The sequence below is a fragment of the Xenopus tropicalis genome, chromosome 1 (genome assembly GCF_000004195.4).
Source record: "Xenopus tropicalis strain Nigerian chromosome 1, UCB_Xtro_10.0, whole genome shotgun sequence".
NCBI classification, from domain to species: domain Eukaryota; kingdom Metazoa; phylum Chordata; class Amphibia; order Anura; family Pipidae; genus Xenopus; species Xenopus tropicalis.
The window spans coordinates 93,884,208-94,011,487 of NC_030677.2; the positions used below are offsets into that span (position 1 = coordinate 93,884,208).

The window sequence follows — 127,280 nt, forward strand, 5'->3', positions numbered from 1 at the left end:
CACCCATACAGATAAACATAGAGAGAAACAGACAGCATTTATTGCTAAACAGGCAAAGGGAAACCTACATTATTTGTAGATTTAAATTTAGGGTTACCAGTTCAATTGAAAATTCAGGCACACATCTACAAAATCCAGGTAGAAGGGCTGCACTGCTTGCTGTTTAATTCAAATGCAATCAATGTAGCCCTCAACATGTGTTTATTAGAGATGTACCTGAATTTTCAAGTGGACATGTCAACCCAAAAATAAAATTTTGCCTAATAAAGGAAAACAATTCTAAGAAACTTTGCAATATATATTCATTAGAAATTTGTAATGGTTTTTATGTTATTTGTATATATTATTACTATTAAAACTAGTGTTTGTCTATTCTTTGCCCTTGTGGCTCTCTCTTTTAAAACAATGTAACATAAGCCAACAGATTGACTTGTCTTGCTGGAGGCAACTGGCTTTTGCAATATTGTTTAACAAAAAAAAAAAAACATAACTAGGAGTTAAACAAATGCTGCTTTTTATAGCAGTTTCATTTACAAATAACTTTTAAAGCACTTAAAAAACTGTAATAAATTCTTATTGTATATTAACATGTCAACGTTTCTGCAGTAATAGTGTTGGATAATATCTACTGCATAATTTAATAATAGAATAGATTTTCAGGAAGGTGTGGCTAAAGAGTGTATGATTAATCAAATCTTTAGCGCAACTAAAGAAAAAATATTGGCTCCTCAAGGGGATGGTTTTAAGTGTGTTCATCTCTCTATTAGTGTAAAGCAAGCATGTGTCTTATATTTACCAAACGAGGCAATATATAGGCCAATAAAAGCTGCGAACTTGGAGCCTCCAGACAGTTGTAAGCTTATTGGCATGTTTGGGGATCTTGGAAGGGCCTGCTCAACTTATAAATTTCAACATGTATGGCCAACTCATTCTGTAAAGTTTCCTGCTCAGCAGGCGTGTAAAGAACACTGGCATGGGGTCCACTTTGCTCTGTATTTTGTACTGCGTCAGCCAAGTTTTCATGATAAAATCCATTTTGTGTGTCTCCACACAGGCCCTTATAGTGCCTGGCAGTGCAGAGACACATGGGAGCAGATAAGTACAAAACACAGGCAGAGAAAAGCAGACTCCCCTGCTCCGTGTGAAATTAGCTTTATCATCCTTCTGATGTTTTAGTGTATTAAAAATATACAAATTGTGTAAATGCACAAATTGAAAACCATGAATGGTATGTACCAGTTTTGTTTAATTTTTGATAAAAGAACCATTAAAAAAGAAGAGAAGAAAAATTTTCTATTTTGTATCTATTAACATTGCATTACATAAAAGATGCTACTCAGCTAGGTGTAGAACACATGTATCAAGTGAGTAGTTTTTAAATGAGCCTTGTTTTTGAAAGAAATGCACAAGAACACCAGAAAAACATCAATCCTGTTCGTTTAGACACTTGAATGTTTTATTTTACTTTTTCTTTCAGCTTTTAAACATTCTCCAGTTTTACTGTCTTGTGATATGGCTAATGTTTTAAGAATGTACCCACAAGGAATTTACATATAAATGACCATTATAAACAGTATCTAAAGCCCCAAAAGCCAGAACGAGTGTTTAATTTGTTAAAATGCATAGGATTGTGTATCTTTTCTCCAATATAGTAACCTTGATTTTAAAATGATTGCTTCTATTGGTACCTAATGTTTATCTTAGTAAAAACCTGCAATACAGGTATAGGACCCATTATCCAGAATGCTCGGGACCAATGGTATTCCGGATAAGGGGTCTTTCCGTAATTTGGATCTCAATACCTTAAGTCTATTAAAAATAGGATTAATAGGATTATTATTAGGATTATATTAATAATTTATTATTTATATCTTAGTTGGAATCAATTACAAGGTTTTGTTTTATTTCTACATAGAAAAAGGAAATCGGTTTTAAAATTCTGAATTATTTGATTAAAATGGAGTCTATGGGAGACGGGCATTCCGTAATTCGGAGCTTTCTGGATAACGGGTTTCCGGATAAGGGGTCCGATACCTGTACTGACAGAATTCATAAACTGCACACATGTGCATATTAGTAAATGAAGTGAATATACATCAATAAAAGCCATGTATTACATTCTTATCCGCTTTTTACAATTAAGGTTACGGACAATTAAATACAGAATATCTGTTTACATACCAAGAAATAAATCATAAAAAGTGCTTGGTGGTGGCTTGATGGTTCAATGTACTGTTAAATCATTGGGTGTGTATCAACATTATTATTAACATTTATTTATAAAGCACCAACATATTCTGTATGTGTAGTGGGATAAAAATGTATTTTAGATTTACTTGCCTATTGTTACCCTAACAACAAATATGGGTAGAAGCCAGATTTTATATACAGAACTTAGAAAGATTCTGAAGCTTTAGCCTTGTGTACTAACATTAATGTTTCCGGCCTTTAGTGTTGTGCAAAGAGTGTCACCATCTTGGATTTTGTGTCAATGACACTGCACATTCTCAGTGTGCTCTGGGCAGCTATTAAGATGCTAAGCTTAGGTTTGTTGCAAATCATCAAGCAAAAAAAGAGGTTCAGATGTTCATAGAAGCTGTTGCTACAGAGTTGATCATTACACTCTCATCTCATCAAGTCAACTAGTTTCTGAGCTTCCATGTAATTAGAATTTTAATTATCAGCCTTATTAATATATTCTATATATGCAGTATAGTTAGAGTCAGTCTGACAGCACAGAAAATGTGCAGTGAATTAGCAGAAAAGAAGACGGGGAGTTACTGGGTGAATCTTTGGAGGCACAGATCTTTACTGCTAAAGGGCTGTGGTTGCCTTGGGCTTGTACAGAACCACAAAACATAATGTACAAAATGTCTGCATTACTTCTTTGGATAAGCTTTAGTTTTCCTTTAATGCCGTGTTTTGCACAATGAAAACGCAGCAAATTCTAAAAACTGATGTGATATTTCAGAGGATACACTTTGTATCAGAGGTCCCCCTTGTCATTTAAATGTCAAAAAAGTTTGAGAGCAACACAAACATGCAAAAAATTCTTGTGGGTGCTATATATGGACTTGGATATGCTACTAGTAGCCCCTGTTGTAGTTTGGCAGTATGCATGTTCCTTTTTTACAACTAAAGCTTGCCTTGAAGCCATAAATTCAAAAATAAGAACCTGCATTGCGATCACTGGGAGCAACATCCGCGTGAGCAACATGTTGTGTGCAAGCCACTGGTTGGTGATCACTGTTGTATATGATTTCATATTAGCTCCCACATGTAATGGAGGTGGGGTGCTTTATTAGTCTGCACATCTATGTGTGAAGTTCTAAAACAAATTGCATAAGTACAGTTTGCCTTTCTGTCATCAAATGAAGACTGAAGCACATTTATTTATGAATTTCCCTTTCTGTAATTGGCTGTAAGGATCATATGCATTACAAACTTCAGCTTTGGGTCATTTTAGCCTGCATGTTTGAGAAATGTGTATACTTGGTCCAGAACTGGTCCAAATCCATGGTCCTTTGGTGTTCGGCTGGACAAGGAACCCTGTAAGAAATGTTGATACAAGCAAGCATCAGCTGAAAAACAAATGAACAAAAAATATGTTGCTAATACTATATTTCTGTTAAGGGGTGATGGGGATACAAGCAGCACCATGATGTAGTGGTTAGAGTTCTCTTGATACTCCATCATAGCTCTGCTTAAAATATAAAGCTCTTCCCTGTATTCAAATGTACCTTTTACTGATTCTGTACAGTTAAAAGGATAAACTGATTTTATGACTTTTATTTAAAGGGATTCAGATTGAAATATTTGTGTGTAGGCAGCAATCTTGGTGCATTGTGCCTGATTCTGAGCTAGCACTAAACAACAGAACTTCTTGCAGATAAGCTCTTGTTTCATGACTTAGGTAAGCCAGACTGGGATTTGTACTATAGAGTGCTTTTCTTATATCTACTCTCCCATTGTTCTGATGGGGGGGGGGGGGGGGGCATTTACGAGGGGTGACATCACTCCAACTTGCAGTACAACATTAAAGAGTGACTAAAGTTTATCAGAGCACAAGTGACATGGCTGAGGGCACCTGGAAATCGAATAACATGTCTAGCCCATTTCAGATTTTGAAATTAATTATAAAAAAAATCTGCTCTTTTGAAAATTGAATATCAATACAGGATTCTGCTGAAAGAGCACTGTTAATTGATGCATTTTGTAAAAAACATGTTTTCTTGTGACATAATCCCTTTAACAAGATGTGTCATTCTTGGAGAGGCCTGGAATTTTCTTATGCATGACAAAGACAGCAAACTGGAAACATGGACACATTTGAACATATTCAAACATATTCAAACATATTCATATTTTAATTCAAACACCAAGGAAACAATGAGTTTGGAATATAAAGTAGAACCTCCAACAATGTATGAAAGCCCTTTTTCATATGTCTTGCCAAGGAAATTGCAATTTTACTTACCTTTATTTGTAAATTTCTAACATGGCAGTGCATACCCTATCTATATAGGAAGGTAGGGCAATTGTCTTACTTAATCAAACGGAAACACTAGCTACAGTATAAGACTTTCTACTTACAGAAGATATTAATTTACTATAGCAGAAAACCATACTCTCATTTGCACTCGTGTGTCAGGACATGGAAGAAAGGGATATTAGGTAATAAACATTTCTACTTTCTTTATACCTTGCACACCAATACAAACATAGAAGAGATAAGCCATTCAACGTGTAGGCTTATAGTATATCCCCAACAACAAAGCACTTAAAGGAAGAAAAGTTAGCATAAGTAAAATTAATTCAGTGTACATATCAGAAAGGGCAGACAAAGCTCTCCTTATGTAGTTATAAATTAAAAGGCAGACAACAACAAAAGCTTTTCAGGATATCACCCTTCCTCAGTTTAGCTTTTGTTAGATTAGTTCCCAATACAAGCAGCACTAAAACAGGAATATGATTATAGGAACATAAAATTCAAGCTCCTGTACTTTACAGAATAACTCTGCAGTTTAAAAATGTGCATCTTTGTTAGAAATGCTGAATCTTCTGCAACAAAATGTAGTAATACTAGCCATGTTCAGTGACAAGCTCTTTTAGGTAACAACACTTTCAATGTTATATTTAAATATACATACATATACACACAAAATGCAATTCAAGAGAATATCTAGAATAAATACCTTCCAAAATAAGATTCAGTGCTGGAACTTATCTTAGATAAAAAGCTATACTAAGCTTTTCCCAGAAGTTGGCCACAATGGACTAGACAACACAAACACTAAATAAAATAAAACTGGGCGACAAATCATACATTGCACTTATTTTTTGTTATACTAGGAGAAATACTACCAAACATACAAAACAAAATGATAAAGAAGTCACATAAGTTAAACAATCTTGTAGTACAGGTATGGATCCAGAATGCTTGGGACCAGGGGTTTTCCAGATAAGGGATCTTTCTGTAATTTAAACATTAAATAAACCCAATAGGATTGTTTTCCCTGCAGATGGGATTAATTATATTTTAGTTGGGATCAACTATAAAGGTACTGTTTTGTTAAAAGGAAATATGTTTTTAAACTTTGAATTATTTTATTAAAATGATGCCTAGGAGAGATCCTTTCTGCAATCACAGCTTTCTGGATAATGGGTTTCCATAAAATGGATCCCATACCTGTAGTAACATATACATTTTTAAGCAAAATGCTTTGTGTCCTTGTAACAATATAATAATACAGATGTATTTCACTCCTAATGAAGATAATAGTCCTAGCCACCAAAAACTATGATATGTGGCATGAAGTAGGTGACTAGAGGAAAAATGTAACAAAAAAACAGACCCAGTAAAAACCAGCACTCAGACTTATTATTTATTACTGATGTGCCTGTACCTGAAACCTTCCGTGTTTGGATTTCAGCAGGAAACTACAAACTTAATTAGTTCCCCTGTGCCTGCACCTGGCCGATGCAAAGGCACCGGGTTCAGGCACATCAGTAAGATTTTTAAAGTGTAGGGACACATTCTCGGCCTGCCTTTATCCACAGGCTAAGAATCCTCCCCATATTTCAGTAACCTTAGGTTTTACAAGATTTGCTGTTGTTTTTACCCTGCCACAAATAGGCAGCAGATAGTGATGATTATAAAATACTTTGGAAATCATCTGTGTACATTTTCTCAACAATGTTATAAGAAATTAATAAGAATAGCTTTAGAAGGAATAATTCTACAATTTGTGGATGTACTGTTTTGAATATTAAGCTCACTCTGGGTTTATACCAAACTTATTGTGGCAACTGGGAATCACTTGGTCTGCATAGTTTTGTGTCATCTGCATGCACTGATACATTGCTTATAACACCCTCCCCTAAGTCATTTATATACAAATTAAACAAAATTTGACCCAGTATAGAACCCTGAGGGACCCCACTGAGAACCTGTACCATTAACAACCACCCTTTGTACCTGATGCTTTAGCCAGTTTCATATCCATGTGCAACCAACATTACTCTTACCAACAAGCCTTAGTTCAGTCACTTATGCAGCACTGTTAAAAAAGCTTTGGCAAAATGCAAATAAATTGCATCTACTGCAACCCCACTATCCAACATCCTGCTTATATTGTTATAAAAAGCAATTCATAATCTTTCCTAAACCCATGCTGATCACTACTCATAATATACTGTATACATAAAATAGAAATAAATAATAAATGCAGCTAAATACTACATAGCAGGTCAGAAACAAGTGCAACTAGCAACAGAATTTAATAGTAATAACAACACTGATGTTAATCTGTAACATCAGCTTATATGACAGGCCATCCTCATGGTCTGCTTGATATTTTGCATCAACCCCTAAGCTCAGCTTCTCAGAGCCCGCTGATCATGTCAGTGTCCCAGACACTTTCCAAGATCCTGTGACAACTGTAAAGGCCTGAATCATTGCTGCTATTGAGATGCCGAAACTTTAGGGAGGTGCAGTATGTTTCAGTATATATATTGTGACAAAAAGGTTTGTCTCGGTGAGAATTGTCTCTTGGATGGCAGATATATAGCACCCAAGTTGAGATACTGGCTCCTTTAAATCTCCAGGGCAGGAGAGGCTAGTGCCCTGAAGTATGGTTAGAGAATGCTGGAGCCAATTAGGCAACACCTGAAGCATTTAATGCGAGACTGGGTGTGAAAAGGACTGCCGGGCTTTGGCAGTGAGGATTTGGTTATACCATTTGTTGAAACTACAGTCTGGTGAGACTTGGGGGCTGATTTACTAAGACACGATTTCGAATCCGAATTGGAAAAATTCCGATTGGAAACAAACATTTTGCGACTTTTTCGTATTTTTTGCGATTTTTTTTCGGCGTCTTTACGATTTTTGCGAAAAAACGCAAGTTTTTCGTAGCCATTACGAAAGTTGCGCAAAGTCGCGATTTTTTCGTAGCGTTAAAACTTAAAAGGCGCGACGTTTCGCGCAAGTTTTAACGCTACGAAAAAATCGCAACTTTGTGCAACTTTCGTAATGGCTACGAAAAACTCGCGTTTTTCCGCAAAAATCGTAAAGACGCCGAAAAAATCGCAAAAAATACGAAAAAATCGCAAAATACCTATCATTACGAAAAAAACACAATCGGACGCATTCGGCCCGTTCGTGGGTTAGTAAATGTGCCCCTTGGTGTTTGAAAGTACAAAGTTTAACAAAACAAAGTTGTGATGTATTATTTTGCTGAAGGAAATAAAGCACAGGCCGAGCCTGATCATTTTGGTTGCAAACCAGAGTTGCAACCAGAGTCTCATCTGTGAAGCCTAGCTTCCCTTACGCTACCGGCTGCTACCAGCTAAATCCCCAGGCCCGTATTTGTGGAGAGGCCACAAAGGCCCGGGCCTAGGGTGGCACAAACCTGGAGGTGGCATGCCGCCCCAAAATCGTTTTTTTTTTCACATTTTTGTTCCCATACGGCGTACTGGGGACTTCTCCCCACTGCTCCGTATGCAAGTGTGACCTTCCACGCACACGCATGAACGGAAGGTCACACTTGCATACTCCGGGGGGTGTGACAGGGGGGCGGCCGGTTTGGAAATCCGGCCCTGTAAATTCCCACAATATATATAAATATATTATGGCATTTTTAGCCATATTCGTTTTTAGAGTTTAGTTATGTTCTTTAAACCAAATTTCAGAAAGGCTTCAGTCCGCTTATTTTCCACCATCTTCTTTTATATTGGTTTTTCAATTCTGTTTAATTCGATTCTATTTAACCTGTCCCTCTGAAACAAAGTATAGCCTTCAAAATGTACTACCCAGTCATGTGACTCATTCTGCCATGTTAGAGCAATGCCTATTATGTCATATTTCTCCTTCAGCACTAGTACCTCCAGCTGTTAGGCATCACCACAATGTGTTGTTTTTTAGGTGTAGAAGGCATGTATGTGGGTGGTCATGAGTTAATGATGGGTTTTTTTCTTGTCTAGGGGTGGCAAGATTATACCATATTTGCAAACTGTTTCTTGGTTTCTACCATCTTTGCAAGCTGTGTAGGGTGTGTAGGGTTTACCTTTAATTTGTCCAGATAGGTCTTGTTTTCTTTCCATATATCCTGGAATGGTATTAGATCTGGAGAACCTTTATAGAATTCCACCAACATCATCTGGATGACAGCAGTTGCAAGGGGAAAAATAGTGTTTAGTAAGTAAATCAGTTATAATACAAAGGATGTGGAATGCAAGGCCAATGACTGGACTTAAATTAAAAAAATCTTGCATTGTAAAAACTGTATATTTGAGAATGGGAAAAATATATATGTGTGTGTGTATATATATATATACCCCATGATCCTGACGACGATCCCTGGTGGATTGAAACACGTTCATATGAGTGTGGAACTATTTTGAGCTGTGAGTGCTATATTATATATATATATATATATATATATATATATATATATATATATATATATATATATATATATATATATATATATAAAAAGTGGCCGGCACTCCCTTCAATACTTTGTCAAAAATGTATTGAAAACATATTACTTTTTGCATACTCATATTTTGGCTGTGCACCCCGCAGGATATTGAGCCTTGGAGTGCTGACACTATTTGGATATATATATATATATATATATATATAATCCAACAAAAGGTAGCACTCCACTTACATATAGTCGAATGCCCGGGTGCTAATGCAAAACAAGAATACAAAATACTGCAGAAGGAGCCAGCACTCACAGGACTTTAGATCAATCAAAAGAAAATAAATAGAGCTTTCAAACCAAGTGATGAAGCATGGTTTTTTATAAAATAAAAAACCATGCTTCATCACTTGGTTTGAAAGCTCTATTTATTTTCTTTTGATTGATCTAAAGTCTTGTGAGTGCTGGCTCCTTCTGCAGTATTTTATATATATATATATATATATATATATATATATATATATATATATATATATATATAGTAATGCACTCAACAGGAATACCTATTAAAAAAATTATTTAAAGTATTCCCTTTAAGTGTGCTACTATGCTTTTCTATTAAACAAATTTACAAGCACCCGAGCAAGTTGCTACATTTATATAATAAGAAAAGTGATCAAAGAATTATTTTTGTACCACGATCTGAAAACTATAATCTTTGATCACATGCACATGTCATTAAAACTTCTAGGTATAAATTACAAATCAGGTTATGTCAGGTAATCTAAAATAAGGGCCACGACTAGGTAGCACCCTTAAATGTCAATGGTCATGTTCTTTGATAAACATGACCTTTGATAAAGCTCGGGTATACTGAGCAAAACGTGCGTCAGGCGCACATTTTTAGTTGAGCAGGCAAGTGTTTGATGTGCCGAGGGTGTTGATGGGTTTGGGGTGGTGGGAGAACGGAATGGGATGTTGATAAGTGTGGGTTGCTTATAGTGGGCTGGGTAGCTGTAGTAGCAGACCAGTACTGGAAGTGACAGCCGCACTTACCTGATTCTTTCCCAAATCAGTTCCTACCCGGGAGGTACTGAACATGACCATTGACATTTAAGGGTGCTACCTAGCCATGCCCCTTATTTTACTTTACCTGACATACCTTAATTTTTAATTTATACCTATAAAAGGTTAAGTTTTAATAATTGTGTACAGTATGTGATCCAAGGTTATAGTTTTCAGAGGGTGGTGCAAAAATAATTCTTAGATCACTTTTTTTTCTTTTTCTTATATATTTATACAATTGATCATGCACACCCCTGTGACCTATTAAGTCTTTAGTGTTAGTGCTTAAGTTGCTATATTAGGGTTCTTCATCAAGTCCACTGCAAATAAGCAATGCTAAGATGGTTCTGATATCTGAACAAACTTACAAATCAACATCCCATAGCGTATTGATACTTATCAAAGCATTAACCATATCTTATAATAATCTTATAATAAGCAATTTCCTGATTCCAGACTTTAATTGTTTATCAAAAAACGTGTAACAACATTGTTTATTGAGACCCCCCGAGGCCACAGTCTCAGTTTTTTAATACAAAAAATCCTTCTGGGATAGGGTATATGGTCTATACCAATATTTTTAAAAGTGGATAATCAATGCTGCTTTTGTGAATGGATAATCTATGTTTAATTTCATCTTTTTCTTTCACTTTGAACTGATATCAACACTTTAGCAATTCATGCGAGTGCAGCTCAATATATATAAGGTTTTATATGCATGTTCTTCAGGAGTAGTGCTGAATTTGACACAATAGTTTTCCCTATTTCTCATGCACAAAGAACTTAGCAGAAAGTAATGTGCAAAGTGCAAAAAAGGCTTCAATTTGCTATTTTTCTGCACTTTGCACATGGTCTCTGCACTTGATTTTTGGAGCACAGAGACCTATTCTACTTCCACAAATACAGCACTGACCATGTATGTCAGCGCAATACTGGTGAGGGGAGAAAGACACATTCTAAATTGTGCAGCATTCAGATGTACAAGTTACAGAGCATATGGATTTTTTTTTCAACATATATGTGTATTTGTGCCACTATATATAATATCCTGGAAAGTAGGTCTCTTCCAGAATGCTCTATAAGACACAACAGAATTTGAATATACCGGGCTATGTGCAGTCAGGTTGAAAAATCCAGGACTGTTGACCATACTGGCCTCAGGTCACCATTAACATTTTGGCTTTCTGAATTTATCAAATTTTGTATGCAGTCTGTATGTTTGATGCATACAGCCACCTATTGTACAGTTCTACAGAATAGGTTACCTTTTCTTTTAATAAAGAACTTTTACTTATCAAACAAAGCATCACTAAAATTTGTTTTTCAGCTCTATAAAATGACATTTCTACAAAAGGATGAATAACTTCTTTTGGGCTAGATTACAGAAGTCATTGGTATATTTCTTCCTGGTGAATTGGCATTGAAATGCTGTATAAATATTATGTTAGTTGCATGTAAATACTTTGATTAGTTTATAAAGTAAGACTAATGAGCCTAGGAGATTATACAGTTATAACCGCCAACTCCACACATCATTTAAAAAAAAAGGAATAATCCTTAAGACTTAAATGATTAAACCATGACAGTGACTCCAGAAGCTAACATTGCAAAAACATGCACCACTTGTTGCACCACCTCACTAGCAATGTTACTAATAGGTAAGGAAGGTAGGAAGGCTGGCATCACTCCAACATGGTGATGTTATCGCAAAAGTTTTAGCAGCCCAAGTAAGAGGACATATAAGAATGCAGTGGGTTAAAATTGTGCATGTGCTAATGTGCGTAAAAAGTATTCCTTACCATTTGATGTAGGATGTCGTTGGTCAAGAAACTGTCCTGTGTATATGTAACTTCAACGTCCATTGGGATTCCATAATCACCTGGGCGATGCTGTAAGTTTTGAGAGTGAAGGAAAAGCACCGCATCATGCACCCCTTCCCAACCATATCATACAACTTTATAAACAAATTACCTCTGCAGGAGGCATGACCCAGAAGGGACATATAGAGGATTCAACTCCTTCATTCATTTGAAAGTAAGGCCCTGAAACAAGAAGATAGTAATGTATGTAATTTAAATGTTAGTCATAGCACTGCTTTTGTTACAATACAGGGAAATTGTAAAATATAACTTACCACAGATCATCCCAATACAAGGCTGGAAACTGTTCTCTGTGCCCTGCAATTTGAGCTGATAATCCATCTGTGCCTCTATGTCCTGCAAGGATGGCAGTGCTGGGCTCTGGGGATGACTGTGATACCAGCCAACAAGGGAAAGACCCCTTAAGAACAAGCTCTGGTATATCTGGTGGTAAAAATGTGTGGTCGGATAGAAGGAAAAACTAGAAAGAAGTATGGAGTAAGGTATAAAAGTAAATATGTTTTTGTTATCTTAACATTTTAATATGTTATCCTATTTTTAGCTGCTCGAGTTCAAATCCCACCTTCTCTTTTCCCCTACAAGTTACCTCCTCCTCAATGGCAGCAGCAGATTCTGTGTCTCTCAGGCGTGCACGGCATGGGAAAGCCCGGAGTACACTCAGCACTATAAACAGATCATGTAAAACCAAATGTTTAAAATAGGAACAAATGGTGCAAGGAAATTTAATAGAGCTCCATTCTTGCCAGTCATGTATGCAGAAAACACTCTTACACTGGCTGTTCGTGTCCCAGCGTCCCCCGAGATATCCTACTACCTCACTGCGTGTCAGATGACTGTGAAAGTCCTAGAGGAAAAGGTAACCGCAAACTAAGAAAATCATTCTGCAAGATTGAAAAAATTAAATTCTAATTTCTCTTCAGAGAAATCATATTTATGTTCATTTGGGTAGGGTCCACTTTACCTCTTGTATGGGTTATTGTTTGTATTTGAATGTAAATCTGTATGTTCAATGTATACACCCATGTATTGTACAATGCAGCGGAATATGTTGGTGCTTTATAATACATATATTATACATAATAATTATAATACTAACCAGTAACAGCAGAGCATTACTTGAGACAGACACATGAAATGGCTGAAATTTGTTCAGTGCCATAAAGCAAGTCAGTTCAACCAAGGTATGAGGATCCCTGAAACAAACACAAATGATAGAGCTAAGAAATGTCAAGCAATTGCAAGAAATGTAGTTCAGCTATCGTAAGTGTAGTACAGGGTTGTTCAATACTGAATTCCACTGAATATTAATTGTTAGTCCTAATATGTTAGTTATTTGTTTACCTTGCAGAATCCCGGCTTCCCAGTGTGGAATATTTTACAGGTATTCGAATTTCCTCCTGTCCACATCTGTGAACTGTGAAAGTAAATGAAGAATTGAATTATAAGGACAAAGTCATTAATAGTATATAATGCATGATCATGCAGCAAAGTTCTCTACTGAAGTAACTGTAGTGCATTTCCGGTTACTTACAGTATGTAGCTATATCTCATTCCTATCAGTCAAAGGTAGCAGAATTTCATGCTTCACAGCTGATATATAAACGATAGCTAAATAACTGTTTTGTCAGATGTTTAAACCACATTATTTGAACCACATGTATAACATTATTTTAGGCTGCAGACCTCTATAGGCTTGCTGAATGAAGAAAAGCTAGTGTTGATCAATGGACTTGATCAAAGTCTTGCTGCAATTTTTAAATCCAAAGGATCTGTTTTGTTTTTTTTTTTTTTTAAAGTCTGATTTGAATATTATTTTTTTAGTCACTTTTCAGTGTTTTTTTTTTTTTTTACATATTTCATACACAATACTGGTTAAAGCTAAAGAAGAATTATTAAATGGTGTATGTTAAAACCCAATTTGTGCCAACAGCTAGTAAAGAGCACTGAAGTAAATTCCAATATTTATGTATTACTCTTAGATATACCAGATAAAACTTTTTGTCCTTGATACAATAAGGGAACCAGATTACTCCAAATCCTCCCAAAATGCACTACGTTCATAAAAGGCCCATTCTAAGAATTTCAAATCAGATTCAAGAATAACAAACTTTGTTTATGATAGCATGCCTTAAAGGGGCAGTTCACCTATAGGTATGTTATTGAATAACAAGTTCCAAGCAACTTATACATTGGTCTTCATTATTTATTTTTAATAGTTTTTTTTTAATTATTTGCCTACTTTAATTGCTTCTTCTATTCAGGTCCTCTCCTATTCATTCAACCCACACTCTGGTTGTTAAGGTAACTTGAACACTAGAAACCAGATAACTTTTTAACCTGAAGAGCTGCTAAACAAAAAGTAAAACACAAATAAAAAAAAAGACCAATTGCAAATTCTTTCAGAATCTCTACATCATACTAAATAGCTGTATATGTATGTATGTATTTATCAAAGAGAAGAGATTGTTCATAATGGTTTGCAAGACAAGAAGCTCCATTGCCCTCTATATGATAATTGTTTGGCATGGCATGATAAACACTATACCTCCCAACTGTCCCTCTTTTGACAGCTCAGCCTGCAGTCCCAGATTCTTACTGAAAAGTCCCTCATTTTCCTTTGATCTCCTGTACTGAATGCCAAAAAGGATACAAAGTTTCTTAAACTTAACACCTGTACTTAGATACAATTGTAACTAATGAGCTAAACAGGTCTTGGGGGGGGGGGAACTGAGACTTGCAACTTAAAGGGCAATTTTACCTTCATTAGCAAAACTGTAATAACACAAAAAACAAGACCCCAAAAACCCCCGGAAATGTGTTCAAATGTTACATAACCTGCCAACTGGGAGTGGGGTGTGGTCACAAAAATGGGTGTGGTCAAAACATTTTCACTGCACTATATATATATACATTTCTTTTTGTTCCTCTTTGTAATGTTGAGTCGTATGAAACACTTTTACTGGAGCTTTGAAGCCATATCATAGAGGTCAATAGGGGATGATCTGGACATTTTGATTCTGCATGTTTGAGCGACAGGAATGAATTAAGTTATCATATGACTATACCTTTTTATAATACTTTTTAAAATTGTATGCAAGCTTTAAAAGTGATGATATTTGTAGCAGCTAAGCCACCTTTATTTTCAGTCTTGTAAGTAATAACAGCAATGTTAATGCACCTTTCTGAATAAAAAGATGATCTATCCTGCTTTTGCCCTAATACTAGATTTTATCTAGAACCTCGGCTATAAAGTAAAAATTTATTTTCAAGTCAGAAGCACTTTATACAATGCCATACATTGGTGATTTGCAAAATTAAGAATGGTTTATTCTGATGACAGGATCTGTTTAATTTATAAATTTATTATGACTTAAAGGACATGTAAAGGCTACATTTTCCAACAATGTATATCAGTTGGGCACGTCTCCCCCACTCAAATGGCATAATTTGTACTGCACATATCCCCTCCATTTGCCAGCACCATTACATTTTCCTAAAACATATCAGAGCTATCACCTGGTCATTTGTCCTCTGATACATCATCAGATAATCTAAATCTGCAACCAGCATACACACACACAGACCCTTATTCAGCATACATTTCATCAAGAATACAGGCTCACACAGGCAGAACTGTCTCTGATAAAAGTTCTGCTTTGCCTAAGAACTGTATTGATTAAACCAAGCTCAGGAGAGGAGGTTAGGAAAAACAAATAGGAGCAGACAGCTAGGGCTGAGTTTCTGTGGGAACCAGGAATGCCATCTTTTTATTGGCTGCAAGAATGGAAGATGTGTTTACTAATCTGAGTTTAGAACAACTGAGCATGCCCACAAGCCAACAGCCAAAGCAAATTCCTGAGGGAGGGGGCCGAGTGGGTTACAGGAGGAGAAGCAAATCTAAGTGATTAAGGAGATGTTACTATTAAGCAGCCTTACTATTAACCTCTGGACAACCAGTGTGGCAGGTATTGAAAGATTTCAAGAGGCAGTTCACTGATAACATTTTTGTGTGCGGGATTTACATGTCCTTTAAGTGAACTTTTCTTTATCTGTATAAGCTTTGATGCAGCTACTTTTCTGTGTGCTGGAAAGGACATAATGTATTATATATGTGTAGAATCTGGTACTTGCACACATGACCAGTGGAGGGCCAGCTAAATAAATCTGAAATTCTTGTCAGTAAAGGATTAAAGGAATACTATCATAGGAATACATGTTTTTCATGTGTGTGACAAAACACATCAGTCAATACAGCTTCTTCATTTCATTTTGAAATTTTAGATGCGGCTAGCCATATTCTTCATTTCCCAGAGTGCCACAGCCATGTGACCTGTGCTCTGATAAACTGCAGTCACACTTTACTGCTGAGCTGCAAGTTGGATTGATATCACCCCTCTGCCAGCAGCCAATCAGCAGAACAATGGGAAGGTAGCAAGATATAGCAGCTCCCAGTAGATATCAGAATAGCACTCAATAGTAAGAAATCCTGGTCCGACTTGGGACTCCTCCAGTTACATGGTAATAGGAGAAACAATAGCTTATCTGAAAGCAGTTCTAATGTGTAGTGCTGGCTCCTTTTGAAAGCTCAGACTCAGGCACAATGCACTGAGATGGCTGCCTACACACCAATATTACTAAAAAAATTAATTTGTTGGTTCAAGAATGACATTTTAAATTATAGAGTAAATTATTTGCTATGTATACAGTGTAATTTAGAAATGAACAGTATACCATAAAAATCATGACTCCTGTAAACCATAGTGCTCAATTCTTTACTTAAAAGTTAGATTTACCTGAAACTGCAAACTTAATATGCTTCTTTCCTTGTCCATAAAGCTTTGCCTTGGGCTCATTTTCTAATATCAATGGTAAACTGTACCAGTGCTGTTACCCATGGCAACCATTCAACAATTAATACTGTTACTGAGCTTTATTTATGTAATGCCAATGTAATAACACAGTGGTCCCCCCAAAAACACTTTATTACATTATTATGCACAATTTAATAAACCCACATATGCCAGTAAGATCACTGCAGAAACGGATACATTCAAAACCATCAACTGAACTCATCAACCTCAGCTACACTTGCATATGGAGAATTCCACAAACTTGTTCTTTCCTAGTGCTCCCATGCTGCTTTTTTCTCTTAGCCCCCCTTTACCTACCTCCTGTAAAAAAAAATAAATCAAAGATGGCGATGCATTCCACAGTGAAATGCACAGTCATCTTTGATTTTCCACCTGTCAATTCCAGCATTATCAGAAGTTGCACGTAGTGATAAGAGGCGGGCGGTGGGCAGCGGGACTTTTAAACTACAATTGGGACTACAGGTTCTGAAGTGAAACTCTAGATAATTGGGAGGTATGTTATTTTGCCTGTATACTCTTGGAGTGTAAAAGAAAACCACAGTACCTGTGGAAAAGCAAGAAGACATGGCAAGAACATACAAATTCCATGTAATGTTGTAGTCAATACTGAACTCAGGACCCCAGCACTGAGAGGCTATACCTTTCCTCCTTCTACTACTAAGAAAGTAAATACAATTAGTTGCTGTACTGGTGCAATTTAGCATCTATGTGAAAGACAAGGCAATGTGGAAGTTCTTCTTATCCCCAGTGGGGAGCAATATTTTAACATTTTGTTATCCCGATATGAAGACCAGTAAAAAGTATAGATATATTCACACATTTGACAGCTTTCAATTTCAGCAGCACTATATCACAACTTTGACTACATTTCATAGTTCATTTAATCATATGTTTATATTGCTTGCTATTATCTATTTTATTACCTAATGTATACAGAGATTGGATTTAAGAAGTATACACCCACCATGATCTGTTCCTCCCTTGCACTGAATCTTGTTACATTCTGCTTGTTCCAGGTTACTTGACTTTCCATCTCGAGCTTCTTCCTCTTCTTCCTCATCCTCAATAAGATCCTCCTCCTCTCCTTCGCTTAGTGGGCTCTGTTGCTTAACATGTGTAGAATAAAAAACAAAAAACTAACAGAGCATAGAGGCAAAGGTTTTTTAAAGACTAAGAATTTAACTCACAGCTTCGGCAGCTGGTCCATGAGCTTGGTTCTGGCGCAGCCATGCTGTTTTGTATTGGTCTAGTTTTTGCCCTTTGTACCTGACTGATGCCCATCCGCAGCCTGATTTTTTTGCAGGATTCACAAGCCGTTTGCAGTGTGTTGCCCAAGCGCTAGGAGAGTTAAAGGCCTGTCCATTCTCCTGCCATCTGATTTTTCCATCCACTAACAGGTCACCCTGGAATTTTCTTCCCTAGGAAGAAAGGACAGCTTTTGGTATCATTGCCTATGGAACATGTGGCATTTTGACCTCCATTGCCATCCTCCAGAAAATATCAGCAGCCTAAATGGCCCTGTCTCATTCTCACAACCACTAAGGATACTGAACTGGAAGCACCGTATGTAAAACAATGTAGAAATGAGACAAAGCTCCACAGAGACAGACCTCTGCTCATTTCAGAGAGATGTTTTGACTGACCGTTTTCTCTGCTGGAGGACACCGGAGGACAGTAGTGGTCAAAAAGCCTTTGTGCTATTTGCTACATTCTTTACCCCATCATAAGTAAAATTGACCACTGTTGTATTTAGAAGAGTATTCATTTCTTTACCAGATAGTGTATAGAAAGAACACCCTGTCCAGCTTCTATCAGGCCATCCTTTAGCAGAACTCTCAGTGTAATTCCTCTCTTTGTTAGAAAGTTGCCAGAATTTCCTGTTGAAGGCAGTTTCCCAGAAATCTCTGCTTCAGTATCCTCCAGTTCCTCTTCATCCTCGTCATGTACTTCTTCTGCCCAAGGCGACTGTGCATCCATCATCAGAAATTAGGGACAGTGACGGCCTTAAATGGAAATAGGTAAAATGATTTAAAGTATAATTTATAAAATTATATATATACACACACATAGCATATAATGTATAAAATGCTGTTTGTAGCAGTATAATCTAGCTATGCCATAGTGGGATTTTTGGCTACCTTGTTTAAAGGGCAAGGGCACACACTGGGTATCAGACAAGTTCCCTTGCCCTGAAGTTGTGAGATGGCAATTTTAGTGAGGCTCTCTCTTTTGACCAGATCTTTAGAACTACTGTGTCTCCTAGAAGTCTATTAAGGCTAATCCTATGCTTCTTACCATTTTTGCGACCTAATATAAGAATAATTATATATTACTATGATTTTTACTTTGATTTCTCCAAGAAAAAAATAGCAACAATAAGGAATGCTCTAATAACATGGACTTTCGTTGGGACAATCTAAAGCACAGTTACACAGCAGCTCTGCAATGTGCAAATACAACTACCATTACATTTATATGGCTGCTGAACATCTGAGCTTGTAGAATTAGTTTGCTTTATCAATACATTTGCAGTCATATTCTTTTTAAGGTTTCAGTTCTTTAAGAACTTTTTTTCCCAGGCATGCATGCAACCCTTTAAAAATATCACATTTAAACTAAGGGGATTTAACTAGTGGGGTTTATAGAATAATTCTAAAATTAACAGTTTAAATCATAGAGGCTTTAATAATAATGTTCTCTACCTTTGTTAAATGATATTTTAAGCTATTCCAATCTTGAATTTGTATTCTTTTATCTTTGTGTAGTAATATTGCGTACTAATATTACAACTATACTGATAATTCAGGCATAATGAGCAGCGCCGGATTTCTACTGGGTGATCCCCACCTGCCGCACGAACACCCCCGCCACGCTAACGCTCATGCGCCAAAGTTAAAACGCCCATACGAAGAAAGAAATGCCACCCCACACCATTACTGACCCACTGCCAAACGGGTTATGCTGGAGGATGTTGCAGGCAGCAGAACATTCTGAACGGGGTCTCCAGACTCTGTCACATGTACTCAGCGTGAACCTGCACAGGGCGCCAGTGGTGAATTTGTCAATCTTTGTGTTCTCTGGCAAATGGCAAACATCCTGCACGGCTGTAAACACAACCCCCACCTTTGGACGTCAGGCCCTCATACCATCCTCATGGAGTCTGTTTGAGCAGACACATGCACATTTGTGGCTCGCTGGAGGTCATTTTGCAGGGCTCTGGCAGTGCTCCTCCTGTTCCTCCTTGCACAAAAGTGGAGGTAGCGGTCCTGCTGCTGGGTTGTTGTCCTCCTTACAGCCTCCTCCACGTCTCCTGATATACTGGCCTGTCTCCTGGTAGCGCCTCCATGCTCTGGACACAACGCTGACAGACACAGCAAACCTTCTTGCCACAGCTCGCATTGATGTGCCATCCTGGAAGAGCTGCACTACCTGAGCCATTTGTGTGGCTTGTAGACTCTCTCTCATGCTACCACTAGAGTGAAAGCACCGCCAGCATTCAAAAGGGACCAAAACATCAGCCAGAAAGCATAGGAACTGAGAAGTGGTCTGTGGTCACTACCTGCAGAACAACTCCTTTAGGCTGATGCCAGACGAGGCGTAGGGCGGATTTTTTTGGCAAACGGAAAAGCGATTGCTGAATTCCGCCCTACGCCTCCTAAATGTGCCTGCACCGGAATGAATGGGATACACTCGAGTGCAGGCACATGTAGCCGATATACGCATATACGTATATAGGAGGCGTAGGGCGGAATTTTCAGCAACCGCTCTACGCCTCGTCTGGCATCAGCCTTATTGGGGATGTCTTGCTAATTGCCTATAATTTCCACCTGTTGTCTATTCCATTTGCACAACAGCATGTGTAATTGATTGTCAATCAGTGTTGCTACCTAAGTGGACAGTTTGATTTCACAGAAGTGTGATTGACTTGGAGTTACATTGTGTTGTTTAAGTGTTCCCTTTATTTTGTTGAGCAGTGTATTTAACTGTGGTCCAAGTTTAGAAAAACTGGGTGGAGCCAACAACAGATCAGATTTAATTCAGTGATGTTTTTCAAACCAACATGAAGTTGGTTTTCAAACTTTTCTTTCTAGTTTACTGTATGCACTTTTACATAAGCTTACAACACTGTAAATATGTTACTGCATTATTATTTTCTTATTTAGATTTTCAGATTAGCACAAAGCTGTGCCTGTGTCAAGCCCATCCTAAAAAAGGCCCTGCTTGACCAGTCCTGTCTCTCTAACTACCGCCCTGTCTCACTTCTACCGCTTGCCTCCAAAATCTTAGAGCGTATTGTCTTCTCCCATATCACTAACTTTCTTAATGCCCATAATTTATTAGACCCTCTGCAATCTGGTTTTCGGCCTGCGCACTCTACTGAAACAGCCCTGTGCAGAGTTACAAACGATCTTCAGGTTGCCAAAGCCAAAGGTCACTTTTCCATACTAATCCTCCTAGATCTATCGGCTGCGTTTGATACGGTTGACCACTCCCTCCTGATGCAAATTCTGCATTCGATTGGTCTCCGTAGTCAGGCTGCATCCTGGATCTCTTCTTATGTCTCTAACCGTTCATTCACCGTCTCCTACGCTAATAAAACCTCATCTCCAGTTCCTCTTAATGTGGGGGTACCTCAAGGCTCTGTACTTGGGCCGTTGTTGTTCTCCCTCTACACGCTGTCTTTGGGAGATCTTATCCGTTCATTTGGCTTCAAATACCATCTGTACGCTGATGATATCCAAATTTATCTGTCAACCCCTTCATTAACAGTTGAAACTGAGACTCAAATCTCTAACTGCCTCCTGGCCATCTCTAACTCAACCTAACAAAAACTGAACTAATGATCTTTCCGCCTAAGCCTGGTCCTACCCTCCCCCTTTTCTATCTCTATTGATGGTACCCTCATCAACCCCGTCGATTCGGCCCATTGTTTAGGGGTGATCTTTGACTCCAGTCTCTCCTTTTCTAACCACATTAACACCACTGTCAAAACCTGTCACTTTTTCTTATGCAATATTGCCAAAATTCGTCCCTTTCTTTCTGTCACGTCTGGACTACTGCAACCTGCTATTAACCGGCCTCCCTAACTCCCATCTTTCCCCCCTACAGTCTATATTAAACACTGCTGCCAGAATTCTCCTCCTCTCATCCAGGAGAGTTCAGGCCCTTCCCCTGCTAAAGGCCTTATCGTGGCTTCCTATCAAACAAAGAATATCTTACAAACTTCTTCTCCTAACCTTCAAAGCCCTCCATTTCTCTGCTCCTCACTACATCTCGTCCCGTGTGTCTCCGTATGTTCCCGGCCGACTCCTTCGTTCCTCGCAGAGCAATCGTTTGGTTGCGCCCCCCACTACTACTGCGGTTTCCCACCTTAAACCTTTCTGCCTTGTTGCCCCTTACATTTAGAATGCCCTCCCTGATTTCCTCCGGAGAGAATCCTCCCCCAGTCTTTTTAAAACTAAGGTTAAAGACTACCTTTTGGAGCACTCGCCCAGCACCTAATCTAGGAACTGGCACTTATATTGTAGTTACCCTCCCATATAGATTGTAAGCTCTACGGGGCAGGGACCTCCTTCCTCTTGTGTCCTCAACTCTTAAGGTGGCCATACACGTGGCGATCTGACGATGTTTCGTACGACCATCGGTCGCACGAAACATCGTAAGATCCGCCACACACCATTCAGGGCTGAATCGGCAGGTAAGGAGGTAGAAACAATAGGATTTCTACCTCCTTCTGCCGATTCAGCTCTGAAGGGAGAATTTTGGTCAGGCGCCTTCTATGGCGCCCGATCAAAATTTTCAAACTGGTCCGATCGGCGAGTCGTCCGATATCAGCAGCTTCCTGCGATATCGGTCGACTCGCCGACATGCCATACACGCACCGATTATCGTACAAAACGAGGTTTCGTACGATAATATCGGTGCGTGTATGGCCACCTTTAACTTATTGCAGCTGTATTTATCTGTATTTATTGTTATACTTTGTATTTATCTATTATCTTATTAACACCCTGTTTGTATTAATGTATTCTACTGTACAGCGCTGCGTACATAAGTAGCGCTTTATAAATAAAGATATACATACATACATACAAAGCTGCAGTATGCTTACCTTCTCAGTTTTCTGGTTGTTTTTATTTATGTTAATGGAGTAAATGCTAGCTCTTCATCTATTCTTCTTCCTGTGCAGCATGGTGCAATGTTCAGCTTTTTCATACTATAGGGATGTTAAATGGTTAATCTTTTTCTGTCTGACAGCATATTACATAGGAGTGACCCTTGCCCTGAGGGAGGTGTTTTCTCATTGAGCTCCATAGGAGTTAGTAATTTCTGTGTTTGTTGTTCTCTAATGCTAATATTACAATGAATAGTTGCATCTATATTTTACAGGATAGCTTGACATCACTATGCCTATTTTGTATTAACTAAAGTTCCTGCTAACTGTTTAAGAACCACTGCTGCCCAACCGATTCATTCACACTGAGAGTTCTAGTTTACCTACACCCTTACTCCACTCTGCAATAGCCCAACCTGAGCTTGAGAGTCAGATGTTTCATTGATTTGCAGGGAGTTACTTGGACGTATCCTTCACCAGGGAGGGGGTTGAGGACAAGTAAAGAGGTACAACTGCAGTGCTCTCTGCCTGGGACACTCAGCCCTCCATTTACCTATTGGCTTACATTACTATATTATTGTCCTTTAGCTAACAATTTATTTAGCTCTGATTATCCTTTTATGCTGACTTTCTATCTGGAAGCTGGCTGGACTAGTGTAGAACTTCTGCATTAGGCCTCTACTTGAATGTCATAATTTCAATGTTTTTACTGGGTAATGTAATAAAATGCACATAGTTTTCCCTGGTGCCGAAATTCATAGTACCAAATAAGTTATTAGGGGTGGTTTACATACCTCAAGGGTGCATGCCCTTGCAAACACAGTGTGCAAAGTGCTAATTGTCTACCTTTTTGGCACTCAGGGCTGGATTTCTAAAATAGGCGCCCCTAGGCCAGTCTCAAACATGCTGCTCTCCCACCCACCTAGCAACCCGTCCCCCTTGTAACCCAACAACCTGATGCTCCTTGCCCCCCACCATGTGCTTGCACTCACATCTTATACTATGTTAGTTCTTGCAGCCAGGCCTGGAACAAGGAGTAGGCAGAAGAGGCACCTGCCTAGGGCGCAACGATTAGGGGCGCCAGGCAGGAACCTCTCCTGCCTACCCCTAGCCTGCACTCCCTTCCCTTGCCCCTGCAGGTTGTCATTACATGGTGGGGGGAAATGACTCCCCCGCTTGATGGAACTGTGCATGTGCGCACACGCGAGGGGGGTGGAGGGATGGTGCAGGGGTGAGGTGGCTGCCTAGGGCGCCCAGTCAGCTTGGCCCGCCCCTGCTTGCAGCTGCTGAGGACTCCAGCATGTCCAGTACTTCAGACTGGAAATGCAGCTGGGCGGCATGCCACCCCTATTTTTGTGCTGCCACAAATCCAGGTCTGTGTGCACTTTGCATGCTGCATTCGGCTTCTCAAAATAGGCCTGTTTTCTTTGAACAGCTGGCCAATTAAGGCTACCTGCTGATTTCTGTTTTCTATAGGTGACCAGCATCAAACTTTGCACCTTTTTTTTACATAAACCCTTAGGGGCACATTTACTAATCCACGAACGTCCGAAAAGCGTCCGAATGCGTTTTTTACGTAATGATCGGTATTTTGCTACTTTTTCGCGAATTGTCGCAAATTTTTGGAGCGCTCAATACGAAAAAGTCGCGACAATTCACGAAAGTCATAATGGCTATGAAAAAGTCACGACAATTCACGAAAGTCATAATGGCTATGCAAAAGTCACGACAATTCGCGCAAGTCGTAACGGCTACGAAAAAGTTGCGACAGTGATGAAAAAATCGCAAAAAATACAAAAAAGTCGAAAAATGTTCGTTTCCAATTCGATTTTTTCCCATTTGGGATTTGGATTCGTGGATTAGTAAATCAGCCCCTTAGTATCCCATGTATTATCTTTTATTTATATAGCATTAATGTACTGGTGCTCTCCTCCATTTTCAGTTCATATGATTAAATTAAGCAGTTATTTCCAGTTGTCTAGCTAGTTAGCAAAAAAAAAATGGAAAAACACAAGTCCCCTTATGGTCCAAGTAGAAACTGCTATTAAATGCACTGTGTGAACAGGTAATAAAGATTTTCGGTGTCAGGGGCCCCCTCTGACATGAAGCTCCTCTCTGCTGTACCTTCTGTAACCCCCCCCCCCCCCCCCGTGGCAACCCTGTTTGTAGAGCATTGTATTAGCCATATATTTCTTTTTGATTAAAATACATCAAGTTCATGTTTATGCTATTCATTAAATGTGTCTCCTGTTGACGTTATTGTAGGTACTGCCCACCAACCAGTAAAATGACACCCCAATAAAAAAAATAAGAACCCGCTTGCAAGCCTACATCTCTTTTCTACCCCAACAACACCCCAATTATGCATAAACACCTACAATGATCCACATGACCAACATGTTATTTGTGCTTCAGGGGCCCCCTCTGACAGGAAGCTCCTCTCTGCTGTATCGTCTGTTACCCCTCCCTCCCAAGGTAAGGGGGACTGGGGGGTGCAGGCGGCGTGGCCGGCGGGGGCACCTTGGGGGCGCGGTGCCCCTGGGGTGGTAGCCCCAGTGGGCCCTGCACCCCCCCAGTCCAACCCTGGTTATATAATGGGATTTCTGCCTGAACCTTGACCAAAAATCAGTTGGAGAGGGGCAGAGACTGCAGCTAAATGTAAGCTCTAAGGCAGAAGCATCAAGCAGGTTCAGTAATCTCTTTGCTGAAGGAGAGGTGCACAATGCAGCAGAAAACTAAAATATTTAAATCTGAAAACAACAAAATGAAAGTGCAGGGTAGGGTGATAGGTTTTAAAAACGCGGCAATTTACATCTGTTCTTTGCTCACTGCCCTGCCCTTTGTAAATAACCAATATTGTGCTATTGCATTTGGCATAGCATTTGTTTTCTTTTTTTGTGGATGACGAATTGTTTACATTTTTTCATGCAACTCTAAACCATTGACAAGTGGTTGATAGTGGTTAATTACCTAAGCAACAATGGAACTTCAAAATCAATACTGAGGATGAATCGTAGAGTACCTAAAAAGAAGCAAGGTATTAGAAATAGGAACTACAGTAAAACTGAAGCTGCACAGTCACTCTTTTTTATTTCATGTCCTCTGCATATTAATATATGTATATATATATAGAACATGCCATTAGACACCTTTTCTTATACTGTGTAAACTGCAAAAATGAAAGTGATCCTATGGCTTTTTCTACTCTTATTTACATTGATTTTTCCTGTCCTACCAGCAATTTTTATTTTCACAAAATGATCATGTACTATCCTTACTCTGTTCCATTTATCTTTATATTTATGATATCATTGCTTTGCAGCATTTGTAATATTTTGCAATACAGTTTACATAGAGGGCCTCCTGTACTAACACAAACATCATCTCTCTCATAGGCTTACTGCACAATTTTTTTTACTAGCTATGCTTTCTCTTTGTTTCCCTTTCTCAAAGCATCAACTGCATAATCTTTCTCTCTATTTCCCATCCCCACCCAGGTGTCAAAAACTGACCTGTTCAGGCCTCTGTGGTCTCATTTTCTGGAGGAACTGATGTTAAATGAAGAATAGTATCCTCAGCATCCCTCCTGGTGTGCACGCTCCTGAGTCAGAACATTTTAGTTCATGTGTCAATACGTGCTCTCGATTTGTTTTATTGTAAGTAGACAGGACCAAAACAGTCACAGGAGCAGGGGCACGGTTCTCTGATGCCTGGACAACAGGAGTGAACCACAAATGAATTCATTACTTGTAAAAAGAGGCAGAAGGCATGCATTTGCCAGGATCATCTGTGTAGTTGCTGGTTATGAGGTTGGAGCTGTCTGAGCTGTGGCCTCTTGACAAGCATCTTAATAATTTGTTTGAAAAAAGGGCAGTCAGACTGAAAAATGGATGGTAATATAACATCTATAGTGACTGACATTTTAGAGCAAGCAAACAAATATTAAATGAAGCCACATTATGCTGTAAAGTAGCAGGCTTCCCCTCCCCCGGGTTGGCGTGATCATCACCCACTTCTCCCCCCTCACCTCAAGCGGCAAAACAAAGGATGAGAAAGCTGGGGGCTTACAGAGAGCAACAAATTAACAGCAGCTCAAAGGTGAGCTTAGGGTAGGAAGGTATCCCAGATAGCAAAAATCATGTGGTCCAGATCTGGCCCAGACCCATCGTAAGTTCTGGGCCAGATTCGCGCAACTGACTTGGGCCGGTGTCTTTTGGCACAACGGGCCAATACTGGCATAGATCCGATTGTACTTATCCGGACCAGCACTGAGCCGGCTCCGGGCCAGATGTGGATTCCTTTATGATGATCTGGCTCAAATGTGGACCAGATCTGGTCCAGCTCTGTTCTGGTTTTGGTCCCATACCAGCCCCAGATGTGGGCCAGAAGTGTGGAATAGATGTGGGCCAGATGTGGATTCCTTTATGATGATCTGGCTCAAATGTGGACCAGATCTGGTCCAGCTCTGTTCTGGTTTTGGTCCCATACCAGCCCCAGATGTGGGCCAGAAGTGTGGAATAGATGTGGGCCAGATGTGGATTCCTTTATGATGATCTGGCTCAAATGTGGACCAGATCTGGTCCAGCTCTGTTCTGGTTTTGGTCCCATACCAGCCCCAGATGTGGGCCAGAAGTGTGGAATAGATGTGGGCCAGATGTGGTTCACATTTGCGCCAAATCATCATAGTATCTGGCCTGGAGTTCGCTCAGCTGACTCAGATCTGGCCCAAGACTATGTTGTCTAGAATTTCAAGCATTTATTATCTAAAATATCTTTTTTGTCTTTTGCTACTTATTTTTTTATATAAACAAATACTGTATTAAAATGCCTTCTGATCATCTAATGTTAATTCTAACACAACAGCCACTACTTTACTATAAACATACATAAACAATTACACAGAGCAGATTTGACCTTACTTTCTACCTAACACAGTTTTTTACTTACTGTGCTTCCATAATATTCACCAAGCTTAAATCAGTGCTACACAATAAGAAAAACCTAATTATTACCACATAGTTGTAATGCAACACTTCCTGAAATTTAAGTCAACTGAGATCTAATTTCAATTTAAGTTGCTAGTCACAAACATTATTTACCAATATTTTCTCCATGTTTTGAGCCTTGTTATGCTTTTACTAACAAAGACGGTAGGGGAGTGACAGGATAAGGAATAACATCCAATAAAGTCAGTGGTCACAAGCAGTTCTTGGACTACTGTTTAAGTATTGTTTTTCTGTTTCTGTTTCAAAGTAAAGTAAATTGACAGTATATTTATGCTAATAAAAGAAAAACAAACACTGATCTTTACAACACTGTTGACAAAAATAGTTATTGTGCAAAGTGTAAATAAAAAACAAATAAAACAGTACAAGAACAATGCAAATAAATTTATTTATTTATTTACTATTTTTTTTAACTGTGCAACTACAGGAGTTGGTCCCCTGTGTCCAAACAATGTGGTCAGAACAAAACAGAGAATACTAATAACAGATTTATCCCAATGAACAAAAACACAATCCGATAGAGCAGTCAAACAATTTAATTCCCATGGGCCATCTGAAAAAAAACAAAAAAACCACACCAATAAGAAAGCTGTTATTTTTCCACTAAAGCAGTGTTATGAGACAGACTATGGATAAACTGCAAATTAACTTATAACTTATTTTACTGATTAAGTTATCTTACAAATTCTAGTACAAAAAATATTTTCATTTATTTATTAATTTTTTATCTATAAATCAATGGCTGTTTAATAATGTTTGAGTTTTTTTGCATTAAATAAAAGTTGAAATTTATTTTTATCATGAAGTCAACCTCTATTACTGACTTGTTATCCTAATGAAAAAATGTAACTGCCACTATGCTTCTTGGATCTGAATTTACCTCAGTTAACGCCTCTTTGACTCTTGAACGCTCTTTCCGGCCACCGCCACGGTCAGGAGCAAGATTGAACCAACGGATGGCATAAGAATCTATCTCACTGTCTGCTGCATTGGTCGAAGACTGGTTCTTTCTTACAGCCCCTGGTAAAAAGAAAAATAAGACTCTTTAACTTCACCCAGATCCAAATAACCAGGCCACGGTATTAGAAGCAGCAGTGGTCTCCTCATTTGAAGCATTGGCAAACCAAATATATAGAGGGATACCGTCCATACACCCCTTAACCCCACCCATGAAATCCCATGAATCCAGGTCTTTTCTAGAACGGTAAAAGTAATACACAAAAAAGCAAATAGCTGGTCCAAGTGGACACCACTCTGGGGCAATAACACCCTTACGCAATTCAGGACCTTCCCAGATGCTAACCTTTGGGCTGCTGCAGGGGTAAAGCACCTACATGATGTGGTGGAAGCAGGAGGTATCAAGCAATACGCTCAATTAAAGGAGGAATTTAACCTGCAGAACCACATGCTCTTCAGGTACCTCCAGCTGAAACATGCGTTCCAGATACAGTTCCCCAGGGAGCCCCCCAATATTACTGAAAGTACCCTTGAACGATACCTACACAGACCTAATCTGCTCAAACCCCTCAGCTGGTTCAATGCCATACTATTGCAGGGGAGCTTTGACTCAGTAAATCATATTAGGCTGAAATGGGCCCAGGACTTTCCCCAGCTAGATAATGATGTCTGGAAAGATATACTAGAACAAATAACTGAAAATAATACAGCAACAAGGGACCGCTACATACAGGTCAAATTCCTTAACAGAGTGTACCTAACCCCCCACAGGCTGGCACGCATATACCAGGGATACCCAGATGTGTGTAAAATGTAATGTAGATCAGGGCAATTACATCCATGTATTCTGGGAGTGTCCTAATCCAGCAGTACAGGACCACCATACTCACCTTATGGCTCACCATATGGGCTCCTTGCTGGGACTCCCGAATATCAGGACACCTGAATTTTGCCTATTGGGCCATACGGAAGGTCTTACTTTGCCCTCCGGGGACAGGATATGTCTGCAGCAACTCCTACATTATGCCAAGAAAGCTATTTTGCTGACATGAAAAAATACGGAACCGCCAACCCTGGGATTTTGGATAAAGCTGGTGGATGACACACTCCCAAGACAGAAACTTACCTACCTGGCCCGAGGATGCCCGGCCAAGTTCGACAAAATATGGAGCTGCTGGCTGACAGTACGAACGAATAGCATAACCCACTAATACCTCAACAAACCCTAGACAAGTAGCTAGGCACCGTTACAAATGAAACTTCTTCAAATGTAAACGCCCACCACTGAGTATTACCATGTATGAGTACCTTCTTTCTTTCCTATTTTCTTTCACTTCCTCCTTTACTATTCTCTTTTTGTTCCAAAATTAATAAAGAAAAACTTTCAAAAAAAAGAATCTTTAACTTCCACAGAATAATAAGCTCCATAATAATGGCATAGTAACTTTATTGTTTAGGTTTTAAAGATGTATCTAATACTCAACTTCTTGGTATTACTCAATACTTACTGATCAACAAACTTCTTGTGAGCATTTCCTTAAAGCACTTCTTCCCATTGACTCCTTTCCAGTTTATTTGTTTGGCTACTGCATCTGAGTAAAGCCTTGAAAGTATGTTCCATGTCACTCTTTTGGTGTTTTGACCTCCAACAGCACCCAGAGCAGATATCTGAAAAGACAAAAATATATTATATTGTCTGCTCTAATCAAAACGAAAATTTTTTATATAATGTAGAGAACAGCATATTCCAGGGGCCGTTTTACGGTGAGGACCCTCTCTGACTACAAAAGTAGAGAGAGACATTAGTAAAGTCAAGACGCTTTTATTGTCATTACAACCACATATAGCTGACGCAGTACACAGTGAAATGAAACGTTCCTAAAGGACCCTGATGCTACATACTGTAGACAACATAATTCAGGTCCAGGATCCAATTACAGAGGGAGGTGTTCAGGGCCGGCAGGCTCAATTACTCAATCTGGTGCTGTGGAATGATTGTACTGGATGCTGAACTGAAGTCTATGAACAGCATTCATGTATGTCCAGGTGTGTAAGGGCCAGATGGAAGGTTGTGGCATCATCCATGGAGCAGTTAGGATGATATTCAAACTGCAAGGGGTTCAATGAGCGTGATAGCTGTGTTTTGATTTGTTTCCTGATGAGTCTCTCAAAACACTTCTTCACAGTGGGTGTGAGAGCAAAAGGACATTAGTAATTGAAGCAGGAAACTGTAGACATCTTCAGCGCAGGGACAACGGTCATTGTCTTGAGGCATGTAGGAACAACAGCGCTGCTCAGGAAAATGTTAAAGATGCTAGCTGTTCTGCACATTCCGTGAACGCTCTGCCAGGAATGTTGTCTGGTCCAGCAGATTTCCATGGGTTAACTCTGCATAGAGTTTGCTTAATGTTTCTTAATGGACAGACTGAGCACCTGATCACTGGAGGGAGGGATGGTCTTGATCACGTTGTTCTCTACCATGAACCGAATGAGTACCAAACTTTATATTAATTGGTGCCCTGTATCTAACACTCTCACCTTAAATAATATGTAACCAAAACTAAGAATTAATATTAATATTTGAGGCCAGTATCACTACAACAGGCACAGAACCACTTGAGATAACGTAGGTACAACAACCATAAAGTAGCTTTAGATAATGGGAAAAAACATACCATGTTTTGTTTAGCTTGTGAATTTCTTGAGTCTTTAAGCCATTCCTCAAACTCCTCAACTTCAGGCACAGTGGTCAGGGGGATACTGATGTCTTTAGGCATTTCAGCCACAGGAGCCTCTGTCCCCAGTCTTGCAGCAAGATTGTTCACAGCAGCAGCAATCGCCGTTTGCTGTTCCTTCACATAATCCAATAAAGTTAGGATGTGCAGCTGAGCAGCTACAATAAAGGAAAGATTGAAAGTTTTCTTATTATATATCATTTTGAAAAACTGGATGTTTGAAATAAAAAAAAAAAAAAAAAAAAAGATTTTACCAGAGCATGGAATTGGTCCAGTGCCTGTCTTCCCCAGTCTAAATGTGGGCCTAAAGAAATGCTCATCTGGCAGAGGCGTGGCAGAGATCTGGCCCATAGAGCTTGATGGTGTGTGAGAGACACGTGTTGCAACTTGAGGCCCTGAGCATGGGGAGAGTCATTATTTTTAGCTCACTGACTGTTGATCAAAGATGGCATGCAAAGAATTATTAAAAAATATACTATATATATATATATATATATTAATTATTATAAAAAAATACCTGAGCAAAAATCATCTTGAAAATGCATCGTATCAAAATGGCCAACAGAGGAGTGGGGCAGAGGACTGGAAGGCATGCAAGATGTACTTAAGGGGGCAGGTGGTGCTGCTGTGAAACATAGGTATGTCAATAACATATTTTTAAGTGAATAACAACAAATTATGAAAAATTTACTATTATAATAATAAATCCTTTATGTTTATAGTTTCTATTATAATTATGTGCACTTACAACGAACAATGTTCAGCCAAGATCTGTCAGATTCACTCAGCACATAAAAACATTAACTTTACAGTTACATTAACTGCATCAGATCCAGACAAGTACCTTGACTTAAGATAAAATTTGCCACGGCTTGACTGTATATACATGTTCAGTTGTAACATTAACATAACAGTATTAAAAAACTATTCAACAAAAATACAAGAATATACCAGTAAAATAAGATTCCGTCTGCCTCTGGTCTAGGAGAGGTCTAGCAGTAGTCTGGCAAGCTTCATTGTCAGGAGTAGGGGGAGGAATAGGTGGTACTGGACAAGGGAGGACATTGTGGCATCTCCTCTTTATAGCCATCTCTGGCTCACTGTCAGAGTCTGTATCGCCAAAGATTTGCCTAACAAACAAAACAAACACCAACTAATCATAATGTTTGGCAGGGTTAAAAACTTAAAGCAATTTGTTAAAGATTAAAACCTAAAAACACTCAAAATACATAAAAAGACACACAAAATATTAAATTAACCTACACTATGGAATCTATAGTATGGCTTGTATCAATTGACCCTTTATAGTACTGCAAAATATCCAAACAGTCCATTGCTTCCTTTGGCAATTATAGCAAATTACTTCAAAGCAAAAAAAGAGAAGTTTACACTACCTAGCCTTTAAGCTCTATAGTTAAATATTTCTAAACGTATTTTAAATGGTATATAGTAGTAGTGGAGTAATAGTCTCAGAATATGAAACCTTGGCTTAATTTTTCTTTTCCTAATCACTTCTTCCTCCTCATCTGTTTGTAATTCAGAGGTATTGCAGGTCAGCGAGGCCCTCAGTTTCTGTCTTGCTTTAAGGTAATCACCTGATCAGAATTCACAAAAAATAAATAAAATTAATTAAATAAATACCCTCACTTCTACAATCTCAAATTGAATCTGCAATCCGTCTGTGCCTGTCGCCCATCTGACCCGCATCCGACACATAAATATTACTCCACCTGTTATAGTACATCAAATATTAGCTGTTCATTTAAATTTTCTGTGAAAATCATCAGAACTACCATGCTCAGGGATCATCCGATCATCTCAATCGGAATGCAGTTTATGCATGGAGCGCTCTTCTAACAATCTGATCTGAATCATGTGTGTTAGTGAGGACTAGAATTGAGAACCACTGATCTAAAGTGGTTTGGCTGTTGTTCTAGACCCACTATTAAGTACTGACTGTTAAATTTGTGTAAATTAATGTGTACAATATAGAAATTTGAAACCATTAATAATTGAAATTAAAAAATTTTTAAGTTTAGTTCACAGAAATTACAAATAAATTTCATTTTATTTCTAAAGCAGATTCTTACCTGTTCTTGAAAGGACTCGAACATCATATTTTTTCCAGTCTGCTCCTGGCTCTTCACATTTTTGAACAGCTCGGTTTATGCGTTCGTCGCTTCTATAGTTTGGCCACCAAGTGACACCATCTTCAAGCCATGATTCAGATATAATGTTAACAGTGTTTGTTTCTATAAATTCCACAACCAAAAACATCTGAAAAAGAAGTTTTTGCAGAAAGTATTACATATTTTAAAAGACATACAACATTCCTTTAACATTTTCCTTCAATCCATGTACTAGCATTCTTTGATCATACTGTTATCACCAGCATAGATTGCCTTTTCCCTCAAACAATTAAAATTGACACAACATACAAGCACAGGTAACAACATATATAGTACCTCACAAAAATGAGTACACCTCTCACATTTTTGTAAATACTTTAATATACCTTTTCATGTGACAACACTTAAGAAATGCCACTCTGCTCCAATGTACAATAGTGAGTGTACAGCCTGTAAGAACAGTGCACATTTACTGTCCCCTCAAAATAACTCAACACACAGACATTAATGTCTAAACTGCTGGCAACAAAAGTGAGTACACCCCTAAGTGGAAATGTCCAAAATTGGTCCCAATTAGCCATTTCCCTCCCTAGTCCCTAAATTTGGTGTTATTGCTCTCACACTCTCTCATACTGGTCACTGGAAGTTCAACATGGCTCCTCATGGCAAAGAACTCTCTGAGGATCTGAAAAAAACAATTGTTGCTCTACATAAAGATGGAAAAGGATATAAGTGCTAGAAAATAATGGTGAATGGTGGGACCAACGTGTCAAAATATTGACACGTTGGTCCCAATTTAGACATTTCCATTTGGGGTGTTGCCAGCGGTTTAGACATTAATGGCTGTGTGTTGGGTTATTTTGAGAGGACAGCAAATGTACACTGTTATACAGGCTGTACACTCTCTACTGTACACTGGAGCAGCGGCATTTCTTCAATGTTGTCACATGAAAAGATAGAATAAAATATTTACAAAAATTTCTGGTGTACTTTTTTTATACTGTACATGAAATGAAGTGTTACTGTCAATGCTTCATAAAATGTATTATAAAGCCATCAGTCATTTACCACTTACCCCAAGTTACCTGCTCCCCCCTTTTTCTTGTTAGTTGTTTTTCTTTTTAGTTTTATTAACATGTAAATAAGATAACTGACTCAATTTTGCTGTATTACACTTAATAATATATTTTGTTATTTCTCAAAAAATAAATTGTTCAAGTTAGAAATTTACCAGAGAAGAGTAAAAGCAAAAGAAAATTTACAAAGTAAACCTCATCAGAACTACCATGCTCTGGGATCATGGTCAGGGATCATCCGATCATGCATGGAGCGCTCTTCTATCGATCTGATCTGAATCGGGTGTGTTAGTGAGGACTAGAATTGAGAACCACTGATCTAAAGTGGTTTATTTGGAATACTCACATTTTCAAAATCCAGTATCCAGAAACCTTTGTGAAGTAAAGCAGTCTTTTGTCAGTTTTTGTCAGTCTTTTTCGTCATATTGTTCCTAACCCCATCCCTAACCTGAACTAGAGCTGTGTTCTATAAGCGGGTATGCAAGAGAGGCATGACAACAAATTTATCATTGTAAGGAAGGAGTACACACTTGTGAGAGATCTGTGATGCTTTGGCTACCCTTAATGGTCCTGTTGGCTCTGACACAATAAATACTCTAAGAAAATCCGAGCTCATTGGATAGTTGAAAAAATTTGCAATTTGTGTAAAAACTCTAAACACAACGTATATTTCCTTTACAGACTGAACAATGTTAAGAATAACACAAATGTCTTTGCCTATAGCAAAAACATTATCTCCTGTTGAAGCTTTCACTGACCAGTGTTCAGTCCTCAGCTCCCTGTACTGTGCTGTTGCTTGAAGGCCATCAGGAACAGGTCCAACATAATGTTGCATTCTTAAAGCTTTACAGGGCAACTCAGAACTACTGATTTTTTCAACCTCTGATAACCTTCTTATTATCTGCGCAAGAGGAAATTCTGGCTTTCTCACAAACTTCTTCAGTGTACGGAGGTAATTTTCATATGGAAAAGCTGAGATAGTGTCTAAAGAACCATGTAGTTTGGCATCAGCTGACAGGTGGACCAAGGCATGCACATTATACACTAAGGCATCTTTTCCATAAAGCTCCCCAACATGTTTTACAAATGCTGTAAGAAGCGTGTTTGCATAATTGTTAAACAAAGAATAAAGCTGCGGGCTACAAGGATGCAAATACCTGTATAAAATAACATAAAGTTGTTATATAAATTATGATCTAAATACGGTGCCAGAGCAACAGAACCAGTATACAACAGAAACTGTCTAAGTTCAGTAGCTTTCCAACGATCTAGTTCTCTCAAAGATCTTGGTTTCCTTACAAACTCAACTGGTATGTACGCACGCATCTGAGTCAGAGTTTGAGAAATGCGATCAACACAACCGGAGGACAAGCGAAATTTCAAAGGGCCCCTCAGCCAAACATTTAACAATTTACGTGTAACACCTAAACATGCAAGGTGCATGTAATCTATAGGAAATCTAGTCACCATGCCCACATCTAGACCAAAAAATCCATGTGGTCCATCATGATGATGGTCCTCGTCAACTTTGTCTGAAAATGATGAATCAGTCCGTAACACAAAATCATTCTGGGGGTATGTCATTCTGTGGTTAACATAAACTCCTGGCTGGCAACACTTATCACATCCATGATAACCATTGTGTGCCTTTACGTTTTTTACAAAAGCTCTAGCAGGGGTATCACATACAACAGAATCCAGTTCAAAGAAAACCTTTTTTTCTTTAAAATAGACTCCTTCCTGCAGCTGTTTTAACTCGTGGGTAAAGTCTTTCAAATATTCATCAGGGGCATTTGGTTTTTTGGTACCACAGAAGAGCCCGATAACAACAGGTTCTTTCATTGGGGCATTTAACAAGAGTCCTAAAATGGGCCATAACTGTAAATTTGTGCTCTTAAACAATGGCAAGCCATCAATGTTTACTTGCAATTTAAAAGTAAAGCCATTTGGAAACTTTTCAATTAGTTTGGTTAGGGTGTTCCAGAGAGCTGTCAGGATACCTCTATAATGATAAAACCCACCACATTTTTGTTGAATTTTATATTCAGTTTTTGTTTTAAGGATGGTTCGGGCATCCTTTGGAAGTTCTGGGTGGTACACTCTCAACAAACTAAGGAGAGCTGATAGGGCAACTAAAGAAACACCAAACTGTACAGACCAGTTGGCTAAAGTTTCAACAAAGCTGACTGGCTCATCTGCAACCTCTGGTTCGGATTCAGAGTCAGGCTCTGAAACACACTGTCTTTCAGTCAATCCTCCAAAATCATCTGTGCAAATAGAATCTAAATGCTCGTCTGTCCGAGAGAGTCTTGAGTCACTGTCATTGGTTGTGGAATATGCATCAGCTTCGTAAGCTGTTGTAAAAGTTGGTTCTGGTTGTAAGTCTGCAATGTCATGCAGGCGTTTTTCAAGTGCAATGCGAGCCCTCCGTCTGACTCCAGAACTTGTTAAAGGTGGTTCCCTCCTTTTCATAGTCTCTAAATAAATATTAAGTGTGAACAAAAAAAATTCAGTGTTTCTTATTTCTTATTTTTAGCCTATTATTAACATATTTACTGGTAAATGGTTAAAATGATTGCGCCTCCGCGTAGGGACAGTAACCGGGGGACAGAGGTATTGCAAGTAGTTATAAAGGGTGAAGGAGCTGGAGTATGTAGATGGGAGCAGGGAGGAGGATATGTGGATGGAGTATGGACAGACAGCAGGGGGGTTAAAGGAAGTGACTACCTTAGGGAGCACCATGCATACAATTAGAAGAAATGAAGTGCATTTTGCCATTATCAGGTGAGGTGTAGTCTTGTAGCGTCAGAGAATGGCAGTAGAGATGGTTCCTCAGTGCATTAATGAGTTGGTCTGCATTTGAGACAGTTCTTTAATTTCAAGCAGCAGTCTGTAGTGGCTCTCCTTGTAGGTCTCCTCTGATTAACTCCTTGTTAAACTCGTTCAGATCACTTGTAAACGAATCACTTTGGAACAAATCACCCTTGCAAATGCTCAACCCCCAGCAAATGCTCTCCCCTAAGAAAGTCTTAATAGGGAGAGGCAAAGCTGGGGAATCACAACTGATTGTAATTGATCAAGCAACAGGCTAATCACCCAGCTGTGTCAGAGGGGGGGAGTATAGCAAGAGTGAAGATGAACCCTGATATAAAGTGACTTACAGAGTTTATTTACAGAGGAGTTTTATGGGGGGTCATAAAATGTACAAAACTACAGAAAGAGCTAATAGTCTATAGATTTTGGCTAGTGCCAAAAATGAAAATTACCAGTAAAAACTGTACAAATGCAGACAACAAGGCCACAGAGTAGATGGAATGGAGGGCAGATATAGCAGATTTACCAGTAAAAACTGTACAAATGCAGACAAGGCCACAGAGTAGATGGAATGGAGGGCAGGTATAGCAGATTTACCAGTAAAAACTGTACAAATGCAGACAACAAGGCCACAGAGTAGATGGAATGGAGGGCAGATATAGCAGATTTACCAGTAAAAACTGTACAAATGCAGACAACAAGGCCACAGAGTAGATGGAATGGAGGGCAGATATAGCAGATTTACCAGTAAAAACTGTACAAATGCAGACAACAAGGCCACAGAGTAGATGGAATGGAGGGCAGATATAGCAGATTTACCAGTAAAAACTGTACAAATGCAGACAAGGCCACAGAGTAGATGGAATGGAGGGCAGATATAGCAGATTTACCAGTAAAAACTGTACAAATGCAGACAAGGCCACAGAGTAGATGGAATGGAGAGCAGGTATAGCAGATTTACCAGTAAAAACTGTACAAATGCAGACAACAAGGCCACAGAGTAGATGGAATGGAGGGCAGATATAGCAGATTTACCAGTAAAAACTGTACAAATGCAGACAAGGCCACAGAGTAGATGGAATGGAGGGCAGATATAGCAGATTTACCAGTAAAAACTGTACAAATGCAGACAAGGCCACAGAGTAGATGGAATGGAGGGCAGGTATAGCAGATTTACCAGTAAAAACTGTACAAATGCAGACAACAAGGCCACAGAGTAGATGGAATGGAGGGCAGATATAGCAGATTTACCAGTAAAAACTGTACAAATGCAGACAAGGCCACAGAGTAGATGGAATGGAGGGCAGGTATAGCAGATTTACCAGTAAAAACTGTACAAATGCAGACAACAAGGCCACAGAGTAGATGGAATGGAGGGCAGATATAGCAGATTTACCAGTAAAAACTGTACAAATGCAGACAAGGCCACAGAGTAGATGGAATGGAGGGCAGATATAGCATATTTACCAGTAAAAACTGTACAAATGCAGACAACAAGGCCACAGAGTAGATGGAATGGAGGGCAGATATAGCAGATTTACCAGTAAAAACTGTACAAATGCAGACAACAAGGCCACAGAGTAGATGGAATGGAGGGCAGGTATAGCAGATTTACCAGTAAAAACTGTACAAATGCAGACAAGGCCACAGAGTAGATGGAATGGAGGGCAGATATAGCAGATTTACCAGTAAAAACTGTACAAATGCAGACAAGGCCACAGAGTAGATGGAATGGAGGGCAGATATAGCAGATTTACCAGTAAAAACTGTACAAATGCAGACAACAAGGCCACAGAGTAGATGGAATGGAGGGCAGATATAGCAGATTTACCAGTAAAAACTGTACAAATGCAGACAAGGCCACAGAGTAGATGGAATGGAGTGCAGATATAGCAGATTTACCAGTAAAAACTGTACAAATGCAGACAAGGCCACAGAGTAGATGGAATGGAGTGCAGATATAGCAGATTTACCAGTAAAAACTGTACAAATGCAGACAAGGCCACAGAGTAGATGGAATGGAGGGCAGGTATAGCAGATTTACCAGTAAAAACTGTACAAATGCAGACAACAAGGCCACAGAGTAGATGGAATGGAGGGCAGGTATAGCAGATTTACCAGTAAAAACTGTACAAATGCAGACAACAAGGCCACAGAGTAGATGGAATGGAGGGCAGATATAGCAGATTTACCAGTAAAAACTGTACAAATGCAGACAAGGCCACAGAGTAGATGGAATGGAGTGCAGATATAGCAGATTTACCAGTAAAAACCGTACAAATGCAGACAAGGCCACAGAGTAGATGGAATGGAGGGCAGGTATAGCAGATTTACCAGTAAAAACTGTACAAATGCAGACAAGGCCACAGAGTAGATGGAATGGAGGGCAGGTATAGCAGATTTACCAGTAAAAACTGTACAAATGCAGACAACAAGGCCACAGAGTAGATGGAATGGAGGGCAGGTATAGCAGATTTACCAGTAAAAACTGTACAAATGCAGACAAGGCCACAGAGTAGATGGAATGGAGGGCAGGTATAGCAGATTTACCAGTAAAAACTGTACAAATGCAGACAAGGCCACAGAGTAGATGGAATGGAGGGCAGATATAGCAGATTTACCAGTAAAAACTGTACAAATGCAGACAACAAGGCCACAGAGTAGATGGAATGGAGGGCAGATATAGCAGATTTACCAGTAAAAACTGTACAAATGCAGACAACAAGGCCACAGAGTAGATGGAATAGAGGGCAGATATAGCAGATTTACCAGTAAAAACTGTACAAATGCAGACAAGGCCACAGAGTAGATGGAATGGAGTGCAGATATAGCAGATTTACCAGTAAAAACTGTACAAATGCAGACAAGGCCACAGAGTAGATGGAATGGAGGGCAGATATAGCAGATTTACCAGTAAAAACTGTACAAATGCAGACAAGGCCACAGAGTAGATGGAATAGAGGGCAGATATAGCAGATTTACCAGTAAAAACTGTACAAATGCAGACAAGGCCACAGAGTAGATGGAATGGAGGGCAGATATAGCAGATTTACCAGTAAAAACTGTACAAATGCAGACAAGGCCACAGAGTAGATGGAATAGAGGGCAGATATAGCAGATTTACCAGTAAAAACTGTACAAATGCAGACAAGGCCACAGAGTAGATGGAATAGAGGGCAGATATAGCAGATTTACCAGTAAAAACTGTACAAATGCAGACAAGGCCACAGAGTAGATGGAATGGAGGGCAGATATAGCAGATTTACCAGTAAAAACTGTACAAATGCAGACAACAAGGCCACAGAGTAGATGGAATGGAGGGCAGGTATAGCAGATTTACCAGTAAAAACTGTACAAATGCAGACAACAAGGCCACAGAGTAGATGGAATGGAGGGCAGGTATAGCAGATTTACCAGTAAAAACTGTACAAATGCAGACAAGGCCACAGAGTAGATGGAATGGAGGGCAGATATAGCAGATTTACCAGTAAAAACTGTACAAATGCAGACAAGGCCACAGAGTAGATGGAATAGAGGGCAGATATAGCAGATTTACCAGTAAAAACTGTACAAATGCAGACAAGGCCACAGAGTAGATGGAATGGAGGGCAGGTATAGCAGATTTACCAGTAAAAACTGTACAAATGCAGACAAGGCCACAGAGTAGATGGAATGGAGGGCAGGTATAGCAGATTTACCAGTAAAAACTGTACAAATGCAGACAAGGCCACAGAGTAGATGGAATGGAGGGCAGGTATAGCAGATTTACCAGTAAAAACTGTACAAATGCAGACAACAAGGCCACAGAGTAGATGGAATGGAGGGCAGATATAGCAGATTTACCAGTAAAAACTGTACAAATGCAGACAAGGCCACAGAGTAGATGGAATGGAGTGCAGATATAGCAGATTTACCAGTAAAAACTGTACAAATGCAGACAAGGCCACAGAGTAGATGGAATGGAGGGCAGGTATAGCAGATTTACCAGTAAAAACTGTACAAATGCAGACAACAAGGCCACAGAGTAGATGGAATGGAGGGCAGATATAGCAGATTTACCAGTAAAAACTGTACAAATGCAGACAAGGCCACAGAGTAGATGGAATGGAGGGCAGATATAGCAGATTTACCAGTAAAAACTGTACAAATGCAGACAACAAGGCCACAGAGTAGATGGAATGGAGGGCAGGTATAGCAGATTTACCAGTAAAAACTGTACAAATGCAGACAAGGCCACAGAGTAGATGGAATAGAGGGCAGATATAGCAGATTTACCAGTAAAAACTGTACAAATGCAGACAAGGCCACAGAGTAGATGGAATGGAGGGCAGGTATAGCAGATTTACCAGTAAAAACTGTACAAATGCAGACAACAAGGCCACAGAGTAGATGGAATGGAGGGCAGGTATAGCAGATTTACCAGTAAAAACTGTACAAATGCAGACAACAAGGCCACAGAGTAGATGGAATGGAGGGCAGATATAGCAGATTTACCAGTAAAAACTGTACAAATGCAGACAAGGCCACAGAGTAGATGAAATGGAGTGCAGATATAGCAGATTTACCAGTAAAAACTGTACAAATGCAGACAAGGCCACAGAGTAGATGGAATGGAGTGCAGATATAGCAGATTTACCAGTAAAAACTGTACAAATGCAGACAAGGCCACAGAGTAGATGGAATGGAGGGCAGGTATAGCAGATTTACCAGTAAAAACTGTACAAATGCAGACAACAAGGCCACAGAGTAGATGGAATGGAGGGCAGGTATAGCAGATTTACCAGTAAAAACTGTACAAATGCAGACAACAAGGCCACAGAGTAGATGGAATGGAGGGCAGGTATAGCAGATTTACCAGTAAAAACTGTACAAATGCAGACAACAAGGCCACAGAGTAGATGGAATGGAGGGCAGATATAGCAGATTTACCAGTAAAAACTGTACAAATGCAGACAACAAGGCCACAGAGTAGATGGAATGGAGGGCAGGTATAGCAGATTTACCAGTAAAAACTGTACAAATGCAGACAACAAGGCCACAGAGTAGATGGAATGGAGGGCAGATATAGCAGATTTACCAGTAAAAACTGTACAAATGCAGACAACATTATAGTATATTATTAGTGTATGTGTGTTTTTGTGTGTATTTGGCACTTACTTGTGTAGTAGATCGTGGATCTGCAGGGAGACAGCAGCAGCAGCAGTCTGGCAGTGAGTAGGAGTGGCAGGAAGCAGGGGGCTGAGCAGAGGGGGAAGCAGAGAAAGGCAGAAGGAGATAGTTAAAGCCAGGCACGGATTGCACGGCTTTTCTTATGGGGCCCCTGGGCTATCGCACCCCAGGAGCCACTCTTTCCCCCCCTCTTACTATTGTCTGGAGGCTGGGGAACAAGCGGGGAGTGAAGAAGCGGCTTCCAAAGCCGCTCCTCCGCTCCCAAATCCGGAAGTGCAGGACGTAGAATCTACGTTCTGTGGCACTTAGGTACTTTGTTACCCAGGATGTAGATTCTACGTCCTGTGGCACTAAAACTGTTAATAGACTGTGACTTACCTTTATGAAATTTGTAGCTCTGAGGATGTAGTACTACCACTGAAGCGCACTCGTTTTCACAGATGCGGCACAGATCCGTTTAGCGAATGTTCCCGCCCACTGACACCCGGCCCTGAGCTCTGAAACGGAGGTGACTGTAACGCGGATTTGCCGGTTTGAAAACGGATCTGGCTCGGAGTCAGCTGCTGTGTGGGAAACGGAGGTGACTGTAACGCGGATTTGCCGGTTTGAAAACGGATCTGGCTTGGAGTCAGCTGCTGTGTGGAAAACGGAGGTGACTGTAACGCGGATTTGCCGGTTTGAAAACGGATCTGGCTCGGAGTCAGCTGCTGTGTGGAAAACGGAGGTGACTGTAACGCGGATTTGCCGGTTTGAAAACGGATCTGGCTCGGAGTCAGCTGCTGTGTGGAAAACGGAGGTGACTGTAACGCGGATTTGCCGGTTTGAAAACGGATCTGGCTCGGAGTCAGCTGCTGTGTGGAAAACGGAGGTGACTGTAACGCGGATTTGCCGATTTGAAAACGGATCTGGCTCGGAGTCAGTTGCTGTGTGGAAAACGGAGGTGACTGTAACGCGGATTTGCCGGTTTGAAAACGGATCTGGCTCGGAGTCAGCTGCTGTGTGGGATACCTTCTCTGGAAATAAATATGAGGCTTGGTCACATTTATTTTAATATTGATAGCAAGGATTGATAGCATAACATAGCACTTATCAATAACATTGGCATCAGACATAATATTTACAGATGAGGTGGCTTCCCTCACTGCTACTGAAAGAAAAAATTAATACCCCCTTTTTTATATAAGCTCATGCAGTTGGGCATATTTAAAATGTGCAGAAACATTATTTAGACTGGTACAAAAATAAAATAAAAATGTTTTTGGAATATAACTCGGTGTTGCTGGTCTTTTTTGGATATTTAAATCATTTACCTTGCACCCAAGCTAAGAGCTGAAGCAGAGTGCCACCCTGGGTTCGCTATATATATATATATATATATATATAAAAAAAAAAAATATATATATATATATATATATATATATATATATATAAGTTGGACATCAAGAAGCCGCTCTCACAGGTCTTAAGCGTCAAATAAAGATTCTTTTTATTAAATGGTGAACTGACGTTTCGGCTGAACACCTCAGCCTTTCTCAAAGTTACAACACAATGTGAGTACAAACCATAAATACAGAAACTGGCGGGAAAATACAGACAAAAAACCTACAGGTATGACGTCACACTTTCCCAAATACCTGTAGGTTTTTTGTCTGTATTTTCCCGCCAGTTTCTGTATTTATGGTTTGTACTCACATTGTGTTGTAACTTTGAGAAAGGCTGAGGTGTTCAGCCGAAACGTCAGTTCACCATTTAATAAAAAGAATCTTTATTTGACGCTTGAGACCTGTGAGAGCGGCTTCTTGATGTCCAACTTTTGTTTCCTGCTTTTTTGATGACTGCACCCAGGCGATTTTAGTGACTTACACGTGAGTGCCAGTGGTTCCCAAACTTTAATATATATATATATATATATATATACAATATAGAGAGAGAGTCATAACTATCTTTGTATCTCATTTTAATGATGCTTTATTGTTATTGTTCTTCGACTGCTTTACTGTTCTTCGACTTCAGCTAATTTCACGCTTCTTCTTCTTCTTCTTAATCTTTTTCTTATTCTTAGTGCCCCCCATTCTCTAAACGCTAATTCTCCTACAGTTTTAGGGGTACACCACCCAGACACTCCACACTTCTTCCTATAGCGGAGCAAGTTGCTTGTGCTTTTCTAATTGATCCTTCTTTTTGTGGGGGCAGTCCAAACAGCGGAACTGCCAATCAGATTTCACCCATTACCTTTCAATGGGGGAATTTAATTTTATTGCTACCATTGTCACGGTATTAACGCCAGGGTTCCCAAACTCTTTATGGTTGGTCACTGGTGGATTGCACGTCAAGGTTAGTAAAAGTGGATGGAGCCAGCAACAGCCAATCAGATTTAATCCATTGAATTTCATTATTTTACATTTAAAACATTCCTGATCTCACTATTTGTGCCAGGGTTCTCAAACTTTGCACAGTCAGTCACTGGGTGACTACGTATTCAAGGGTAGCTAAAGTGGGTGGAAACCACCAACAGCCAATCACATTTCTTTTATTGATTTCAGTAAGGAAATTTTAACTGCTGCCATTCTCACACATTTAACATCAGGGTCCCAAAACATTGCACAGTTTGTCACTGGGTGACTACCTTTCAAGTTTAGAAAAATAGGTGGAGCCAACAACAGCCAATCAGATTTCACCTATAGACTTTCAATGTGGAATTTCAAACTGCCATTCTCACAGTATTAATGCCAGGTTCCCCAAACTCTTAACAGTTGGTCAATAGGAGACTGCAGTTTTAGGTTTAAAAAAGTGGGTGGAGACATCAACAGCCAATCAGATTTCACCTATTGAATTTTATTGGTTTAAATTTAAAATGCTGCCATTCTCATATTATTTATGTCAGAGTCCCCAGCCTTTGCAGAGTTAGCCACTGGGTGACAATAATTCAAGATTTGAAAAAAGTTTGTGGCGCCACCAACAGCCAATCATATTTATCTCATTGATTTTAATGAGGGCATTTAAACTGCTGCCATTCTCATATAGTTAATGCCAGTGTCCCCAAACTTTTCAAAGTTGGTCACTGGGAGGCTAAGGTTTAAGGTTAGAAAAAGTCAAATTTCACCCATTACATTTAACTGGTTTATATTTAAACTGCTGCCTTTCCCACAGCATTAATGCCAGGGTCCCCACACAGAGATTAAAAAGTGGGCAGAACCACAAAGAGCCAATTTCACTCAGGGAAGTATAGGCTGCTGCCATTTTCACACATTTAAGGCCAGGGTCCCTAAACTTTGCAGTTAGTCACTGGGTGACTATGGATTTTAATGGAGAAATTTTAACTGCTGCCATTCTCACATGTTTAATGTGAGTGCACCCTAACTTTTCACAGTTGGTAACTGGGGGACTAAGGTTAAAGCTTAGAAAAAGAGAGTGGAACCATAAGAAGCCAATAAGATGTCACTCAATGACTTTCAGTGGGGAAATGTAAATTGCTGCCATTCTGACACTATTAAACCAGGGCCCCTAAACTTTGCACAGTGTCTTTTTTTACTATATGCCTGTGGTCCAAGGTGAGCCAACAACAGCCAATCAAACTTAATTCAGTGATTTCACATGTTTTTCAAAGCCACATGAAGTTTGTTCTCAAACTTCCCTTTCTAGTTGCACTGTGCACTTTGAATTTATTAAAATGCTATTTATCATGACCATAAATGGGTGGGGTGACTGGTTTTCTGGGATATTTTAAATGTGTGATTACTTCCTTGTACACATTCCAAAGATGATTTACAATTACAAGTGCTTTCATAGATGTCTTTATAAACATGTTGCTGGTCAGCTCCAAGTCTGTAATAGGAAAAACCAATGTATATTATGGGGTGCTGTTTGTCCAAAGTACATTTTGTCTACAAAATGTCATTCTGTGTAAAAAGGCCAATCCCCAGTACACAGAATGAATGTGTGGCCATATACACTGGTAACAAATATACAATAAACATATTTCTGTGACAATGATCAATTTTATGCACAAAAGGATATTATTATATTACAAACTCCATTCTCTAAATTTTAACAAGCATTCTGTCCCACAAATGTATAACATCCACATGAATTATGTAAAACAAAACTATATATGTAAACTATATTATGTTTGTAAAACAAAATATATAAACTGATAAAATATCAATTCTGTGAAACAATACTGTCAGTTAAATTACTGAACCAATAAGAAGCAAGTATATTCATTATCCAATAACAAGCAAGTTTTAATTGAAGTCCATTTACTGGTCTTTCTTCCCACTGTTTGAATTGTTTTGTTTCTATAAAGTGTTGACACACACACACACACACACACACACAAAGGAGGATTTGTTTGTAGGATTTATTTAACAAGGTAAAAAACTGCCAATCCTGCCCCATATGGCTGAACCATCCACAGTGCATAAATGATGTGTGGCCTGATATAGAAGGCGCCCTCTAATGTCTGCTGTGCTGCATAGCAATAAGTATTAACAAAGAACAAAGACTCTTTAAACTACAGGTTCTTAAATGAAATGTCTTGCAGATGGATGAGAGCTATAATTCTGTACTGATTCTGTGGTACAAAACTGATCTAATGATGTTTATCTGGATTGTGCAGCTAAAATGAATTTTAAATTAAAGCTTTCAAAATATAAACATGATAACTTGAGGTAAATCAGGTATAATAGGCTTGATATCCCCTCATTATGATTGCCCCTCCCCCCTTTCTTTTAGAAAGATTCTTTCTCAAGCTAAGGGAGTGGGAGTAGGACCCTGAGGGGCAAATTGGTGATATGGAGGGGGCGAGACAACAATATAGGGAGAGGAGTGGTGATGCAGAAGGAGTTGGACCAGTGATATAGATTGGCAGGCTGGAGGCCGAGCAACAGAAAACTTGCGTGTGTGGGCAATAACAACCTGACTTGATTAGGAATTTTGGCCAGGTTGAGGGTAGGCCAGAGGTAGAATGACTGGTAGACTTGTAAATTCCCAATACTGGCTCTGGCCTTGCTTGGTATTTTACTAGCTAGACTGGCAAAATACTGGCCAAGTAGCAACCCTTCCCCTGACAAGTCAATAAAACACAAGATATTAATAGCATTATTAAAAAAAACCCAAAAAAAACTCTAACATTAGCAGAATAAGCACTCATGTGGATATTTATGGTAGCAGTGTAACTCAGTATATGTGAAACACTTATAAATACACTACTATAAATATCTGGTGTATTGTACTTTACCGAGGGGCCCCTTACCCAGTAGTAATGCTGCTAATATGATTAATGTGCTAATATGCTTAATATGATAGAATTAAAATATTGGGGCTGATTCACTAAAGTGCATTTTAACGTGTGCTATTCATAGCGTGCATTAAAAATTTTATCGCTTCTAAATTTTCGCGACTTAACGCATGATTCACTATAAGCACACTTGCGCTAATTTATGCACGATACTGCATGCGATATTTTAGTCGCTCTAAATAACGTGTGTGCTACTTTTCGCATGCACGCTAAATAACGCACGCGCAGCACGGTATTTTTCGTATGCACGCTAATTATCGCAAGTGCGACATTACGCACGCGGCAATCGGCTGCATAAAACTGGCAACATTTTGCCCTGGGAGAGCACAGAAGTGCTAGAGAGGTGCTCTATAAATGTTTATTTGCAAAAAAAAAACCAAAAAACCAATAAAAATATAAGTAACAAAAAAAAAAGAAGTGCTAGAGATAATAAAATAGGGGGGGGGGGGGGCATTTAAGAATACTTAGCCAAATACTTAGGGGTCTGTTTACTAAAGTGGCTTAAATTAAGTGGGAGATTTTAGACACAGAATAAATTGAAAATATGTTATGGGCACTTTATTAAACGGGAACAAATATAATATTGCAATTATTCTGGCAACAAAATGGGCTAAAGACAAAATTGTTGGAATATTTACAAAAATTGAAATCATATAGCATATTGATGCTGTTACTGCTAAATGTAGGAGTGTAGGAGAAACTACATGAAAGTATAGAATACCATATCAAGCAAAGCAAAATAATTAGACATTACCCAGTTCAAAAGTACAAAACTAAAAACTTTTATTTTAAGAATAATAAAACTGTAAAAAAAATTAGGGCTTGCTGCCCTTCAAATAATTAATGTCCCCCTGGAGCTGGGCCATGTTGCCCTGGAGCTGGGCCAACTGGGCCTTGATAGTATCCAGGTCCTCCTGCACTGACCAAAGTGTGGGGTCAGTCCACCCAGGTGTTGTTTGGGTCCCCACATCTTTGGTCCGTCGTGAGGGTCCCTCGTTGGCAGGAGGACCTGGTGCCCAGCATTTGGCCTGGGGAGAGAACTCCAGGGGGGGAGAGTCCGGGGCGTGGGGAGAGAACTCCAGGGGGGGAGTGTCCGGGGCTGATGGAGCCTCTGGGGCCTCGGGGGACTCTGGGGCCTCTTCGGCCTCTTCAGGCTTTTGGGCCTGAGGTGCTGCTGGGGCCCCGGGGGCCTGTGGTGCTGCTGGGGCCTCTGGGGCCGCTGGTGGCGCTGGGGCCTCGCCTGGTGCTGGAGCCTCGGGGGCCTGGGCGGGTGCTGGGGCCTTGGGGGCCTCGGGAGCCTGGTGGGCCTGGGGTTGGGCTTCTGGAGGGAGAAGAGGCGCAATATCCAGCTGGAGTTCTGTGAGATAGTATTGCAAGATGTTATTAAAATCTATTATACATATATATATATATATATATATACATTCATACACAGAGGGCCACCATCATAAATAACGGGGCCCCTCACGCCCCCACTGGCCCCTCCCCCTGTGAACCCTCACATCAATACAAAGGACACACAAACATTGTTAGCCAGGGCCCCCTAAAACATTCGTGGCCCTTCCCCAAATGACTCATACTATGGGCCGCTCCCTGCTGCTTCCCCCCTGCTTTAAACTTATTTATGCATATGTATTTGAAAATAGATGTGTATATATATATATATATACATATGTATTTTTTTTTCAAAATGCCACAACATATTTAAAATTCTCTCTTTATTGTGAACTTTATAGTGTGTTTTTTAAATAAACATGCATATATACATTTCCTGGCCATCCCCCGTCAACATGAAAAACTGATGGGTTAATTCCCTGCTGTTCCCAGCCTGGACAGAGGAAATAGTTAATTTTCAGAGGCTATAAAGCCCACCCCCTCCTGATTCACAATAGTCTTTTTCTCTGTCCCAGCCTGGGCACAGCAGGGGAATTATTCCCCTTTTTACTTTTTTTTTTACTTTTTTACTTTTTTATGTTTTGCTGATTACTCACTCTTCAGATGACCGGGCATGTTCTTAAGGGTTCTCTCTGCCCGTAGCCTGCTCCCTATACGGCAACTGCATTGTCTGGGAGGGGACCCTGTGCGGCCGGGGTATTGTAGCTGCAGGTTGCGGCTCCTCTTCGCGCTGTGTGCGCGTGTCTCTCTCGCGCGATGACGTCATCACGCGCCGACTAGCAGGAGATTTAAAATTGTTTGGCGCCGATCCACTTTCGCCCTAGTTGCTGCCTGTTTGCAAGTATGGATCCGGCTGCCACTAAAAGAGCCGCTCCCAAATCAGCTAAGTGAGTACTTTTTTATTTCTCATTCTCTGCGAAAAGAACCCTAACTAACTAACTAACTAACTAACTAGTTATAGCGCTCCATATACTTATGGTTTCCTCTATCCCTTTGTTTTAGTGGTTCTGCCCCTTCTGAAGAACCTGGCAGGAAGAAGTATAGACTAGAGGAAAAGCGCTGTAAGGCTTGCCATAAGCCAGCCATGAAAGATAAAAGAATTTGTGGTGATTGTTTTTCTGAATACCTGTCGAAAGAGCTGGATGCCTCTACCTCTAAAGAGCCCCTGCAGGAGCCTGCTACTCCATCTACCTCTGTTGCATTTCCTGACCAACAGTCTTTAATGCTTTGGATTAAAAGTGCAGTATCGCAAACTCTTAAAGAGACAGTACTCTCTTCTGCAGACCTGTCAGTTTCTAATAAGGAATCCTCTATTCAAGAAATTTCATCTGAAGATCTTTCTTCATCTGAGGACGAGGAGACAGGGGAGGAAGTCTCAGTTTTTGATATGAAGCATCTGCATTTTCTTATCAGAGCAATTAAACGCACCCTTAATGTGGAGGAGTCTCCAACCACTTCTGTTCTTTTTTCAAAAAAGAAAAACACAGTATTCCCTATTCATAAGGAGGTACAAGATCTGGTCCGGGAAGAGTGGACCAAGGTATCTAAGAGGATTCCAGTAGAGAAACGTGTGGAGAGATTATATCCCTTCTCAGATGATATGAATGAAATCTGGAATACTCCCCCTTCTGTTGATGCTCCAGTAGCAAGACTGTCTAAAAAGACAGCACTACCGATAGATGACGTCTCAGCTTTGAAGCATCCTATGGATCGCCGCATAGAGACAGAATTAAAGAAATGTTATTTATCATCTGGTGCAGCCTGTAAGCCCGCAGTTGCTTTAGTTTCAGTTACGAAAGCTCTTTCGTTATGGGCTGAAAATTTGAAACAAGCCGTTAAAGATTGAATTTCTAGAGAAGAAATCTTGGAGGGATTGCAAGACTTCAAGTTAGCTTCAAATTTTTGTCTCCAAGCCTCTTTAGACCTAGTTCAACTATCTGCTCGTTCCATGTCCTTTGGCGTCGCGGCCCGTAGGGCCCTTTGGCTAAGATCTTGGTTTGCCGACACAACCTCTAAGAATTCTTTGTGTAAGATCCCTTATGAAGGCAATAGATTGTTTGGGAAGGCGTTGGATGACATTATTTCCAAATCCTCTGGGGGGAAAAGTACTTTCCTTCCTCAAACTAAACGATTTCGTGACAATTCCAAAAGACAAGGGCCAGATGCCACCTCCAGAAGAAGGGATGAGCCAAGAACTTTCCGATTCGGAAGAGAGTACAGGAATCCTACCTGGCGTTCGGGACAAAGCTCCTTTAAACCCAGAGTCAAGGTGTCTAGATCTCCTAAGCCCTCTCCCAAACCTCAATGACGGTCTCTCCGTCCATCCTCCTGTAGGAGCAAGATTGTTTTCCTTTCGAGAGGTTTGGGCAAAAGAGATTCACGACTCATGGGTCGTAACTACAATCCAAAGAGGCTACCGTTTGGAATTTCAGCAGAAACCTACCGTAGACCATTTCATTTCTACTACCATACCTCGAGAGTCAGAAAAAAGACAAGTTCTTTTTCAGTATGTTCAAGAACTCCTGTTAAAACAAGCAATTTCTATGGTTCCATCCCAAGAAGAAAGAAGAGGTTTTTATTCCCCCCTCTTCTTAGTTACAAAGGTTACGGGCGACCTGCGTCCCATTCTAGACCTCAGGAAGTTAAACAAGTTTTTGAAGCAACAAACTTTCAAAATGGAGACCATATCCACAATAAAAGCTGTTGTTCACCCAGGAGACTGGCTAGCATCGCTAGATTTAAAAGACGCTTATTTTCACGTTCCCATAGCCTTGCAGCATCAAAAGTTTCTACGGTTCTCGCTTCAAAATCAACACTACCAATTTCGTTGTCTTCCTTTTGGCCTCACCACTTCACCCAGGATTTTTACCAAGATTCTTGTTGTCAAGCTAAGGCGGGAGAACATAGAAATTTACCATTACCTAAACGATTTACTCTTAGTAGCAAGTGTGGTATGGTGACAAAAAGGTCCCCGGTTTCCTGGGGAAAAGTGATTGACAACAGGTATGTTGGGCCACGGATTCTCAGACATTTTTACTGAGGTGAGACCAGCAGTGTTTTGGGGCATAGAAACACTTTGTTTCTCTGCAGTTTTTTAAATTGTTGATCCGGGGCTGGTCTTACTGGGAATCCGCAAGAGCAGGGTGGGTGGATTCCCAAATCCATAGGCCAGGTTTTCAGGAGGCCCTAGGCCTATTTGTAGTACACCTGAAGCTGTGCAGGGGGCTGATGAGCCTGTGTGTGTGAGAGAGAGACACGCTGCTGGATTTGCTCAGCTTCAGGAGAAAGAGAAACATTTATTTTTGTGTTAGCCAGGAGGCTTGATATTTCTGTTCAAACTGTTGTTTTATACCCCCTGCGAGGGGAAACTTCTGCAGCCGCTGAAAAATAAACGCGGGCAGGAAGCCCTTACACCGGTCTTGGTGTGTGAAGTTGCCTCATTTGCAGCCTACCAGCGAGTGAACCCCCACACAAGACATCCAAGGATACTACAAGCCAACCTCGAGAGAACCAAAGAGATGTTGCAAAGATTTGGTTGGATTATAAATATGGCAAAAAGCCAGATCTCTCCTTCGCAGAGGATGATATATCTTGGAGCCCAGATCGACACTCTCCTGGGCTTTGTCTCTCTCCCATTACAGAAGATTCATCATATCGCTCACAAGATCTCTCAGTTTCAGCAGTTTCAGTTCACAACCGCCAGGAAATTTATGAGTCTTTTAGGCCTCCTAACATCAACCATAGGCCTCGTCAAATGGGCCAAATGGAGAATGAGGCCTATCCAGCTATCCTTCCTGAGGCAGTGGAATTCGGTGGCTCAGAATTGGTCACAGAATATCCGAATCACCAGGGATTGCAGGAAGCATCTAGAGTGGTGGAAAGTATCCAGCAACCTTCGGAGGGGCTTTCCCCTAGAGGAGCCGCCGTGGATAGAGATATTCACGGATGCCTCAGGTATAGGTTGGGGAGCTCATCTCCTAGACCTTTATGCTCAGGGAAGTTGGTCAGAGGATCTGTCCGAGACTCCTTCAAATGTTCTGGAACTCAGAGCAATATTTCAGGCACTCCTATCCTTCAAGGTGGTCCTTCTGGGTTCTGCGGTGAGAATCAGAACGGACAATGCTGCAGCTGTAGCATACATCAGAGGCCAAGGGGGAAAGAGGAGCAAGACCTTATTCAGGGAGACAGCCCCAATTATGGAATGGGCACAGAATCACCTTCTAGACCTGACTGCTCACCATGTCCCGGGAGCTCAGAATGTAGAAGCAGACTATTTAAGCAGACATCTCCTACCCAAGTGGGAGTGGAAGTTGGACCAGAAGATCTTCAGCTGGCTAGTGTCTATTTGGGGCTGCCCACAAGTGGACCTGATGGCAACACATCTGAACTGCAAACTTCCGATCTTCTTCTCCAGAGCCCCTTGTCCAGGTGCAGCAGCAGTGGATGCCTTCTCCCAGAGTTGGGAGAGCCTATTCGCTTATATCTTCCCTCCAGTCCCGATTATATTGAGGGTCCTGAAGAAAATCCTAGTAACCAGGATGGAGGTCATCGCTATTCTCCCGGATTGGCCGAGGAGACCTTGGTATCTGCTCTTGAGGCGTTTGCTAGTGACGGACCCTCTACCACTTCCGAATGTCAGGGACCTCCTCTTTCAGGGCAGGTGGAGGCACCCAAATCCGGTGAGCCTCAAGCTAGCGGCCTGGAGGCTGAGAGGTGGGTCCTAAAGAAATGTGGATGTTCAGACCCAGTTATTGACACGCTTGTCAAGGCTAGAGGGAATAGTACCATGTCGAAGTACCACAAAGTTTGGAAAGTTTTCTGTTCCTGGGCTTCTAAGAAGCTGATTAATCCGTTAACTCCTTCTGTAGTGGACATTTTAGAGTTCCTTCAGGAGGGACTTCAGAAGGGTTTAAGTATAAGCACCCTGAAGGGTCAGGTGTCGGCCTTGTCAGCTATTCTGGAGGTGAGGTGGGCGAAAGATCCTTTGATAGAAAGATTCTTCAAGGCAGTCCTCAGAATTCGACCTCCTATCAAGCCAGTCCAGCCGACTTGGGATTAGTTTCACTAGTTCCATTAGTTTTGGAATTTCTCTCTGCTAAACCTTTCGAGCCTCTAGAAAAGATTACACTATGGTGGTTAACACTGAAAACATTTTTTCTGGTAGCCCTCACATCGGCCCAACGAATCAGTGAGTTACAGGCTCTTTCAGCTGACCCTCCGTATACAGTCTTTCATGAGAAGAAAGTGGTTCTCAGACCTATCCTCAGTTTTCTACCGAAAGTCATTTCTAAGTTTCACATTAATGAACCTATTATTTTACCTTCGTTTGAACCTTCTCAACCCTCACAGGAGAAATTCTCTGCTCTGGATGTCAGAAGGTGTTTAAATATTTATATCAAGAGAACGGAAGGTATTAGAAAATCCAGAAAGTTGTTCATCGTTCCAGCAGGAAGGAGAAAAGGAGAATCTGCCTCTAAAGCTACTCTAAGTTCCTGGGTGGTCAAGATCATATTGAAGGCCTATAAGGAGCAGGGCAGTTCACTACCTGAGGGAGTCAAGGCACATTCCACTAGGAGCGTGGTGACCTCTTGGGCAGGGGAGGCAGGGATGTCTTCTGAAGCGATCTGTAGGGCAGCAACCTGGGTTACTCCTAATACATTTATAAAACACTATAAATTAGATGTTCTTTCCTCTTCTCAAGCCCAGTTCGGGCAGTCTGTTCTTTTTTCAGTTTGTTCTGCAAAATAAATTTTTGGCCATGACTATTCTCCCTCCCTTTTTTTCTGATTGCTTGGGTATAACCCATCAGTTTTTCATGTTGACGGGGGATGGCCAGGAAAGGAGAAAACTATTTCATACTTACCGAAATTTTCTTTTCCTGGCCATCCTCCCCGTCAACATGCCCACCCTATTTTGGCTTTATAATAGACTATTGTGAATCAGGAGGGGGTGGGCTTTATAGCCTCTGAAAATTAACTATTTCCTCTGTCCAGGCTGGGAACAGCAGGGAATTAACCCATCAGTTTTTCATGTTGATGGGGAGGATGGCCAGGAAAAGAAAATTTCGGTAAGTATGAAATAATTTTCTCCTATATATATATATATAGAATATATATTTCTTACATTTTTTTTTAGTTCAAATTACTTGCTAAATCTTTTAAGAAATGTATTGTGTAAAACCATATTAAAGTACAATAATTACCTTCATCAATTTCTGCTATTTCCTCAATGTTCCTGTGCTTGAGGTCTGACCAAATCCGCTGGAGCAGGCGGAGGTCCATATCCAGGTCGAAGCCCCTGCTCAACCCCTCTATTATGTTGAGCAGGATAGTCCTCTTCCTCTCATGGACCCCTATGGGCCCCAGCGGCAACCTGTCATATTGTGAGCGCAGGAAACACTGAATAATATAGCGCCTCTCCCCCGGTAGCAGCTCAGAAACCCCAGGCATGATGCTCCTCTCTGTCTGACTGCAGGCTCAATGACACAAAATGGCTGCAAGTCGCACATGTCACGAGATTACAAAGTCGCTACAAAATGTCCGCAAGTCGCGAGATTACAAAGTCGCGACAAATGAGTCGCCAAAATATACCTAGTAATGTATTTATGGCAACTAAATATTTACCGCTATAGTACTGCATATTATGGTGACTAAATATTTACCGCTATAGTACTGCATATTATGGCGACTAAATATTTACCGCTATAGTACTGTATATTATGGCGACTAAATATTTACCGCTATAGTACTGCATATTATGGCAACTAAATATTTACCGCTATAGTACTGCATATTATGGCGACTAAATATTTACCGCTATAGTACTGCATATTATGGCGACTAAATATTTACCGCTATAGTAGCGAAATTACATACATGCCAAGACTTTAGTAAAAATCCTTAAAAGAACACATACTTCAATAAATATTTTATTGCCAAAACCTCATTAACTGTACTTTTCTATAATTATCGCCTGCCTGAAGTAGGTGTTAATTAGACCAATGCAATTGGTGTTTGTGAATCATGCGTTCGTATGCATTTCTGCGCGAAAATTATCGCATGCGTTAAAACTAACGCATGCGGTAGCACGAAATTTAACACATGCGATACGCGACTTAACACACGCGGTAATACTGTTGTGAATCGCGCGCTAATTGTCGCGAATTATTTAACGCAAAAAAAGTGCGATAAAATTTATCGCACTTTAGTGAATCAACCCCATTGTGTTTTATTGACTTGTATGTTAATGAGGGGATATTAGGCAAATTATAATGATAGGTTAGGCTGGGAGATAATAGGAATAGCCTTAAGTTATCATATTAATGTTTTGTTTTTTTCTCTTTAACCCTTTTACTGCCAATGACGTATGGCGTACGTCGTTGCAATAAAAGGCTTTATCTGCCAACAATGCGCGCCGTACGTTGTTTGGCAGATAAAGATACTCTCTACAGAAGAGGCATGAGAGTTTTTAGCGATGACAGCCTTCTGGGCAAAGAGCCAGGGAGTCTGTCATGTCGGCCCGTGATCGCCACAGTCTGCTGCTTTGTCTTTGCTTCCTGCTTCCCCCCCAAGCACCAGCCCACGGATGAGGACTTCAGCAGGAGGACCAGTACTGCGATCCCTGCTTCAGGACAGGTAAGGTGGGGGTTTTTTTTTGCACTTACACACACTTACAGCACACAATTTAGCAGTTTTTTTATGTTCATTTTGCACACTTATATACACTTATATACACTAATATACACACTTACACAACTGTCACACAACTTTTACACATGTACACACATGTATACACAAACACTTTTTTTTAACCACTTTGTTTTTAGTTTCTTTTCCCTAAAAACTGCTTATTTTGACAGCGTGATTATTGGATCAGATATTCTGACCCACTGTCGTGTGACTTATTTGTGTACATTTTTGTAGCATTATCCCACATAAAGGGTGTAAATGTGTTGATTTTGCAGGAGCTGAAATGACAGATCATATGGGGGTATGTTCCCATTGGGGCCCCTACATGCCACATATTTGGGTAAACCTATACATATTGGGTGTCAAACTGTTCAGTGGGCCCCTGGTGTTCAAATTTAGGGTGTTTTATCTTGGTACCTAATGCTATGTGGGAGATAAGATGTTGCAAAGTGGAAGCTTTGTGGGGATTTTTGGAAATGTCATCAAAATTGCTACATTTAGAAAAGCTGTGTGGCTTGGTACTTTGGAGTAGAAAGACATGGATACCCATTTTAGATTCGGGAGAATGTGTACTTTCCAAAAATATGTAAATATGTATGATGTAAATGTGTTGATTTTTCTGGAGTTGAAATGACAGAAATGATAGATCATATGGGGGGGGTTTGTTCACTTTGGGGCCCCTACATGCCACATACAGAGTTTATGTCCCTTCACTAAGCAATGTTAGGCAAATGGAGTGTCTGCTTTTCCAGTAAAGATAGTTCATGTATAGCTGAAAGTGGTTGCACATTTCTTAACATAGTATATCCTGCATGGGTAGACAACTAAATAAATAACATAGCCCAACAGACAGTTCAATCTAAATTCAATCTCAAATCTCCTGCCACTGTGTAGATGTATAAATGTTGATCCAGTGAGTAAAAACCCACGTGTGGCATTCAGAGCAATGATAATAGCCATTTCTCACTCCTGGTAACCAACTCAAAGGGACTTTACTTATAGTATGCAAATACCCAACAGCTTTTTAAACAATTTCTTCTTCTGTAAGCACATTTTTGGCATCCATCTGTATAATGGGCCAATATCTCTAGATGGCTTTACTCACTTGTCTGCTACAGGTATTGGATCCCTTATCTGGAAACCCTTTATCCAGAAAGTTCAAAATTATGGGAAAATCATCTCCCATAGACTCAATTTTAATAAAATAATTCAGATTTTTAAGAATGTTTTGCTTTTTCTCTATAATAATAAAACAGTACATGATCCCAACTAAGATACAATGAATACAATGAATCCCTCCTAATTGTTGGAGGGAAAACAATCCTATAGGGTTTATTTAATGTTTAAATTATTTTTTAGTAGACTAAAGGTATGGAGATCCATATTACGAAAACCCCAGGTCTTGAGCATTCAAAGTAAAGTTTGTTCCAAACTTTACACCTAGTACAGTTATAGGACCTGTGTCCTATAACTGTACTAGGTGTAAAGTTTGGAACAAACTTGGTTTTCCGGTCTTCCATCTTAATGCATCATGACTCTTGTTTTTAAATCAGATGCTCTGCATGTTCACAATTAGATCCCTTATTCCCAGATCTATATAGCATCTCCCAGGCTTGTAGTTCAGCTTTTAAATTGTTGGTGTTATTGCAGAATAGCTACAAAAATGTGAATATGGAATTGATTGTAAGATAAAGGGGAGTTGAAAACTATGTGCATGGATGATCTATTTCAGTGTCTCATTCTGTTTCACCTAACCCCTTAGACGTTTCCTACAGAGAAGTCCAAGGTGGAATATATCATAACCCTACTTTACAGTATAGCTCTTGCCTGGGCATCACTACTTTGGGAACGAGACAATCCCCTTGTACATCTCCACATTCTGCAGGATTTTTGTGTTGTGTTGTAAGGTCAGTGCTTCAGTTCGCCTCATTAAGATTTCCCTTCTGCTGCAGAATATGCCATAGATTTTCGCCCTGGCTGCTGATGTCACCTGGAACAATGATACCCTGGTCGCGGCATTCTCGGAAGGTTCTAATGATGATATTAAGGAGGAGTTGGCCACTAGAGACCTACCGCCCCGGTTTGAAGAACTTGTATCCTTGGTCATTGGCTTTGACACCAGATTAAAGGAGAGACAATCTCAAAAATCCCGCACCCACAAAGTTGTAGTTCCTTCTGCAGCTGTGTCTGAGCTGCCCTCGATTCCATGCAGTCAGTCTGATGAGCCCATGCAGTTAGAGGCCACTTGTTTATCCCCAGGGGAGAGAACTCACTTGAGGGCCCCTGGTCTCTGCTTATACTGCAGGAAGAGCTGTCACCTGTCAGCTGTCACCAAGTCCTGTCCCGTGAAGGCCTTAATGTAAGGGAAATGCTCCCATTTAGGTTCAAGTAGAGAGTCTCCCCTAGGAAGAATAATTTCACTACTAGAAAAACTATCTCAAGAATTTTTGTCCCAGCTTCCTTATCCTATTCCTCCAAGTCTTTTCCCTGTCAAGCACTTTTAGATTCCAGGGCAGCAGGATAGTTAATTGATGCTTACTTTGTTGTGATGTGAATGCTGGTCTCAGGCTCTCTATAGGGAGAATATTCTTTGGAGAAATGTGAATTCCACAAGACTAAGATTCCTTTTTATCATCTCTCCTTCTGGTTTTGAAATGGATCCAGCAAAGGTTTCTGCATTTTTAGATTGGCCTACACCTGTGGGACCGAAAGATATTTAACGTTTCCTTGGTTTTGCCAATTTTTACCAGAGATTCATAAAGGGATTCTTTCAAATTGTGGCTCCTATCACAGCTCTCACACGCAGAGACTTCCAAGAAGACTTGTGAACCATTGAGGGACGCTTTTGCTTCCACTCCAGTTTTAATTCATCCACATACTTCTCGTCCGTTCATCCTCAAAGTTGATGCTTCTGAGTGAGGGCTATGTATGTCAACAAAACAAGTTTCAAGGTCATCTGCATCCCTGTGACTTTTTCTCCCGTAAACTATCCCCTGCTGAAAGAAATTATGTTATGGGTAACCTGGAACTACTAGCCATAAAGTTAGCCTTGGAAGAGTGGCACCATCTGTTAGAGGGATCTGTGAAGCCAGTTAGTATTTTCACAGATCATAGGAAAGAAACTTCCAGAGTCCCTCCTTGCCGTGTTATTTTTCCCCCGAGCAATTGGTGGCTTCAGTGTCCCTAGTTCAGCCTATTTTTGAAGTTCCATCAGAGTGTCCTTCTGGTAAGACTTTTGTACCTCAGGATTGTATGCCTCAAGTTCTTTCATGGGGTGATTCCTCTAAGATTGCTGGCCATCCAGGGTTTTATAAATCACTCAACCTCATTTCTAGATATTTTTGGTGGTCTTCTCTCGTCCAATATGTTGCCCAATTTGTTGCTGCATGTTCTGTCTGAACAGAAAGTTCCACGTTTTCTTCCCTGTGGTCTTCTTTATCCTTTGCATGTTCCGAATCAGCCAAGGTCTGACATTTCCATGGATTTATTGTAATGATAAGACAAAACAGAGGCGCCAAAAGGATAAAATTAGCTAAAAGCACTTAAAAACCCAATGGGTAATTCAGAGGAGGTAGTAGTGAACTTACCCCCTCCAGGCAGATAACAACAAAAGTGGTAATTTTCAATAATAATTTATTCACAACAATATTGCAACGCGTTTCGCAGGCTTTTCCTGCTTCATCAGGCAATGTAGAATAAGAGCAAAAAAACAACTAAATAGGAGCAATTCTACATTGCCTGATGAAGCAGGAAAAGCCTGCGAAACGCGTTGCAATATTGTTGTGAATAAATTATTATTGAAAATTACCACTTTTGTTGGTATCTGCCTGGTAAGTTCACTACTACCTCCTCTGAATTACCCATTGGGTTTTTAAGTGTTTTTAGCTAATTTTATCCTTTTAGCGCCTCTGTTTTGTCTTATCATTATATCGAGTCCACCCCGAGTGGAGGGGTGTCATCCCCATTTTTCTTCCTTCTACAGAGAGCGACTTCTTATTCCTGAGTGGGGTCAGGATAATCTCCCCACCTGCCTATACAGTGGTTGCCTAATGGTAACCCTGGCTTGTGAGTATTAATTTGTTTACTCTATCATTACTCCTTGTAAAAACATATTACACTATTGGGGCTCTTGGTGTTCCTTTTTGTCTTTATTTTTTATGGATTTATTGTAGATTGGGCTGAATTCTCTTCGGCTTATCATTCACAAAGTAATGGGCAAACTGACAGATCCAATCAAGCCCTGGGACAGTTTCTTCTACTACTTCTCTGGGCTGAATTTGCTCATAATAACCTCAGGCATGAAACTTTTTTCCTGTGTCTATGGCTCGAACCCTCTCGTCCTACCTGGGATGTGAAGATATGCAAGCCACTTGCACTAGGCAAATCCATAATGGAGAAGGACTTTGGAGTTCTTGTAGATAATAAACTTGGCTGCAGCAGGCAATGCCAGGCAGGAGCTGCTAGTGCAAACAAGGTTTTGAGCTGTATTAAAAGGGACATAGATTCACGGGAGGAGGGGGTTATTCTTCCCCTTTACAGAGCGCTGGTAAGGCCCCATCTAGAATATGCTGTTCAGTTTTGGTCTCCAGTGCTCAAATGGGACATTATTGCATTAGAGAAGGTCAAGAGAAGGATAACTAAGCTGGTAAAGGGTATGGAAAGTCTCAGTTATGAAGAAAGACTGGCCAAGTTGGGTTTGTTTACACTGGAGAAGAGGCAGTTAAGAGGGGATTATATAATAACCTCTCTAATGCTTTATTTACTAGTAGGTTCTTCCAACTGACACGAGGGCACCCGCTCCATTTAGAAGAAGGGAAGTTCTGTTTAAATATTCGGAAAGGATTTTTTACTGTGGGAGCTGTGAAGTTGTGGCATTCCCTTCCTGAACCAGTCGTACTGGCTGATACATTATATAGCTTTAAGAAGGGGCTGGATGGCTTTTTAACAATTGAGGGAATACAGGGTTATGGAAGATAGCTCTTAGTACAAGTTGATCCAGGGACTGGTCCGATTGCCATCTTGGAGTCAGGAAAGAATTTTTTCCCCTCTGCAGCAAATTAGAGAGGCTTCAGATGGGGTTTTTCCCTTCCTCTTGATCAACTAGCAGTTAGGCAGGTTATATATAGGCATTACGGTTGACCGTGATGGATGGATGTCTTTTTTCAACCTAACTTACTATGTTACCTTCTTCTGTACTTAAAGCTGATGTTCCTGCTGCTAAAGTCGCTGTTCATAACTTTAAGTCTATTTGGTCCAGAGCTCACCAAGCTCTTGTGAAAGCTTCTGAGTGTCAGAAGAAGGTGGCTGATAAACATTGCAGGCAGGCAATTCTTTTCATCTCTCCCTCCTTAAATCTGTGGTCTACAATGCCTTCTCTTCTGATTCTGCTCCTCCTATATCTATTGATGGGCATCAAGGTTTAGAAAATTGTGGATTCTTGCAAGTTCAGAGGTAACAGAGGTCCTCTTCTTCATGCTTCACCATGTGTTCTGGCACCTGCACAAAGGGGTTTTACCAAAATACCAAAAAAGCAAAGTGAGTTAAGCTCTGGATTGTCAGGTGAACATACCCAGAAGTGCGCTGGTCGGGTGCTAGGGTGGCGATGTGGAATTGCTGTGTTATGCGGGTACACTTCTGTGTTCGTTCACCTAATGATCCAGAGCTTTACTCACTCCTATTTAGTATTAGTTTATTTATACTGAATGCTGTTGCCTTGCTTCTTTTCAGCCTAATAAGTTTGTTATTAGTTTTCAACACTTTATATGTTTGGTTACATATGATCTACATCAGTCTGTGCCTCAGATTATGTTCATAATGTATTTCACAATTCTCCTTTCTCTTTACACTGTCTGTTTTACATTGGTTTCCATGGTTACCAAGGACTGATTTTGGCATCACATTTGTTTGGTTAGGGTTTAAATGTTTGGTTTCTGTTGCTTTTCAGTCTGTTGGTTTGTCCCTGAGGAAGAGCACTGTTTGTGCTTGAAACATTGGTTTTTTTGTAATAAAACTTTTTTTCTGTATATTTATATATATTTTCTGTATATTTATATATATATTTTCTGTATATAAGTCGTGTGCGGTACTCGGTGTGTGTCTCTCTCTCTATACACACACACACACATACCCTCTGTATATACAAATTCAACAGAAAAGGTAGCACTTGCAATCGCTCAAAAAAGTGTATTAAAAATCATGTGCATCTATTGTAAATACAAAAAAGGTATATGAATGGTTATTAGCAATGTTTTGGGTATGTAATGTACCCTTTCTCACAAGCCATCCCACTGCATTAACCTTTTACACAGCATTTAAAGATGTGGAATTCTCTCCATGAAGTGGTTGTAATGGCAGATAGGTTCAACAAGTGATTGCAGTGGCGTAACTGTGGAGGGGGTTGGGTGATAGTGGGTTGCAGTGGTGTAACTGTGGAGGGGGTGGGTGATAGTGGGTGACATTTCTTTAACTGTCCACCAGGCCCTCCCACTTGCATGTTAGTTGTCAATGAGGTGGGGCCACAGATGATCCTGCTGCTAGTGATGAGCAAAATTTTTCACTAGCCATGGATTTGCAGCGAAATTCTACGTTTCACCATTGGCAAATTTTTCTGCAAAAAATTTACTTCTGAAAAATTACGCAATTTTTTTCAGTTTTGCTAATCTTTCTGAGAAAATTCAGGTCTTAATGTTACCAAAGGTGGCTTTTTGCTGCCCCTGGTAAATGGCCACTCACTGGGGCTCATTTATCAACAGTGGGCAAATTTGCCCATGGGCAGTTACCCAGGGCAACCAATCAAATTGTTACACTCATTGTTCTACCTGCAGCTGGTTGAAAAAAGGTAATCACTGATTGGTTGCTATGGGTTACTGCCCATGGGCAAATTTGTCCACTGTTGATAAATAAGCCCCACTGTCTTCTGGGGCAAGGTTCTCACCTTGCAACAACTGTTATATAGTAATTTTGTTTAAAGGACTTATGTAACATTTCTTCCATGTATTTAATATCTTAATGTTTTTTCTCACAAAATCTCCCAGTGAACTTCCTAATCTTTCAGGACATAATAAGGCTCACATGGCATAGGGACTAAATAGGGCAATGGTGGAAAAAACAGGTCGAAAAAACGAGTGATATTTATAACACGTGTTACAAATATTATCACTTCTTATATTTTGAAAATTAACAATCGATTCACTAAAAGGACAGTTGTCTTAATTTAGAAGTGATGTTATTGTCGTTATTTATCTAGCGATTACATATTCTTAAGCGTTATTTTAAACCATGCAATATATTTATGTGTTATTTCGTAACATGCCATATTAGTGCACGTTATCACACATGTAACCATTACTTTCTGAAAACTACTGTTCTGAAAATGACCATTTCCCTGAAAACTGGAGGATGCATCACTCTAGGACCATCACATACTTGAAAAAATCAGACTGCAAAATCCATCTTGTCACCACAGACAATCACCAGCTGCAATTTTGTTTAGTAAGTTTTGCAGTAATTATTGCCACATTTTATGCTTTTAACGCTTCAAATATGTCTGTGAATTATGCATTTGTATTATTTCTATTCGATAATTACCTCAATGCAATGTAAATAACAGACATAATCAGGATTTTTGCACATGCGATATGAGTAGTAACGCATGCGAAATTACTTTGATGAATTGGTACTTAATAATCGAATACCTTTTAATGCATAAAACTATGCGTTAAGCGTTAACGACCTTTAGTGAATCATCCCCCATGTATCTTACCTGCAATGTACCTTCATTCCAGAGCACTGGACTTAGTGCCTTGCGCAGGAAACACTCAAAAAAAGACCACCCGGCAAAAGGACAGCATGTTCTGGCACTGGGCATGGGATAGATGCAAAGTATATTGCCCACTAATGGGTTTGAACCTACACCTTAATTAATACTCTGTGTTTAATCATCTATGTTTTTAATCTATAGTCTCCTGCACATAGCATATCTTCAAAATGTTCTATTTTGACATATACTGTAAGTGACATATACTCACATATATCTAAAAATACTAACTAAAATCACCTGGATACTGTGAAGAACCATTTACTTTCCTTTATTCCGGATATATGAACATCTTTCTCTTGTATAGAGTTAATCATGTCTCATTGCAAGTGCCTTGTCTCCAGAAAAAACAACCTTATAGGAAAACTATACCCCACTACAATGTAGGTCTCTGTAAAAATATAGCACAGAAAATAACTTGTATGTCAAACCCTGCTTCATCTAAATCAACCATTTTGATAAAAATATACTTTTTTAATAGTATGTACCATAAGGGCAGCGGTACAAGGGGAGATTAGACGCCCACAACAAATCTTCGTTGACACGGGTGACTAATCTCCCCGCAATCCCATCCCACCGGCTAAAATGTAAATCGCTGGTGGGATGGCATCCGCGTTGCTGCGATGTGGGACATTGCAGCGCTGTGTGTGCCATCCCAACAACGATTTACATTCTAGCCAGTGGGATGGCATTGTGGGGAGGTTAGTCGCCCGCGACTAATCTCCCTGTGTACCGCTGCCCTAAAATAATCCTAAATAGAAATCTGCAATTATATGTACTAAGGCTGGGATCATAAAATTCATGGTGCACACAAACAAACCAAGGGCACGTGTTAGGTCACATCTGCCAATTATTGTATAAAGTTTTGTCTTTTACTCCCACACTTCTTGCTGTTACAGTTAGGGTGAAGACACAAGAAGCTACTTAGTAGCAGTAACTTGTCACAGCTACTAAATGCCAGAAAATTCCCTGCCTTAGACAATACTGCGAATTGCCTCTGCTGAAACACACGTAGAGACAATTATCAGTAAATGATCAGCATTTGTCTATTTTAGTATTCATGACAAGTACCTGCTACTAGTATCTCCATGTGTCCTCACCCTTAGGGCAGTGGCACACGGGAAGATTAGTAGCCCGCGATAAAGCTTCACTATTGCGGGTGACTAATCTCCCAGACATGCCATCCCACTGGCAAGAATGTAAATCGCTGGTGGGATGGCATACACGTCGCTTTGGTTTTCCGAACTTTTACGAAGTTTCCTTGCAAGGCAACTTTGGGCAACCGAAGTGATGCGTATACCTTCACAATGGTGATTGACATTCTTGTCAGGGAGAGTTATCATGGGTGACTAATCTCCCTGTTTGCCACTGCCCTTAGAGCTGCATTATTTATTAATAAATTCATTCCAGTTTGGTAAATTTCTTTTATATGCCACTTAATATGATGAACCAGCTGTTGTTTAAGTATTCATTCTGGGGTTATAGTTAAGTAACTTTTAGTATCAAGACAGGAAAAAAAATGTTGCCAAGAATAGGGCACTATTAATCTTTATTTCTTATGTTTTATCATTTTTTAATTTACCTTCTATTTTTGGGTGATGGGTTTAAAATTGGGTTGAAAGTCTGATTTCTGTCTTTATGTCATGGAACACGTATGGAAAACACAGAACGTTTATTGACAACTAAATAAAAAAATATTAAATGTTGTGTGTTGTGGGAGCACTTACCGGCCCATGCTACACTTGCTGGATTCCCAACAGCCTTACAACATACAATATTTACGGAGCACTAGGAATTGCGCCAATATAATTTTAAATAATTCTTCATTATCTATATTAAAAACAGAGTACACATCAAAGAACCTTGATGCATTTTGTGGCGTCCCGCCACTTTTTCAAAAGCAAACAACCACCCCCTCTACCCTCCTAATTAAAGGCTGAGCGCTGTGATTGCCAAACCTCTTCACTTAATTTTTCAGGATTCATTGAGGTCTGGCATGGTGCCGAGAGACTGGCGGATTGCTAATGTGGTGCCGTTATTTAAAAAGGGATCCCGTTCTCAGCCTGAAAACTATAGGCCTGTTAGTCTGACATCAGTAGTAGGAAAACTTTTGGAAGGGGTAATAAGGGATAGGGTACTTGAATACATTGCAGTTCACAATACTATTAGTTTGTGCCAGCATGGTTTTATGCGTAACAGATCTTGCCAGACTAATTTAGTTGCCTTTTATGAGGAGGTGAGTAGGAACCTTGATGCTGGAATGGCAGTTGATGTCATCTACTTGGACTTTGCTAAAGCGTTTGATACAGTACCTCACAGAAGGTTAATGATCAAATTAAGGAATATTGGCCTAGAACATAATATTTGTAATTGGATAGAGAACTGGCTGAAGGATAGAGTACAAAGAGTGGTTGTAAATGGAACATTTTCTAATTGGACCAGTGTGGTTAGTGGAGTACCGCAGGGGTCAGTCCTTGGGCCTTTGCTGTTTAACTTGTTTATTAATGACCTGGAGGTGGGCATAGACAGTACTGTTTCTATTTTTGCTGATGACTAAATTGTGCAAAACTATAAGTTCCATGCAGGATGCTGCCGCTTTGCAGAGCGATTTGACAAAATTAGATAACTGGGCAGCAAACTGGAAAATGAGGTTCAATGTTGATAAGTGCAAAGTTATGCACTTTGGTAGAAATAATATAAACGCAAACTATCTACTGAATGGTAGTGTGTTGGGGGTATCCTTAATGGAGAAGGATCTAGGGGTTTTTGTTGATAACAAGTTGTCTAATTCCAGGCAGTGTCATTCTGTGGTTACTAAAGCAAATAAAGTGCTGTCTTGTATAAAAAAGGGCATTGACTCAAGGGATGAGAACATAATTTTGCCCCTTTATAGGTCCCTGGTAAGGCCTCACCTTGATTATGCAGTGCAGTTTTGGGCTCCAGTCCTTAAGAAGGATATTAATGAGCTGGAGAGAGTGCAGAGACGTGCAACTAAACTGGTAAAGGGGATGGAAGATTTAAACTATGAGGTGAGACTGTCGAGGTTGGGGTTGTTTTCTCTGGAAAAGAGGCGCTTGCGAGGGGACATGATTACTCTGTACAAGTACATTAGAGGGGATTATAGGCAGTTGGGGGATGTTCTTTTTTCCCATAAAAACAATCAACGCACCAGAGGTCACCCCTTTAGATTAGAGGAAAGGAGCTTCCATTTGAAGCAGCGTAGGTGGTTTTTCACGGTGAGGGCAGTGAGGTTATGGAATGCCCTTCCTAGTGATGTGGTAATGGCAGATTCTGTTAATGCCTTTAAGAGGGGCCTGGATGAGTTCTTGATCAATCAGAATATCCAAGGCTATTGTGATACTAATATCTACAGTTAGTACTAGTGGTTGTATTTATAGTTTATGTATGTGAGTGTATAGATTGGTAGGTGTGGGTTAGGTGTGCTGGGTTTACTTGGATGGGTTGAACTTGATGGACACAGGTCTTTTTTCAACCCTATGTAACTATGTAACTATGTAACAATAAACTCCACCCCAAAAACATTAACCCATTACATTCAGTGCTAACAGAAAAATAGAAGCCAAGGTTCATAGGGATGAAATAAGATAATAACATTACATAATACCTAATAAATATATAGAAATAACAAATAATTGCAATTTCCTCCATTTTAAATAATTAAATAATTAATTAAAAGCATTAATGCCAGATAATATATACTGGAAGTTCTACAATAATGTTACATCATTGCCCACCCGCAGCAACATCACTGCCCACCCCCAAACCCAAGACTGGTATTGTCACTGATTAAAGTTTTCAACCCTAGCAGGGATGCACAAGTATTTTTCTGATTTCCCACACTAGGCTTTTTTTCTGTTACCCAACTGACTGCCTTTTTGTCCTAGATCTTATTCTGTACATCAGCATTACCTGGCCCAACTAGGACCTGTCCAGTGAGCAAGAGGCTCCTCTTAAAACTGTCAATTGATCTCAGCGCTGCAATCTGCTACTTCTAGATTGACAGTTTGCTCACATTCAAACTGTGCACAGGCCTTTAACCATGCTGCCACTTATCCTAATTATAGTGAGCAAAAAACAGGAAAAACAAATCAAAAGGACATAAACAATTTGTTCTGTCTTTTACTCCACTTAAGTAGCAGCCCTACCCATTAAAGTTACTTGTGCCAATGTGCACTCTGTGCCAAGGGTGGAACTAGGGTTAAAAGCACATGCCTAGGGTAAAGGTTGGAGGGCGCACTAGCAAAGTGGGAAAATGTTTGTGCCTAAAATAACTTGTCACTTTAATAATGGATGTTAAGGAATTGTACACTATCATCTCCTATTCTGATGGAATACAGGCCTGCTAGTTGTACTTACAAGAACAAGGCTTACCCGCTGAACCAATCCTACAAATGATACACTTGGGTTGTGCCATGGGCATTCTACAACACTCACATTTATTTATGGCCAATTTAGAGGAGGAATTTTTGTCATCCTGTGCCATTAAGCCAATCGTTTACATCTGCTATATTGACGACATCATGTTAATCAGGATGGCAAGTGAAGAGGATCTTCCACAATAGCCACAGCAATTTCCACCCCATCATCAAGCTTAAATTAAGTAACTCAAAAACAAAAATCAATTTCCTGGACACCACTATCAAAATAAAGGTTAGTAATATTGTCGCTTCTGACCCTACAGACAGATGCACATAGAAATGCCAGTTTCCACCCCAAACAGAGATCAACACCTAAGAAAACTCATCAAACAGGGATACAACACCAGAACAATGGATAACCAAATCAAAAGAGCTATCCCCATACCCAAGGTTAAACTCCTCCAATACAAACAAACCATAAAGAATAACCAGGCCCCCCTTGTTATTACATACAGACCACACCTAGAGGCCTTAAGCAAAATCGTGAACACACTCCAACCCATGATACAGTTTGATGATGGGCTGCAAAATATATTCCCTGAACCACCTCTACTGGCATAAAGACAACCACCAAACCTTAAAAAACAAATTGTATGAAGCTCCATTAATGCTCCAGCAGAAAGTGGCTCATCAGTCTGCAAGCAAGCAAGGTGTAAAACCTGCACACACATTTTACACTACAGGCCATGTACCTATACCACATGGCTAGCAGGAACACATAATAAAAGAATCATACTCCTGCAAGTCATCCAATGTGGTATACCTTATCCCAGCTACAGGGCTATATGTGGGGTAAACTGGAGAAACACTACACCAGGGGATGTCCTCCCACATAACCAACATCAATTTTGGAAGAACAGATCTGATGATCTTCGAGTCATTATACTAGTGGGCAACTTTAAAACACAACATGAGCGAAAGGAATGGGAATATAAATGTATGCAAAAATTCAATACCCTACATAACAGCCTTAACAGGGAAAGAAGTTTTATGGCTAGATATGGCTTATAATACCTTTATTATGATCTTAAGGTGTAGAGTAAGATCACCCAATTTATTATACACAGTCTAAAACACACACCATTGCTATTTGCTTTCCCTAGTTGTGGGAATGCATATCTTCATTTTGCAAAATGGTGAAATATCTGTATCTTATGGTAGTCAATAGGCAGGAATTTATCTGGGGGCTAATATCTCGGTGTAACGTAGTTGTGACATAAGTTCTGCTTTATGTACTCAAAATGCGGAACTCTCTGTCAAACACTCATATTTCTTTTTATGTAAAGAAATGTAAAGAAGGCATGGCCCAGTGTTTCCACCACAGTGATGACTTATTAACTTCTGTCCCTGATTTTCAGTTTGGAAATCTTTAGCGTTCAGCTTCTGATGTCACTCAGGCAGCAAGCAGAATAGGCAGCAAGAAGTGCCAATGCCGGTGTGGTTGACAGACTTGTTGGTGCAGTCAGTGTGTCTGTGGTTTTCTCTGCAGTTGCATTTTATTTCAGGAGTGGGGGCTGGTAATCTCAATTTGGATGGGTTGAAATAATAGTAAAGCAGGACCACTGCACTGATTAAAGCATTTGCCTTTGGGTGCCAAAATATCTTGACCCAGGTCTGCTCCCTGCACTTCCATAAAGTTGTGTATGAAGCTGCTGCCTTCCTGCTTTCTGTTCCAAATTTTTGCAGCTATGCCAAATGCTGGAAATGGCACCAACTGGACTTTCGTGTCAAAGTGCTTCAGTTTTAATACATTAGCCCCTATTTGGTCAGATGCATCCAATGCCAGATTTGTAACTACGCCACCCAGAGGCCACCCCCATCCCCCGCCCCCTCCCCGCGCTGAGGATTGCGCAGATTCGCATCCACTTATTCCACATATGCAGCACTGGGGACAGAGCACCCAGTGCTCTGTATTTTATCAAAATTTAGGTGCAGTTGGGTGGCATTTTTGTGCTGCCCTAGGCCTAGGTCTTTGTGACCTCGCCAGAAATCAGGCCCTGGATGCCACTTGATCTCCACTTGTTGACTACAATTATTCTGGACTCATGGGGAAAATGCTGCATTGTGCTTATAAAAACATGGGAATTTGCACTTAGCCCACAGCAGTTGCGGTCATAAATAACCCCTTATCCAGCATTCATGTCAGTCCCTGCCTCAATGAAGCTTACAGTCTAAGTTCCTGTCACATTCACACACAGTAGGGTCAATTTTGTCATAAGCCAAGTAACCTGTCAGTTTGGGAGGAAACTGGAGTACCCAGAAGTAACCCACGCACCCATAGCACCTCTTGATACTTTACTTTGCAAATGGTGCCATGTAGCTGCTTTGTGACATTATTTTATTTAAATAAGGTACATGACTGTTAAACAGTATGCTTGCTATTTCATTGAACAAACATTGGCATCCATCAGAAAATGTTAACCTTGGTAAGCTTAAGAACATTCTACCAGCCAATTACTGTATACACAGGATCCAGTTAGTTATAATCTATGTGCCTGCATACAGGAAGCATGGTGTTTTTCTCTTTGGGGATTTCCCTAGTCTAAAGGTTATTTTCTTATTGCTAGGACAGTTTTATTCTTACATTCTTTTTAACTCTTCATTGCACAAGAGAGAAACTTGCGTGCAGTATCTGAAAACAAATAACTTATGTGTTGGTGTGACAATAACTGTTACTTCGTAACTGTACGAGGAATGTAGCCATGAAATAGGAGGTAATGTAAGCAATGATTCTAAAATGTAAAAGTGTAAATGATTGGTGAATGACAATAATTTGAACTTTGTGGATCTGTGCCAGAATTGTAATCATTAACAATTTTTTATACTTTAATCATTCCTTTTCATTAACCATATCTTACTAAGTAAGAGTAGCCAGAAATAGCAAGCCTCTGGCCATAGGAACCTAAAAAAATAATTTAGAATTTTAAATTCTACAAAATCATTTTTAAAACTCGTGACAGGGAGTCAAATTATGTACTACAAAGGTTGCAGGGCCCAGGAACCTTTCTTTATCCTAGGAACTTAAAATAGCTCTTTCACCACAGTGAGCAAAAAACTCAGTGAAAAGTGACCAGGAGATTGGGGGTGTTAGAGTATGTTTGTTTGAGTAGCAAGAAGGGGAACTATGGGATGGCAAGGAATGGGATTTGCAGACCAATAATGGCAGGTCATTTAGTGATACTTTTAGCACAAAATAAGTTCTTTTTTTGTCTGACTTGACTTTGGTCAATTAGCAATTTCAGTATTTATGCCTGTATGTATATGATTTTTTTTAAATAAAAAAATAAGCTCAGACATGCAATGTTAAGTGTGAGCAATGACTTACATTGTACTAATGCTTATCTGAATCAGTAGATGTTTTTCTACAATATAAATTCTGGTACTCATGTGGTTAAACTCCATGTTGTTTCACCTCCCTCTTTAGAAAAATTACTGGAATGTAAGGCAACACCCAGCTTCCTGTAAAGCAGCTAGTACCTGCAGTCATTACAGTCAAGAAATCTTACCTGCAACTCGTTCACCTGCTTACCAGCCATGTCCAGAGCAAAGACACCTGCTCCTGAACATTATTACGAAGAATATCTTTATAAAAAAGACAAAAATGACAGGGTATGTAATTTGCTTTAGTAATGCTTACTACCGTCCTTTCTGAACATTTTAAACAGCCTTGCAGTGCTAGCCCTCTGACTGAAATTATCAGCTAGGGAAATAAGCTTTATTCATGTAGAAATCATTTTATTGAGATTTAGGCAAAATGAAGTCATAAAAGCACTGAGTACTATAAAAATATGTCTTTTCTGCTTTTCTCTGTCTCTCTTTTAATTTCACCTATTGTTTTCACGCATATTTTAACTTGTTACGTTGTAACACATATTATGATTGAGCCCATTTAAAGGAATTGCATGGTTTATGGAGCAAAGAGTCAGGCAACATTTAAAACTGAGTTTTGCTCTTTTAACTTATTTTATCTAATGCCAGATTAGGTTTTCATTGCTCACAGTATGCTGAGGATTGCTTAACCTATCAGCTCTTTAACTTGGCTAGCTTAATTTTTCCTTCTCAATACTTGACCTCTACCAGGGAGAGTTGGCAAAACCCTTTCCTATTTGCCTACAAGCCCCTAATCCATTATGGAGCCCTTTATCTCTGTATAGCCCTTATTTAAAGTACTGTTCAGTACTGCCAAGTGCTTTTGCTGTATTGAGATTTTATACAATCATTTCCTGTCCTGACATAAAAGAACACAAAAAAAAACTTAACAATGCCTCATTTTATCCTGAATGACATTTTATCAAATCTTAATGTTTTATCCCTTTTTCCATGCATTGCTTTTAGGGATTTACAAAGCTTTGGGCTGGAATTTTAGGAAACACTCTGTGCTTCTACTCCAATCACAAGGATTTGCGGGTAAAACTACTTGTTCATTTACAAATAAAGAGGATGGATCTTAATGCCTTTTTCATTAAAGAAAGCTATTATTCTCCATTTCCTTTTGAATAGAAGGCTGAGAAGGAGAGGGAGGTGCACTATTCAGTTACACAGATACTATGAAAGTCCATTTAGCTTTTGCAAAGCCGTTTTAGTGTTAACAGGAAGAAAGTAAGAATAATAACCAGCTTTGCAATTTTCAAGTAAAGTTCTTCCTGATTGTAAAAATGCCTAACTTGATAAATTAATGGATCAGCTACTACTAATTCTATTTAATAAATAGGTATATACTTCACTTCTAGAAGGACATCCAAAATGTTGCCTCTATCTAATACATTGAAATTGTACAAGATTTTACATTTTCTAAACCTTCAGGCCCTACAAGAATCAAATGTCCTACTTTCTCATAAATTAACTCCTGTGAACCCAAACCATTTTTAAACCCATCCTTTGATTCACTCCAGATTATCTCACCGAGCCAGCAAATACATGAATTTAATTGTCATTACAGTAAAGAATAATTCATATTGACAAACTTTTGCATAGTTAGGTTTTAGGTCTGTGTTTAAATATAGCTAATGCAGTTCAAAGTTTAGTCTACAGAAATGACTGCCTTTTAGAAGATTTATACATCTTATAGATTTTTACAAATTTATAGATTGTAATATCTGACATTTTTGCTGGTTTTAGAGCATTGACACCATCAGTTTGGAAAATTATGTATCTCTGAAGGAGCCTGGTGGTAATTTGTCATCAGAAAATCAATTTTCCTTGTGCATGAAAGGGCGAGAAATACAGCTAAAGGTGAGTGTTTTGCACACAGACACTAAGCTACCCCTTGTATATCAACCATTGATAAAAGACGAATAGAGATAAGAGAACAGTCCAGAAAAAGTACAAGGTACAAGCTGTTACAGGGAAGAATATTCCTGTGCCAGTCACATGACTAAATTACGGCCTATGGGGAACTGCAGTAATAGCATAATAAAGTAATACAATACATCAAGAATCGATATTAGCATAAGAACGATGCTGGAACCTTTCCTTTATTTATTGTGTTTTCAGTATAATTAAATTTGATATACGGTGGGTGCTGCAGATATACAGAACAATAACTTCTATCTATACAACAGAAGGGCCACCTTTTTTGGTGTTTGTCAATTACAAATATTAGTATTAATAATACATAAACTATTTATAATAAACTACTGCTCACTGTAAGCAAAAGTCATGTATTGGTGCAGTGGCTCTGGGGGGGGGGGGGGGGGTAGGGGTGGAATGATCTTCTAACTTATTGCATTTCATTTAGATGCTGATTTTCAGTTTTGTTAGCTTCCATTACCATTGTATTATTTCACAATCATGACATACCACATAGTATGCTACATAGGTATGCTATTATGTTGTAAAGTGTTAATAAAAACAACCTCCAACATAATATATATATATGTGGAGTTCTTTGTTCCTTGTTGTTTACAAGTAATTATTAAACCTGCTTTATGTATGGCACTGAATCTAAATATTTTTATATTGGTTTGAATATTTGTGAAAGGAAATACTGCTAAACCAGGCTGATTCTCAGCATGCATTTCCAACTTGGCTAACCTTGTGACTGTCCCTGGAACCAATGCATCAGTCTACTTGTACACATTGAGTGGATTTTGGCAAAATGAGTATGCACCTGGGGCGACGCAATGGATCTGGATGCAGTCACAAGGGTAGGTGAGGCAATTGTAGGGGCTAATTCTTGACCTGTGTATCCACAGGCTGAGTATTAGTTTGGTGTGGCAGTTGGCCAAAGTAAGATCTGAGGACTCACAAGCATTTTCTTCTAGTGAATTAAAAAGCCACTACTGAGAGTGAAATTGCATGCTTTTCCACTCACAGTAGTACACCAAAGTTGCAACAGTGGCACATGAGATCTGCCGAGGACTTATTTCTTTAGATTCTGCTACCAAATTGGTAAAAATGAAAATAAATAAATAAATTGAATGCTGGTTTTTTAATATTGAAACATTATTTGCACAAAGTGATGATGCATTTCCATAGCAAATCAAAGGCCACATGCTATTATACTTTTTATATATATGAATGGCCAATGTACCACAATCTTCCTTTAGTAATCAACCTTTAGCAATCAACCTTCTCTTCCTTTAGCTATAAGGAAAAAACTTCAGAAATTCAGTTGTAAAGCAAAATGTCAGTTACGCATTTCACATATTTCCCATCATCACTGATGAAAAGCGCATATCTTGTCATTCTGGTTTTGGCAGGATTTATATTACTTTACTTGCCTGTCACTAAAACACAACAATGGGTCATGCTGTTAAGTTTTTAAAGGGGAACTGAAGCTCCATAGATCACTAAGTAATACATTTATTTAATCTGTAAAGCTATTGAATGTCTCTGGATTTACAGCAGGCCCATAATAGGAAAGATATGTAACTCTAAGCCTATCTGCCCCAATGATGGGGCCTTAACTTTGAAGAGGCAGAGTTAAACTCTCCTTCAATTGGTCTGACACCAGTTTTAATACAGCTGTAGGCAGTTGGCTGTAGGTCTGATCATCATTGATACTGTCTCATCTACAAATATTCTTGAATTTTTTTATTTACAGTCAGATATTGGATGGAATGTTTAAAAAACCCCAAATGCATACTTGTGGTAAAGGGTTTACACCTGGAAATTGCAGGTGTAAAAATCACATAAAACAGCCCACATGTAAAACATTGTTTCATATAAGTGAAGCATTTCTATGACCACTATAATTTTTTAAAGGTCTTTTTTTAATAAACAGAAAGGCAGTACATGCCTTAGGCAGTATAAATCCACCGATTAATGATAAACTCAATTTTCTTTGGGTACAATTTTACAAAACCTTTAAGTCTCATAGGTCTCTTTCAGAAAAGTAAATACCCAAGTACTAATGATCAGATTTTGGATTTTTGTCACACACAATCTCGATTACTAACAGCTACACAACAATATGATATGATACATGTATACAGGCCCATCTGTTGTTTCTCGATGAGTAGCACTGTGATATAACTCTCCCATGTTTCAAAGAATCTTTTGACTTGCTGCCTTTTCTGTGGAGAGTCTTCAATCCAATCCATATTGAACAAATTGGAAATTTTGTTCTGCCTGCCCTATGCTGCCTGTGTGTGCCATACGTAGACTGCCCTATGCTGCCTGTGTGTGCCATACTCTGCCTGCCCTATGCTGCCTTTATGTGCCATAGTCTGCCTGCCCTATACTGCCTGTGGGAGGTGAACCTGGTAGGGGTTTGTTCTGGGAGTTTGTTAGCATTTGGAAATAGTCTTTATATGGTCCCTAAAGTGTGTAATTATGTGCTGGGGTTGCTGTGCTATCTACAGGGGAGGAGGAGGCATATGGATTTAAGGGTATGTCTTAATATGACATAATATAGTTCTTTCACATATGAATGAAGAGTGGGGAGTGGTCAAAACTGGCTTCCATTATCGACCCTCGACCATGTAGGCCAGAAAAATTCCAGTCCTCGGTACCTCAGAAGTTGGATAGCACTGCTCTACATGATGGCATTTAAAGCTCCTTTATACAGCGGCATAGTGCTCCCAGGATCTTCTCTATTTCTAGGTCGGGTATCCATGAACACTATCATTTTTAAGTTGTATGTATAACTGGATAATTCTATATAGAAAAACTGCCATTTTAAGTACAAAAGTATCCCCTTTGGCACTGTTCTCACTCACAAACCAAAGGCATTCCTACATGCTAGGTTACATAAGTCAATGAATGGATAGTGCTGTGTCTTTTTTTTAAACACTTCTTCCTGTTACAGTTAGAGCTGCATTGTTTCCTGTTCTTCAGATTTCTGACCGAGCACACAGAACATAAAAAATTGGTGGCACAAAGTAAAAGATGTAAAAGGGAAATATATTCTAAACTGTATATATCAATTTGTTAAAAAAATACATCACTTATTATGATATACATTTGTAGGGAGAACCCGGGTGATACTTCTTAAAGGGACAGCGCCCTTACCTTTACTCGATAGGCCACACCAAAATCAAGGGAAGCACTCCAAGAAGTCATGCAACAAAAATCACTTTATTCCCTCGTCTTGTTTGGGAGTCACAGCATACAGGTCAAATCACAATGTTCAAACAGGCTTTCTTCAATCATGCAATAAACATATACCATGCTCGTGTCCAGAAGACATCAGCCTTACCAGGGGTAGCTACCTTTGGCTCTTCACCTCTGTCCCCAGTCTCTATGGGATCTCCTGTCCCCACCTGGCAATCCGGCACTCCCTGCGGTGCCCCTTTGCTATTCCACCAGGAATTTTACTGGCAGACTCCTAGCCCGAAGCTCAACAAGCCCTCTTGTAGCCTACCCCTATCCGCTTGGGTCCCTATTCTGTGGATGATCCACTGGAAACACTGTTTGCCTCTACTCTCCTGGTTGGGGCAATAGGCGGCCCATGCTACATAACCCTAACTCAGACACCTAGTGCCTGCTCCACTTCAAACTGCCCTGTTCTATCCTTTCCTTACCCTATAGGTGGTTCTTCTTTTCCTCTAGCTGGCCTCTTCCATGTTCTCCCATAAAGACCCTTAATTCTGGGTGTGGTCCCCTTTTATACATTCTACCCCACACTGCCTCTAGTGGTCGGGGTGTGAACTGCACTCATAAATTTTTAATAGGTAAAAACAAAATTCTACTGTCACCTAGTGGACAAACAAAGTCACAATATTTTACCCCATTCCCACATACATATTAACACACAATTTACACCTTCTTACACATTATCTGTTGGTTAAGTATTCATTCTGACAGTATAGTTTTTCTTAAGTATAAAATTAATTGTCAAAATATGAAAGTAATTGCAGTATAATGTACTATTGCCCTGCACTGGTACAACTGGTGTGTTTTCCTCAGAAAGACTACTGTAGTTTATATAAACAAAGCTGCAGTGTAGCCATGGGGCAGGCAGTTAAAGGAGAAAAGGCACAGGTTACTTAGCAGATAACAGATACAGCCCCGTTATATTCTACAGTGTATCTGTTATTTGCTTTGTAACCTGTGCCTTTTCTCCTTTTTCCAGCTTGAATGGCTGCCCCCATGCCTACACAGCAGCTTATTTAATATTTTAATTACTTTAAAACACTTTAATTTTTTGGTGTTACTGTTCCTTTAAGATATCTGATCCTTTGCACAGAATTTATACATGTGGATACCCAAATACAATTGAGCTGCTCAAAACTTAAAGGTGAGGGAACCTTATCACATCTGAGCCTCTTGAATTTACGTTTTCTTTCCTGGATCAACTTGGAGGCAGAAGAAACTTATATAAGAAAAGGGTTGAACATGATTTTTTAAAAGCAAATCCTAGTACCATATCTTATCTAGAAGAATGTCTAGAAGACATTTTCCAAAAACTTTAAATATGCTAAATCAGTATAAGACTAGCCTGTCTGGTATGTTTGCAGTTATATATTTTATTTCCATCTTCTCTGGTTGCAGGCAGAGTCATTAGAGAGCCGGGAAATGTGGCGTGCATATATCATCACCATAGCAGAGGTACAAATGCCATTCCAATGTATTTTGTATAATCCCCTTTCATTATTTTGCCTTATATTTCACAAGCCTTACCTAACACAAACATATCTCAGCTTTATTTTTCAATACTTTATTGCAGTCAAACCATCTAACAACCCACCTATTCATTTCTTGACTTCAGTTATCATCAGCTATCCACTTTGTCCTCTTTGTCCTAAAAAAAAATGCATTTCTCCTGCAGTTGAGGATCCCCCCATCTCTAAGCCTGCTTCCAGGGCCTCGTCTTGCTTTAAAGGAAGCTTTGGAGAAAGAAATAGAGAGAAAAAAGAAAAATGAGGCAGAAGAAAATGAAACTCCCAGGTGAGGTAGAAGTTCACTAAGGAGCAGATTTATAAAAAATCTCACCACAGAAAAATGTACATACTTTCTATTCATTCCCATGGGATTTTTAAAAGCATATTTATCAAATGCAGAACTCTATATTCACCCATTGATAAATATGCTTCTAAAAGTCCCATAGGAATGACTAGAAAGCAGGTGATTTTTTTGTGCTGGGCTCTAATCTCACATTTTGATAAATCTGCCCCTAAATGTAGTAGATAACCCACAAACCAACCCGATTTCCCTACTCATGTTTAAACCTTTACTCTGCATTTAATGCAGCTGTTTCTATAATGTGTCCCGGATGGAAGCAGAGAATTTACTGATGCAAAACCGTGAATGTGGCAACCTATTATTGCGACCTGGGGGAAACCAGAAGACACTGTCTGTAAGCACCTGTCAGAAATTTCACAGGTAATTCAGGAATAGTAACATAAATGTCATACTGAGAAACTTGAAGACTAATTAAAAGGAGTGCTATGAAGTGTCATTGACATGAGCAATTTATATGCTTTGGAAGGCTTCAGCTTGTTTGTTAATTAAAAAAACATCGGCAGTTCTCTTATTTTGAGATTTTGTATATCTTGCATCCTAAAAGAATTTTATTTTTGATGATGCTTGCTGTATTATGCCTTGTTGCTTTATACAATAACAGGCCCTAGAAATCTTTTAAATGCACAATCATGTGAGATATGCGTAACTTTTTACAGTTACTCTGTATTTCAGGTACAAATGAAGTCTAAAAGTCAGTTTAATGGAACAAAAAGTGTTATGGTTAATGGGGCAAGGCAGGAATGGTGAAGAGACAAAGTTAGATACAAGTTGACACTTTGATAGATGAGGTGGTCCTTAACCTGTTAAAAAGTGGAGAAAATGTTAATATTAATAATATGTGGGTTAGTAACACTAACTTCATCATACTGCTTAATGTTCACCACAGTAGTAATTAAAGCAGATCTAAACCAAAAAAACTAATTTACTTAAACTTACTCACAGTTCTTCCTTGGGCACTTTTGCAGTTTACATTCTTTTTCTATTTTAGCTGTTTCTGAGATATTTGCATTTGCTAATATCAGACTTTTTGCTCGACTGAGAGTTAATCCTATGGTTACCTGAATACAGGATGTACATAGAAAGTGCATAGACAGGACTGCTGCTATGTAGCTGCTAATATCTCATAAACCTTTTTAAATAGAACAGCATTGTAAATTGTGCTGTAAGTGCTGAGAGGACTACTCCAAGTAAGTTCACGTTTAAAAAAAATAAATAAATAAAAAAACTGAGATATTGGAATTGCTTGAGTGAATAATAAATCTGTTGCTTTGTTACAGCAAGGACGTAGTTAAGCATTACCGTGTAATGCAGGAACAAGAGGGATATGTTATTCAGGTGGAACCCAAAGTAAGTAACATTTCTCTATACTATGAAAGCACTTGCAGAAGAAGTGTTTGAAAATGTAATGGTACATCATAAATAGTACAAGAAAAGTTGGGAATGTCTGTAAGAGGCAAGTGTAAATGGTGCAGCAAGGTAAATAGAAAATTGATTTGCTTTACATATAGTCTACACTGTATCAGATGAAATGATGCTCACATATACCATCAAACATATTAATTCATGAACATGCCAGCTGCTCTTACCTACAATGCATACAGATAATATTCTCTATTGCTCAGTTCTATAATTGGGTGCACAGAGCAGTGATCCTCAACCAGTAGCTTGTGAGCAATATGTTGCTTACTAATTCCTTGAAATTATTGAAGTAAAGTTCTGGTTTCTTAAAAACCAGGTGTGCGAATCAGGGCCTCCTGTAGGCTGCCAGTCCACATAGGAGCTACTAATAACCAATAACAGACATTTGGCACCCCCAGGAACTTTTTAATGCTTGTGTTGCTCCCCAACTCTACATTTAATAGAGGCTCACAGGTAAAAACATGGTTGAGTACCCTTGGTATAGAGTGAACACTTCTATGTAATCATTTAGATGTTACATGTGTAAAGTAGAGGCATCTGCAGCCATATTCTGCAAACTTTCATTTATATGAGGTCAAGTTAAATTGAATTAAGACATTAATATGTGATATCTCTTGACAGGTTGTTTGCTCCTCGCTAGCAAATGTTATCAGCCACTTTGTGAATAGTTCGAACAAAACCCTGAAACCCTTTGTAAAGATCTGTGAATATGAGAATAAAATTGGTAGGTTCATTTGTATTTGTTTGCGCACCTTCCTTCGTACGTATAGAATAGCATGTATGTTTATTGAGATTATGTCAAATTTACTTAGAATCATACATGTAACTGTAATACTTAATGCTCATGAAAACAGATTCTGGGCTGTCATTGCAAAATGTTATTTATTTTTTTAAATTTATATTATTAGATTTAGGAACTTAGCTATATGACCTTTTGTGTTAAGTAGACGGCTGCTACATGAGCTACCAAAGTCATTGCTCATATTGAGCAACTATCACAGTGGTGGCACAGGGATATGAACAGCACAAAAATACCTGCACAATAGGACTTAATTTAAGCGGGAAAAACCCTGCTGATTTTTAATAGTAGCAAACCATATGTTTCAGGGGCACGCCCCTTCGTCAGACATCACTGACGAAGGGGTGTGCCCCCGAAACGTTATTGGTTTGCTACTATTAAAAAACAGCAGGGTTTTTTTCTCTTAAATTATGTCCTGTTGTGCCGGTATTTTTGTGTTGGTTGGATTGTGGTGGAGAGTGCCGAAATCTCTCCTAATACTGTGCACCAGGGAAATGCAATACATATCAAAACATTCTCCCTATTCTTTTATCTCTTTGTACGAAATTATAAAAATAGTATCAGTTTGAGCTACAAATAATATAGCCCTTGATATATCTTTGTATTGTGCATAATGTGTATTTTTTTTTGAGCAGCAATTTATGAACAGAACAATGAAGATGGAGTGGTTACAGTACGATATGCGCAGGACTCCCCAGGTAAGATCTGCTTTTCAACTTCCATTTCACTATATTAACTCATAATTGACATCTCCAACCCTTGAACTCTAGTTATTAACATTTACCCATTTATAGGAAGCACAAAAACCTCCCCACTTCATACTGCACCTCCTCCCCTTCCACGGGATCCTCCACCAGAAGATGATTATGAGAACCCAGATCAAGGCGAGAAAAGATGGAATTCATTTCGAGAAGGTGACAAAATTAACAGTTTTGCTTTGTAATAAATAACCTATTGCAGCTTTTGCTGCTTAGGCTATTGCAATTATAAAGAACAACACCTCCTGTTCTTGTGATCAAATCATCTAGAATAAATTAGCTCCAACTCTTCTTGATGCAAACTTACTAGACTACAGGCTATCGCCAGTGTACAGACAATGCTTCTCACAATTTGATGTAAAGTGTTTGACCTAAGCTTTATATGGTTTAAATATATCATTCAGTTTTTTCTGCATTTCATAAATGTACGTTGTTTTTTTTCCGCAGTATCTAAAGGGCCAAGAACTCCCAAACCAGTTCCAAGCTCAGGTATTGTTTCAACTTCTTTTGCCTCCTCAGATTTTCAAACTGGAACATTTCCTGTCTCATGCTTTCACTTTACTGATTCATTTTCCTTCTCTTTTTTCCCATTTTTCACATACTAGCTAAGCCATCATTCTATTCTGCCCATGCTGTTTCTATGGAGCCCTTAAAAATAAAATAAATACTTTTTGTGCTTAATCAAAATAACTTCTAAACATTTCAGAACATTCATAAGCAGGTAACCAGTTATAGAACAGGTGGCCTCTAATATTTTTATATTTTGAAGTGGTGAACACATATTTATTATAATATGTAAGCATTTCTAACACAGGGGTGCATTGTTTACACCTTAGATTCAGGCTGTAATCATTTGCATTGTTTACTCCTGTAATCCACTGTGTTGTTCACACCTCTAAGGCCCTCCTTTGTTCACACCTCAAATCTATGCTGCCTGTGTGTGCCATACTTTTCCTGTCCTGCCCTGCCTGTATGTGCAATTCTCTGCCTGCCCTATGCTGCCTGTGTGTGCCATACTCTGCCTGCAATACCCTGCCTGTGTGCCATACTCTGCTTGCCCTACCCTGCCTGTGTGCTATACTCTACTTGTCCTACCCTGCCTGTGTTTGCCATACTCTGTTTGCCCCACCCTGCCTGTGTGTGCCATTCTCTGCCTGCCCTATGCTGCTCCAATTGCTACACAGCAGCTTTGCTTATTTGAACTATAGTACAATACAATATTTACAAATGAAGAGTAACAGCACATCACAGCACACTTTCATTTTTTTGGTGTTACTGTTCCTTAAAGGAGAACTAAATCCCCCCCTCCCCATACAAAAGCCCCCATCCACTGCCATTGAATGAATCTGAAGCTGACCTATACAAACAGAACAGCTCAGCAGAGCTAGCAGGCATCATCTTCTGAATCTTCCTGTTCTCTTATAATCATTTTGGTGTCACAGAGCTTGCTAGCGTATGCACAGTTAAAGATACTCTGGGATAACCTTTAATTGCACATGCGCCAGCAAGCTCTGTGTTGCAAAACTGATCTGAAAAGAACAGGAAGATTCAGAAGATAGTTTAAGCTTTATTGTCAGTTCATGGACACATTAATAACTCCAAATTCATATTTGTATTTCATGACTTTAAGGCCAATGGAAAAACTGTTTAGAATAGGCCTATCTATAACATTTTTTATAATAAGGTGAACATTTTCTTTAAATGGGTAGTTCACCTTTAGTATAATGTAGAAAGAGCTATTCTGAGACAATTTGCAATTGGTCTTCACTTTTTACTATTTTCGTTTAATTATTTAGCTTTTTCATCAGCAGCTCTCCAATTTGGAATTTAGCAGCTATCTGGTTGCTAGGGTTCAATGTAACCTAGCAACCACACAGTGGCTTGAAAGAGAGACAGGTATACGAATGGAGGAAGGACTAAACAGAAAGAAAAGGAATAAAATCTAACAATAATTTAGCAATATTTTTAGCAATATAATTTAGCAAATAATTCAAAAACTATAAAAATTGAAGACTGATTCTGTAACATACCAAAAATGAACTTGAAGATGAACCACCCTTGTAATAGATGCAAATCTGTATATTGTTTTCCTAACGCCCTTAATTCTACCTATATCTTTCAAAATTCTCTTTTGTACAAAACCTTTGTTAAAGGGGTTGTTCACCTTTGTACAGCATTTGCAAATCTAACAGTTCACATTAATAGAACAATCTTTGCTGTATACATAGTTAAAAAATGTGCAGAGATCCTTTACTTCTGCACAGACCCCGTGCTGGGGTGGGGGGAAAGTCAGAGATCAGAGAGACAGAAGGATTTATTTCATACGTATAAAAAGTAGCTTTTACAGTGGCCTTTTTACTATTTTTATGGAAAATAGATTTTCTAACACACTGAGAGCATTGTTGGCATTGTTAATAATTTGGACATTGACGGTGAACAACCCCTTTAAGTGCAGAATATCAATAAAATCTATATAGTTAGGTATTCTAAGGTCCTTAAATATAGTATAATGCCCGCATAATTTTAACTCTTTTGTCTTGTACATGTATTTGTCTTTAATGTCTTATTCTTTATTTCAGGCCTGGATGAAGAACTAAGAAGAAAATTGGAAATACGAAGACAGCAAATTAATTGATTGCTTCTGGTTTCATAGAAAAAGGACTGAATATTAAACACTTTAAACTACTAAAGTTGCCAGCTGAGAACTCTCTGGATCAGTGACTTGCAAACATAATGTGACTCAGCCTTTAAAGCTTCAAAAACAGCTCCCCTTTTAACTGTAATTGCTTTTTGACTCTGCAGTAGAATTTGAACCTGTGTACTACAGACTTTGCCAAGCTGGAGGTCTCTTCTTAGTGCATTATTAGCTTTGTAACGTTGTAAGGTAATGTAAAAGCACCATGGGAAATGGGGTGCAGAGTACCTTAAATTTGAAAAAATAGAGTTGTAGAAAAGGGCTGAGTACATAGCAGTGCGTCTGTAGTATAAAAGTAGTGAGCAGCAAGATCATCATCAGGGTGGTACAGGGTGGGCCCCCTGACAGAGTGGTGACCCGAGATGGAAAAGCGTGATGGAGAGTTGAAAAAGGAACAGTGCTTGTGCAGCACTGAGTGGGGTTTGGGTGAATCAAAGCATTGGCTCTGCAAATGTCTGAATTCTGACAGTTTTTCTATTTTTTGATCTAACCTTAACTTGTGAACACGCTAATGCTTTTATCAGCTACATGTATGGCCCAGCCTTGCCACATCAGAGTTGCAGATAAGTAGGCTAAAAATACTAAAATTGGGTAAATAGAGAGTGTTGGTGCCCTGAGATTAATTTAAGGTCACAATAAATGGGGTAAGCTCCGCAACTGCATATATTGTGTGTGCGCGGCTCCGTTACAACTATGTCTACTGAAGGTAGGGACACTGCCAGTCCCATGGAAGGCTTGCACCACCAGTGCAGTGAATGCATTATATTTACAGATGTGCAGTGAAGATAGTTCGGCTCTGAGACTAATTCCACACATGGCTGATGCAGAAAGGAGCTGATGACAACAAATAAAAAGCAGGTGGAGAAACAGCCTAAGATGGAGAAAGTTCTTGGGGATGAGCTTATAGATGTTTAGAAGCTACACATAGAGCTTATGCATACAAACAAGCTGACAGTATCGCGATACTACATGTAACTTATATTTATTTAAGGCATAATCAGCAGAATGCCACACTTAGCATACTGTCCATCCATCTCTTACAGGTGCAGAGGATATCATGGAATATTTGTTGTAGAACCCTAAATTATGTTCAAGTTTTTTTTAATAGGTCCCCTAAAATACTGGGTGGACTTTAAGCTTTAATGCATTGTAAAGGGAGAGAAAAGGAGAGATCTAGGTGGGGAAATGAAGGAGGTGGGTAGATCAGATGAAATCAAGTGAGGCTGGTGCTTGAGCTGCTGGTGGCACTATTCCTTTTCTGGAGACTTTTCACACAGCTAGGAACCTGGAGTCCAGTATACACTGAGAAACTTCCACACCATACCTGTTGGTTGACAGAAGGTAATTAGCAACAATACAAATATTGTACTAAAGCCATCATACTATTAAGGTACAGCTTGCCTAGTCTTTGTGTTCAGGATGAGTTTAATGTTAAGATTTAGATCTGATATTTTATGGTTACATTTCTGGTCAATGTGTTTGTCATATAACTTCAAAAGGAGTTTCTCCTAACTGTAAATATTAATCAGTTGCTCCTAATAAAACTAAAAGCTAAACACACTATTGTAATTTTTTAAATTCTTACCATAAATGCAGGCAAAACTGGTTGTGTAAATTTCATTCTGAATGTATGCAGAAGTTGCTTGTTGGTTGCATTGTAGAAAGACAGGAAACCTAAGTTTGAAATAGAGGACAGATCCTATTCAACAATGAGTAATAAAGTGCATATACCTCTTCCTTTGCATGCAGCGTTTGCTAATTTGACAAACTGCTCAGCTATTAGCTTACAATTGTTAAATATTTTTAATATGTGAGAACATAGCAATGTCAAGCTATTCAACACTATGGGGCACATTTACTAACCCACGAACGGGTCGAAATGAGTCCGATTGCGTTTTTTTCGTAATGATCGGTATTTTGCGATTTTTTCGTATTTTTTGCGATTTTTTCGGCGTCTTTACGAATTTTTCGTTACCAATACGATTTTTGCGTAAAAACGCGAGTTTTTCGTAGCCATTACGAAAGTTGCGTAAAATCGCCCGATTTTTCGTAGCGTTAAAACTTACGCGAAAAGTTGCGCCTTTTTCGTAGCGTTAAAACTTACTGCGAAGTTTCGCGTATGTTTTAACGCTACGAAAAAAGCGCAACTTTTTGCGCAAGTTTTAACGCTACGGAAAAATCGGCAGATTTTACGCAACTTTCGTAATGGCTACGAAAAACTTGCGTTTTTACGCAAAAATCGTATTGGTAACGAAAAATTCGTAAAGACGCCAAAAAAATCGCAAAAAATACGAAAAAGTCGCAAAATGTTCGTTTTCAAGTCGGAACTTTTCCAATTCGGGTCGGATTCGTGGGTTAGTAAATCAGCCCCTATGTCTGTACCACAGTATATTTGTATTTTGCCACATAGTATTGGGGATGTCTTAGAGAAGAAACAGGTAGCTTAACAATCATCTCAGTACTCTGTGCTATTGCCTGCAAAGCAGTTACTAGTGTAAATCTTTTAAGATTGTAAATCCCCATATTTCTCTCTGCTGCTCTGCTGGAATTTATAGGCTGTGTGTTATTTTTAAAGGAACAGTAACACCAAAAAATGAAAGAGCTTTAAAGTACTAAAAATATAATGCACTGTTGCCCTGCACTGGTAAAACTGGTGTGTTTGCTACAGTAACACTACTATAATTTATATAATAAGCTGCTGTGTAGCCATGGGGGCAGCCATTCAAGCTGGAAAAAAGGAGAAAAGGCACAGTTTACATAGCAGATAACAGATAAGCTCTGTAGAATACAATAATGTTTTATCTGTCATCTGCTATGTGCCTGTGCCTTTTCTCCTTTGAATGGCTGCCTCCACGGCTACATAGCAGCTTATTTATATAAATTATAGTAGACTTTCTGAAGTAAACACACAACTTTTACCAGTGCAGGGCAGCAGCACATTATATTTTAGTTACTTTTATACACTTTTTTTGGTGTTACTGTTCCTTTAAGGCTTAGTACACTTTACCCTTTTTGAAATTTTATGCAGATGCAAAACAACAATCTCTCCATAGTACAGTACCTTCCTCATAACTGCAATGTACCCCGATCCTATTTGGTACAGCAACATCCAAAATTCTGGCCTTGTTTCCATGTTTGGCTGCAAAAGTCACTTGCAGCCAGTTGTTGAGATGGAGACACCAAGACACCGAAGTCTTCCCTAACTGGTCGAACTTGCCCAGACTACGGTAAGTCACCCCAACTGCAAAGGCCTTGCTGTCCTTATCAAAGCGCACCTCCCAATAGCAGTCTCCTCCATCAATTGGAGTATCTCCTGGCAAAAGAGAAGACAGACAAAGAAAATGAAATTAGCAAAATCTTGGATAAACTCCTAGAACATCATAACTGAAAGAACAGAGCCCTCCTTCAGAGTCTTACCAAGTACAGTATAGGACTCTGCAGTGAACCTGTCCCTTCCAACTCGTGCTGAAGGCATTCTCTTCGGTGACTGAACACACCTATAGTAAGGAATATAATGTAAAAAAGGGAAAATTATTTTTACGTTTATGAGTGATGGGAAGCATTATTGCCAGCAGTTAAATCTGGGCTACCATGGGTAACAAATCTCCCTAGAATGCCTTCCATCCGGTGATAAAGTGAATCGCTGGTGGCAAAACATGCGCTGTTTGTTTTCCGAAGCTCAAGTTTCAACAATTTCTGTTTTATATGAGAAAGGTTTCCATTCACTACCTCTGTACAGAACCATAAATTACATTTGACATCTGTTTATCTTTCTGTGTATAATCTAAACTTTTTCTATTCCGTTATCAGCCTATTATCGGTTATTGGTAGGGATGCCACCTCACCCCTTTAATACCAGCTGCATATTGCATCAACATCCTGCGTGGCTAATTAGCAATTAATTTAAAAGTATGCTGCAGATTGAACTGATTTATGTGCAACCATGCAGCATGCATCTAAATGAAGTGCTAATTAGCCATGCAGGATGTTGATGCAATACGTGGCCAGTATCAAGGGGGTGAGGTAGCAACCATTATAAACTGTGTAAACATTTGCCATATTTAGCTTAATTGGCTACTCCCTATGTTACACTGCATCTCTTTTATATAAACTGAATTAAAGTTTCAGAACCAAACAAACATGGTGAGGGGTTTCAGGCGAAGTATAATTAATCTCAGATGGCTCATGCTGGGGGAAAGTCTAGTTGTTTGTGGTGGCAGAAGCACCTATTTAGACCACACAGGAGGTCACTCTGGAGGAGGTCACTCTGCAAAATGGACTTTTGTTTGTCTATTTAGCCACTCTTCTATTCATATTCTAGTTTCTCATTCAGACCACTACATGGCTGTTAGGGTAATTTTAGCCCTAGCAACCAGACACCTGCTGAAATTCCAAACTGGAGAGCTGCAGAACAAAAAAGCTAAATAATTAAAAAAACACAGAAAATAAAGTATGAAGACCAATTGCAAATTGTCTCAAAATATCAAGATCAGTAAACCCTCAAATATGGTGTTCGGATGTGGGACGACTTCTTAAAGAGACAATACTCTTAAAGGGATGAGCTGATTGCTTTGTTAAAGAGACATTACTCTTAAAGGTCAAATAATGAAGGAAGTTTTAAAGCGACTTGCTAGGAAATTCCAAGCAACAACAGGCCAAGAAATCAATCACCAAACAGCTCAGCAGTTACAGCAGGTATCTGAGGAACATCTGGCCACCTTAAGGGAATAGCAGCAGTTGAATGAGTTGAATTTAAACTCTTGCCAAGAGAGAGCTTGTATCCCAGGGGCCACTTTTCACTTCTCAGCAGTACTGCAGGTGTTCCGGCAAAAAAACACCCATAGACTCCAGTGAAGAAACGGTAAAAAAAAATCCATGCTAAAAAATGAGACAGATTAGTCCATCACTACTCAGCGGCAGTAAAAAAAGGAAAAGTCTGCATTTCAAGGATTATGTTGAAGCCTGCTTAAGTATATTTAAAAGATTTGTCGAGCTGGTGAGGCTGCTGGAGGATCAATGGGCAGACGTGCTAGCTCTTTTCCTAATAAGTGAGCCCCAAAAGGCTTACCATGATTCAAAGGTGCAGGTTGCAAAACTAGCCAGGATGGAGAGTATATATGGCATTGCGAGCACATGTCCACAACTGGGAATATGATTCTCACAAGCCAGCAAGGTCCATCTTACAAGCAAGTGATTACAGATAGAGGTTCTCACATCAGCCCAGATTGTTGAACAGGTAGTTTGTGATCATTTTATCAGAACCCTGCCTGTTAAATCACAGTGCTGCAGTGTAGCTCACTTGAACTGCAAGAAAGACAGGCAAAAGTACCATGTCACAACAGAAGGACATTTACTGAAACCTCCTAGCACTGGTTCATGACAGTCTGGTGGTCAAGTGTCATTTGCTTATGCGGGGATACCAAATGATATCCCACTGCATGAAGTGAATGTAGTGTTGCCACCAATCTACATCCTGCATGGCTAATTAGCAATTAATTTAGATACATGGTGCAGACTGAACTGATTTGTGTGCAGCCATGCAGTATACATCTCAATTTATTGCTAACTAGCCATGTGTGATGTGGATTCAGTATGTGGCCAGTATTAAAGGAGTGTGGTTAAAAAAAAATCTCATACAGTCTCATTATAAGGTATGAATTCTCTTTGTTTTGGAAACTTTGGGATGAAAAGCAGTTATTTTAATGTAAAGATAAATCTGATGTATGCAATGTCTGTATAGGGCCTGTTCCTGGGGATAACCAGTCATAAAGTAATGCTGTAGCCCTTCCACCAAGTGTCCCTGATAGTTTCCCTTTAGAAGGCATAGCTGGGGAATCAGAGGAAACTTTTTCTGACAAAGAGGAGTCGAGTTTGCCAATTTCCAAGGAAGAACATTGGGAATCCCAAGTTAAAAGATTTAAAAAAGTTAAAAGAGTAAAAGTAATAGCAACCCAAAATAGATCTGCTAAGATCTGAACATTTAAACCTGGTGACAGGGTGCTGCTCATGATACCAAGGGTACAGATCAAGTTTCTTGCAAAATGCAGAGCTGTCAACCCTCCCAAAATTTTCAGGAGTTGTCCAGTTTTTCCCGTTATACACTTATACACATGTGCGCAGTAACTATTGAGTGCCGTTACCACGCATGTGCGGATGCCTCACAGAGGGCCCCCCTTAAGCCATGCCCACAATTCCCTAGCACGGTAGCAGTCTATGGTGGCAGCTCTGAAAATGGTCTCTATGTAATTCAGGAAAACGTAAATGAGGTAAACTATTGGGTACAGCAAGTAAACCTGATGAAACCCTGGAAAGATGATGAGATTTCACCAGCTGTAAGCCATAACTCTACAAATTCCAGTTTGAGCAAATCACCGCAATTGTTTAACAATACCTATGCCTTAGTAGCAGGAGGCACTCACACATACAGACTCAAAAACTGTGTTGCATTATAAATTAAACTCAAAGTAACTTTCCAATATATATATATTCATTAAATTTTTTTGTTAGTGGTTTTATAGTTATTTTTAATGTTATTTCTATTAAAAGCAGTATCTGTTGGACTTTATATATTCTCTCCACTTCTAGTTATGACTCCTGTAGCGTAAGTCTGCTAAACTGGAGAACTTTGTTACATTTCAGAACTAGTACAGAAAGAGATAAACAAATACTGCTTTCATGTGCAATTAGGGATTAGAAATCTTTCCGTAATTTGGATCTCCATGCTGTAAATCTACTAAAAAACATAAACATTTAATAAACCCAAATTATTATTTTAAAGGGGTTATAAAATTTCTGCTATGATGCTAATTACAGTAATAAAAGTGCCTGCTGTCCTTTCCCATTTGTAAAATCAGTAGGCATGTTTTCCAGGTCCTTTCTGAAGACCCACACCCTCACTGTCCCAATGTCCCTCCCTGATTCTGTTGCCCTTACTACTCTACTATTCACTACGCTTTGTCCCTTCCTTGGTGGAGTCATGTTTTTTGGGTTTCCTGTTTCCTGTGAAAGCATTCATTTTAGCCAATAAATATATAATAGTGAAAAGCTTTATATGTGCCCAGAAATATGAAGCTGGGTACAGGACACCTTTAAAAAATGTCTCAGATGATAGTCTGAATTTGAACAGCCCCTGTGCCCTCAGGGCACTGGCACACGGGGAGATTAGTTGCCCGTGATAAATCTTTGCTACCAAGGGTGACTAACCTTCCTGAAATGCCTTCCCACTGGCAAGAATGTGAATCGCCAGTGGAATTGCATACACGTTGCTTCAGTTTTCAGAAGTCACCTGAAGTTTCCTTGTTAAGCCAAGGACAGCATACAAAATCCTTTTGCTAAACTTCCATTCTGTTCTCTGTTTTACCACATGGCACTTATTCTGTACATATACACTGTATATCTATATGTATTTACTGCAGCGTTTGTATGTCTGTGTTGTAATAAATATACAGTGCTAGTAGTCCAATTTAAATAAACTCATTATAGCTACATACAGGGTAAAGTAGTAAATACTGTAGGAATCAGTATGTCAAAAAACAACATACATATACTCACTCACAATTACATTTTATTTTAACAGCTTTGCTGCAAATTAATTTCATAGGTGTTGGGTTTAACTGTGACATGGTGCAAATGGAGATTTGATGGTTTTGGCACTCACATGCTTTTTATAGCTCAGGAAGCAAAGCCAAATGCCATAATTCATCTCTATAGCTACTGCCTAAAAAGCAGACTTCCACATTTCCGAAAGACTTTCTAACAAGCTATACAAGAACTTTTTGGCCAACTGCCGTAGAACTTTGCACCCAAGGTCTCCCGTTTGACACTGCCCTAACATACATTTTTTATTTTTTACAACAATAAGCTGGTACCTTGCAGGGGAATTGCAGGGTGAAGCTCCTCTGCCCCTTCCATCCTTCTCTCTGTTTTTTATATCCTGTACTTTGCCGCCTGTAGCATCCCATTCCACATTACTTTCTTCTACTCGCAAGTTCTGGTGAGAGCTCCCAGCATCCAGCCGGAAGGAAAAAGCTAGTAGAAAACAAAAATGCTATAATAAAGTGCTGGAGCTAACACAAGTTTAGAGAAAAACAAATCTCTTCTTTTTTTGTAGAATAAGAGAAAATATAATTATAAGCGATTTTCCAATATACAGTACATTAAAACATTTTTCAGTAGTTGTCGTTATCGTTGAAGTTAAAATCAGTATGTTTGTGCATTTCTGTGCTGTTATTTCTAACTTAAAAACAATGTGGGAAGCTAACTCTCCTTCAGCCATTACTTAATTTCCTACAATGCAGTGCATGGTTCTCCACAGCTCTGTTAATCAATTAGCTTCCAAATGGAGTTTAATATACACAATTAGAGAGAACTGAACAAAGACATAATAGGAAGCCACATATTATATCTGACCCCATAGTAGGATAAGGTCTGCTACATGGACGGGCTTCGTCAATGGGTTTCTGATCCTCCAGAAGCTCACTTCTACTTTAACTACTTAAAGTCATCCAAGTTAATGCATTCTGATAGAATCCCTAAAAACAAGCAACTTTCCAATATGCATGCTTTATTTTATTTTTTCTTGAGCTTTTATTTAATATTTTCAAATAAACATTCATTATAACAAGAAAAGGTAAGATAGAAGAAAGAGGAGAGGAAAAAGAGAAAAGAAGAGCCTTGGGGGAGAAAGGCAGACAGGCGCCAAAGCACAGTTAAATACAGTATTATGCACTTTCTAATTCTGTTCCTGTTGTTGCAGCCAGGGGTTCCCAGATTTTGTCAAACTTTTCTGGACATCCCCTGGCAAGGTATACCAGCTTTTGTTTAGGGAGAGTTCCACTGATCAGTTTCTTTCAGAATGCCAAAGAGGGAGGGTTATTTGACTTCCAGGTTAAGAGAATAGCTTTTTTAGCATAGTAAAATAGCTGCAAATAATAGTTTCTCATGATTTCTTATATTGAGGTCACCCGTTATACCCAGTAGACACAAGCTTGGTGATGTATGTTGGTATATGTGAGCGTAGGTTCAATATATGTCAGTATTTCATGCCAGAAGGTTCATATAACTGGACGCTCCCAAAACAAGTGGAAAAAGGAGCCAACATCATTTCGGCATTTGAGACATTGGTCGGAGGCTCACTGATATATCAATTGCCTTTTCCCACATCTCCTCATCCAAATCTGGTATATAGTTGCTCCACTTTGGGTTGTAGACTCATCAGAATGGCATATAAGTACGTCAATGCCTTTATTAGATATAGCTCCTTGTCTACAGAGATATAGTTCTAGAGCTGTATCGGTTATGGAAAGTGGGCCTTGGGGAAACTGGGACCTAAAAGCATATCTTAATTGATAGTAGCTAAAAAGCATCCAAGGGGGGTAATTGAAAATCTTGCCTAAGTGTGTTAAATTGCTTGCATTTCCCATTTAGAGTAATGTCAACCAGTGTTTTGACCCCCGCAGTTGCCCAGGTGCTAATCACGGGAACCATTGCAAAGTGAGGGAAAAATTTATTACCACATAGCAAGGGTCCATTTTGATTATTCTAGGTGCCTGTTTTTTTAGAGCTTTCTGAAAAACTTCCACAACTGTTTTCATAGGAACAGTTGTGGTGTAATGGCAAGATATACCTCTATAATGGAGTTTAGCCATTGCCTACAGGGTGCCAATTATCGCAGCCTCCAGAACTGTAGCCTGATTATCCAGTTTAGGGGCCATCCACCAGTGGGCATATACAAGCTGGCTAGCCAAAAAATAATCTGAGAATTTGGGTAGGGCATGCCCCCCTTTGAAGGTAGAGGCCTGCACAACCGATGTGGCCAGTCTAGGTCTGTCACCATGCCATATGAAGCCCCTTACAATGCTTTCTAAGTGCTTAAAGAAGGAGGAGTGGGGTGCGACTGGGGCATTATGGAAAACATACAAAAACTTGGGCAGGAATATCATAAGATGTTAATTCTGCCAGGAACTGACAATGGGAGGGCCTGCATATGGTTATTCTTGATTTGAGATTAACAATAACAGGAGAAATATTTAGCTGTTCATACAGTTTCCGGTCTCTATGAATTGTAATTCCCAAATATCGAAAAGACTGAACGACCTTTAGTGACTGGATAGTTGGGGGGGCATTTTGGGGGAGTGGGTCTATAGGAAAAATCAGAGAAATGGAAAACTGGAGTAGTACTTATATTAGGGCTCACAGGGAGACATCTGGGTTCGCCAGGTAGAGCAGCATGTCGTCGACATATAGCAAAACTTTTTTGCATACTGCATGCATCTGTAGGCCTTCTATGGCCTGATCTGCGCATATGTACACGGCCAGAAGTTCAATGGCTAGAGTAAAAAGCATGGGTGACAAAGGGAAGCCCTGCCTAGTGCCTCTGCTGATTCGAAAGGTAGGCAAAATAAGGCCTCCTATTTGAATTCTGGCTTGGGGGGAAGCATATAGGGCCTGGATCTATATCTAGGGTCAAAGCCAAACCCGTTAAGGATTTGCCACAAATAGGGTGAAGTCACTGTGTCAAAAGCCTTCTCGGTATCAAGCGCCACCACCACCTGACAGCCGGAGTTACTATGTTGTATTGAGAGATTGGTGTATAACTGCCTGAAGTTCACATTGGTAGTCTTGGCCAGCATAAAACCGGTCTTCTCTGGGTGTATCAAGGTCTCAATAACTGTTTGCAGCCTAAAGGCTATAATATTAGAAAATATTTTCATATCGTAGTTGAGTAGAGATATTGGGTGCTAAGACTCACACAGGTGGGTAGGACTAACCTCTTTGGGGATCAGAACAATGTGAGCATCATAAAAGGAGGGTGGTAGTGGCACTTGATCCGAGACAATATTAAACAGTTCCCCCAGTTTGGGAGCAATGAGGTCAGCATATTGCTTTTGTGCCAGTCAGATGGAATTCCATCCGGGCCTGGTGCCTTCCCTGGTGACAGCACAGTGATGGCTAACTTTACTTCTTCCACTGTAGTATCCACTGTAGTATCCTGTTCCAGCAATTTTTATTTTATCCTTACAGTTGTGAAAATAAACAACCTAATGCCTTTAGCTCTAAAGGTCCCCATACATGGGCTGATTGTAGCTGCCGATATCGGTCCCTTGGGTCGACTTTGGCTGCCAGTGGCAGCAGAGGAAACCGGATTGATTATTTCAAAAACAGTAAGAAAAAAATACAGCATATATATATGGGAAATTAGCTTGTTTTTAGGTATTCTATCAGGATCCCTCATTAAAACCCACTTCCTAGTTGTTATGGTAACCACTTGTTTACAAGAGCATTGGATCATCACGTAGCAATAAATACCTGGTGTCTCCAGTGTGACAGGCTCTGAGAAATCTCCACTAACTGCTTTATTACAGGCTTTGACACGGAAGTTCATGTACTTCATATCAAATCGCTGACCTGGGAGGAAGAGGAACAAAGGTTCAACAATAAGACAAACAGACCTCTATGGTTAGAACAAATTTTTGTCCCTCATTTCCACTACATCCGCACAGAAAAGCCAGGTAGGATTAAACATAATTATAATGTGATGCATGCCTAACTAAGGATTTACATGTCCTCATTAGATCCAAGAGACTAACAAAAATGAATTAACTTAATATTAGCAGGAATGAGATTCTAATTATATGTATACCTGTCTGTTTCAAGAGTCCAATTCTAAATTACCTTTAAAGCCAATTACATTTTCAGTTTATCACCTCTAATTATCTTTTATTCAGTACAATTCTAAGCATTTCTTATTTCTTTTCCTGCTCTGTGCTTGTTTTATTCAATTATACACCCCTAGCAATGCATCAATAAGCATCCTATTAATTTGTAACCCCTTTTCTGATCTTTCAAACACAGAAACCACTGGTTTTCTCCATTATTTCTCTAAGTACATCTGATTCTCTTACTGGTCAGTGTGTACTCAGTGTCCTGTATTCCCTCAACTACCATCCATGGCTGTTCTTCCTTAGTACGAGGTGGCCCAGGAAAGTTGGTTTTTCGGTGCTCAAGTATATAGTGCTGGATTCCACTGTCCTCACCGTCTGGCATACTCCATACGAGAGATACACTATTATTAGCCACAAAGCACTCTGAGGCTATTATTTCTGGTGTACTGGGGACTAAGGAAAACAAATAAAAAAAAGAAACATAAAAATGTAAAAACAGAGAAAATTGTCAGAACAAAAAGAGAATGCAATTAAGAGACTGCATTATAGAGGACTGCTTGAGAACAATTAATCTGATGCTGGATTAAGCTAACCCCTCATATGTAGTAAAAGGCACTAAGTTTGCCCAGTAGCAGTAACCCATAAAAAATAATAAAATGTTTGCTTTTAAACAGATGACCAGATTTTACCTGCTGATTGGTTGCTATGGGTTACTGCTCCTGGACAAACTTAGTGTCTATTATTACATAACTCCTTTTGTTTTTTGCCTGGAACTTGGCTAAACAACTGGAGACTCAAAGGCTGCCTCAAGTACAGTGATCCTCCAACTAGTGGTTTATGAGCTACATGTTGCTCACCGTGCCTTCTGATGTTGCTCCCAGTGGCCTCAAAGTAGGTGCCCAGTTTTAAATTTCTGGCTTGGAGGCAAGTTTTGGAAGCACAGAAACACAGTTTTACTCTAAGCAGAGCCTCCTACAGGCCAGTAATCCTCATGGGACATTCCTTTATTTAGCATCCCCAAAGAAATTTTTTCATGCTTGTGTTGCTTGTGCGGCTCACAAGTAAAAAAGGTTGGGGATCTCTTCTCTAGTGCAAGTGCTTCATCAATTTACTTTGTTTTGCATTCATATAATATAGCCCTCAAACCTAAGGGGTACTGTATATTTGGCCCACTACATCATTGGATCAAGGCAGATAGCACTGGTTTGCAGGATACAAAATTTTTCATACAATAAAAAAGAGGATGGCTATAAACATTCTCTAATTTGGCTGTGTGTTGGTTTGAGGGAACTTTAAAAAAGAAAAGAAAGAAAAGGGCAACCATTTTTGCTGGGAGTTACGCTAATTAAATTATCCAAATTATTCATCCACTAATTCATTTTATACTGTAAATCAAGAGTTTAATTTATTAGCCAATCTAGGAAAGTGACTTGTGCATTAGTGAACTCAAAGTGCAAGTGCTAGTTCAAAACAATGTATTTAACTGCCTTTTTATTAAGCTGTTTTATGAAATGTGTGTCAAGGATTATTTGGTTTACTTTTAAAATCTTAATTAGGGGACTCCACTTTTTCTAAGTATATTATACCCTAGTGAGTTACGCAAATTTGGGAGATTTGTTTTGAATATATAGGAAAGGTTCCTTACCTTTACATTATTCCCTAAAAGAATTGGTTTGCAGGAACTTGTGTATGTGCAAATGTAAAACTTCACAAAGTAATCACTGTTTGCACTACACAAATCATCTTGTGTTATGACTTTTACTACATCATACAAGTTTTTGAAAAGTTCACTAGCAATGTGATATAGGGGATGATGGCCATTGGTGATGCAGTCAGTACTTGGGCCATGAGTTTACTTCTGACCAGGGACCATTGCAAAAGTAGTTTTTAGGTTATCCCTGTGGGTTTGGTTAACACAGGTAACTATACTACAAAAACATAAAGGCAGGCCAACTGTCTCCTGTGATGTAAATGTTTAAAAATCTCTCTGAAGCTTATGTGGTATGTAGATTTTAAGTGTTTAGTACCAGGCAGAAAGTGCAGGTTCTGCAACAGGCGTCTCTCCTGGGTGAAATCCACCATTAGGTGACTCATGTTGTCTGTCACTTTGGCCTTAAGAGACAAGCGGAATGCAGGTGCCATTGTCACACTGGAGATTAGAGAAGGGAACATTGTAAATAGATCACATGTAAATCAGGAAAGGTCAATAATTTAGCAGAGGTGACATCCAAGAAAGAGGAAGGTGATATTACAGAGAAGACAGAATGCATGACAAAAAACAAAATAAATATAGAAAAACAGGAAGCAAAAGATGTATGGTAAAGAAATGGAGAATAAAATCCAGATGGCCACATGGATTAGGCAGAAATAGTATGTATGTTTGTGTGTAGGGTGGTGGGGCGAAAAGAATGGGAGCTGGGACAAGAAAATGGAAAGCAGCAACAGAGATCTGAAAGTAGAACCCAAACTGAGCAAAAGCAGGATATGAAAAAACATAATAAGAAAAAGAGCAAACTAGAGAAGGGAAGAAAATGAAAAATAAAAAAATTGAAGAAAAAAATAGAAACTAAAGAAAAGGGAAAAGAATGAATCAAAGAAAAATGAGAAGTACAAATAAACATGATTTGTTACTGAACACAATAATATTCCCCCCTTGATTTCCCTACTCTATGTTAGTGCTGGATTGTTTAAGTTACTGTACCTATCCTTTATCTGCTTGGCGGCCTTGAAAGCAAGAGAAGGACAGAGAAAGAGAAGGACATTATGGATGAGAAAGTTATCACAATCGGCGCATCAGACAAGCTATTTCAAAACTCTCTTTACATCCAGGCAGCTCATGTAATTTCTATCTGTAGGGCGAAGACACATGGGGTAATCAGTTGCCCCTGGTGGTGATTTAGCCACCACAGGCAAATGTACAAGTTGCGGTGTGGCAATTAGCCCCATGTTTCTTTGCCCTAAGACGCCTTTCTTTCAATTCAGTTTTTCCATTGTTTTAAACTAACAATGAATGGTACTATCGTTGTTCTTAAAATTAAGGAATTTCATCTGTGCCTTAAAGAAAATGGGCCTGTTATATGGTGGGGTTTTGTACTTATGCCAAGAAGCAGTAGTAAAACACAAACTATGTTGCTGCTTCCCTAGAGGGATTCAGGATGGAGTTCAGTTAGGGAAAGACTTGAGAAGAATGGTTGCTTTCCTAGATATAACAGAAAGCCAATCTTTATGGTCAGTTAATCAATTTGTGGTGACATTTTTTTGCTGACCTAGAAATTTTTAGAACAATGGCTCGTAAAAATTTTTGTAACATTGTTATGACCTATGCGGGATCTTTTACAAAAATTACACCTTTAAAGCTGGCTTCATCCATAAGTGTCTGACAACCACACAGTTTTAGCAACCTGCATTATGCACCCCTGTTTTGGTTATGTTCTGGTGCCATATTGTACTGATCAGCAATCTGATCAGTGGTAAGCAATGATCTTTCAACATTGGCTGCAACTGAGAATCATAGTTACTAAATACAAAGGATGAAGGCAGTGAACTTTAAGTCAAGCCTTTAGTTAGACTGTTAAAATCAAGTTATTTAATTGTAAAGTCTGTATAATGGTACTCTATCTACATTATAGATACAGACTGCCAGCCTATTCCTGGCATAAAAAACATACAAACCTCAATCCATTAAGAAATGTTAAAGAAGTTTTCGATGTTTAGACTATAAATTCAAGTTGACCGACCTCCCCCCCATTGCACCCGAGGTATTAGAGAGAGACTCCAGACCACTAAAATACGCCAATCAATACCTCGCTGTGAGAAGTAGGGGTAAGGAGGATCGAAATACCCCGCACAGGAAATGTTTTGAGTGGACGCGGAAACACTATACTGTTGCCAGTACAGAGCCCCCCAACCAACCGTCCTACTTTGTGGGCAAATTTACCTGCTCCTAATTGTTGCTACTCCCTAGTTGGATTTAATTCTGTTCAGGGAAAATGTATCTCCAAGTTGGGTGGAGGATACCGGGTGGGGGGAACATAGTTGGGATTTATATGATGTTTCTCTATGTTTATTTCTCTCTTTTCTTCCTTTCCTTCTTTCCTTTCTTAATGAGGCAAGTGCAAATTCATCCTCAATGTTGGCTACATAGTAGTGGAGAGATGAGAGGGGTACCGGGATGGAGCCTGAAGCCCAATCTACTACACCAACACATAACTGTAAACCACTTAACACACTGGGATGAGGGCTCCTACCCAGTACCCCATTGTACAGTACAGTTTCGTACAGTACTATACCTCAAGGTCACAAATGGCTCAGCAAAACCGTAACCTTACCTTGTTATCATGGAATATTCAGGGACTCAATGATAGTATCAAGAGATCAATAGTGATGGGACATCTTAGAAAATCTGGAGCAGACATAATCATGCTCCAAGAGACACATTTAATAGGACAATGAGTACGTGCCCTTAAACGCAACTGGATTGCAGCTGTGTACCATGCTGAATTCTCCACATACTCTAGGGGAGTAGCAATACTGGTTAGAAAAAACCTTAATTTTATCCTTGAACGCCTAATCACAGATAGAGCAGCAAATATCTCATTCTAAAATGCACCATACAAGGAACAACCGATATATTGATCAATGTATACATTCCTCCCCCAGCTGAACTTCAAACTCTATCAGAGATCATACAAAAAGCTTCTTGGCAGCTTCCCAACAATATGGTGTGGAGATTTCAACATGGTACGAAACCCCTCCATAGATAGAGTCAATAGTAACTGGACGGAGTCTATCTCCTTCCCTACCTGGCTAGAGGCTACTAACCTCACGGACGTATGGAGGTGGAAACACCCCCAACTGAAGCAATACTCCTGCTACACCATTGCTACATCAGCTCTGTCTAGGATAGACCTAATGTTGGCCAACCCAGAATTTCTTAGAAGGGTGGACAAAGTGTATTTTACTAATAGACTCTGCTCTGATCATGCCCCCTTAATCCTATCCCTCACAGGTAACACAAAAAACCCCTCCCAAATGTGGAGACTTCCACCAAAGTGGATCTCCACTCCGAAAGTGGCAGAGGCCTTTACTCCACTACTAACAGAATACTGGTAAAGCATTTACCAGGGGACTCTACATATCCTTGATAGCGACTAATAGAACAAAAGGCAGAACAAAAGCTAGTAACTGACCCTAATAGAACCTACAAGGAAGAGCTGGCAAATGCGCAGAGGCACCTCAACTCACTGTACGTGGAAAAGTTCTCTCAAAGAGAACTATACATTTTGGCACCCCCAAGTGACTTAGCCTTTCCTTCCCCTTTAATTACCTTCAACTCAGACATGCTTTCCACTCCCAATTTCCCACCAGACTGGTAGAATTGAAAGAAACCACCCTAGAGAAATACATACGCAGGGAAAACCTCACCAAGCCCCTATCCTGGTACTACACCATCCTATGGCAGGCTAACCCAGACCCCCTGGCCAAGATATGTGAGAAATGGATGCGTGACATCCCTAACCTAACTGAAGAAATGTGGGTAGATGCTTTAATGCAAATTCCAGACCTGACAATATCAATAGCGGACAGGTACGTACAAATGAAATTCCTAAACTGGGTATACCTTACGCCACACAGGCTTAACAAGATGTTCCCCCACACTCCAGATACCTGTATAAAATGTGACCGAGAAAGTGGTTCATATATGCACCTGTTCTGGAACTGTCCAGCTGTGCAGGTCTTCTGGACGGAAATCGTCACCTACATCTCTGATGCCCTAAGCTTTCCCCGGATTCTGTCACCAATTGTTTGCCTACTGGGAGTGGCCGAGGACCTGGGACTTACACATTACTCTAGACTCTGCTACCTCCAGCTTCTCTATTATGCCAAAAAAGCCATTCTTCTACAATGGAAATCCTTAGCCCCCCCCAACCCTCCAGTTCTGGAGAACTCTAGTCAACAACACTCTTACCAACCAGAAACTGACCTACCTTGCACGGGGTTGTCCTAAAAAAATTGATGCAATATGGGGCCCCTGGATGACCTTCCACAATACTCCAGGAAACATCACGGACAGTATACCATAACAATGAAACAAACTGGTTCCAATCTCCCCAGCGCTACAGCCTGCCTCCTCTCCCCTTCCTACCTCCCTCTCTCTACCCCTCCCTTCTCTACCTTAATTCCTTCGCTGTCTTTTACTTTTATGTTAAATTGAAAAATGCATAAATAAAAACTTAAAAAAAAAAAAAGAAATGTTAAAGATTATAAAAATATTTTACAAAGGAGAAAGGCATTGGTTAATGTCTTTCTTATGGGGGAGGTGGTCACGAGTAATGAGTTGTGTTTCTAATGACAGATTCTTTACACCACCCTGTCTCTAAATCAAGTGGGGTAAGGCAACCTATAAGACAACAGGGATTTTCAATAATGCCATACTAACCAACCCACAAATTAATAAACAATAAATGGGAATGTATGCTCACACTAATATACAAGATGCCAAAGTTTTAAAAAAATAAGACATATACAAAACAATTTCACAAACAGTAATCTACATATATTGGCCAAAAGCCTTTTGCAGTAAACAGACCCAAATAATTTAACCATCTCCTGAGTACATTCATGGTGTCCGAATGCTAAAAATTCTTATTTTTTCAAACATGCACAGAAGGTTCAGAAAGTCCTAAACGTACTTTTAAAAGTTCGAAATTCGGAAATCAGCCCCATAGAGTATGTTTGTATAAGCTTTACTTATGTAAGAGACATAACTCAGAGTCACATTATCATATTCGCATATTATGGGCCTCACTGACTAACATTCAAAAAATTTCTTTAACTATCTGCCATACAATTCCCCGTTTAATTCAAATGTAATTGACTTGCCACAAGTTCCCATCTATAAGCACTAGCAATCTATAACATAGACAACACTTTTAGTAAATAACACCCTTAAAGCCAAAACAGAAGAATGCATATCCAAGAATAATACATTGCAAGGGATTTACTGGTTATTTATTGGCATACATGTTAATTATAAAGCACCTGATAAAATGATTCCTGAATTGCTTAACGTACAAGCTCAAATCTATTTTTTAAAGGTGGTTAAAGGTCAGAAGAAGTGGTTAACTGAAGAACATCCAATGGACAGTACCAGCAATGCATGTTAAAGGGATATATATTGAACGATGAAGTCTTTGCCTTTGTGTTATACACTACTAAAAATATAACGTGCCTCGTAAAGTTTCAATCTGTACTGCTTTACTGAAAATCTCCCAAAAACCCAGCTAGAACAAACCAGTGAAACCACTTCCTGGTGGTGGCTTTCCCAGGTTCTTCAGAAAAATAAGAGTTAATTTACCCCAAGTAGCAGACTGACATTTTTTTTACCCTAATATATAGTTTTTTTCCCCCCTAGAATTCCTGCACTATTGCGCTACTTCACCTCTGGAAATTTGAAATACACTAATAACATGCAAGTAGGTTTTTCTGTTAACAGTACTGAAGATGAGTAAATGTAATTGCCAATAGGCAATAGTCCTAGGCAATAGGACCATATTACTGATTTTGATATGTGCTGTACTGTCATCTTGGTGTCTACAGTGGTGACTACAGTGGTGCTTTCCTGTACATGTGGATGGGAGATAGGTGGGATTAGGCATGCTTTGTCACTACCCCTAGAACTGCCATTTACACAAACAAGCTAGGGAGCAAATAGAAGAGGCAAGGTGCTGCTAAACCATGTATTAGGCATCCCAACCCACAGACCTACAACCTGTATTTTTACCCAGCTGGACCCTCAACCTGACCCACAATAACTTTATTTACTACCTGTCATAAAAGTGTTGTTATCATGAATTTCTGCCTATCCTAAAAATTGTGCCACAACTTTTACTCCTTATGTGTATGCGTGTGACACAGCACTGCGAGACTCACTCATTATATACATGTGCACCATTAGACATGGCTGCCTGCTCAGGGAGCTCCCTTACAGTGTTGGCAGCCTAGAGCTTGCAGGGGGCATTAAAAAACACAAACAAACTATTGTTTCCCCCAAATGGAGTGCAGGCTAAAACAATTTTAGGGTGGCAGGTGCCCTTTAAGCACTCTCACTAGGAGCACCCAGTACGTCATGCACATTGCTGCAACAATAAAGTCTAAAGTGTCTTTAGGCTGTTTTAAAATGACCCCACTAAACCTGTGAAAAGCCATCTGTCTCAGATGCTGAAAGTGTGTGGTTGGCAGTCTCCAAAAGTTCTTCAGAGCTCTCCAATGCTTTGGTGCAGGCAGTCAGTTGATTCTAAAATAGAAAAAACAGCATTACTATGAGTAATAGTGATCTGATATGTTTTTATAACATTTTTTTTAAACTGTGCCCATGGATATTTAATATCCTGAAATAGAAGGAATCACTATAAATATTATATCTTTTGGATAAAAAAAAAACATGAAAATTGGTTATTCTTAAAGGAACAGTAACATCAAAATATGAAAGCGTATTAAAGTAATTACAATATAATGCACTGTTACCCTGCACTGGTATAACTGGTGTGTTTGTCTCAGAAAGACTATTATAGTTTATATAAGCAAAGCTGCTGTGTAGCCATGGGGGCAGCCATTCGAATGAGAAAAGGCACAGGTTACTTAGCAGATAACAGATAAAATGCCATTGTATTCTACAGAGTTTATTTGTTATCTGCTATGTAACCTGTGCCTTTTCTCCTTTTTTCCAGCTTGAATGGCTGCCCCCATGGCTACACAGCAGCTTATTTATATAAACTATAGGAGCATTCTGTAGCAAATACACCAGTTTTACCAGTGCATGGCAACAGTACATTACATTTTAATTACTTTAAAACACTTTCATATTTTGGTGTTACTGTTCCTTTAATATTAGTTAATATTTAACTCGTGCATTACCAGCCACTTATTTGCTGTAATTTTGTCAACTGTCAATTGTTTCTGCACGCAGTTCCAAAACCTAATGTACCTACTATATAAAAGTATCATAAATACACAGTTTTTGTTGTTAAGTAACTCCCTGCATGTTTTATTTATCTTGCTGTTTTTTTTAACTGTAACCAAAAACTGGACCCTTCCAGGGCTTTTTTTTTTGGGGGGGGGGGAGGGGCGTATAGGGAGCATAAACTTTACATAAGTGCTCACATATCCAGATATAAATTCTTTTCCTTTTTTTAAATTTGGTTGGTGAGGGGGGGTGGTCCTTCTTCCTCAGGGTGCAATGACTTTGCACCTTACTTTCAAGAAAACCGCACTAGCCCGGGGTACCTGCAGCGAGTGTTTCCTCTTCCTTCTGTCTTCGGAATCCCTGGGCCGGTGCATGTGCAGTAGATGAAAAAGTTGACTTTTTTGTTATATTAGGGCTCTGGTACACGGGGAGATTAGTCGCCCGCGGCAAAACTCCCTGCTCGCGGGCGACTAATCTCCCCGAGTTGCCTTCCCTCTGCCATCCCACCGGTGAACATGTAAGTCGCCGGCGGGATGGCAGACGCGGCGGGGCGATTTCGGGAAATCGCCGAAAAAGCCTCGCAGGGAGTTTTGCCGCGGGCGACTAATCTCCCCGTGTACCAGAGCCCTTAAGATTGATTGCACAGTTGTAAGGCTTGTAAGGGAAAAGACCAAACTCCAAACCCAAGAGCTCATTCAAGAGCCTTTTCAGTAGACTGATAATTTGTTTTAATTGTGCTTGGACAGACTAGAAAGTGGAATGTGTCTTTACTTTTAATTTCAGATTTTGCCTAATTAAAACAAATAAACAAAAGCCATGTTCAGTACAAGACCTATTCACTAAACCCATGTTGAAAAATTGGGCTTTCTGAAAAACGTCAAATTCTATAAACATTAAAGTTATGCTGCACTTTTTATTAGACTTTAGAATTTATGCAATCACATATAAAGGTTTTCATTCAATCTGTGCAATTCTATTAGGCATGGGATGGGAAGGGGTTTGTATCAGACCGCATTGGGGTGTCTAATGCTACTGTAGTCACTAAAGTTACTGGAAAAAAAGGCTATATAACTCTTCATTACCTGTAATTCATATATCCGACTAGCACGGTCTTGTTTGATCTTCATTAGCATACCCTCCTTCAGCTCATCCAGCAGACTGTACAGAGACTGAAACTCACCTTCGAGTTCCCCTTGAACACGATTAGAGTTTTCCTAGACAAACAGTAAAGAGTCATGGATTAAGTGAAATTAAACAAGCATAATACAAAAACTGGCATAACATACCTCCACATTCTCAATCATCTGTTTTAGACTGTAAATAAAGTTCTGAATCTCCTCATTCTTCAGTGCTAGAGTAGTAATTATTTTCCGGAGGTCATCCTTAAACAAAAAAAATGAGAAATGAACATGCTGATTTAGTTAGAGCATATGTTGCATATACAATACAGTACATACAATATGTTGTGACAATTTAAGCTAAATCAAGTGCAAAGCACCACTTCGGGCCTTCTTTCACCTTTAGTTATGTCTCGCTAGGCCTATACCTTCTCTCCGCACTTGGCCTGCCAGTAGTGGTTCAAAAATTGTCATTTTATAGGTAAACACTAAGGGGGTTATGCAATAAAAGGCACTAAGTTTGCCCAGGAGCAGTAACCCATAGCAACCAATCAGCAGGTAGAATTTTCTGGTCACCTGTTTAAAAGTCAACAACTTTTTGGTTGCAATAGGTTACTGCTCCTGGGCAAACCTAGTGCCTTTTATTACATATGGAGGTAAGGGGAGTATTTATTAACACTGGAGACAGACATCATTGGTGATGTTGCCCATGGCAACCAATCAGATATTTGCTTTTGTTTTCTAACTTGTAGGTGGCTGGTCAAATCTAATTGCTGATGGTTACTATAGGCAACATCACCAGTGATGTGTGTCTCCAATGTTAATAAATACTCCCCTAAATGCAGAGAAACAGATCATTTCCTATATTAATGCATTCAGGTACCATTTGTTACATGTGGCAAACAGGAACTCACATTTACTTAGATGTTAGATATGTTTGTTTCAACATTCACTCCTCAGCGAATATAATTGCTAACCTTTGACACAAGATGCTGACACAGTGCTATTATGAACATACCCTGGGCTGGTACAATGTTCAGCCAAGAGAAATGTTACTTATAGCACAGCACCATCATATTGTGTTTTTTCCCAGTGGTCAGTTTAGGCTGTCAGGCACAGAATGCTTGCATTAACTCCTGTCTCTTTCCAGTGCATTGCTTTGGCTATACAGAACTGTGCCAGTGAATGTTAACGTGACCATAATCATTAACCTACTAACACCATTCTTCTTTAAAAACACACAGTGTACTGCCATCTTTTTCAGTGCTCCTGGGTATCCTAGTGCCACCCACGGCATTCAGTCAAATTTAACCATTACAGGGGACCCCTCAGAGCAATGAAGATGACAGAGTGCATTCTGCATAAACCTGTTCTATTTATTAACGTCTAAAGTCTTGCTAATTCTTACATGTGCCTTTTTTTTTACCTTTCTCTACAAGAAATTAAGCATGATGAGGGCAAAGCTTCAACACTCTCATTCAATTTTGTGGATGAGATGCACTGGTACTGTATCATCCACTGTGTGAACGCAGAACTGTGAATGGCTACCCACTTGTTACTGTGTTTCTGGGGTAGGACTTCTATGAAACTTTTATTGCTCATTTATAAAAGATAGGATCTATAGGGGGCTCCAATAAACGCACACTTTTTGAAATGAAACTTGGAACCATTTATTATTTACCTTTTTCAACATGATGAGGACATATTCCCCTATGCTCAGCTACTACCCAGCTACTGGTAAAAAGCAGTTACACAGTCTGATACAACCATCACCATATTTGACATAGGTATGGGTCAGCTATATGTAGCTGTGTCTACACTGGTCTAAAATAAATCTGTTACAGTGTTTAAAAACTAAGGTGCACTTGTGCCAGTAAAGTAAAATAAAATAACCTGGAGGAAATCTGCATGTACATGTATTCACAAACACTGTACTGTGTTGGTTTAGAAATACCCAAAAAATAATTACATTTTTTATTGCTGCAAAAAAATAACAAACTCTGTAAAATAATCAAGTGTGTGGCTTCAATACATATGGCTTTGTATTATTATTATTAACATTTATTTATAAAGCGCCAACATATTCCGCAGCGCTGTACAATAAGTGGGTTTCATACATTGGACATATAGAGTAACATATAAAGCAACCAATAACCGATACAAGAGGTGAAGAAGGCCCTGCCCTAAAGAGCTTACAATTATCCTTTTTAAGACATATTTTTGAAACATAAAACAATTTGACATTAAAGTTTCAGTGTTTTGAAATAAAATACTAGTGTATCATTGTTATTTAGCAAAATAAGAGAATAGGTTAGGGATCTGAATACTTTTGCAAGGCACTGCATATACCCATATGTTAAGACATGTCCATAAGCCAACAAGAACTGACAGAAATATCCATAGAGCAAATTCCCTCCCATATCAAGGACCATTAGGAGTTCCTGCTCATTCAGCAGATGATAACAGATGCATAGATAGCTTGACAGACAGTCAGATAGATCCATTGGAATATGGAAGATAGACAGGTATATAAACATAAACATGCATAATGTAAAAATGATACACCTTCATTATGAAAGTAAAAATGCACGCATTTCGAAAGAACGACAGTAAATTTAAATCCATGGACACCTTACCTTATGTTCCCCCATTTCGGTTATTTATTTTTTTTTAGCTTAGATGACAAAGATGCCAATTTACCGCACAGCTGACTATTACAAAGCGACACATTCAATCAGTGAAGAGGGCGCAGTATATTATCGGCGCATGCGCAGTATGGAGCATGATGGGACGTGTGGTCCATAAAATCTGTCCGCTGCGCTGCATGCCGGAAGTGAAAGATCAATTGGCAGACGAAGCTGAAGAGCATGCGTATATGATAACTGAAGAGATAAAGGATGATGAAGTCCAACACAAAAAGCGAATGATTTTGGCACCGTGCATACCTAAATAATAACTTATTTGCTTGACTTTATTTTTCTATTAATAGAAAAAATATAATTGCGAACTTTCCACGCTCAGTCGAGAGATATGGTTTCTTGTATTTTCTGCAGAATGTTACTTTTTAATTTTATGTATGCATTTTATTTTTATTACTAGTAGTGCTCTGTTATACTTGGTTGGCAGACCTTATATTTAGGTCAGTTTATGTATCATTTATCAATGCTACCTTCGGACCTGGGCAACAAACCTTGAAAACCAATGATTTTCTTTTCCAAATCCCTTGCAGGTAGAACAGTAAAAACCAATATTGTTGGTTGCTGAGGATTACAGCTAATATGCAGATTGCCCAGTGTTGATAAATAAGCCAAAGTAGTTTACCACTTACAGCACTGCTGAGACCAGGGCAGAAGATGTTCAATGCTCAGTTCCAAGGGTGAAAGTGAGTAATTCAATAAAAAAAAAGTTTAAACTAAGTTCTCCATGGTAGTTCAGGAGATGGAAAGAGATATAGTGGAGAGTAGCTAATTAGGGTGTTTAGAAAGGTGAACAGTAAGATGTCTCCTATAATGGGATAATAAAAGTCCTTTCATCTAAAGCAGTTCTGTCCAACCTCTGTGGTACAGAGGGCCGGAATTTTTCAGATCTACATGGTGGAGGGTCACTAATGGAAGCCAGTTTTGAACACTCCCCTTTTTTTAAACTACACCCATGTTATCACAAGCTTTTAAGACCATACCCACATTAATGGTGGTAGCACAGCAAAAACCCAAATGGTTGGTGCTCACTGCAGGGATATCACCCTTCATTCATATGTGAAAGAATTATGCTATGTCAGGCTGTGTACAAAGTAATATAAAAGAATGGACCCCAGAAGATTCTTTGAGGTGAAAACATAAACCAACTTGTTTATGGTCCAAGACAAGTGGCCCAGAGAAGAGAATTACTGCCAGATTATGACACAGTGACTAGTTGAGGCACAGTAACAGATTGTAGCATAGACTGCTAGTGTTTTAGGTAACAAATGTTTATGTGCCACGTTGGGCATTTTTATTCTGATCTTTCAGACTTTTTAATTTGATCAATACATAAGTAGATCCAATGCCTGTTTGGGAATTTTTATATTCTGAGTTCCTTACCTGTTTTTTTCTAGGTTTAAGAAAGTCCTTTTGCCACCAAACAACTCACTATCTGGCTATTTTGTCAGTTTATTTAAAAAGGTCCAGAGTATGAATAAAAAGAAAATCCTGGAAAAGCATTATTTCCAGAGCTAGCATTCAGTTAGATATGTTCCCCGCGCTTCTGAAATGCCTTGAAAAGTCACCAGAATCCTCAGAAGCACTCAGACCACGGAGCACTTTTGTGGGCATGGATTGGTAGGGGAGGACCAGAAGTATGGCTTTGGCAGACCAGGCTTGGTCAAGATGCACCTGAAGAAATTCAGGTTGGCATTTTTGTTTAGTCGTCCCCTAAAATTATACCCTAGTGAACCAGCAGCTGATACACCAATGGTAGTTCTTTTTGCCTCATGTAATAACAAACATATATACAATATATAAATATTTATGTTCCTGACCTTAAACCTGTAAACTTGTGACTGCAAATCAGTCTTGATCAGCCTACATTTGTGTTCATTCTAATTTACTTAGAATAAATGACATTGACTGAAGCTGTTACAGCAGCAAAGTGATTCCCTACTTCATTCCTGAGTTGCGAAAGTCTCCAGAAGTGGGTGAGGTTTGGGTAAAATGTGGGCAGAAGATGTGTAGAGTGATGGCATTGGAGGGGCTCTGACCTTTTGATTCTATGGCAAATGTAAATAATTTATTCTTAAAAATAAGAACAGGCTTTGTAAATGCACTTAGGGTGCAGCCACACTGGTGGCACGTGGTCCCGGACTATTAGGGTTGTCAGTGTGCTACTAAAATATGTATTGCCCCTTAAAGACATCCCGCATTCTTTTTTAATTTATCCTATCTTCTATTTGCTAATTTTCTGTGCTTGAGTAGGAATTGCTATAACCTTTTTTCTTCTCTTTGCTCCCTTTTTTTCTCTTCACCGCTCATTCGCTGCTTCACTGTAATCACTGACTGCATGCATTTTATAAACATACAGAGTTAGCTAAAATAGGGGATTACTGTAGCTGATGTATTGTAGCTGTCAAAGTTGAAATAGCTGACTCCTGAAATAAAAAATAGTGTGCTAAATCTCTAGGGTCTTATTTGCAGCTTGAAAATGGTATTATAGAGTACATTTTTTTTCTCTGTGGCGTTCTTTGTATAGTAAAAATGAAGGATAGAGGACACAGACAGAAAAATTAAAATGGTTAATAGTTTATTAAATAAAGACAGTATTGCATATTAGATTAGTAATTTCAAAACTGTGTTGTATATCTCTGCATGCATGTTTGTGCAGAATCTACTTTCCTGAGTACAGGATTTGTGCCAACAAATTTGGTTGCTGGTTTTTTAAAATATAGTAATGTTCACATTTAAGCAATCCTTTGCATACAAGATGTGGAGTAAACAAATTCCTTTAAAAAAGAAGGCACATACAGAAAGAAAATGCATACCTCACATTTCACCCTATGTAGGCTGGACAGTCCAAAATAGCATACTCCACTGGTGGCTGAACTAACTATATGTGTTTTGGGTAGATCAGGGAAGTATATATGCATATGCATAAGTAGCTCTGGCCCACTTATAATTTCATTGACTAGATTTTTTCCTCTCCTTTTTTTAATTTCAGGAGGTATAATATTGTGTAGTGGTGGTCTAGTCCTAATATATATATATATATTCTCCAATTTCTAGACTTTAGAAGCTTTGAAATACTCCACCTGGGTCTGGGGAGAATGAGAAATCAGTTAGCTAAATATCAATTGGGTATTAGGTATGTGTCAACTGTCATACTGTATATATTTTAGTAAAATAATTGTATCATCTGATGTGGTTGGCTTGCTTCTGGTTCTTCCATACTCTTCCATAAATAATGTCCATTTGGTCATCATGTTACTGTGAAAACAGGACACTGCAGAAACAGCTGCTCCTCATTCTGAAGAAGCAATGGGTGCTTCATATAATGCTCAACAAGCTCCAGGATGCATGTGAAGGATGGACCACTCTCTCCAAACATGAAGTGCTCATTTTCTATGCATTTCACTTTAAGATGTTGTGTGCTATGGCTCCCACTGACAAAAAAATATCAATTGTAACATGAAAAGAATAATGTAATTATTCATAGTAAGACAATTATTATTTACTGTTTTATTAGATAAAATGTACATTTTTTGCACTTACCGGACTGACATGAAATACTCAATATCCTGCTCTATTCGAATGACAAAACTGCCAGGCTTACAGTTTTGTAGATATTTCTCTGCCTCCAGTTTGCTCAGTTTTCCATGGTACCATCTGGAATTGCAAGATGTGCATCATTTTAAGTATTTAAGTAATACCTTCCCTTTCCTCACTGCATTGATACTTACACTTGTGTTTGCAGTGGAGGATTTAGAGTTCCATGTTCCAAGGAGTAGGCCATACATTCATCTGTTAGCTCAGCACACTGTTTTGGGGATGTTGAACTCTCAGGACTAGAGGACAGGCTGTTTTTCTGAAGTCGTCTGAAACACTTTGCACTTGGTTGTAAAAGCCTCTCTGTTCTGGTGAGAGAACTTTGCTGCCAGTCTGAGCCCTCAAACTGAACTAAAAATAAAAGACAGGGGTCATAAATACATTTTCAAATATGCTGTATAATGATTTGTCCACTTGCCCGTATCAGTGGTGCACATAAGTAGTTCTGGTACCTCAGTATGTTGTGACTTTAAACTCAAACTTAACATAATGCTAATACATTTGGCTTGTGCTGAACATATTTTTATCTATTTTTAATTAAGAAATGTTTTTAGTTATTTCTGGCAAGAAAATGAAACCTGGCCCTGCCAAGCAGAGAAAAACCTGATAAAACTAATAAATATAACTAGAGCACTGATAATGAACTTGAAATTAATGAAATTCTGCAGGTTGAGGGAGTTTGTTTGTTCTGGGCGGGTTAAAAGATTTTGATCGGGTGCCATTGAAGGCGCCCAAGCAAAATCTATGTTCAGGGCTGAATCGGCAGAAGGAGGTAGAAATCCTATTGTTTCTACCTCCATATGTGATGATTCAGCCCTGAACACCAGTGGAGGGTTGGAACGATCTTTCGTGCGACCAAATCGAAAATTGCCACGTGTGGCCAGCTTTAGGTACAGAGGCCTGTGCTTTTAAACTCATACGAATGATGCCTTGCCATGAAAGAAACTAGCAGAGTGCCTCTGATATATGATATCAAAAATACTGTAAGTTGCTTCATGTACAATAATATTCTTTGTGAACATTCTTAGCTGAAATCAAGTCTTGAAGGGCTGAAGGATGTTGCAAACAATTTGTATTGGCAAGTGATTTATCTGGGCATCACAATTTTTTAGTAGCTTTTAGCATATAATACAGAAAAAAACTGCAACCTGAAATATTAAGCACCCTGATGTTTTCAGTGCTTTGTAACGAGTCAATGCTTCCTGGTTTGTCAGAATTGATTAGGCTGCATACAGTATGTCAGCCAAGCCTGTGACCAACAAATCAATTGATTAATGCAAATTGGTTAAGGGTATTTTCCTGTAACAGTAAACAGACTGCAGAGCTACATAACACTAAAATAGTGGAAAGCATTATTAACATTATTGGCCAGGTTTATTCAAATTTATGTTTAGAAAATTGTGCAGTGATATTGGTAAGATTATTATTAGTCTGTATTTAGACAGGGCCAACATATTTTAATATGCATTTTTAGAGATTATACATCAATCATATAAGTCTCTGCCCAAGTTGATCTTACAACTTAGGTCTTTCTCACAGTCACATACATAATGATGAATTTTATCAGGAGCCATATACCCTGCCTGCATGTATTTGAGTATAGAAGGAAATTGGAGTTCCCAGAGGAAACTCATGCAGACATGGAGAGAACATACAAACTCCTTGCAAATAGTTCTCAGTATGAAATTGAACCTGGGACCCCAGCTTTGCAAGGCAACAGTGCTAACCATTGTGCCCCTGCCCCAGCAGAGCTTACAGTCTAAGGCCCTTTACTAACACCAATTTACCTGCCTGTATCTTTGTGAAATGTGGAAAAAAACCAACACAAACCCAAGCAGAACATACAAACTCCTTGCAGATACTGCCCTGGCTGAAATCTCCAGCCCTGCAAGGCAGCTCTGCTATCCACTGAGCCACCAACATTCATATTAGTGAATCAACCCATCTGTGCCTTCTGACTCACTAAATAATAAACCAGTTGTACTGCACCTGCAAATGCTCGGTTTATGTCATCTTTCTTCCACTCCCAGGGCTGGTCATACTCATCTGCTGGTCTTTCATCTTCAAGATGCTGTTGGCTGCCATGGAAAGTTTTGTGAAACTGCTCCTGATACGGGAAGTCATATAATTTTAGTGCTGTACCAGCTGCCCTTTCCATGATACAGTGCAGACCTGCAGAACAACAAAGATAGCCTAAATCCAAGTAAAACCAACACTGACTTTTAATGTTAACAGGTAACTATAAATAATACATACATCTACCACTGCATCTCTATAAAGTAATAATATAAATATAACATTTACACCATATTTTAGAATCCCGCCATAACACAAAATAATGGAAACATCAAACAGTAAGTGAATATTTACTATTTAAAAAATAAATGTTAAGGGAATTTACGTTCCTGCAATATTTCTACAATGTTGTTGGCTATTCCTGAAGAAAGAAAGGGCCTTATTCTTGTAGAAATAATAAAGGTGGCAATTTACTGTGTATTCTTCTTTATGAAAAGAGCATGGCCATATCCTAATGTGAACAAGGTATGTTTATAGTACAGTTATGGGATCCGTTATCCGGAAACCCGTTATCCAGAAAGTTCCGAATTACGGTAAGGCCGTCTCCCATAGACTCCCATTCTAAGCAAATAATTCTAATTTTTGAAAATTATTTCCTTTTTCTCTGTAATTATAAAACAGTACCTTGTACTTGATCCCAACTAAGATATAATAAATCCTTATTGGAGGCAAAACAATCCTATTGAATTTATTCAATATTTAAATTATTTTTTATATATGGAGATCCAATTTACTGATAGATCCCTTATCCGGAAAACCACAGGTCCCGATCATTCTGGATAACAGGTCCCATACCTGTATACATTTGTACAATATGTTTTTTTTCCCTAGTTTTTGTATTCCATATACACAAACTATAACAGTTTGGGGGTTTCTGGGGTTTCTTAAGTTTAAAGCACCTAAAATAAGAAGACATTGTTACAGAAAGTTTTGTTGCATTTTTAAGAGAACAAATTGATCATTGCCTCTGCTGGGATATAAAGAGTGCTTGCTGTAGACTCCCTGCGCTGGGAGCTCACCTCTGGTATTAACATTTAGGACAAGGCATTTTCAGCAACTATCTGGTTGCTAAGGCCTTATTTGCCCTCACAACCAGGCAGTGGTTTTGTTGTTTGAGGGAAATTAAGCAAGGAACCCTAAGCCAGGAAGCTAACTATGCTGATGTAGACAGTGATGTAAATATTGTCTGAATATGTCTTGCTTCTGTCTAATTTAGTATGTGTTTTGTTGTGTAGTATACTGTCATGACAATCTATTACTTATAGGAAAAAATAAATATTAATTACTGTTTATGATTGTCTCTGTTGAAGTTCCATATACATTTCTGTTGTTTGGTTGAACTGTCACAAATAAATATATGTATATATATATATATATATATATACTGTATATTCTCTATAAATGTGTATGTCATGTTATCATCCATAGTTGTACATAATCATGCATAAAAATATCCATCACAAGTTTGAATTAGAGACTGGAATATAAATAGGAGAGAGACTGAATAGAAAGTTGAGAAAAAAATGTTACAAAAACAATAAAATTGTTGCCTCACAGCTTCACCCTCTGTGACCCTCATTTAAAGCTGGAAAGAGGCAAAAGAGGAAAGCACAGAATTAAAAAAAAAACTATAAAAAATAAATAATGAAGACCAAGTGAATAGTAGCTAGCAATGGAAAATGTTATAACATATCACACCAGTGATACTATATATCATGATCTGGATAAATGAAAATCAGTTGGAGGGTCCTAGTAATTTTGGTAAAATAGTGTAGCAACAGATCATTAATAAATGTAATATAGACCACCTTTTAATAACAATTCACTGAAAAGCAGTTCTCCTATTTACATTGTATTTCTACAAAAAATGTATTAATTACTATTTACTGGATCACAAATTGAGAATTACATTCTAAGTATAATTTACCAATTACATATTATTTTGAACTGGCACAATACTGAAAAAATGTATGAAGAATCTGTGTTTACTAACCTGTACTTTGGGACTCATATGGATCCATGTACCTTATGTCTTCTGGTTCCTCACCTCCAAACAATTCATTTTTTCCCTCAACGGAGGCCAAACATGTATTGCTAGGGCTAACCTATGGAAGGAGTTTGCACAGTAACGCACAAGATAAACATTAAATAACTTATAGATAGATAAATATAGCATGCAATTCAGTGGTCTCTTTATATACATATCTACCTCACTTTTATTCATGTTATGCAAACAAAAAATACTCAACATTGCTATATTAGGCCTTGGCACAAGATTTCCATGTTTCCCCTTCGACTACAGCTCAGAATGGGTGGGCCAAGGCACATATGTGTCCCTCCTCCTGTACACATCATTCAAATGAACATGTTAAGAAGGGTCAGCAGCAGAGCTGCCAACCTGACAGCTTTGTTATTTGGGGGGGGAATGTGGCACATCGCAGACATTTTTCACCAAAAACCGGAAGTGATGTCATGTGCATGAGCAAAATCACTGCTGAAGTTGAAAAATTCTACCTGCGCATGTGCAAATGCATCAAACTACGTCACCAAACCAAATTCACTGCAGGAATTTGTGAAACTTCAGAAAAATTGTGAGAATGCTGCAAGGGGATGGGAGAACGGGGAGAGCCACCAAATTCGGGTAACTACCAAAGAAATAGAAGGGGTTGGCAGCTCTGCAGCAGGGGCAGGCGAAAACTAGGCCCACTACTTACTGTCTGCCCTAAAGTGGGCAGCAAGGGAGGTGCTGCCTTTGCATCTAGTGGCAGATTCAGCGCAAGATGCAGAGTGCAGCCAGGCTAGGTGCTGTAGCACTTGTGTCCAGGGTCATGATGAGTAGCTCCCTCTCATCCTATTTTTTACTGTATTAACCATTGTATGTGAAATGATTGTAAGACCCCATTTGTTAACTTGATGTCACTGTATAAACAAATGATAATGATTATTATAATAACAAATGATAGTCCTATGCTACTTGTGGCATGCACAAATACCTTCCTTCACCTTTCTATGATAAATTATGCAATAGTGCATGAACTGACACAAAGAAACCCTGGAAGTACTGTCAGCCTGTTTCTAATGTTAATTCCAGGCAAGTGAATTATGTGCCAATGCCATAATTAAAGTCACACCATTTGACTAGAAATGCAGGGAGAAAAAACATGTTTCACAACATGCGTGACATTTAGAAAAAGCTATACTACCTTGTGTCCATATTGGTGCACCCACAATCACACAGAAATTTTAGGAAAAATTGTGATGTGCTTCAAAAGTTTGCACTTTGCACTGCATTGGTATATTAGCTGTTATGTGTGAATCTTTTAGCACACATAAAGGATCTATCACTGACAGATATACAAGTTTCCTTGAAATTACATTATACACCTGGAAAAAAAAGTTTAATTGGTTTGCTCCTCAATAGTGACCTTGCAGTTTATGTTCTCTTCTGTTGCTGCTTCTTCCGGTTGTTTGTGTATGCTCTTTACATTCTCTGTTGGTTCCAGCTTGATAAGTCTATGTTTAGGCGACATCATATTTACTGGAAGTCCCACAAGCCTTTCTGGAGATCCTTGGTAGCCTGTCTTAGGGTTTTGGTAAGGGTCTTCAAAATCCAGGTCCTTCTGTGCTCTGTAGGCACGAAGTATTTCACTCTCTGTATAATCAGGTTTTGGAGGCTTTGGTGGGGACTTCTTGAAGTTTAGGTAATCCTTCAGCCATCTTGCCATGGGTTTTAACTCTTGAAAGTAAAATGTTTTGGGGGTGATAGTCCTAGGCCTCCACTTGCTCCCTGTATATCCTTATAAACAGATGTGCAGGCAGCAAATTCTGTTGAGCATAGATTATACTTTACTGTTATACTGTTACACTTATAATACATTTACAAAAACACTAACAAAGAAGAAATCATATTTACATACACAAATCTGTGCGATTGTACATACGTGTACCTTGATGAATACATATTAGATCATCTCAATTAGAATATAATTGAAAAGCCTGTTCCTTAATTTTCTCATTGTTTTACAGTAATGGAGATAAAGTCAAACAGTGGTAAAGTAATTTAACAAAGTTCTGAGACCTGGACATTCTAGGCTCATTTCCTTTAGAAATAACAAATGTGTATCTATTTAGTGCTTTTATTAAGCTTTGCAATCTTTACATCCTCAAAATGCACTTTTAGTTACTCTTGTGAAACAATATCAATGCAGGTATAAGATCTCTTATCCAGAGACCCAATATTCAGAAAGCTCCCAATTACAGGAAGGCTATTTCCCTTACACTCAATTTTAAGCAAATGATATATATATATATTTTTTTATGTATATATTTAAATTATTTATATGCAGACTTAAGGTATGGTAATTCAATTTACAGTGAAAATTATCCAGAAAACCCCTGGTCCCATATCTTTATTTATATACTTTAATCTTATTTGGTCATGGGGTGCTGGGAATGCAAGTGCCTAAATGCCTGTAAATTTGTACCAGCTTTTATTTATAGAGAAAAAGTGCTACATTCACACAGGTCTTTTGAAAGTTACTGCACATATTATGTATAATAAATATGAATACATTGTTTTTCATGCTGCACTTCATTTGAAATAAAGGACTGTTTTAAAGAGTATTGTCCTGGATTTTATATTTGCAAGTATTGTGAGTGGTGTGGCTTAATTACAGTTTTGAGATTCATATGTGTAAATTATTTTCAAGATCAGAATATATTGCAGGATGAGTGCCACATTATCACACATTTTGAAGGATTGGACAGTAATAAATTATTCATGTGCTGCCTTAAAAGACCTTTCAGTCTCGGGGGAGAACAGCAGAGGAGAAAGAAGAAAGGACAGTTAAGGAGATTAAATACTGAGAATGGAAGAGCCAGAGCAATGGCAAAGAGAGAAGTGACAGAGGTACAAAGAGAGATGCCGATAAGACCGGCAAATATTGCTAGAAGGAATGAGACTTACCATAACAAGTTGATCCAATCCACTGTCCTGGACTTCCAGATAATTAAACAACCTTAATACGGGGGAAATCCAAACTGTACCTGAACTTCTTACTTCTCTTTGTATTGCAGGGACATGGAGTATAAGATGAATTGCATATAACGATATAAGTATGCACAATAACCTCTGGCATCTACAGGATAACAGAGTTAAGAGGAACAAAGAGGAAAGGGTTTGCTATTAGCAAAGCAGATAAAAATCACCTAGGATCCCTGCCTCCACCCATCCTTTGGGAAAAAAACACTTTCCATTGATCTTTATAGCCCTCCCTCTAAGGTACCCTGGTGATGATGACAAATCCCAGCTAATTTTTACCTCACGTAGCAATTAATTCTTAAGCTTAAATGACCAAAAAATATAAGTTGAAAGAATTTTTGATGAATAGTAGTATAATAAGCAATAGGAAATGTCTTTATCCTCAGGGATATTTTTCATTGCCTGTCTTCTTTACCAAAAGAAGGAGCAAAGAAGAGTCACTTCCATACAAAGGGATCCAATATAAAGTTATGTAGTGTGACTGAAGGAGAAAGGAGGGGTGTAGTGGGAGGAGCTCCAGGGGTCCTGAGGCTTTGTACATACACACTGGGAGAAAGAGATGTCAGGTTTTATTGAATGAACAGAAACAGCAGCTGCTGCTGCACACCCTGCAGATGTAGAGGGCGAAGTGTCAGGTCTCAGGCAGGGAGGGGGAAGGGAGCTGAGTAGCAAGAGAGAGCAACATTGGCCTGGGAAACCATGAAGGCAAAAAATATAAAAGGGCAGTCATATTTAAGAGGGAAAATATTGCAATATAAGATTTATGAAATAATGTTAATGTGCAAAATGTGCAAGATATGCAAATCACCATATTTTTTACACAACGCAGATTTCTCCCGAATTTCATAATCACAGCATGCGGATACGGATAGAAATTATCGTCATTGCACTTTTTCTTATGTGTGCAAATAGCATCACGTTCACATCCTGACTTCAGTAACAGTATTAGCACTTTATTCACTGGGCGTGTGCCAGTTGCGTGTGTAGCAGTGAATTGCTAAGGGACCCTGGAACTGCCTTGTGCCCAGTGGGCCCTGGAATTTGCACTTGTGTAAAATTCATCAGTGCAGGCTAAATGCGTAGATTGCTGCTTGCCACACGATGCTAGGGTGCATGCATGGGCACAAATACCTGTGAATATCATTAAGTGTGCAACATTTTGTGACTGTTTTAGAACTTTGCAGTTATGCTTGCATTTGTAAATAAGCCGTTATGTCTGTCTGAAATAAAAAAATATAAATAAAAATAAAGGCACTGAATGGGATAAATTTGTGACAACATAATGGCCTGTGTCATGATGCTGCTCTTATGTCACTGATAAATAAAGCACCTTGCTGCATGGATTATTAATAATTCACTCTGATGCAATTTGCAGACTGCACAGTTTATTTTTTTAGCCACACACATCTAAACTTGTTACCTATCAATTCTGCAGGCCACTACTGAGGTTTAGTTAAATTTATTAAAATATATAGAAAATCAGTTATCAATTTTTGACATGAATAATTCTCATAAATCTGAATGAAAAAAATGTCACCGTAAACATAGTGGGCTTCTGTGAAAGTCAATGGGAGGTGGTTTTTCAAGGTTAACGCTATTTTATTTATTTATTAATCTTTTTTAAGTAGTAAAGAAATCTTGTTCATTAAAACCCAATTCTACTGTAATTACAGGATCTGATACTTAAGGGTGATTTACTAACATTGAAATTTTCATGATTTTATAGTTTGTAGAAACCACAAATAAACTAATTTCCACAAATGTCATTTATCAAAAGATCTGAACTTTAAATAGCACGACCAGAAATAGTTGAACTGCAAAAAACACAATTTTTTTTTAACTTTTTTCATATTGTTGCACAAAAGCCAGTGTCGAAACACCCTGCAAACCTCTAAAACCATAAAGCAAAGAAAGTTCTAATAGTAAAAGGGACATCTGCCATTGACTTCTACATAATCTCAACAAGGTTTAGCTGCCGTATTTTTTTTATTTAGATTTTTGTTGCTTAATAAATCATGAAAAAATACCTTTTTTCTGTGACAAAATTAGTTTTTCACAGTCAAAAACCTGAACCTAAAACAGTAAATTCCCTCGTTGATGTTTTCAGGATTTAACCTCATTTCATTAAATTGAGGCAGTCTTTGTAACTGTGTAATCTTACAAACAAGTTTGTTATAATTTTGCTTTATTTATATAAAGGCACAGTGCTCAAGGGCTCTTACATACAAGAGTTTACTGAAATGCTGAATTCAGTTGAAAAGCTCTGTGCTGTTTTTCATCCATATTCTGTGTTTTAGCATGCTTCTCTTGGTGCAGTCGCCATGGAAAAAAACGAGGTCCATTAACGCCTTCCTTTCAGTGCCATGAAAAGCCACTGCATGGAAGTGCAGTTGTGAATGCCCATGGGATTATTATTATTATTTACTTTACTTAATTTACATTGCCAACATAACCACAGCTCTGTACAATAATGAGTGTATACATTGAACATACAGATAACATAAGATACAAAACATAAAGGGGGCTCTATGCAAAATATATTACAGTCCCTTTTACGTATGCACAAATTATGATCAGTTTAATCAAGAGCCAATAACCTGCTTGTATGTGTTTTTAATGTGAAAGGAAACCGGTGCTCCCAGAGGAAACCCATACAAGGTAGGGCCCTGAATAAAATTAAGTGCTAAACACTGTACAATCATGCACATCATACTAAGGGGCTGATTTACTAACCCACGAATCCGACCTGAATTGGAAAAGTTCCGACATGAAAACGAACATTTTGCGACTTTTTCGTATGTTTTGCGATTTTTTCGGATTCTTTACGAATTTTTCGTTACCAATACGATTTTTGCGTAAAAACGCGAGTTTTTCGTATCCATTACGAAAGTTGCGTAAAAAGTTGCGCATTTTTCGTAGCGTTAAAACTTACGCGAAAAGTTGCACATTTTTCGTAGCGTAACTTAACGCTACGAAAAATGCGCAACTTTTCGCGTAAGTTTTAACGCTACGAAAAATGCGCAACTTTTTACGCAACTTTCGTAATGGATACGAAAACTCACGTTTTTACGCAAAAATCGTATTGGTAACGAAAAATTCGTAAAGAATCCGAAAAAATCGCAAAACATACGAAAAAATCGCAAAATACCGATCATTACGAAAAAAACGCAATCGGACTCCATTCGACCCGTTCGTGGGTAAGTAAATCAGCCCCTAAGACTCATTTGTTGGGCAAACAATAGGGCCCATTTAATTGAGCAATATGCAAAATTATTGTGCTTTTTGCACACAAGTTGTAATTCCTTCCATCATAATTGCACACACCACAGGTACCATATACCATAAACAGAGATTAGCATCCATTAGCAAAATGTGTTCTAATGAACACATCTGGCAACTAGTAGTGGCACATAGGCAGGACATGGGTACACAATTACATATCCCTCCAAATGCAAAGAGAGCTTTGTATTCACAGCCAGATCAAGACAGGGATGCACCTTGTGCCTTGTGCACCTACATAGGGATAACTGTAAACTAGAACACAGAGCTAGTATAGTTGATTGCAGGTATGTGCAAGAGCATTTGTGTATAGCATTTTGATAAGCAATATTCTTCCTACATTCCGCCATTTTTTGGGTTCACAAATGCCCTGTAGAGTGGTCCTTAATGCACTTACATTTCCTTTTTATGGTAATAAATTGATAACAGTAATGATTTTAATATAATTGTGTTATTTTATATATATATATATATATATATATATATATATATATATATATAAAATAAAGTTCAAATCAGCCCTCTGTTTTCCACTATGACTTTATACTGGGTTTTAAATCCTGCTTAACAGAAATAAACTGAAAATTTAACAAAACACATATTTTTTTAAATTTCACTTTATACACGTATGTACCATTTTGCGCTTAGTTCATAAGCTCCATGAGGCAGGACTTACCTCCTACCTACACAGCACTTAATCAATCTATATTTATAATAATTAGTTTATGGCACTTATCGATGATATTTATACTAATTCATTTATTTACTGCGTCTTATAATGTTTTCTTCCCTGTGTGTACTTGTCTATATTGTAAGATAAAAAACAGTGCTGCATATCTTAGTTGTACTTTATAAAAAAAGTTATACAAAGTTATACAATATAAATATACTAAAAAGCCCTTGCCTTAATGCATTACATGGGCACAAAACCAGGATCAGCTGACAGGTGTGCAAGGATCTTGTATCATGTTGAAATTGGAGCTTTGTGTCAGACTCTGGGCTTCAGCTTTAAGGCTTCATTTTTATTTGTTTTGTGCCTGTGCAACACTCTTACCTGTTTATGATCAGTGGATTCCTATTTCTACTTATTCCCAGCAAAGGTATGTAATATTTGACCTGCTTCTTATAAATATTATACAGTACATAGCACATATTTCTATACAGAGTAAAATATAGGAATAATACTATTTAGAAAAAGTAATTTTACCACTCAGTTTTAGTTGTCAAGATCCACACAGAAATCCTGTATGTAAAAAAGGGATATATATATATATATATATTGTAATTGTGTATCCTGAAGACGGCTTGAGTCTAAGCCGAAATGTTGAATTAAACACCATTTTTTCTGCTTCATACAAGTCCTGTGAGTTCGGTTTGTTTGTGCTTACTAATTATGTTATTTTAACCATGCGCCCAGGCAGTACCTGGAGTTTTCTGTGTGCACCATTCCTGGACTTTTAATATACAGGTATGGGACCTGTTATTCAGAATGCTTGGGACCTGGGGTTTGCTGGATAAGGGGTCTTTCCGTAATTCGGATCTCCTACCTTATGTCTGCTAAAAAGCTCAATAGGATTGTTTTACCTCCAATAAGGATTAATTATATCTTAGTTGGGATCAAGTACAAGGTACTGTTTTATTATTACTGAGAGAAAGGAAACCATTATTAAAAATGTGAATTATTATAAAAATCAACCTTTAAAAAAAAAAAAAAAAAGTTAATTATTTGATTAAAGAGGAATCTATGGGAGATGGCCTTTCCGTAATTTCGGAACTTTCTGGATAATGGGTTTCTGGATAAGGGGTCCGATACCTGAATATACATATATATATATATATATATATATATATATATATATATATATTGGTCTAGGATATATTGTAGGATACACATTGAAGTTTATGTGTTTAAGTTATTTAAGTACTTAATTTTAGCGTGGAACTGAATTTGGGAATGAAAGCTGCCAATACTGTAAAAAAAATGTTTAAAAAGTTTTTTTAAATTGTGCTTACTTGCTAGAAACATGGCAGTACTGGCTGACAAGGGTGTTCAAGGGGTCATTTATGTTAATTTTTTCCCATGAGGTGCGAAGGCATATTGGTATTTTTATTTATTTTATTTACATTGTGCTACTTGTGTGTACAACACCATACATTAATATAATACATTAATACGACAGGCAGGGGATTAATACAACAATACATATAAAAACAAATAAATACAGATATAATACAGGATTAAGAGCAGGGTTGCCATTTTTTGTGGCTCAGGAGTCTGGGTGGGGGGCAGGGTGAATGACGACAGGGTCTCACAAGATGACATCAGGGGAGGAACAAGTGATGTTTTGGGGGTGTGGTTTTGCCATCAGAGGTGGGATTATATGCAAACACTTGCAACTACGATGAACCTAATGAAAAGCATCCTAATGTTGTTTCCGGCTCTGTGTACCTTGATGATCAACACAAAAAATGTGGCTAAAACCTGCCATAGATCACCGGCAATAGTGGCGTAACTACATGGGAAGCAGGCTGCATGGCTGGTGCGGCTTGTCCAGGGGGATCGCAGAGACACGTGCACATGGAAAATCACAGGTGAACCACGATTTTTCCACATCGTGAGTCACCACAGTTTTGTGTAGTCGGTGGTGGAGACCTCCAATTTTGTATAGGTGGGGGTTAGATTCTTTTGCGTTGAGCCCAGGCCCCTGAAGTTAAGCTCCTGCCCTGCAAGACATTTGCTTTCTGGCTGCCACTTGAGGTGGCTGACCTAATGTCATTGCCTTGTTTGCATTACGAGAGCCTTATTTACAATAGAAAATAATGTAGATTTGTAGTAATCAGAGACAGTATTTGCCACTCATGGTAAATGCAGAAGTTGCAATGCGTCAGTTTTCACAGTTTAAGTATGCACTGTACTCGCTTTGTAAATAGGTCTAAACTCCCAGGCCCTATTTTTCATTGGTGGGGAAGGGTGCAAAGTGCACAAAACAGACGTTTACAGATGTTATGTTGTTCACACTCTGTGACCTGTGGGCTCTAGTCTTGTACGCCAGACTGTGCTTTCCCATATAAACAGCACTGCTTACGCTCAGCAACACTGTATTTACAGGATGCAGCTTGTGGGGTTGTATGTAGATGTCCCCCAACTTAGGTAGGGGACTGCATAGTACAGGTGATGTAAGGCTGATGTCAGACAAGGAGTAGGGTGGATATTTTCGGCAAGCGGAAAAATGATTGCCCTACGCCTCCTACTTGTGTCTGCACTCGAATGAATGGAATACGCTCGGGTGCAGGCCCATGTAGTGGAAATACGCATAAAAACATGAGAATTTGAAAGTCTTGCATTTGTATGCGTATTTCGGCTACATGGGCCTGCACCCGAGCGT

The 127,280-nt window shown here is 39.1% G+C and overlaps 5 protein-coding genes across 10 annotated transcripts; 1 reads left to right on the top strand and 4 right to left on the bottom strand.

Annotated features, from left to right (window-relative positions):
- Positions 1–1,434: 1,434 nt before the first annotated feature.
- mpnd (MPN domain containing) lies at positions 1,435–26,842 on the bottom strand. Of its 2 annotated transcripts, NM_001102976.1 has the most exon segments (14): positions 1,443–3,549; positions 8,565–8,657; positions 11,792–11,881; positions 11,964–12,034; positions 12,127–12,295; positions 12,459–12,535; positions 12,644–12,716; positions 12,969–13,065; positions 13,214–13,286; positions 17,708–17,843; positions 17,931–18,161; positions 18,517–18,746; positions 25,829–25,880; positions 26,371–26,391. In NM_001102976.1, coding segments are annotated over 12 exon segments (1,401 nt in total). In that variant the 5' UTR covers positions 18,721–18,746; positions 25,829–25,880; positions 26,371–26,391; the 3' UTR covers positions 1,443–3,462.
- A 1,391-nt stretch (positions 26,843–28,233) lies between these two features.
- On the bottom strand, positions 28,234–42,767 carry LOC116411520. Its single transcript, XM_031903933.1, has 10 exons — positions 42,733–42,767; positions 33,647–33,833; positions 33,040–33,151; positions 32,508–32,686; positions 32,074–32,181; positions 31,811–31,951; positions 31,497–31,714; positions 30,330–30,489; positions 28,745–28,884; positions 28,234–28,417 (listed from the first exon to the last, which is right to left on the bottom strand). The coding sequence occupies exons 2-10, from the start codon at positions 33,831–33,833 to the stop codon at positions 28,400–28,402; spliced, it is 1,263 nt and encodes a 420-aa protein (XP_031759793.1). The 5' UTR covers positions 42,733–42,767; the 3' UTR covers positions 28,234–28,399.
- A 7,225-nt stretch (positions 42,768–49,992) lies between these two features.
- Positions 49,993–87,019, top strand: stap2 (signal transducing adaptor family member 2). 3 transcript variants are annotated; one of them, XM_012954925.3, is made up of 13 exons: positions 49,993–50,325; positions 72,806–72,990; positions 73,717–73,788; positions 74,500–74,613; positions 79,318–79,374; positions 79,595–79,713; positions 80,017–80,148; positions 81,066–81,135; positions 81,829–81,931; positions 82,642–82,704; positions 82,777–82,920; positions 83,212–83,253; positions 85,344–87,019. In XM_012954925.3, the coding sequence occupies exons 2-13, from the start codon at positions 72,916–72,918 to the stop codon at positions 85,397–85,399; spliced, it is 1,047 nt and encodes a 348-aa protein (XP_012810379.1). In that variant the 5' UTR covers positions 49,993–50,325; positions 72,806–72,915; the 3' UTR covers positions 85,400–87,019. The 3 variants fall into 3 exon arrangements, with proteins under 3 accessions (XP_012810379.1, XP_004911102.1, XP_012810384.1); XM_004911045.4 differs by having other exon boundaries at positions 49,996–50,325; positions 82,801–82,920; XM_012954930.2 differs by lacking the exon at positions 49,993–50,325 and adding an exon at positions 72,014–72,095.
- fsd1 (fibronectin type III and SPRY domain containing 1) lies at positions 86,425–109,927 on the bottom strand. 2 transcript variants are annotated; one of them, NM_001114044.1, is given in 13 exon segments: positions 86,425–86,783; positions 87,045–87,133; positions 88,521–88,772; positions 88,877–88,956; positions 93,328–93,487; positions 96,767–96,865; positions 97,363–97,575; positions 99,150–99,271; positions 99,824–99,846; positions 105,317–105,418; positions 107,170–107,301; positions 107,374–107,469; positions 109,842–109,927. In NM_001114044.1, coding segments are annotated over 13 exon segments (1,494 nt in total). In that variant the 5' UTR covers positions 109,857–109,927; the 3' UTR covers positions 86,425–86,672.
- A 2,531-nt stretch (positions 109,928–112,458) lies between these two features.
- Positions 112,459–121,082, bottom strand: shd (Src homology 2 domain containing transforming protein D). 2 transcript variants are annotated; one of them, XM_004911047.4, is made up of 8 exons: positions 121,031–121,082; positions 120,541–120,712; positions 119,000–119,399; positions 117,568–117,679; positions 115,488–115,670; positions 113,633–113,849; positions 113,445–113,558; positions 112,459–113,335 (listed from the first exon to the last, which is right to left on the bottom strand). In XM_004911047.4, the coding sequence occupies exons 3-8, from the start codon at positions 119,297–119,299 to the stop codon at positions 113,152–113,154; spliced, it is 1,110 nt and encodes a 369-aa protein (XP_004911104.1). In that variant the 5' UTR covers positions 119,300–119,399; positions 120,541–120,712; positions 121,031–121,082; the 3' UTR covers positions 112,459–113,151. The 2 variants fall into 2 exon arrangements, with proteins under 2 accessions (XP_004911104.1, XP_002934048.1); XM_002934002.4 differs by having other exon boundaries at positions 120,895–121,036.
- Positions 121,083–127,280: the final 6,198 nt, after the last annotated feature.

Coding starts and splice junctions, on each gene's coding strand:
- shd (XM_004911047.4), bottom strand. CDS start 119,299: ATGGCAAGATGGCTGAAGGATTACCTAAACTTCAAGAAGTCCCCACCA. Junction 113,559..113,632: donor CCTCCACTGCAAACACAAGT/GTAAGTATCAAT, acceptor TTGCAATTCCAG/ATGGTACCATGGAAAACTGA. Junction 113,336..113,444: donor GAGTATTTCATGTCAGTCCG/GTAAGTGCAAAA, acceptor TTTTTTTGTCAG/TGGGAGCCATAGCACACAAC.
- stap2 (XM_012954925.3), top strand. CDS start 72,916: ATGTCCAGAGCAAAGACACCTGCTCCTGAACATTATTACGAAGAATAT. Junction 81,932..82,641: donor TGAATATGAGAATAAAATTG/GTAGGTTCATTT, acceptor TTTTTTGAGCAG/CAATTTATGAACAGAACAAT. Junction 82,705..82,776: donor ATATGCGCAGGACTCCCCAG/GTAAGATCTGCT, acceptor CTTGAACTCTAG/TTATTAACATTTACCCATTT.
- mpnd (XM_031902290.1), bottom strand. CDS start 18,723: ATGATGGATGCACAGTCGCCTTGGGCAGAAGAAGTACATGACGAGGAT. Junction 17,844..17,930: donor ATGGACCAGCTGCCGAAGCT/GTGAGTTAAATT, acceptor GTTAAGCAACAG/AGCCCACTAAGCGAAGGAGA. Junction 12,296..12,458: donor CTGCTGCCATTGAGGAGGAG/GTAACTTGTAGG, acceptor TTTTACCACCAG/ATATACCAGAGCTTGTTCTT.
- fsd1 (XM_031892060.1), bottom strand. CDS start 106,128: ATGATACTTTTATATAGTAGGTACATTAGGTTTTGGAACTGCGTGCAG. Junction 97,576..99,149: donor GAACCTGCACTTTCTGCCTG/GTACTAAACACT, acceptor TGTTTTCCTTAG/TCCCCAGTACACCAGAAATA. Junction 87,134..88,520: donor ACATTGCAGTTATGAGGAAG/GTACTGTACTAT, acceptor TTTCAAACTTAG/GTTTCCTGTCTTTCTACAAT.
- LOC116411520 (XM_031903933.1), bottom strand. CDS start 33,833: ATGTTTTTGGTTGTGGAATTTATAGAAACAAACACTGTTAACATTATA. Junction 32,687..33,039: donor AAAAGAAAAATTAAGCCAAG/GTTTCATATTCT, acceptor TTTGTTTGTTAG/GCAAATCTTTGGCGATACAG. Junction 30,490..31,496: donor CACAAGCTAAACAAAACATG/GTATGTTTTTTC, acceptor TTGTCTTTTCAG/ATATCTGCTCTGGGTGCTGT.